This window comes from Manacus candei, unplaced genomic scaffold (assembly GCF_025592945.1).
Source record: "Manacus candei isolate 608988 ecotype Guabito, Panama unplaced genomic scaffold, ASM2559294v1 h1tg000050l, whole genome shotgun sequence".
In the NCBI taxonomy this organism is placed as follows: Eukaryota; Metazoa; Chordata; class Aves; order Passeriformes; family Pipridae; genus Manacus; species Manacus candei.
In genome coordinates this window covers 15,866,123-16,010,301 of record NW_026138098.1, presented here as the reverse complement: position 1 = coordinate 16,010,301, position 144,179 = coordinate 15,866,123, and the positions used below count along the sequence as shown (strand labels likewise).

At 35.1% G+C, this 144,179-nt stretch overlaps 1 protein-coding gene across 1 annotated transcript; it reads left to right on the top strand.

Moving 5' to 3' along the window:
• Nucleotides 1–81,623: 81,623 nt before the first annotated feature.
• Nucleotides 81,624–127,840, top strand: LOC127477015 (heparan sulfate glucosamine 3-O-sulfotransferase 1-like). The gene is made up of 2 exons (XM_051800673.1): nucleotides 81,624–82,157; nucleotides 124,616–127,840. The coding sequence occupies exon 2, from the start codon at nucleotides 124,734–124,736 to the stop codon at nucleotides 125,661–125,663; it is 930 nt and encodes a 309-aa protein (XP_051656633.1). The 5' UTR covers nucleotides 81,624–82,157; nucleotides 124,616–124,733; the 3' UTR covers nucleotides 125,664–127,840.
• The last annotated feature ends 16,339 nt before the right edge of the window (nucleotides 127,841–144,179 follow it).

Here is a 144,179-nt window from a genome sequence, read left to right as displayed (position 1 = left end):
AAAATTTCTAAGGCTGTTAAGACATGAGTTTAGAGGCAAAAAATGTTTTGCTGTCCTATTCTCCCATACATACATGAGTGTACACACAGACACACAGTGCCTTATTCTTACATACACACAGAGTGTTTTCTCCAGGACTATCCTAGAATTAGGAGAATTGCACTGCTGATTCTGATCCAAGAGCAACTCAACTTGTTTAATCCATGGATCAGACTTGTCTTATGAATGTGTTAGTATTATATACCTCAGGCAATTGTGGGGTTTATTGTTGGGTTTTTTTCCTTCAGGGTAAGTTAGAAACTTCAGTGTACACTTTTGCTTAAACAGGGTGTCTGTGTTATCTGCTTTTTAGTTTTCCATTAAAAAAATTATGTTGTCAAAGAATAAAATTTAGAAAGAAACAGTGTTTTATTTCATGGAACTCTACTAAAAAAAAAAGAATTAGTGATTACATTAATGGCTTTTTTTATACATATTATGTTGTTAGTGTAGAATGTCACAGATAATTTTTAGAGAAGCTCACCTAGGCTTTGCAGGTTGTTTATGCTTTGGTTTTTTTTCAGCACCTAATTTGTGTGATATAATAATCATTTTTTTCTGCCCTTGGATATGGGTCTACTGTTTTCATTTTTAATCAGCTTATTAGAATTCATATTACTGGAATGCATATTATGAGTGTTAAAATAATTTTTTTAAAATCCCTCACACAAATTTAGAGGTCTAGACTTTGCCCTCTATGACACTTTTCTATTGTTGAAAAATCTGGATTATTTGGAACTGTCTTTTAACTTTTTCAATGCTAATACAATTTTTGCTCTAATGTTTACAGTTCCTCCGAAATATAGTTTTAATATTAAAGATGCAGAGTTTTTGTCAGAAATTATTGTAGATTTCTTTAAAGGAAAGACAGATCCTTTCTGAATAGAGTTGAAAGAATAAAGGAAGTGAGCTTGTGTTACAGGCTGAGCTGTTTTATGTTTTCTCCTAGTATGTGATATCAGGGAAGTTACTTTGCCTTCAGTGCCTCTTTTTGTAAAAAAAACCCAACCAAACTAATCCCTCCAAAACAGACACATATATTTCTCATGTTTACTGATCAACTAATTAGTTCTCTATCTGTAAGCATCTTAAAATACTGCATTATAGTGCATAAAATACCATCTAACATGTATTCTTGACAACTGCATAGTCACAGCCATGAAATGTGATTTATTGTTTTCTAAAAACCAAAAGAATCTTACTCTAGTAATTCAAGTATTTTAATAAAAATATGCAATAAACTGTGGTTTTTTTAGTTATATTGTCATCATCTATCTGTCCAGTAATACATATTTAGGTACTCTTAAACAGACTTTTTTGTATTACCCTAGATTACCTTTTGTTTTTCACTCAACTTATTCTGCAAAATTACAGCAATATAAGATTACAGAAAAATGTGTGAGAATTATAAACTTTTGCTTTACATTTCAAGTTTCTGGTATTCTTTCTCAGGTGTACCCATTTTATAAAGCCTCGTAGTACTATTGACATGACTGACACATAGTGGAAGTTTCCTAACTATGAAGACATAAGGCATCATCATAGATATCATATGTCAGTATTACTCAGAAAAATCATTAAGTACTAAAAGTTCTTTTTTACTTTAAAGTCTACAGCAATTTGATACTGATTTTTCATTATTATATGTATGTCATATTATCTCCTTTAAGTTAAAGTATCTACTTACACTTTTTCTTTAGTCATTGCATATATTTTTTCATGTACCCAGCAAGTGCCCTACATCCTAAGTATTCCCTATCTTCTAGAAGGATGGGTACTTTTAAATAAAATTCTACTTTATCTTAACTCAGATGACCTTGCCCTGTCTCCCTCACTTACCCTCAGATTCTTGTGTATAGGCTATAGCTTGTTCACCAAAAAGTTTTCTGTTGGACCATTGTTTTAACTCTTATTTATGGAATTTCTTGCAGTCTGTTTTTTTTGAAATTCAAAATATCACAATCATGAAAGATTGTAAATTGTGAACGCGGGGGGGAAAACATTATATTCCAATGAAATTCATACTTCTGTGTTGCCGCTAATAATGGAGCCCAACTTAATAACATCTAAAATGTATATTAATCTCTTACCAGCAGAATGCATGAAGATAAGCAGTTTAATATAGGCTTCAATTCTCTTGGAGTAACACAAATTGTATTTGTGACATACATAGAAAAAATTTTTAGTTGACATTCCACTAAGCAAAAACAAAACTGTTTTAAGAACACTTGGTAACAATAGCTCAGGAAGAATTAACTAGCAATATGAGAGGGAAACCTACTGTGCATCCTGAGAGATCAGAACAAATATTTAACTTTAAAAATCTGTTATTTCTGACAGCACCAAAAATCCTGTGTGAATGACAGTGATTATTGAAGATGGACTCTGAGGGATTCTCAGATTACTTAACTATCTCTTTCTACAAGTCACATACTTTATCTGAATGCCTCTTTACCCAGAGGAAAGGGTAGGCATCCCAAAGAGTGATTCATCCCACCTGTTTTTCAGATGAAATGCATCTAGAGGTGTCTGACACTGACTATAGAGGGAGTCCAGTGGTTAACTTCAACTAGATGCCTACCTCTCATACAGCTCACTGTGAATGTGTGACTGATGTACAACTAAGGAAAACTGCATGATTACTCTGTCATGATTAGTACACCTGTGCAGACCTTGAGGCTTAGAAAATACAACTGGCAATCTAATGTTAATGGACAAACTGTTAGTGTAATTTGGGTGAAATATTTTACATTTAAGAGCCCTTTTTCCTTTTTTCCCTTTTCCTGATTGCAAATTTGCTCTTCTCAGATTATTACCAAAAGTACTGTTGCCATAGCAGCAAGTTTCTGCTTTTTGAAGAAAACAAAGGACAGTGTGACATATAGAAAATAAGCATAAATGTTTTTGTGGGGAGAGGGTAAAAAAAGGTACTTATGTAAAGTACATTTATAGATGAAATTATGTTGTGTCATTTACCTTCTGCCAAATGAAATTATAATAGTATTGAGAGTCTGTTTTCTACCAGGGTAGAGCAAGGACCACACAGAACAACCTTGATGTCTTGCACAGGAGACGATGTACAAGACACAGCTCATTTATATCTCCTGAAAAAAGGTTTAGATCAGGTTAGAAGTGGAATAAATGTTAAAATTCAACTACATTCTATGCTATGCTGTGGCTAACTGGTGCTGGTATGGCTGTTCATGTCTACTGTGTTCTCATTTTCATACCATCTCTCTCTTGCACTAAATGAGAGATACAGAGCCATAAGTGGCTGAGCATTTGACCAGTATTATGGAAAGGACGTGGTGAAATGGAAGATCTATTCTTGATCTAGGAGAGGAAGTCTGTTTTAAAACACTTGAGTTTTATGGGAAAAGTGAATTTTCTAGAAAGGACAATTCCAACTAAAGGTGAAAGGTTGGAAATGGAGGATGGAATATGTTGTGGAAAGAAAGGAGCCAGGTTGCCATAGTAAACCCTTGGAAACTGATAACTTGAAATTCCAGTTATAGTTAGTCACTACACCTATTAGTGCATACCAACGTTAGTCTGATATGACCTGTCATGCTTATTTGCTGCTTTCCATATGTTGCAGTGATCCTTAATCTTGTAAAATTACACTAGCCAAGAACAACGCTAAAATAAATCCTTAGAATAACTTATATCCTGTCCTCAAAATTCATAAGCCATTCAAAACATTTTGTTCTTTTTCACTGGTTACTGTTACCTATAAGCTCCTATGGTGATGCTGATTTGAAATATTTACCTCTGAGCTGATTTCATCATTCATACTTCAATATCTTCTCAGTGTGTGCTTACTTTGTTACTCCATAGTTGGTTTTACCTAAAGTGAAACTTAAAGAAAAACCAGAAAGTAAAAAGTAGATCAGAAGAAACCTATCATTAGCAAGGGGAACTGTACTAACAAGTACTAGTGTGTTACTTTGCTTATTTCAGTGCTCAAACTGTAAGTTGACCTATGCACAGCTCCTACAAAATATTCAGGCACCCACATCTTAATTGTCTCCTAGAGCTAATCAGAACAGAGCATATTCAAAAATCAGCCTTGACTTTGTTTCCATGCCTTGCCTTGACAATTTTTATGAATGATGAAGATCAGGTATAGCAGATTCTTTGTCCATTTGTGTGGAGTATTGCTGTGAGGTCCTTGGTGCCTTCACAATTGTGTTCATTTTCCACCCATGCTTCCCCTTTGATGCCCTGCAGATGTACAGCAGGCAGAGACTGAAGGTCCCATATTACTAATTATATTCATTGCATGTTTCACTTAAAGTATTTCAAGTCTTTCCAGTAGACAAGCAACCACTGTGTTCACCTGGAACTGAAGTCTTGTCTACCCACTGTACCCAGAAGAGCACAGGATACCTGGAATCAGTGTGGATCAGTGTGTACAGTGAGGCTGAACCACACAGATGGCGCTTGAGAGAATAGTGAGTCCCCCTTTCTCTGACAAGCCTGACCTCTTAGCAAAGGTTTGTGCTGTGAAAGTTGTCTAGATGTCCCCTGTGGACAACTTGGAATTCATAATGTAAGCTCACTGGAGTGCATGGAGAAACTATACAGTATGCATAGATGGGTTTTGAACAAATATAAGCGCTTTTTTTTTCAAATCTTTTAATTGTATTCTTGGTTATGCCACCCTGTAGGACTCCCTATGTGATGTACATGCTACTACATCAGTCGACCATCATCATGGGCTATAACTTCAGGCCTATGCTGCCTTCTGACAACTGAACTTTCACTGGATCAATGCTGCTTTCTCTTCTAAGGCTGTCTTCCACAGGCTACTTGATATTGTATCTTCAAGACCAGCTCTTTAAAATTCCTGTTTTCTTAATTTCATGGTCTGCTTCTTACCACGCAAAGCTTTGGCAATCATTTTCCTATTATTAAAGGACATTTCACAGTTTATTTTCATGGGTCAAAAGCATTTCTTTTGGTTAAAAATAATGAATAAATAACATTTTACAGCAGACTTGTGCACATAAGCATTCTTCAATGAGTAGCATGATGATTTCATTGTTTGCATGTTTTACTTTAGGTTGTCTGCAAGATACAGAGATGCCACCTCAAATACCTGGTTGGTGATTTTTTTGTTTATGTGTGTAGATATTCTTCTAGAAAAAATGTGCATTTTAGTGAGCTGTGAGCTCTATTTAGACATCTTGATCTTCCTTTGAGAATCTTCATTTTCTCAGAAATAAATAGATTTCTCAAACTCTTACGAATTCAGCCATTTCTCCATGAGTTTCCTTATGCTCCTGAGATGACTTTCCACAAACCAGTGCTTCAGAAGTCCTGCCAGGATTCTCTGTTAAAGATCTAGCAAATAATAGAGCTAACAATTGGTAAGGGGTTTTTGAGTGGATTTGAACAGATTTCGTAAAATGAAAGATGTCAGTTTTCTACAGTATTGCTTTTGAACAAATGTATTGTTTCAGTCACAGTGAGTTCAGGGGTTCAGGGTTTTTTTGTTTTGGGTTTTTATTTATTTGTTTTTGTTTGGTTTGGGTGGTTTTGTTTGACTTGTTGTTGTTATTTGATTTTTCTGATATTTAGGGCTTTTATGATGTGGTGCTGGGTTTTGAAGGGGGGATTTTTCACTGGTAAGAATTATAGGAGAATTAAGGTTTTCTAAACAAAATCTTATCAGTATCTTTTTAGGTATTCTTCTACTGTGTATGATGGTAATTCTAATTCTCAGTCCTGTTCATTTTTAGTTGTAAACAAAGACATAGCTTCTCATTTCCCAGCCCCTAGTTTTACTCATTAATGTATAGGAAGTGGAAGAAGGTGTGAATGAATGCCACAGCTAAAGAATGTTTCACAGCCTGCTTCTGCTTTTTTAGCACTTTATAGTAATTCTTTTATAAAATGACAATAATATTATGATTTTTTTCAGACACAACAAACTTTCTATCTTGTGAAATTTATTCTGCTACTCAGCAGGAATTTTTGCAAGTTCTCTCCAGCTGAAGCAAACAGATTTAGGTAGATTTGTGCAGTTCCATAAATTGCCTTCTCACTATCGTGTGATTTAGTTAATACCACTTATTTTTCCTCCTCTCCTGATTAGAATTTATTTTTAAAAAGCAAGAGAGAAATTATGTAATTAAATATGTGTAAATTTAACAACATCAAAAATCTTTGTCTTTGGAGGGTTATTTTTTTCCTGAAACATGTGTGAAAAGTAGGCAAATGGAAATAGCAGCTTTTCCTGCAGTAATTTTCAGATAACTATATGGATAACAGTTCTACTTATGTAATGAAACCTGTCATTTTCTCTACCAGTGCCAAGTGGAAATCAAAATGACTAAATGACACTTAAATTCAGTTCAACAAAAGACAAATATAATGACTAAATAGCAGATGAATGGTCAATAAGCTAAAATGAAAATGGATAATGCACTATGTACCTTTTAGAAGGTAATGTAGTAATTTTTTTGAACAGCTAATAACCCCTTTTTTTGGGTAAACTACAAGAAATAAGACCACCAGCAGAAAAAAAAAAATCACAGCCTTTTATACTCTCTCCTAGTGTACTTCCTGAGGCAATTAGAAATACTAGAAGACTAAACTTGAATTAAATTTCAAATTGATTGAACTAAGACAAGAATATCTAACTATAAATTTATTTTGATCTCCTCCCAGTTGATTTTAATAAAACAGCATTGCAGTTAGTTGGCTGACATTGAATAGCAGTAAGAGAATGACAGAAAAGTGAGGTTGTGAGGATCATTCTTTACATAGTGTTTCCCATTGCCCAGTTATTTGCATTGATTTGATTTCTTCTGTGTATACTGTTTAGGGGCTAGGACATATTCAGCTGCTTAAAACATGAAGTACCAGACCATACATATCAAATAGCATAATTATCATTTGTATGTCTAGTACCAAGAATTTAAAGAATATTTGCACAATGTTATTATTCTAAGCTATAAATATTTGCTCTGAAATTACTTTAAATTAGTTAACAAGTTACAAAATCACAATAGAAACATACTAAAAGAAACCAGTATTATTAGGAATGCAAATGATGTATTTCTCATCTGGCAGAGGTATGGAGTATATTCTGAAGCTATTTTATGTCTTCTAAAATAATGGACAGTTTCTCTTCACGTTAGCATAAAATCTCCTATTATTTCTGAAAAGCTGATTTCTATATAGCTCTAACAACCTTGAGGTCTATAAGGTAGAGAATATAATACCTCTCTCTTGTGATTTTCCACTTTACATTGCTGCAAAGCCTGACATTATTGGTTTCCAGTTCAGAGCCAACACCTGCAGAAGTGGTTGAATTTCTGTGAGGTTATTTCAGTTCACAGGCCTCTTAAATCAGTAGTATATTCAGTAGTACATTCAGGAGCAAAAAGCATATTTGAAAATGTAGTTAATGAATTTATATCCAAGTGCCTAATTCTTAATAATTTGGGAATTAATAATGCAATATTTTTTGAGAACATGAGTCTATGTTCATAAAGGTTTCTTTGTCAGTTTTGTTGACAATAACTTCACATATTGCAAAGTCCTTTTTGTTTTCTGAGAAGGAAATAAGAAAAATAACCTTAAATATGCCTAATTTCAATCTATACAGGAAATAACCTATAAAATGGAAAATTATTCAGGGGGAAGGGGCAAGGGAAGGTAGTGCATATTTAAATAATAAAAATATTTTTAAAAGCACTGCATTTACCTGATACATTCTGTAACTTCTTCCTTCTAATGCAGAGAATTCTAAACTTCTAGAGGTTTCCTTGGGATCTCAAAGGATCAGAATAACTCCCAATTCCCCAGCACCATGCCAAATTCCTATTTATTTCTTTTTAATGAAGAAACTCCTTTACTCACTCAGAATGTTCAGACAATGCTGTCAATGATGCTTTACTGATGCTTTATTTATTTATATAAAGATACTTATTGACTACTCTAGAAAAACAGTTACAGCTTGGCTGACAAGTTGGCATCTGTTTTTTTCCAGTTGTTCTATTCATGGTTGCATTAGTTATTGCTGAGGTTACCAAGTGTTTTCTTTCCTGTTCCACCACAATGTCAAAGTGTTTGTTGTGGTGTGCAGTGTATTTTTTTAGAAGTGCCTTCCTTCTTTAGCAGGGACTCCTGTCTTCCCTTTTATTTGGCCCAGAGACAGACTGTTTGGGGGAAAACCAGTTTTCATGATGGTGCAGGAACCTTATGTAGCTAAAAGCAATATGTAATTTATTTCCCAATTAAACTGTTTCTAGATTTTATATTCCTAGCTGTTTTACTCTTTAATTCAATATGACTTTTAAAACATGCTTTGATAAAATTTCTTTTTAAATATCCAAAGGATGTTTACTTACAGCAAGGTAGAGTGAACCCATACTTTTACCTAAACAAAAAAATAGTAACCTATTGGCAAACTGAAAACAGTGGTTGGTTAAGCATGAAATTATCACAAGCTTTTTTGTAATGTGCAACTGGACTATTCGTGTGTGGTTTTTATTTTGTCCATTTATTAGTGGTTTACATCTGCATTAAGTTACTACGTGCTTGCTGAATGTGAAGAATATTCCCCTTCGAATGGGATAAATAAAATATACAAGGAATTTGGGTACCTCAATAACACATTCTTAGAAGGATCTTCTCAAAAAGGTAGAGCGGTTACCATATAAAGAATCATGGAAAAATTTTCATTTTCTACTTAACATCCTTGTTTCATTTTCTCTCTTTTCTCTCCTAGCTAGCAAAAATCTATTCATCATCACAGACAAAGAATGGCATTTTTCTGAATACTTTGTATCTGGGGAGAAATTACTCTTTTTCTTATTGACTCTGTCATAGGGGATTTGTCCTTTATTGTAAAGCATTTTAATGCTATTTTTTCTTCCTCCAAATGCTGTTCCATGGTTCACTGATACAGGAATCTACATGTCTAGGCTAGGTTTCTTCAAGTACAGTGTCAGAATGTATTTCTAATTTTCTCTTTGTGCTTTGACTCTGAGTACTCACCTCAATCCTACTGTGCATTTGGTGAATGTGTTTTGGGTAGCTTTTAATAATTTGTAATTTCAACATCCTCAGTGAGAAGTATGTTTTAAGAGAGGTGTGCTTGGTATGGCAGATTTGTTCATGTTTTTTCTCTTCATGTTTTATTATATTCTGTGCATCACATTTTAAAGACACTTTAGATCTGCAGGATGTTAACTTGTATGGTATTTGGGGATTTTTATTTTTTTTTTAATTTTGCATTGCACAAGTGTGTAATAATTATTTCCCTATGCCTTAAAAAAATTAATTTCATACTTCATCCTTAATTAGACAATCCAGAACCCTGTTGCAAAATTATTTTATTTTCTGGTTAACTTTAACTGTCTCCAGATACTTATTGCCCGGTTAGAGTAACTGAGGCAAATAAAACTTATTTATGAATGTAATAAATCTTGTAAAAGTACTCCTTTTTCTCTAATAAGTATTCTTGTATTGTAATTTATGTGATTGAATGTGGTCTGGTATAAGATCTGTTCAGCAAATAGCAGCAGTAGGGTTGAACAGCTTTAGGACACTGGTTGGTTGGATATTCACTTTGAATGTTTATAATATGTTGTGGCTCACTTACATGCTCCATGAATGAACTTTTTTAACAGAGAGACAACTAAGAATGAATAGCATATTTTGTGTGCTTATTTCCAACCCTTACTTCAAATGTACTTTACAGAGAGTAAATGCTAAAGTGTGTATTCACGCTGTGTAACTTCAGGCACATAAATGTAATATCTGTGTTAAGAGCTGCTTTGAATATTGTCAGATAAGATGATGAAGCAGAAGGGTTCCTAATTCTATTCTGGACAATTTACTGAAACTATTAAACATTTATACTAAGAAGAGATGAGAAGGAAATGCAGGGCTTGTCCAATAATAGAAAAGAGAAATATTGAGTAAACTACCAGAACATTAAGGTTGTTAGTGAATTGAACATGTGGTGGCAGACAGTACATCTGTTGCAGCACAGAGCAGGGATCCTGTGCTTAGACTCATCTCCATGCCAGGGCTCCTGGATAAGGGGAAGCTTTGCTAGCTTGGTGTGCTCCCTGGACTCATTTGGGGCTGTATGGCTGTGCCCAGCAAGCAGGAGACTCTTAGGGAGAAGAAGACGGGGTGGAGGCAGGAGCCCTGGTGCATTGCACATTTTATCTGCTCTCACCTCACTAGTGAGGTGTACCTTTTCTGCTGAAGTTCCTGATTTACAGCAAGGAGTTAATGACTGTGTCAACATCTGACGTTCTCACTCAGTATTCATAAGGCCAGAAAACTTGCTTAGTAAGAGTAATCACTGTGCAAAGACTGAATCTCAGACCGCCTTATAAATTTATAAGCCAATGCAGTAGAATAATGTTGAGTTTATGCTCATGGGTACCAGGAAATAGTCCTTACAGGTTTTGGGGTCACAGATTGTGGAATATAGCCTTTTCCATGTTCATGCATCAAAGAAAGGAATGAGAAGGGGCTTCTTAGAATTGTCCGCATGAATATGTTTTTGTACTGCGCTCCACCTCTGGGGATATGGAGTCTTTGGAACTTGGGATAGTATTAGTTTGGCATCCCAAGAGCACAAAAAGGAGCCCAGTGGGAATGCACACATTTTCCATTTAGGTTAGATCCCTAGTAGAAGATCAGTAGAAGATCATCCTCCTTCTGCTTAACTCTTCATGTCTGCTACTAACTATTTTAATAAGCAAGAATTTTTAGGCATGAAAGCTTTCCAGTTTAAGTCAGCCACCTCCTGTGTTTATTCTGAGATTCATAAATACAACTACAAGGTTTTTGAACCTTTTCAGCAATTTCAAAAAGAATAATTCATTTCAAAAGAGGATTAACTGTTTAAAAGCTAGGGTTTTTTTCTCCCCAGCTACCAAGTAGAAATGTGTATTTCTTCATTCTTAGCAGGCCTCTTCTGTATTTTAACAGTGATTACTGTTATTACCTAGTAGTCCACGCATAACTTTTTCATATAGACAGCATTGCACTTTCCAAGCTATATGCAGTGTTTCAATGAAAACCTCTGTCAAGGGCAATACCCTGTTATTTTCCACCTTCATAACACATGTGCGATGCACATTATTCAAAAATTTAAAAAGGGATCGAATAATTTTCCTTTCTCAAATATAAACCAGAAACTGTATTATATATGTGTGGAGACTCATGGCTTTGGCCACACTTAATCTTCCGATAATATTTTCTGTATTCATCTTCTGGATTAAAACATTTATCAAAGAGAACTACTGATAACTCTTGAAGCTGTTCAGATAGTCACTTTTTAAAGAAATAATGAGGGAGAGTGTCTTTTATTATAGTTTAGTAGATGTTCTTTTTAAATTATACGTAACATGACAGTTACAATTTTCTTTTAGGTGCAGTTGATTGTGTTTAGCAATGACCTTTAAAAGTTCTCATCATAGTACATTTTATTCACTGCTTCTAATCCTTCAGAAAAAAAAAGCTAAGCTAAATATGTCTCACTAAAAATACACCTAATGATATTATAAATAACATAAGAGATAACTTTGGCCTTTTCCAAAGCTCTTAACCTGAGAAGCCATAGGCTGCATATGGTATTATTATGCAGGAACTCCAGGTTTTGCCAGAGTCCTTGAGAAAAATGAAGGAAATAGAGCACTGATATTCACGAACTTGCACAGAATATGTTGCTTCTAAAAGATTTCAGCTCTTAATCTTTGCCAGAGAAGAGCAGTAAAAAGTAAACTGATCCCTTTTTTTCCTATTTATATTACCTATTGACATAGCGTTTTCTGAAATACAATAAGAGACTAGAGAGGCATACTCTTAAATGTTGTTCTTGATTATGGTAAGAAGAACATTTCAGCTCATTTTATTAGAGTTAATTGAACTATTAATATGAGTAGCTAATATTCTTCATATTTTTCAATTGGCAGGTTTCCAGTTTGGCTCTCTATTCCACTTTAAAGTGCAGTTTCATCAATTCAACTGTCATCTTGGCATTAGAGAGGGTCAGACTCAACTAGTTCAAAGCAACTTGGCACAATGTCACTTCTAACTCCGCTTCTGTTTGAAAAGAAAAATATTTCAAGGCCCCTTTTTACATTCAGATCTGTGTGAATAATGCCTGTTAGGTTATCAGTCCAATGTTGTCTTGCAGACAGTAATCCAGAAATAATAACTGAGAAAGATATGAGTGAATATCAGTGATTGGCATGAGAGATGATCATTATTTAACAACTAAATTCAGGTTCTGTTTTCTGTTTTACAAAGATCCATGTTTGTACTGTTTGATTTTGATGATATGGTAATAAAATATAGGCAAAATTATCTAAGTTTTGGTGAAAAACAACTGTGATTCAAGAATAATCTTCTGTTGAATATTGTCTCTAGTATGCAGAAACCTTGTTTTTGAAAAATTGTTCAGAGCTGAAAGTGAAGAAATTGAGTTGGAGGGGTTTAAAAGAGGGCCACGTGTAGCCTTTGTCTTACAAATCAGACTGTGTGTATTAGTTGGATGACTAATTAAGTTACCTGTTAGTAGAAACAGATTTACCTGACTTTTACTGCTCCTGGTGAAGTAAGTGATAAGGGTCCATTGGTTTCAGTTTAATAAGGAAGGTTTGGTCTTATACTTAATATTCAGAAAGATTTTATTTGCAATGTTATTGAATTTTATCTTGATCTGGATTCTCTGAACTGTCACAACAAAATTATTGCCTATCTTAAGGAGGCTGGAAAAGAAACAATCTTCAGTCAAGGTCCTAGATGGGTGCTATAAATGTAGTTCTCTCCTGCTGAGGGGCAAAGTGCTCTCAGTGTCTGTAACTCCCCATGACCTAAGAGAGAGAGAACATTACTTTTAATGCTAACTCCTAGGATAGTAGGAGTTAATGTCTGATAATTCTGGATGCTAAAAACTCAGAAGATTTCCATTCTTTCATCCTGTGCACATATTTTTCCTTATCCTGTTGTAGGAAACAGCATATATAGGATGTCCTACATCCTTTTGTATGCACAGTTTGAAGGCAGGAGGGCACATATGCTTTTGGAGAGGAACACACTTTCAAGGGTTACAACACAATGTGAAATCAGCAACAGAGTCAACCCTGATGTTCCCAAAGAGTGTGTGGAGTATTTGGATCTTGTCATTATAATATGAGCAGATACTGCTTGCTCTCCACATGGAACACTGCAGTCACTCTTTAGCTATTTGTTTTAACTAGAAAAATGTTTAGATTGGAAGCATGGAACACATGACCTAAAATCAAAAGTCTGAATGACATAATAAGGTTTAAATTTTGTATCTCAAGCTGCAGACTGAATTCAGGCTACGAATGAATGGCACAACTGCCATTAACATGAATGGGATTTTTTTTCCCCTTTTTCCTGGACTGGAACTTAACCCTCTGGTTCATATGGTCTGCTGTTTCTTAATTGGAACAAGTTCTCAGTCTCTACTTATCCACCAATAAAGGCAAACTAATTTCCACTAATAACAACTATCGCATCGTCCTTCACAAGTTTTTAGTGTAATTTCTTTTTTGGCCTTGGGCTTTGAGAAACATACACCAAACTGACTGAAAATTAGCTCTAGAGTAAAGAACAAAACATTACACAGAAATGTGACCCTGTAATAATTAACAAGGTGCCCCAGAGGGTTCCATGTATTATAATACTCTTTTCTCTTCAGACACATTAGTGGCCCTTGTGATTCCTTGTAGATTACAGTGTTGCTTTTATGCAGATGACTTTGCAGTCTGCATTTGTGGGCCATCTGTCACAGACCTTCCAGCTGAAGTATTTTGAACCTTGTGCAACTGATTGTCTAAAAAATGGATTTAACAAGGTGTTTCCATTTCATCTTGACTTTGAATTCTGAAATGTTTGCTGTAAAATATGCCACTTGCGCTTTTTTTTTTTTGAAAATAGGTTTAGGGGTTTCCTGGTGTTTGTTTTCTAATAGACATTATTTTTTAGCTTTCGATGCATTTGTTTAATTACTTCAGGAAGAGATGATGTTCTTATGAAAGACGCTTGGGTTAGTGTCCTGTTTTTAATTGCTGTAAATTCATTCCAGTGATTATGTAGATAGTGTAACTTTTAGTCATTTTACTTAAAATTCAAACAGAGTGCCACATTTCTGTTTGATTTATTTTGCTTTTTACCTTTGTGATTTCCTCAAGGACTCGTGCATAGACTGCACTGATTATGCTGATATGAGGATTTTATCTGTACTAGTTTACATTGATATGAGGATTTTATCTGTCCTAGTTTACATTTACTTATAGATTTATATATAGAAAAATGCTTACATGTAAGTAAGACTTCAAGTTCCTGAGGTATGGTCCTAGTTATAATTTTTTTTAACTAGTAGCTCATTGGTATTTACTGATCTGCATTTTACTTTTCATTTTTATATGGTCCTAGATGAACTACAATGGACATTAAACACTTGCATATTGGATAAACGTTTTAAACTACTTTTATTTGTTGTTGGGTTTGGGTTTTGTGTTGTTTTGGGGTTTTTTTCCCCCACTGCTTATTTTAGGTCCTAACTTTGGAGGTTGTCATTTAAACGACTGCATGAAAACCTCAGGGTTTTTGTCTTGTTTAAATAAATCAAATTGAATTGATTTAGTGTTCCTATTACATTTTTTTAAACCTATTCAGGCTGTTGAGGGATGTAATGTCACTGGGCTCTATTATGAACTACAAAGGGAAAAAAAAGGGAACTGCACAGCAGGTTGCTTTGACAGCAATTCATCGCTTGTATAACATGCACAAAATGCTCCCTTTGTGGCAAGATTTTTGATACTGTTTAATTACATATCATTTTTATACTGCTTCAGAAAACAAAACATGTAAACAAGAAAATTTTTAGTTTCCTTATAGTTCTTAATCACAAGTCTCCATTGAGTAATTATAATAAGCATCCTTATTGTAATAAAATATTAATTAAAATTATAAAAATCCTAATTATAACATTCCCATCAAAAAAATTGTATGGTATTTCTTAGTCTATCACGAGAAGCAAACAACATGATTTTCTTATGTCCAAATGTCAAACCATCTAGAAACTAGGAATGCTGGCTCCCCCTATGACATGGGAGATGGCATGCTGGAAATCAGTGGTGCTGAAAATTATTTAGAGCCAGTGTAGAAAACTAGTAGAACACTGTAGTGATGCCAAATTCAAAGGGCTAATGTGATTTAAGTCATAAAAGCAGAATAATAAAAAAAAAGGTGGAAAGATGGATACTACCTTTGTATACTGTTCAATAGCTGTTCTTGGAATATTGGGATCCCTTTTGGAACCCATAATTTGAGGAAAATGCTGTAATATTAGTGAAGTTCAAAGAGGACTCACAAATGTGGTGATAAAATTGGAAATGAAGGACTTTGAAGCTCTCACTGGAATCAGTTCAAGGAAATCCTCCTGTCTGTGTGATGCAGAGGAACAAAATATCTGATTGCAATAATCCTTTCTCTTGATTGTTTTTATGATGAAAAGTTTTGTTACAGAAAATTCCTGAAGAATGAGACATTCTTCGAGATCTGATATAGGCATATTTATTCCATAAAGTTTAAAAATTGCTGATTATTAGTCTTTGGGTATTTCATGGTTGATAATCTTTCCTGGCTTCATTTTAAAGTACTCTGGGTTGAAATAAATTTGTTTTAGCTCCTTTTAATTGTTATTGTATTGACATTATATCAAAGATTTTCATAGAGTAACTTTTTTTAAAGGCCCAAATTTACACTAAATACAACATAAAACACCTGCCTCCAGTATATTCTTGATGGTAATACTGATTTATTACTCCAACTTCTTATCACAGCAACCATCGTTTGATGATGATGTGCAGAAGTGGAACAATAAATCCCTGGTATAACATCTGAAAAACTCTATTAATTTAATTTAGCAGTGTGTGAAGGTCTGTATGTGTTGTGGTGGTCCTAGGAATTTAGAAATCTGCAGTCAGTGGACAAACATAGACATTTTCAATTGTGTATGGGCCAAGTTACACAGGGATGGTGTCTCAGCAGCAATCCTGAGTCACAAGTCTCGTGACTTTGAAATTTGAATTGCAACATGTGAATAGTGTTAAGGATCTCAACTTGAAGATACATATCCAAGGTTACACGGGCACAAGAAAGCAAATCTCCACGTTGATGGCCTGGCCATCAGATAGAACTTGCACACACTCCAGTGTCCCCCCCCAATCCTTTTTATCATGTTATTCTATGAGGAAGAATGTAAATGACTTAAAGGTTGTGAGCTATTCCTGAGAAAGTAGTGGTACCAAAATAGCTTAGGGATCATAGCACAGAGCCAGAAATATAAGATCTACCAAAGTAATGCTGTAGCAAGCAAAGTTCCATGTTTCCAAGTAGACAAATACTGAGTGAAATAAGTGATACTGTATTACATTGCATTAATGAGACCATTGCAGCTGTGCCCTCTGTGCTTTTAAACAGATGCTGAAACATTGGAAAATATTCCTTCAGGAGGCACAAAAATGATTTAAGGTCAGAAAACCTGGCAGGGAATGAGAGACAAGAAGCTCTATCTAGTATTTTTATTAAAAAGAAACCACCAAAACTGAGAAGCAATTTAATATATGTTGGTATTCCCATGGAGAGATGGTAAAGAACTCTTTAATATAGCTGATAAAGACAGAAGATTTGGTAGCTGGAATCTGAAGCTAGAAAAATTCAAATTTTACCAGGGAAATTTGGGAAAGCAAAGCAGTGAGTGCATTTGCACTGCTTTAGATATTTAAATCTAGAGGGGTGGTTTTATGTTTTGGTTTGGTTTGTTTTGTTTTTATTAAATAAATAAATATTAAATTTTATTAAATAAATTTTATTAAATAAATTTTATTAAATAAATTTTAAAAGTTACAGGATTGATTATAGACGTGTTTGTAACTATGTAAAACTATGTTACATGACTCAAGTGTCAGGTGACAACAGATGACAACAATCCTCCTTTCTTACCTTCAAATATCATCTCAGTAATTTGCAAGTGAATGCACGATTAGGTTGCAAAAATTGTGGGGGGTTTCTTTCTTTTAGAGTGCTGTTGTCTTATGGATTTAGTAACATGAAAAAAGCAGTAAAATTCACCAAGGGTGAAATCCAGTCTTGGCAGAAAGCCAGAAAAAGGAATGTGCTCCATTTATGTTGTGCTTGAGACCTGTTATGACATGGCTTTATTGAAAAAACTGTGGGACTAGAATTCTTGAAGAATTATTCTCAAATGATTTCTGGTGTGGTGTGCTGATACCACTGTAATACAAGAACATCTCAGAAAATCAATTAATTTACAATCTCTAGCACTTGTGAGGAACTATTATTTTCCCAGACAGACTTGAGTGAGATTAAAAAGTTTTCCCAAGGTCATGCACAAAGTTACTATTGAGGTAGGCACTAACTAGGGCCAAAAGAAATTCAGATTTTTATTCTATTATTTCAAACTTTTCTTTGTGGAATATAGAAAGAAAGCAATTGAGAATTCCTATGAAAATTTATTAAAAATTTTTGTGTGGATAAAAGCATTATGGTTTGTTAAATGATTGTTCCTTGATTTTGAATTTTTGAACTTGCTGTGTACTTAAAAAAGCCAAACAAATGAGAAGTCCTATCCAAAAAATGTTGCTGTTATAGAAGAAGTGTTTTGATTTGTTTAGTTTGGGTTTTTTTCCCTAAACTGAGCTTGCGCAAAATCATCAAATCTGCCAGTATTCTTGTTAAAAAGAAAATAATAATTTTTTCTAAACTTTTTCTGAAACTTTTCTGATCAAACCGTTCTGTTTACTGGTCTTTATGTTTCACAGTCCAGTTCCTTGACAGAAAGTTAATTCTTATTTTTTTTACAGAGAATACAGTAAGAGGTAAGTGGTTTTAACACAAATGAAAGGTGTATGATTTTAAAAGAGAGACTTGGGAAACTTTTACTCACAGTTGATTTTATAGCCATTTTAACTAATCCATTTTTCTTTTTGCAACCTAAATTGTAAATATATTAAAGTCATAATGATAGAAAATGTGCTGCTCTGGTATGGAAGTAGTTTAGCAATTAATTTTCATTCAGAATACCAAAAATGCACTCTTTATTATGGAAGAATAGGATCTTTATACACTTAAAGTAGAAGTGAGAATGACCTAATAGATTGCCATTTTTCTACCGGTGCAAGAGGTTTCCATTTAAGTACATCCTGAGGCATATTTCCTTATCATTAGAGTGATATATGTATGCCACGTAATTATTTCAGTCCAGCCCTCCGGGGTTTTATAACTTTTTTGACAGAAGAATCTAACAATGTTTAAGATGATAACAAGGGATAGTTTGACTGTCAGAGTACAAATCCTTAAAGAACTCTGACAGTGTTAATCATAAGGACCCTGTATTTCTAAGCTAGTAAGTTGCTAGAAGGTGGCAAAGAGAAGAATGCAATGTAATTCTTTGCATCTTGTGCTCAAATTTCTTTTTTGGAATTGAAGTGTAATTCTTCGAAAAATTAGGCACAGACTGATAAACAGACTTGATAAAGTTCTGCAGTATTTTGATTCCATTCTGAAACACTGAAAACAGGCAATTTTAATCTTGTTTGAGTACATCTTTTAGAGGAATCATTCAGAGCTTAGTTCAAGGTGTTTACAGATTTCGCAGATCTTTCTTGTTCCCTTGAAATATTTTATTTTCTATTTTTTCCCTGAAAGTTCACACTGTTACCAGTACAAATCAAATATTTTTGACAATCACATCCAGAATTTGGAATGCATTTACATTATGTAGTGGAATATAGTTATAATATATTCTATTTTCATATATTATGCTGGATTTCTATGAGACATCAATAAACTATGAAAGATCAAAAGAATAATAAATGCCAGAAAAAGTGATTTATAAATATCTCCTGGTTTTACATCTGTCAGTATATATACTTTTTATAAAGATATTAATTACATACTCAGCTTGACAGCAGACGTATTTTTAGACTTGTTTTGCAACTTTGTTGCTTTGATTTGCAATAGATTTAGATTTCTTTTTGTAGCTCTGCATCTGCACTTAAATAGAGATTGAGTGTGAAGGTAGTCATGGATAGCAAAGGTTTTCATACATTTTGAATTGCTTTTCTGCAACAAAACGTTGGCTGGCAAAGTTCCAGAAAATACAGCAGTAGTAGACAGGGAGACTGAGAATCTCCCCATTCTTTAATACATGCATTCTTTTGTCTACCTGAATTTCTTCATTATTCTCAGAAATAAAGCTCAAGTTCCTACTCTCTTTCCATTAAAATCACAAGGAAGGAGGATAGTGGTTTTGGTTTAAGCCCCAAGAAAACACAAAACCTAAAGGAAATTGCAACCTAAATGAAACTTTGACCTATGAAATAAAACTTTGAATTCTAAAGCAATAGATGAGTGAGATAATTACTAGAAATATAGATATTTATATGGTTCCAAATCATAGGTCATCTACTGCCACCACCTGTGACTCTTAGAACACTTCCATCAATGCTGTCTCCGTACAATCCTAAACATCCACTGGTCAGATTATGTGACCAATACGTCTGTTCTAGAACAAGCAGCAGTCACAAGTATTGAGGCCATGTTGCTGAGAACACAGTTGTGTTGGGCAGGACATATCTCCAGAATGAAGGACCACCACCTCCCTAAGATCTTGCTTTATGGTGAACTTGCCACCGGCTGCCGCAAGAGAGCCCTGAAGAAAAGATACAAGGACTCCCTGAAACAACATCTCAGCCTTGGCCGTATTGATCAGCATAACTGGTCTACTCTGGCCTCCAATCAGGAGGTCTGAAGACACACCATCTATAACGCTGCTGTTTCCTTTGAGAACACACGCAGGATCACTCTCGAGGAGAAAAGACAATGCAGAAAGAACTGTGTATTGCAGAATTTACCACCTAAGGAGTCTCTCTGCTGTGCCTTTTGCAGCCGGACTTGTCTATCTCGTATTGGCCTTTTTAGCCACCAACGCGCTTGTGACAAACGTGGGTACAGCCCTTCCCAAATCTTCGTTCACGAAGCCCAGCCACAATGAGATATTTCCATGGTTTAGCACTCATTGCCAGTATATATGTGTTGTTGCAGTATGCCTGTATGGGCTTACCACTGAATGCTTGCATAATGGAAATATTTAAATCCACTTACCTGGATAAAGGTTACTCTTTGACTAAAAAATGTTTTGATGATCAAAGAAGAAAAATAATATAAAAATAGACACGCACAAGTTCATAAGACCATGCAGGCTGCGAAAAAGAAAAAGGTGCTGAGCCAACTGCCCACCATCTATCCCTTCTGAGAGATGCACAATGAAAAGACAAGAGGCAACAATTACAAACTACAAGGAAAATTCCAGTTGAATATAATTTTTAAAAAAAAATCACAGTCAGAGTGTTTAAGCTGTGGAGTGTTGCCAAGAGGGATTGTGAAAACACCATCCTTGGAGTTATTTAAAAATTCATCAGATAAGTGTTTGAGCATATACATTATGTGTGTTTCTGCAGTTATTTATTCTCTGCTTTTAATAGTCTTCTACCGCATTTTGGTTAACTGATAATTTGGTAGAATAACTGCTAGCAGAAGTAACTACTGAAAACTTCTTTATTCTCTTGAAATAATACCATGAAATTTACTGTTACAGATAGTTAATTTTCTTAATTACAGTATAAACAAATGCTTGAAATAGAGTTTTGAAAATAAGTTGACAGAAAAGGTTTCCTTTCACATAAAAATGAAATAAGATGGATATAACTCCACACTCAAATACTCAAATATTGTAATTGGTTTAGACTACCTTTCTCAAGGGCAAGAAGCTAAAGCACTTCAGTAATATTTCAGGTAGATTTCAATTTTTTATGTTGAACATAGCTATTCAGTAGCTGACATATAATGGCCAATGTTTTTGCGCAAGCCTGGCCTGCACGCCTGATGTTATTAAACAATGTTATGTCGCTTATTAACATTAATTTACTCGCTTAGTGCATTAGAGTATTGATTTGTCTTTTTAGAAAAGTGCAATGGAGTTTTACTATGAATCATACTGCATAAATTTATAACTCTGAGTTTTCACTGCATACAGTTCCTAATCTCGATAGACTTGGTAAAATAGTCTGATGAAATACAGTAGACTTTCAGAAGTCTTTCAGCGCACTGACCAACACACTTGGGCTTCACTATCTATGCCAATGTTATGGGCTCCAGTGGTCTTTATTATTTGAGAGAGATGTCCAAGAATAATATTAAATCTGTAGGAATACTAATTAATATTTGTAAAAGTATTTTAGGATTCTTGAGAGTTTTTAAAAACAGTGTAGTTTGTCAATTCTTTCAGTTCCTCTGTATTCTTCTGTAGGTTAAAATGAACTTGATAAAACAAGGCAGAAACAAAATATAATTATGCCAAAAGAGCAGTTCTTCTAGATTGGCTCCCTAGCCTGACTGACTGGTCCCTAGACTCTTTTGCATGATAGAGTATATCTAGACAGTTATCTTATTTTGATGAATGGAATAACCTGTGGCAACAATTACCTTTACAACACAGCTACAATGAAAGTGTTCTTTTACTTGATATTCAGAAAGTATTCAAAACACACTGTGTCAAGAGTAGATGGAAAGTTAAGGCAGAAAAGTTGACCAATGCTTATGTAATGTTCAAATTGAATATTAAACAGTGTGCTAAATGTCCTTCAATGAATGGCAGCAGCAGCCAGGAATAATGTGTGCTTCTATTCTACATCATGTATGCATATGAGTCATCAAAGATATGACATTTGGTTTGTACTTTTTGTGCAAAAGAATATTTGCAAATTTTATGAATTAAGTAAATTTTTTCAACTTTTATTAATTAAATAAAATAATTGATTTTAACACCAGGTACATAACATCAAAGTTTGTGAAAGAACCCCTTCGTTGTGAAGTCTTTTTTTGCTAAACTTTTACTGGTTTATTGGAAACTTCTACTTTACAGTAGTAAGAGAATTTCTTAGGTTGGATTGGACAAATATATTAGACAAATATATATATATATTTGTCTCAGCAGGTGAGAAGTGTAAAATGGCTAAATTAATCCATGTCAGGAAATTTTCACAGGACAAGTCCTCATACACCATAATAATACTTGTAAGCTGTAATTTATTCAAATGGTTCAAAGAAGCTTAAGGGGTCAAGCAGAGCAGGTGATTTTTCGATAGGATTTTGCTGATACAGAGTCACTAATGAAAGGGAATTCCAAATCTTTACTTTTATCATTTAAGTTGTGCCTTTGAAGTAAATTGTACCTTAATTGTAACACTCCATCATGCAGAAGGTCTTCTCCTATTACTTTAAGAGATGGACAAATCCTGGACTGGTCTGGGAATTAAGTTATATTTTGTGTTGGTTTTTTGTTTATAATAGATTTGCTAAGAAGCAGAAAAAAGAATTGATCCAAAGCATAGTTGTGTTGGGTTTTTTAAAGCACTCAAGAATACTCAGAAAAATGAAGAAAACTAAAAAATGTTAGAATTATTGAATAGAGAGGAAAAATAGTTACAGAAATACTCTTAAAAGTCAAAAGCATATATTCTTGGCTTTGTATTAAGGACTCTCATTAAACTTATTTTGTTGCAATTTTGGTGACGTGTAATTGCGGAGTCAAAGTGCCAGATAAGAACTGGAAGAATCGAGAATATTTTTGCTCTATTTCCAAATATATTTCATTACTCTCTTTAATCTTCTAATTTTAAATGTCATATCCCATGTTTTGTCCTCACCCAAACTGGCTAGCTCAGAGATCCTGGATTTACTTGCTCTACATTCTAACTGATGGGTGAGTTTCTTAAAGAATTACAGAAAATTTGAATATTTAAGAAAAGTTTTAAAAACTTTTTAGCAGTACTTTTAGAATAGTATACATACAAAAATGAAAGTGGGTTATAAATTTTGATTAAATCTAAAACTTACAAATGAAGTATTTTATCTACATATTTATTATGTTAGTATTTTTTTTTGTATTAAGGATAACAGTGGAAATCATACAGATCGTGTGATCTGATATTTATGGAAATTAATAATTTCAATTATTCATAACAGTTTATTATGAATAATAATGGTTGAATTAAATTAATTAATTGTATCTATCTTACTTTGATGTGGGAATCCTTGTGCAGCTGATGACTGATTATATTAAAACTAAATAGAAATAGAATTTTACTATTTTGAATATCAAGTTCTCAACCTATTTCTCCAGGGCCCCTAAAAACATTTGCTAATATTCATAGATTTGTAGATGCTGTAATTAAAAAAAAAATCAACTAAACTTTATGACTTTGTCCTTCTGTAACTCAAGTTCCTTGAGATGTCTTAGGGCCTTGTTACTAAAATTTTAACTGTAAATTTGAGAAGGGTGGATCTCATAACTTTGTTCTTTTCACCTTCTCTTATTGTGTCCTTAGCTTGTTCCAGAATACCCATCATTGCACTGGGAGTGTTCAGTGTTGTTTTTTTGAATGAAGTTTTTTAGAATGTTTTCAATTCAGAGTGCATTTCTGCTTGAAAAAAAAGATGAGCTAGATTCTGACTTTAGAAGAATAAGCTTGTTACAGCCAAGTTCATTATGTTTGGACCCTTCTAATTTGCTGTTCTTAGTGTGTCCTTGAGTAGATAGCAACATATCATGTAAAATTGCAGTTATCTTCACAGAAATGCCAGAACCTGACTGATCTTTTCCCTTTTAAAATAAATTTTTAGAGATCCAATCCAACAACCACAGATATCAAGTGAATTTTCTTCACTTGATTTTCTTCTTTTCAAATCCAGAGAGTGCTGTAGCACCCTTAAATAAGAGATAATCCACATAACAAAATACAGAATTTAAACAAAGAATTTACTGTATAATATACGACCTTAAATGTGCCACAAAACTACCAGAAAATTTCAGAAATTTCTTTAAGAGTTATTGGAGCTGACAAAACTCTTGAAATGTTGATCACAGAGTCACAGAAGGGATCAGGTTGGAGGGAACCACAGCAGGTGATCTGCTTCAACTTCCCTGCTCAAGCAGGGTCATCCTAGAGCATGTTTTACAGGATTGACTCCAGACTGTTCTTGAACATGTTCCTCATTTGATCAATAGATCCTTGCCTTTTTCTGAAAAGCATGTTATTCCTGTGTGTTTGAGCTGACATAAAGTTTCACCCTCAGAAAGACAGAGAGGAAAAGGGCAGAGATTATTACTAAATCCCAAGACAGCCCTTTCTCCTGCATTTTTTTCTCAGTTATGTTAGTTTGGATTTATATATCTGTGACCCAAGAAATCAAATACTTGACTGTGCTTATAGTGCAGAGTGACTCTCAACAGCATGTTGGTATGCATTTTCTGATTGTACTTCAAGAGATGTTTAGCAGTTGTAAGTAAGAAAGTCTCATGCATATTCTACAGTTCTTGAATTTTAATGTATAGCTGAAGTAAAGATCAGGATGTATTTGTGACATTAGATTTATTTTGCAGAAGTCAATAATAAATTTCTGTTTAGAGACAAATTGCTCGAAAATGTAAATGAAGTAATTTTAGAAGAAAGTATCAGAAGTCATTCCTCATTTAAAAACTGAATGGGATCCTCATTTAATTTTATAAATTCACCATGCTTTATTAAAAACAGTTAAATCCTGTTGCCATAGCAATCCACTCTTCACAGAATGAAACTCCTGTACTGTCCTCTTGTATTTCTTTATTTAGAACTAGTTTCCTCCATCCTGATGCATTTTAATTTGTATAAACATGAAAAGAAAAAGTATTTACTAAACAAATTCTCAGATTAGAATTCTTGATAACATAGTGACATAGAGCAGCAAAGTTTGCATTCCTGTTTTCTTTGGGAAGGATGGGATATAACATGGGACTTTATTTCCTATGTATTGTTTTCCTTGTAAAGTAAAAGTAAAGAAAATTTAAGAAATTAAGGATAAAAATGAGAGACAAAAATACATGGGGGTAAGCCTGATTCTAAAAAATCTCTATACTTTGAGATATGGAGAGATGCCTAGGCACAGTTCTGAACTTTGCTTGACTTCAGTCACCCCCAAATTAGAGGTATCTTGTAGACATACATTGAAGTGCTGCATTTATATATTTTTTAAACAGACAGTATAACAGAAAGTAACTCAAGTGTTGTCGTGAGTCTGATATTGCACATACCACAAGATCACAACAGTCCTTATCTAAGTGTTCTGTGTGCAAGCCTATGCATACACATGCATTTAAGTGTAAACATATGTCAAAATTGGACTTCTCATCATTTTTTCACTGGTTTTGTACAAAAACTATCAAATAATGTTACCATTTTCAGATAAAAATTCTGTGGTTTTTACTTACTACATTTAAAGAAACCCAGCAGAATCATAGTGAAATGACTTACAGGTCTTGCAATAAAGCTCTGTATGTTATTGGGTTACTCTTTTATGGTATAATTAACACTCACTACTGTATTATCAAATGTCTTCTGATTGAGAAGGGCTAACTTGTCTCCAAAGAGTGGCATGGCTTTTTATGAGTAACTTTTGTATTTGGTTGTTTCTTTGCTAGATCTAAGACAGAAACAATAGGTTTAAAATATCTTATCCTCCTGAAATTAATTTCTTTTAGTCTTACTAGTCATACCATGCAAATTTTTTGTGTGCTATTGAAGATGTACTGCTTCCTCAACACCTGCTGATCTTAATTACTTGGAGACACTGGGAGTATACTTGCTTTCACAGGTATTTCTAACAACTAATTACCTGTGAAAATTCATTTGGTTATTTTCAACTTGAAATGACAGGAAGTGTTAGCAGAGCAGTAGGTGAAATATATTCCCAGCTCACTCACCTCTGATTTTTAATTCTATTGATTGAGCTTTAGCATATAGCTGCTCTGACTACTGTATCAGTAGTTAAATAATTCAGATTTTATTTCTATATGAAACTAACTCTATGCTATATTGTATGTAATGCTTATGGAAAGGCATTCCATTTTATAGTGGGAAAAATTATTCTGGTAAATTGGAAGGAATGGCATGTGCTATCCTGAACTTCCACCATTATCCCTTTGTATAATCAAAATCATAATCTCAATTGTCAGAGTTCAATAGAACTGTTATTTCCTCCCCCAAAAAAGTCCTGCAGGATTGCAACATTTTGCGGCCGTATGTTCCATGTCATCAGATTTCAGGCAACAACTGTTGAACAATTAGCTTGTTAGCCAAGGATCCAGAATACATGGAGATACTTTTCTTAGTTAGTCAGACAGCTATCGTTCAATTCATAGCCTGTGAGAATTAATATCACACCAGAGAAATACAGAAAAAGAATAACCATGATAAAAGAATTAGATTATACTGCAGTGTTTGAATACTGGAGGACATTAAAAGGCTATGGTACAACTGCAAAGAAAAGCCTCGAAAATGGACTAGTTTTGCCACACATGATTCAAGTTTTTCCCAGTGTAGCATTTAAAAGAAACATTTGAATTAGCAGAAGTTTGGAGGTGGTTTCTTTGCTGTGTGCAAACTACACTTGGTTCCATGCTTTGTAAATTTATGCTACAAGATGTCACACACCTTTGGCATTTATTTGTCCATGAATAGACATGTATAGATAAACTGCCTATTTTCTGCTAAGTATTCTTTCCTAATTTCATTTGTGAATTAAACCAGAGCTTTTTAAAATGACAGCCTGTTTTAAATAATACACCAAAACTCATTTTTGTATGGTGTACCTTCTGTCTATATTCTCATTTCAAAGGCATGTTTATTGCCTGAATTTTATTGCTATTCATAGTGCAATGTAGACTTTTGTTATTATACTGGATCAATATTTTGGATGAAGTACCATAAAAATAAAAGCTTTCACTCATTTAAAAAACAACTGTAGGCAATTTTTATTCCTTTATCACCACTTTTTCACCCATAACTTTAGCTAAACTTTACAATATCTATTCATTTCTTGAGGAAGACAAGTTAGTCATGTCCACAATTTTAAATTCATATAAGGTTTTCTCCAAAATGAATTGTTCATTGTGACCATGCATTTCCTTCATAACAGAGTGTATGATATGTGCTACATCCACGTGTCTCGGTTAATGTTGACACTGCTGGTTTCAGTAGCAGTTCACTGCAAATGCACTGTTATAGTTCTCCTACTTGTTTTGGTAAGCTCAGGGCACACCATCCATTTTTCCTCTACTTTCTGTGGGAACCTAACCTGCATAAAAGAACCAGGGGGAAGCTGTGGTACACTCTGGGTAATTTTCCTGGAATGTTTGGCAGGTTAGAGCTATTGTCTTTTGTGACCTATGTATTTATAATTCTTTCCAAGTCCTATTCCATCTTTGCCTTAGCATTCCTGATCCCATCACTACACATCCAAACCATATCCCAGTACTCTTCCCAGGCCATGTTTCCTGCTTCCACTGGCTGTGCATTCCCTTCTTACTCCTCAATTTGAGGAACAGATCCATATTCAGCCAGAATCCATGTATTCAGAGGGAAAAAAGAAGAGAGCAGAGCAGTGAACTGAAGATGTGCTGTCATTGTCCTGTCTTGTTTGTTTTGGAATTCAAACTGATTGCAGCTCAGTCAAGGTCAGTAATTTAATTCTTAAGAACAGAGATTTGCAATGATCTTGGCTGAAGTCTTAAGACCATAACACCCAGTTCAACAATAAACATTCCCACATAGGTACCTCCCTCCCTTTTCCCTTTCTTAAATAGGTTCGTTTGTGCATTTGATTTGAAATGTTTTCTGTGTCTTTTCCTTTTTAATGCAGAATATATATATAATTAACAATATCTCAAATTTTATATTTTTCTACCTTTTCTTTTTACCTTACCTAGCTCTTTCTGTACATTGCTTGAAAATGGAATTTTTGGAAGCTTTTCAGCACTCAGTCTCATATTATCTGCTGGTTAATGTTTCTGATTTCTTTATTGATCTACTATCTTTCTTGTCTGCCTTTCATTTTTAAACTATCTCAAAGAATATCTATCTGTTTCTTTTACTGGTTAGACAACAATGAGAAAATTGTTCTCCAAAATAAGCACAATTGATGGCATTTTTGCTTGTAATTGCTTATTTGATCTGTCAGTCATCCCACCAATTTCAAACACAGTTAGAAATAGAAGTTGGACTAGAGAAAAATAGAATGAGGGTGCTCTTTACCCTTCTACACTCTAGGACAAGGCTATAAATACAAAGAGATTTTTAAATGTAACTTCTGTCATATTTTTGAATAATGCATTTGAAAGACAATGGTTTTATGCATGATTTAGCAACTGAACAAAAAGAACCTTGCCAGTTTTGGTATATTAAGATGTGTAAAAGGCAAAAAATATTATTATATTCAAAGAAATAGTGAGTCTATAAGGGAAAATTAGAGATATTTTAAAGGAGGGTAATACATAAAGGGAAAATAAAAGTTTCTGGTGTCTCAAAGTAAGCAGATATCTTATTACAAACATTTTGTTGGTCATGTTTGTTGGAACAATTCCATGTTTTGCACTTAATTAAGTATAGGTATAGCTTTCATATGGCTTTCCCTTCTCTGTAGACAATAAGCCCAATGGAATTGCAATAACAGTAACAGAAACAGCTGTATTAGAGCTCCAATTTTGAAGGAAAAACAATGGTAAACCAAAAAAAAACTAGGCTGAAGGCAATTGGCCCACCTGTTTGAGCATGTACATAAAAAAACTTCTATTTCAGGTGTGTCTGCACACCAAACAGTGTCAGTCAAGGAAGAGGGGTAACATTAAAAGAGATAGAGGAGAAAGGAAATAATTATATTTAAAATATCTGAAGCAATGATTATAACATGCACACCATGGCACTATCTAACACATATAATTCTTGTCCCCAATTTTCTTCTCTGTCATTGTTTTATCCTCTGTCATATCTAAAATTACACTGTAGACTCCTTGGGGGCAAGTTTTGTGTCTTAATTTATTTTGCAAATTGCCAGCAGTCTCAGGGTGTTGTATAATAATGTACTGGATCTCATTAGCTTGCAGATGTATTTTGGTACAAGTATCAGCATGTGTTTAGTTTGCTAACAAGGTTAGTCAAAATCAGGGTTTTTTTTCCGTTATCTTCTGTTACCTGCTTCTTTCTCTGTGTAAACCTGTGTGCACACTGACATTCACGAAAACACCTCTTTGTAGGACCCTAGTCCTGCATATCTGTTAAACCAGGATAGGTTCAGGGTACAAATGGACAGTATTTCTTCTTTGTATTTCAGTGTGGCTCAGGCTTACAAGGAAACTCAGTATCTCAAAGGATGTTCTCAGAAATTCAGCCTATTTATCCCTAATTCAGGCAAAACATGACAAAATCAGAGTACCTAGAGCCTGTAAGTCCATGAATGCCTGCTGTTTCTAAAGTCTCAGATCTCAGCTGTTGGCCTAGTGGGAGATTTACTTTGTGTGGTACTGAGTATCATCTCTCACTGGCTTCAGTGAGAGTTGAAAGGTGCTCAGTGGATGATGGTAGGTACCAGGAGAAATGTAAATGCCTACATCCCTTTGAGTATCCAAGTATTAACACTGAGAAAGAGTAATACTATCTTGGGAATAATAGGAGGTGTTATACCTGTTTAAAAGTAGGCTGTCCTCAAAATGGGCAGATGTGGTAGCTCTTCCCTCCCCTATCAATTTAGTGATCTCATGGAAAACAAATGTTTTGGGGACTTGTGTAGTATTTTTGATTATATTGAAATTACAGAGTAACTATATGCATGACAACTATTTGAATAGACTGGACCTGAATATTAGATGAAGGATGGAAAATCTGGAAATTTCTTTTGCTGATATTTCCCCTACAGAGCTTCTGGGTGATTCTGGATTTTCAGAAATTTGAAAGCAAACAATGAGAAATTTGAAAATAGCTGAATCTTGTAGTGATGATTCAGAAGGTCTTTGGATCCTCTTTTCATTCTAAATACAGCTTTATAAGTTTTCAATTGTTTCAATTTCCCATGATACTGTATGAAAATGCAGTGCTCTAGAATCATAATCTGATGATTTTAAACAGCATTGCTCAGAGTGATCTGCAAAGAACTCTGTAAACAATCACCCAAGTTGGTTTTTTTATCCTGCATTTCCTCAGGCCTATTGAACAGGCTTACTGAAAACATTGACATATTGTTTCTCAATACTGTGATACAATGAATTCGTTTCTTCAGAGGGAAAGCAGCAGCCTTGAACTTTTTTGTAATCAATTTACTCTTGTCTACAGATCCCACATTTTCTTCCTAGAAGCATCAGTTACTTAAAAGCAATTGCCTTATTTGCGTGCTAAAAGAGTTGGTGCACGTCCTTTCTTTACATTCAGTTATATCCAAATACTGGTGGAATATATTCTGCTTCGATAAATGGAGAGTATACTGTTTTTTCACCTGAATGATGCCACTTAAATTCAATTGAATTCTGCAGTGCACTAACTCTTTTGTACCACTATATTATCTGCATCTTCCATTTCGAAGATGGAAGCTGGTTATACAGCTAAAGTAAATCCAAAATCAGTAGGAATAGTTATTATTGATACTCATTGGTCTCAGTGATTGCTGAAGGACTTGCAAGCCCAGATGCATTAGTTGATTTAATTCAACCATGTAAAAGTTATTTGTCACTCTGTTAGTCACCAAAATTCCCTTGGTAACTATTAGGAGCTGCCAGAAGGTTCACTGCTTCCATCTTAAATACCCAAAGAGGAATTATAGGCAACAAGCTCAGTCATCCTATTTTAAAGATGACTAAATTTTTGTTTAAGATGACTTAGTGTTTGTTTAAAAAAATAGTCATGAAGATTGACTTCAATGGAACAAGAACTGGGTGCAGTGAGCTGGGTCATTGGGCTGGGTTTTTTAATATGTTTTAATTAGATATTAACTGATTCTCACTATCTGATTGTAGAACTCTATAGTTAGTAAAAGTTTGTCATTACAAACTTCATCAAAGGCTTTCTAAAAGTATAAATCAGTAATGTCATCTGCTGCTAAAATTTGTAAGTTCCACTATAATATCCACCAAGCTCTGTGGGTAGAATTTTCCCTGTACTGTACTATGCTAGTTATCTCTTATTAAATTATTGCTATCCTTTAGAGGCATGCTCTGAAATACTTCCTACCTACTTATTTTTTAGATGCTATTTCTCATTGCTAATTACCTGTAAAGATGTCGGTGACACATGACCCAAATTTTAAGGGTAAAAAAAGTCTTTTCCAGTCTTTAAAAAGAAGCTTGTGGCTTTCTTCTGAAAATTTTGTTTTGTATGATGAGACAGCTTCAGAACATATGTGAACCATAAATCATAATCTCTCAGAGATTTTACAGTTGAAATCGGAAGGAAAAGAAAAAAAGAAGGGGCAAAGAACGGATTTTAGAAGTCAGCTACTTGCCATTTTGTCTATAATTTATCCAGGGTCTGAAACACTCCACACAACTTAGAATAGTACTCCTCAGACCAAGTTTACCCACTGATGTTCCTTACATGCCAAAGAGGTAAACGGGTAATTGAAAGTCTAGTACCCCAAGAGAGACATTACCCAAAAATCTGCTTTCTCCAGTTCTTCCTGTAAACACAATTTCTTTTCTGTTTTCAAAGAGGTTAGAGAGTGGGATGAAACTTGGCTCAAATAATACATGGCAAAAAAAGACTTTTGCCTCATATATCCATTTGCCTTATATCCAGACCTGCAACAGCAAGAACTTCTTTGCTGAAAGATGAGGTGTACATGATCCCCCATCCCTGTGTAAGGAGGAATCATAGAATCGTTTGTGTTGGAATGGACCTTAAATGGACCCCCATGGGTAGGGACAGCTTCCACTAGACTAGGTTGCTCAAAGCCCCATCTAACCTGGCCTCGAACACTTACAGGAATGGGGCATCCACAACTTCTCTGGACAACCTGTTCCAGTGTCTCACCACCCTCTCAGTAAAGAATTTCTTCCTTATATCTACACTAAATCTATCCTCTCTCATTTTAAAGCCGTTTCCCCTCATCCCATCACTACATGCTCTGGTAAACAGTTCTTCAGCTTTCTTGTAAACTCCCTTTGGATACTGGAAGGTGCTCTAAGGTCTCCCCACACCCTTCCTTTTTCCAGGCTGAACATCCCCAGCTCTCTCAGCCTATTTCCATAGGAGTGGTGCTCTAGCCCTCTGATCATCTTTGTGGCCTCCTTTGGGCTCACTGGGAAGAAAACTGGCAGTATGAAAACAACACTTTTCTATTTCAGCAATTTCTGATTTCTAGTGCTTTGCCTTCAGAGTTCTGCAAGAAAGTTACATAGGGAAAAAAAAAATTAACCAGAACTCATAGTTTACATCTTGCAGGCCTTAAATCTCTTGGGGAAGAGTGCCACAGAATAGCATTTTGTTGTTTTTGTAATTATGTTTTTCTCCAATGAAAAGAAGTGAACAGCATCTAAGCACTTTTCAAAGATCTACTGTGTGATCAAGGACAAGAAATTAGAAATATAAGTGAGAAGCTTTCCAATGCATGGTGTTGCTCTGTGCCATTACTAATGAAAGTTTTTGAAAAGCAGACTTAAAGTAATACTTCATGTTTGTAAAGAATTAAAAAAATAGTTATGTCACTACATTAAATAGGCAAGTGTATATAAATTGATGCAATATCCATTCTGTTGATAAAACTACTTACTTAATTCTCATTAATATTTTTAGGAAAAAAGTAATTTTTTATATAGTATTTTCAATTTATTCACGAATTTGAGAGTAGACACCTTCATTTTATATTTTGAATTATCTACAATTTTAGTCTTGATCCTTGTTCTGGATATTTTATTCCATTTTACACCACTGTATCAAATAAGGGGACTTTCTGTTTTTGTGAAGCAGATGGAACTACTTTCATCTTCACTAGAGAGATTTTTAGAGAATATTCCTAAGGAAATTGTATTCTATAATCTGATTTGGACAGAAGTTACCTCAGCAACATTCTATTTTCCTTTCACTATGACTCAGCTGAAATCAGCTATATAGGGTTTGATAGGTGGAGTTATGGGGGTTTGGAGGTCAGTCATTATCACTAAACAAGACTTTAAAACTCTGTGACAGGTTATGTTGCCATTACCTGCATCGCACTGCACCCTTTGTGAATTGTGGGCTGGCCAGGAGACAGGGATCCTGCAACCAGACAAAGCTAAAGTAATACCCAATAGAGAAGTCTAGTGCTTACTTATCCTTCTTAATCTCATCAGTGTTATCAGTGTCATATTGGCACTCCAAAGGTTGCTTGAATTGCATCATGAGATAATAGGAACTAACCCAAGATCAGAAAGGACAAATGCATTCAACATTTTGAGCTGAGCCATCTGGTCTCATAGCTGTAACTGATTTATTAGAAAACTCAAGTTTTTGCCTAGGCAGGACCAAAGGCTGGTTGCAGGGCATGTAAACACCATAATGTTTAATTTATGAGATGGCAGCCTAACAGTTTTTGGCAGATTTAGTAAGGTTTCTAAGTAAATGAATAAATAGCTTCTGATTAGTCAAGGAATTTAAAAAAAAAAAACCAAAAACAAACAGAACCAAAAACAAACCACACAAAAACCATCACAGACTGAACTGACTTAACCTTTTTTCATTTCCAGGCACCATCTAGTTCAGTGCATAAGAGAAGAGAATTGTTTGAGAAAAATTAAAATAGTCTCGATGACAAAATCGTAATGTAAGCCTCAAATGAGAAAGTAAGGTCATTCGGGGAAATGCCTGGGGTAGCCGTTTTTTCCAGCTCAATGAGAGATTTCTTGATGCACATTGTTTTGGAGTTTCCTGTTGAAAAAAAGTCAGTTTAGTATTTATTTACGCAGTCATGTTTGGTGGTAGAAATACTTATGAGTGGAGCTATCTTATTGTTACTCTAACGTACATTACAAGAATTAAATGTGTTGGTATATCCTAAACAAATTTATATCCTCTTCTGAGAAAAAAATCCAAATTATACAAGTTAAATATATTAACACAACATTTTACAAAAAGATAACTCATGATATATCATTTATTTCCATGAGTTACAGATGACAGTGGTTTCAAAGTAATAAGCAGTCGTGTAGGTAGGTAAAGGGTTGTGTGGTATTTTTTAATCCTTGCTCCTGAAATTATTACTACTAACAAAGATAGACAGATAGACAAGGAAGAGGAAAAAACAAATTGTTTGTAATTTTTGGTACATACCTTATCAAGCTGCACAGAGATCCTCTTTACCAGAATTTTCAGACAGCAACCATAGGAGAAGTTGGTAATGAGTTTAGAAGATAAGCTCCTTTAGAGGATGACCTATATTTCAGGTGATTTATCTTTGTATCTTGATTATATAGGAAATGTAGGCAACTTAACTGAATGTCAGAGTGTCAGGAGATGCAACAGAAGTGCAACTCAAAATGAACTTCAGTACAATGCTCTGTGAAAATGGCTACTGCAAACTATATACAAGTGGTGAATGGATGTGGGTAGGGAGGTTTACTTTAACTAGTAGAACTCGGGGTGTGGATTGCTGAAAATGGGAGAGTTAAAAAAAGGGAAAATTTACTAAAACTTAAGAAGGCTGTCTTATAGAGAAGCATGACAAAAATTACTTCTTCTGTACGGTTTCCCAAAGAAGTGATTTGCTTATGATCTAGAAGTACAAGAAAAAAAATACTAGATGTTAAAAGACTATTTAAGCTACCGGCAAAAAATGAAAAAGTAAGAACTCCTGGCTGGAAGCTGACACCAAACAAATTCAAATGAGAAATAAGGCACAGTTTTGCAGCAGCAATAGTATTTAACCTTCAGAGCAAAAAGGCAAGGGCATCTCCATCTCTCTGCCATCAAATCAAGATTAGATGTTTTTCTGTAAGATGTTAAACATAAACTACTAAGCTGAGTACAATTGAAAATGAAATTTAATGACCTATGACATACAGGGTCAGAATAGATGATCTAATGGATCCTTCCTATCTTGAACTGTATGAAAAAGTTAATGGAGCTGCACCATTTTACAAAGATGAAGATTCTGTCTTTCATGTCCATTACTCAGGACTCTTTTTTCCTATTTTTCTCAACTAGTCTGTGTAAGTACATGTAGAAATGGCTTTCCTTTGTAAGTTTTATTCCATGTATTACTGTACTGAAACACAGAAGGCTTATTAACTCCTCACATTGAATTTTTTTTTTGCAAAAATATTTCAATTTTCTGAAAGCATTAATGCCATCCTCATCACTATCTAATGCCAAACAAATATGTTTGGCAGAAGGGTCTTTGTACTCAACATGTTTGTGTCCCTAATTAATTCAGATCTAATAATTCACTACATCTTCATTCCCATATTTCTCCTCCTCTGCGTCTCTGAGGTTTTTGGTAATTAGAGGGTTGGAATTATGAATACTCATAGTCTTGTGGGGTTTTTTTACTCTCTTTTTCTTTAAGCAGAATTTTATTTTCACCTCTCTTCTTGCCCTGGAGGTCTATACAACATCCCTAGTGCTGTTCTTTTTCTTTTTCTATCTGGTAACTTAATCCCAGATTGATTCATTATATTTCTCCAAGGCTCACTATAGCAATTTTTCAGATCTGATTTTTCTCCTGATACACACAGCTCTATTTCCCCCCTGTCTCTTTCGTGTGTTTGTCTTCTAGAAAATCTGGAAGCCCTGTGTTTAGAATTAATATCCTTTCTTGGGAATAAATCATGTTTCTCATGTAAGTACTACACTGCCATGCATTTGATTACCAGATGTTCATATTTTGAATATCACATTTCTATAATGGCATCTCCAGAAACAGTATCCTAGTTACACACTGGATGTAGAGGCACTCCATGAATATTTTATAACTCTGCTCACGGAAGATTATCCTAAAGTGTCTTTTATAGCTTAGTTACATTGTGAATCAGTTATCCCATTGTTAAGGAAGTTCTTTTTAAGTATTATGGTTCATTCTACTAGTTCTAAGCCTCAGCTTTCAATGTTAAAGTAATTATACACCTTCTCCATGTCAAGCACTGACTTACTTTTCAACATGAAGCGTATCTGCTATTCATACATTAATATTTTTCTTTTTGATTTTTGGGCCACTCTCTAAATTCTCCTGATGCCTTTTAGAAAAGGATATTCCATTAACTGTATTCATCTTTGAAGTTTATAAAGAAGGTGTGAACTGACATCCACATCCCAAAACCAAATATATTAAAATTATTTCCTGTCCCCAGTAGTCTAGGAAGTATACTTCTTTCCCAGCATCAACTTACTCCACATGACACGAGGCATTTCATTTTTATTAAAATGTCTACATGTTTTGACATTTTAACCAAAATAAGTGAAGTTACAAAAATTTTGGGGAAAATATTTTCAGGTCAAAAAGTTGTTCTGAAAGTAGAAGTAAATGTTGCATTTAGAATTACAATATTAAGGAAAACTTTATACATAGCAGAAAGTACTGGAAACATGAACAGTTTTAACTAATTTTTTGGAGGAGATTATTAAAATGTATACCCTGAAAACTCTTACATATATAGTGGCAATAGAGATAGAAAAAAATTACAAGTTTGAAACATATAAGTTTGTGAATGAGAACTATTATAATCCATGAAAAAAGATAATTATATAATTCTTAGATCTTTTTGGAGTTTTATATTACCTTTATAGTAAAACATTTCACAGGTGTCTAGAGCATCTCAAGCTGCTCAAACAGTATCAGTACTGATACTTGTGCAAATGTTACCTCAAGTAGGGACTTGAGAGCTATGATTATGCAGGGGATGCTGCCCCAACAACTGGAGCAGAAAGTGAAAGGCATCCCCAAGCTACATAGAGGCTGTGATGAGGCTTCACATTATTTCATTACATGGCAGTGTTCTCCTTTGTGTAGAAGGTTCCTATAACTGTCTTTATGGCATATTCATTGTGAACATTTGGGACAAAGCAGGACTACCATCACTGATCTACAGTATAGATATTGCTGCTGTGTGAAGCTCTTACTGAAATGTGGTGAAACAAAGATTGGAAGGATTCTGAGTTCCTGGAGAGCAGGGATAGGGCTGAGACCACAGCATTCCTATCTATTCACTTCATTTTAGACTATTTCTGATTAATGTTATTTTTTTCAAACCAAGGAAAAATACTGAATCAGATAATCAGAGTCATATTATCATGGAAAAAGGTATGATTTGATGTATTTTTCCTCAATAATCAGTGGAAGGAAAAATATACCTTCTCCTTATCAGAATTAGTACACAATTTGTAAAAATTATATAAAAATTGGATCCCTGGAACAAAGTAAATTTTCCTGATGTAATTATCAGAAAAGTTTCACATATCTCATTCAGACTTTAATTTAATCATCCTAACATTCTGCTGTGTCACTTGCCATCATTCAGGAGGACAGATAAGGGCATAGAACAGAAACATAAAACTGATACTCAGCCTGTTCATAAACTCAATTGCAAACTCAATGTTGGAAAATAAGTTCTCTTGAGTAATTTTTTTAGTTTCAGTATAGATGTGTAAAGGTATGATTTTGCAAGAATAAAATATTATAATAGAAAAAGATGAAGTGCCTGCCTTTTTCCTACCATGCTTGTGGGTGTAAAGCTTATATTGACATTTAGCACATACATTACTGTTAGGAATATGTTAATAAAAATATGATACAAATTAATTCCACAATATTCCATATTCCATATCACTTTTTATTTCATTTCCCTATAAACAGAAAATAGCAATACTTACATGGTCACTTACACCCAACAGGACTTCATTTGCTAGTATTTTGGTATTGTGCATGCAGGATTTTGTAGGAGAGTTTAAGGTAATTAAATGACAGTGATGTTGATGTTCTCTAATGCAAACATACTTGTTGGATGATGCAATCTAGGCTTATCTTTTTTCTCAGTATTTTTAGTATAGTTCTAAATCTGAGAGGTTCAAGTGTACATGTTACTCTGTCAAATAATTGTTAGAGAAATGAGAATGGGAAATGTGCTTAATTTCTTTGCTAAGAGATAACACCAAGCCCTGAAACCCTAAGATGCTTATTCTCCAGCACATTTGTGTATGTAATTGTAAGTATACAGGAATGGTGAGATTATCCATTGAAATATATACTTAAAAAGAAACGTCACTGAACATTTCCTAATAATTCTTATCATTTAAGGTTTTTTAAGTTATGTTGGCTATGAAGGTGATTTGTTTCTTAGAATAATGTGTCACAACCACAGGATCTTACTTCTGTTTGGTAACATTTTTCTTTTAACTATCTTTTGGCTTTTTTTCCCCAGATACACTACTTAATATTTATCTATATTAAATTTCTTCCACTGTTTGGAATAGTTTGCAGTCAAACTATTCTTTCACAAATCAGGGCAGTTTATGATAGTGAAGGTTATGTGATGTGAAGCATGTGCTAGAAAAGTTTGCTTAAGAGTACAGTCATCTGGGAGAGTAGTAGAGTTCAGAGGCAGCTATCTTTTGCAGTAGGTTTTCCATCTCTGTCAATGGACAATCATACAGATTTTATTTTTCCTTTGGAGCAGTAACTCTTGAAATGAAGTACCAAGGGAATGCAGATGCAGAGTCCGAAATTTTGCATTTTTTTCATTTTCCCATTTAAAAAAATGTAAATGAAAAGTACTATTTTCAGCATTTCCTTCTCATTTATAGCAGTTCTTCACCAGGATAATAAATACCAAATTATTTACTTCAGAGGATTGAGAGGATTACTTAGTTAATGTTTAAAAAGCACTTTGAAGATAAAAAGCACTATTGAGCTGCTTAAGACTTACTGAATAGTTAATTATCTAAAGGTCCCATTCTCCCCCCTACAGGTTATTTCTACATAGGGGAGAGTAAACTCTGAGCTTCATATCATGACTTTCAAAGCCAGGCTTTTTAAATCTCATTGGTTTCAAAAATTTGCTTTTTTCAGTGGCCTGAATCTGATTCCTTTGAAGTCAATGGCAAAAGTCCAACACTGAAAAAAGTCCACTGAAGCATAACGTAGCTGTTCAGAAACAATAGTTAGAACCCCTATACACATCATTTACATTTTGACTCAGTGTGTATATATGTATATGTGCATATATAGATACATATATACATTTGTGTGTGCCTACATTTGTGATTTGTGTGTGGGATTGTATTTAGTTTTTGTGGGTACAAATTGTCTTTCTTCAGATGATTCTAAACTACACCTTATCTCCCTTTGTAGAATGCAGTTTGCTCAGTTGCTTAGGCAAATGTATCCATTTTTATTACTCTTGATCTATTCAAGTGAGATCTGAGTGTTTAAAGCTGTATATTATATATACATATTCATATGTATATGAATATGAACACAACAGATGTATTATAACAGCAGTGGGAAAATATTCTTGAAAAGGTTCCACCTGGCTCCTGTTTTCCGGACCTGTCACAGCTAACACAGACACCTTATATGAAGAAATGGAGAAAAAACAGAGTTTCGGAATTCAGCGTTTGGAGTCAGCCATTGTCCATAACATAATCACTGAAGGTAATCACTAGTCATTCTTCCTTCAGTATCTCAGCTGCTAAAAATATCACAAATAATCACTGTAAGAAAAACATTACTCTTACTGAGGACAGGAATCTCCCTTTGAACTAAATAGTCTGGAAAAAACTATTGCACACATATCAAATTTTTCCTATAGAAGACAGTGGTCCCCCAAATACCAATGCATATGTTTAATTTTGCAGACATTAAATACCTCTTGATTCTGATATGAATGATTAGGAGTCAGATGTTAAGTATTTGTTAATACTAGCATAATTATGGCCTAAATATATCAATATATGTCATTTGAGAAAAAGTCATGAGAGTTATATATTTAACAGAAGTTCATAATTGATTCCTCTCTAAGACAACGAACAGTATCTCAACCTGAACTCATTTAAATTTGACCTTTTAATGTGCTACAGCAGCATACTATCTCATGATTTTAGCTGTGTTGGCTCTTAAATCAGGGTTTAGATGTAAAAGGTCATGCTGAATTCTTGAGCTGCATTTTTAACAAGAACCATTCTGAAATTTTTTCATTATTAATACTAAGAATATGCAGGGATTGTTAGAGGAAAGTAAAGGAGTGAGAAGTGATTTGATTAACAAATTGGTTTCTGTGTACCCTATTCTGTTTGCAAGCATACACTAATCTAGTGACATGAAGCACAGCTAAAGAAGAGATGCTTAAAACAGTAATATGGAAGAAAAAATGAGTTAAACTTTATAGTGAGAATGTAAATTTTCAGTTAAAAAAAGCGGGTCTGGCCTATATGTGACAGACATTTCCAAAGTACAGAAGGTAATTATAGGTTTATGGCTTTATGTTTCTAAAATATTCCTCTCCCACGGGATCTCATGAAATGTGTATGTGTGTTTATGGGAAATTGTGGAAATAGTGACTCATCTTTTCAGTAATTTATAGAGGATAATTTCTTGAAAAGCAAGATCAGCAGGGTTTTTTTATTTTTTTGCAAAGAATTTTGGTTAGCTACCTCTTGATTCTCTTGTATGGAGAGAATTTTCAAAGTAGTATCTAAGAGACATTTGCTCTTTGACAACACAGTTTTGCTACTAGTTGCTCCAATCCTCTAAACCCTAGCCTTGTATGTGTCACTAGGATCTTTCAAAACTTCATTTTCTGATATTCTATTTTCCAGATACTTCTGTATATAAATATCACAACATGCTCCTAACACATGGAAGTCATTCAGATTTCTCCAGTTCTTTGAGTGTTTGTACCTACTCTCTGTAGGCTATGTTATTTTTCACAAATATGATTTGAGAGGTTGAAGGCAAGTGTTGGTCAATGGCTTCTAAAAAGTGATTAAAACCTAAATTATCTGTTCTATCCTCAAACACTGCAAAAAGGAATGGAATGATGTCACCGAGGGAAATGAAACCCTAAACATTACGACTGCTGTGTTCAGTTTAGGTAGAGCAAGTAAGAAGTAAGCTCTGTCAGAAAAATTGCTCACACATACCCACAATTAACTGAATCCCACCCTAATTACAAGCCCAGTGAGTCAGCACAGTGAGGTCCAGGGTAATATGATGCTCCCTCTGACCAGTCTCTGTGTCAAACCCTTGGGCAGAGGCTCGGCACCAATGTGTAGCACTTCCACCTCAGGCACTCTGCTTTTACACTGTGTTGGGTGTCCACATAACAATGTTCTCCTCAGCCTCTACTACCAAATATCTTTATAGCCAAATGTTGGGGCAAGCTTCCAATCATATCACAGTACCCCCTCCCCGGTCTCAGGTACCTTTCCTCTGTCAGTTTTGGTCCACAACCCACACCAGGCTCGTTACACTCAGATCCTCTTTGCATATCAGACATGGCTTATTATGCTCAGGCCTTGTTTGCAATTGCTCTTGGCCGTGGCTCATTATATTCACTCTGTCCTTGGTTAAGGCAAAGCCATGATGCTGCCATGTCAAATGAAGAATGTTGCCTGTAATCCTCCACTCAAAGTAAGCCTTTATTCCTGTCAGATGTTACGTTATGAAACTCTGGGATGGTTTCCTACATCATGTTTCTGCATATTAAATGCTGCAGCTGCCTGCAGATGGTCTAGTCCATAATATAATTTAGAAAACCAGTTTGGGTTCCTCCAGTTCACATCTGAAAACCATGGCACTGAGGGAACGGGAATAATGTATAAGAAATACAGGGATGATGTAATATTTCCTTGGTTGCATCTCCTGTTGCAGGAACTGCAAGAAGAAAGGGCATAGAGTCACCACAACACATATAAAAATAACTTTGGGATATTTTTATAATGATGTAGAAATTTAATGAACTCTTTCAAGTATTTCTTATAGACAGCTTTGTAGAACCTAAAAGTATTTTCATACTGAAAAAAATTCAGGAGCTTGATAGCTAAAAAAACAGAGCAGGTTCTTGCGAGTGTTCAAACAGAAAATGATGTCCAGCATAATGAGTATGTTAAATGAATAGCCACAGGATACGGAAATTGTTCTACAAGTCTGATCCATTAATCTTTTAAGAGAGCAAGAATCTGCTCTGGAATTTTGTTTTGGTATTTTCTAATTTAAAGCTGATTGTAGTCTTCATTCTGAGCCTGAAAATAGTAGCTAATGAAATTTGACCTCATAGACAGAGATTAAAGTAAATAATATTAGTACTCATCAATTAAAAAAGCAAAACCTATCAGCACACATTTTAAAAGTAGGAAAGAGTACACTTCTGAACTGCAGAAGTATTTTAAATTCTTGCGGTGACCTGTATGACCTTTTCATCAATATACCCCACATGAATAATGCAGCCACCCCAAACTCATGCCATTAAAAATTGTAATAATTATCTGACATGCACATGTAACATTACACCAGGGATCAATTTGGCCCAGAGCGTTCCATTAAAACACAAAGTGAGTTTCAAATGTATATGTTAAAATGAAACATCAGCTATAATGAAAAAGGAAGCAGAACAGAGTGGGCTTTAGGTATTAGAGTGCATTTTCCTATAGAGAAAATTTTGCCATGCTTGTACTATACCTAATGCCATTCCATATTTGAAGTACAATCAATCCACATTTTCTTTTGCTTTTAAAATTCTCCTGTGAAAGGTATAAGGCAATCAGTGTGCTGTGCTCTAGAGAGATGGTGGCATTATTTGAATTGCTATTGCTACTTAATATTTAGTTTTCAATAAAGTCTTGATTATGGTCCATTTTATTAGTTACCATTCAAGCACTCAGGAAACTGTGGCCCCCAATTTAAAGTTCAGCATTTCTGTTTGAATAAGCTTTGGTAAGCTCAGAAAAAGACAGGTAAAACACAATAGAGTGGACTGGTTATTGTTTGTTCCTCACATGTTATCCCTGAACATTCAGAGATTGACATCAGTCCACCATCTCAACATTCTTGTATCTGTTCATATAGCTGGGATATAGCTTAGGATACCTAAGAAATCATTCTGTTGGAATTCATTGGGTTTTTTAAGTGATTCTAAAGGCCTTTGCACAGTAGAGTATTGGACACTACATAGCTTTAACAGATTGTCTTTGTAACACTCTGCAGAGTTCAGCCCTTCATTTTAGCAGTGACTTCAGTCACAGGTGGATGAAAACTAAACAGCTACTAGTGGGTGTGTTTTCTACCAAGCACAGAATCTACCTCCATGGATGTCCTTGACATGACAAATGTATTCCAAATCATATAAGAGGTAAAGCAATAGTGAATCAATGATAGGAGAAGGTCATTTAGGACTTTGAAAATCCTGGACACATTTTGCCTTGACCAAAGAGTGCAGGTGAAAGTTCTGTTGGTGTATTAATGTAATTTTAGTGGGGTTACTGGTGAGGAAAGTGGTTTTCCCTGACCCCAGCTGGACATGAAAATGTTAATGTTAATGTGAAGGTGTTGTGAGGCAGACTTAGTCTCAAAGGGCAGTACATGTACCCTTTGGATTCCTACATCTATAAAGCCATTGTGGCTACCATGCTTATTGGTATTTTTGAATCTCAAATATTATCAACACATTTATTGTATAAAATTATACCTACATTTATACACTGCTCCCCACCGTAGGGTATTTTTTAGCTGAAGGAGGCAGCAAAAGCTTCACAACTTGCCAGTCTGTGTCATGGTTTAAGGATATTTGTATTAAAATAGAGTTGATGTCATTGAACATGTCTGTTGTCAATGTACATTGTACATGTCACATTGCCTAATTTTATGTAGTCTCACAATTTTGTTTTAAGACTAAATTTTTAGTCCACTGATTCTGTACTGACTAACATGAATTTACTTTTTCAATTTCTTGCTTCATTCTTCAAATTAGAACATAATAAACTATTTCTTAATATTCTGACAGAAAAAGGGCAGTATGGATTTGTTACATCTCAGATTTAATATGGTAGACATCAAATTTCAGTCTATAGTGAATTTTGTAACAAAACAGTAAACAGGGATTTGAAAGAGAAATGCTGAGAGGTCTGTTATTAACATTTAAATACTGTTGAATATGAAAAGTTTCTGAAACTTTCCTTCATATATAATTACTGTCCTAACAAAAGCATTTTGTAACACAGAAAAGGCCTAAATTTAGTAGCAGCCAATCTGTCATCCTGCCTTCTTTTTCACCATTCCTGCTTTTCTTGGAGGTCATTTTTAATGAGTATGTAAAAGCACCTGAAAAATCAGGTGCATAACTTAACTACCAATTAAGGTAATTAAAAAAAAAAAAAGAAAAATTTAATTGCCAGTTTCTATATATAAGTCCACTCATTATTATGTAGTATGCATGCATGTTTATTGTGTGCATGTTTATCACATAGCAATTACAGAAGCACAAAAGAAAAGTGATGTTTTCATTGTGGTGCAGTCCTGAAACTGCATATAACATGAAACAAAAGAATTTTCTTTCAAATTTATATGTCAGTGGTTACAGTTGAAAGAATGTTATCATGATTTAATATAGCAAGTGCTTAATTATTTCTGTGTAACATTTTCCCACACTTAATACCACTGTCTGTCTGGGGTGGCTGTTGACCTAATTTTCAATTAATTGCAATGAGAATAAAAACATTCCTTTAAAGCAGTGATTTTTTTTTCCACTGGATTACCCATGACAGTTGAAATGGTGAATTCATGACTGATAAACTTTGTTGCCGCCATCAACAGTGAATTGGTATTATTACCCAAAATCTTACAAAATAATAATGGCATCAGAAAATATACAGAATGTTGAGACTAGAGTTCCATAGAAAATACCACATTTATTTATGAAACAGAAAGAAATATAATATCTACAAATACAAAATAAAATGCTAATGCATTTGTGTATTAACACAGTCATTATCCTATGAAATACGATCAGGTGATACCCATGTATTTTAGGTAATTTTGGGGTTTGACTGAGTAGCATAAGTAAGATTTGACATTATGCTCATAAAACAAGGGAAAATATTTTTCTTTCCATCAGAGAAAGTGCAGAAGATTATAAGTTAAAGAAAGAAAATAAGGTAAAAAAGATCCATTCATTTACTGTAAACAGACTCAATCCAAAAAATTACAGACTACATACAACAAAGAATGTAGACACTTATATTGGTAATTTTGATGCAGGTATTTAGATTCCTGGACTTCAGAGCGGAATCCAGAAATATAAATGAAATGCTATGGATATCTGCAAGAATTCAAAGGTAAGACATGAGCCTTCAATTGAAATTTCAATTTCATGAGTAAATTATCCAAAAAGAAAATTATGAGAAAGTGAATATAATTTCTAACCTTTCATAACTGTCCACTAAGACCCAAGACTGAGATTAGCTCAGTTGCTTAGAGCATGGTGCTAATAATGTCAACGTTGTGGGTTTGATCCCCGTGGGTCCCTTCCAACTCAGAATATTCTGTGAATAACCAGTATGCTTCTCTAGCAGATAGCCATTTCATCTTTCTTTGAATATTTCAGATATGTTTGCTCTTTGTTTAAAATTTAATTGCTGGAGTAGAACAATAAGAAGACAACATGGTAATGACAATGTCCCTTTTACATAACAAGATTTGGTCCAATTCTCCAGTTATCTTTTATCTTAACTCATTTATCTTAATCTTATCTATCTTAGCTCCCACTGAAACCCATGAGAATTATATACCTAAATATTTCTGTAAATGTGATGCCTAGAAGTCATAACACTATTCAAAAATGTTTAAGACCTAAAATCGAAGTTCTCTGCTGCCTGAAGCCATTCAAACTCAGTATCCTCAGAGACTGAGCTAGTCCTGCCTACACCCAGAGTCAAAATACCAGTCACCATATGTAAAGTTTAGCTACCACCAGATGACATAATGATTTTATAGCTGTATTAGTTTCATCTATTTAAATCAATTTTATTATGGTGGTTCAAGAATTTTGATGCTAATAAGACATACAGATGGAAACAAAAGTCAATAGATATTAAATACTCCCAAGTACCTGTGACCTCTCTGTTGTGCATCCAAGCAGAACTCCTTGTACTTTTTTTTTTTTTTAGAAACATCTCTCAAAGTAAACATCAATAGAGCAAGTGGGTAGCTATTAGGTTGTTGCTGACATCTCAAAACACAGGATGACTGCATACAATTTAAGTAATATTCAAACTGTAACTTATAGCGTTAGACACATTTACTGTATGCTTTTCGTTCAGCACTGTAATAGCTATGGACTGCATTCAGTGCCTGCTAGCAAAATGAGCCTCAGCTAACTGTATGTTATTTGTCTCTGTTTCATTATTCACCGTCATTTGTTGTTGATACCTGCACTATTGGCACCACATGAATCACCTCTAAGTAATTTAATCAACCAAGTTCTCCTGTCACTTAGTATTGGTCAACTTAGGCTGCACTGGTATTAAGTGAAAGCATAGTGTAGCTCGATGGCTGAAAATTAAGGCTCATGCTTGTAATACAGATTGCATTTATATTATTTGGACTTCAAGTTTGTTGCCCTTTAGTAGGTCTTTCATTCTGCATAGCTCACTTTGACAAGGGTTAACTGGCCATTAGTAACTACTAGTGAAATACAACTCAGGGGTACCACCCCCTGCTAACTCTCAGACTAGTTATTATTCCCCATAAAATTACTTTTAGGTATGTAAGTCAAGCAAGACAGTATTGTCACGATCAGCCATTGATCAGTCCATTATCTGCAAATACATAATAACTATTCAGGGCTTGAATTAAAAAAATAAATCTGTATTTTTCTTTTTATTTACAGTGTTTTCCATTTAGCTGGATAAAAGAAGGGCTGAAGACAGAAATATATAAGAAGATCAAGGAAGACAAAACATAGGCTGGAATTCTGTACAAGCTGATAAAATTATAAGATGTCATATGATTAAGGTTGTATGTAAAACTTCATTTGTTAATGTGAGAGGTTATGAACTGATTAGCCGCACAAAAAAGAATCTGAAGAAGACCTTAGCCATCACACAGGCAAATTCTGTAGTTTTTTACAGATCATTTATGGACAGAGACCTGTATAGCACAAAATACAGTGAAAGCTAGATACGATTCCTCTCTTTGGTGTTTGATCTGTTCAAAGAGACAGTGCAAAATGACATTTGCACTGGGTAGATAACTCCTTGGTTAGTTCTGCAGGAGTTGTATTTCTGGTGCTGAATCTGCAGTACTGAGCAATTTCTGTTTCTTTCGGCTATAAAGTAATTGCCAAACAACCAAGCTTATGAGGGGTGGGTATTTCACCACTATGAGACCTTTTTCATAAACTGATGAGGTTCTCTTTAACCTTTTTAAAAGCTGGAAGTCAATGTCACAGGGAAATAGGATTTTGCAAGCACGATGCCATAGATGAACAAAATACACCCTGAAGACACGATGTGGATGTTTTACACCCACATATATAACATTTACACCCATATATATAACATTTAAATAGAATCTCTTCTAAGTAACTAAGTGAAATTATTGCATGATGAACAAAAATAAGTAGGACATCCTTGAAAAGAAAGCTATTGAAGAGACAGCATCTTATTTTGTTATTGTTTCTTTCAGGACACTGGAGGCACTGATAGTACTTAGACACTTAATACTGGATTTTACGTGGACAATTTAAACCAAGTACACTTCATTTGTGAGGCAATTCAGGTATGAACAGTTCATATTCATTTACGTTAATTTACAGTGGCATTATGGAATCAGAGTGATTTGAAAGACTAAAACAGCACTTCTCTAAGTAGTTTTCTATAGAGAATTTCTATAGAGAATATTGATGAAAATTGTACTCAAACATTTCCTGAGACCAAAGTGTTTTCTTTATAGCATCCTTGGATGCTGTCCCTATACTTTTGGATTTTTTTCTTTTTTATTATTATCTTTGGAGGTTTTTTTGTGGCCACGAACAAATACATATAGTCCCTTTAATTTATTTTTCTGTTCCATTGTTCATTTCATTTTTATGATCACATATCAGGAGATGAGACAGAGAAGCTAAAGAGACATGGTAGATGAGGGATTTTCCCAATAAACTTCTGGGGAAATAATACCCAAGTGATAGAAAGAACCTGTAAGGATGTGTAAACAGGCAAGAAAATGTCTGTCTAATTTATTTCCACATCAGTCCTTGTGCACAGGTAATCTTCTCTGCTTAATTCATTTGTGAGTTTGTTTGTTGTTTTTTTCTAATAGTAAATCTCAATCCTCTAGATCTTTCTGCTCCATATAAAGTACCTATGCTTATTTTCATTACAGAAAGTACAGAATTCTCTTTGCTAAATGATGACAATTTTATCTCTATGTGTTTACATGCATTAGTAAAGAAAATTATGTTTAGAAGGAAAAAAAAAAAATGAGGAAGATCTGTATTGTGCTACTGATTCTGCAGCTCCAGATGGTAGAATACAGCAAATCCTGCAAACTCAGATGACAAATCTCAAAAGGAAGCATTTCCTTACCAGGTCTACCTTTATGTAATGCCACAGAGACAGATGTGATGCATACCAAGAAAAAGGGTGTAGGTCACAAAAGTTGGAGTTGCAAGTACATATTGTCAGTAGTTTTCTCAGGTATCCTCACAGTTTAATAAGAAGTCATTAGGTAACTAGAAGCAGAAAGGCACTTGCTTGTCCCCACTAAGACTCCTGTATCTTCTCAGTTTGACAGTTCCTAGAAGGGGAAAGAGGTGACTGGAAATCTGGCATCTCTGGATACCACATCTAGGATAAGTTTTAGTAAAGTTATCCGTGGGCACTATCAAAATAGAAGACGTCTGTAGGTTTTGAGAAATGTATTGGATATGGAAGCTGATTTGTATGTTACACACATAAATTTAAACAAAATTTATGCTTCTACTTACTGTTGAAAAGACTTAAGAAACTTCGGAGTCACATATTTGCTTTAGATTCCAACCTTTACTCTGAAGGCAACCAAATGAAGTCACATATCTAACAATCTGGATGTACTGCTGAGCAGCAGTGTGAGAAGAGAGTTTGCTGACAAGCAATGAATAGTAAGAGAAGATAAAAATCCCAGGCAGCACTAATGGTCCTCAAATAGTCTTGTGTGAAGCAAAACCACTGTAAGTTAGAATCTTGAACTTCAAGGTTTGCAGTTTCTTAGCTGTACACTATTAGGAAATTTTACAGAATTTTGTGGAAACTAATATGGCTGATTACATAACTGTAATACAGTTATGTATACATAACTGATCTTCAAAAACATTGTAACACTGGATTTTTCTTATGCAAAATACTTCAGATTTTATATCCACACTTTTGCATTTTTTACTTCAAATTTTCAATCCAACAAAAACAGATAATATCAAAAGAGCTGAGTATATTAAACACTATACCTATCAAAATGAACTGACATTTTTGTCTCTGAAAAGAGTACATTTGGGTAAGGATAAAAATGCAAATATTTTCATGATTTTTTTCCCCGAATCAACAGAAAATTGATTTGTTATGTCTGCATAGTCTCAGTCTTATTCCAGTCTTATCTGATCAGATCAGCTTTGGAGGTTATAGTGGTATCATATACAGAACACTTGAACATTTATATATATATATATATTATATATATATGTATATAATATATAATATAATGCCTCTGTCATTAGTTACCTTCTCTAGTCTATCCACCAACCACGGATTTCTATCAGAAGTTTTTTTATTTTTTTTTTACTTCATTGGTAAAAGTGCTGAGTAGCTTTGGGATTTATACTGATATCAAGAATTCAATAGATGTTTTTTTCTAGTCCCTCAATTACTACTTTTCTGTTCTATTTAGTGTAAGATCTATAGGTATTGTATTGTACTAATTTACAATCAGTTTACCTTGCAGTACAGATTCAAATACTGTTCAAATGCTGTTGCATCTGTTTAGTTATTTTTATCAACTAAGTCACAAATTCTATTAAGGAATGAAATCAGGTAGTTTGACAAGACAGAATATGTCTTGTCATAAATTCAGTCCTCACATTGTGTTCTACCTGTGATTTTTGTCAGTTGATCCCCATATTAGTGTTTTCACATTTTCTATGGAACTCTTGCCAGTCTAATCAGACTGGGGAAAAAAACAACTATTGTCAGTCCCTCTAATTTTTTTTCTCCCAACTGATACAGTATTAGTACTCTTCAGGCATCTGAAATTTTCTGGTAAGTCTAGGAACACAGTGATCTTTTGTACTCTTTGGTACACTCTTGTGAGTTCTTTGGGCAGGGATCCACTGGGCATCATGATTATAAAATATCACTTCTAAGTAAATGTTGTCTAACATCTCTTTCTACATCCTGCTTAGATGATTTAGGTATGTTGTAAAAATTCCTCCAAAACATAGTACAAACTTATTTACTAAATATATATACATTTTCTACCTCATTGCTAACAATTCCACCGTTTCTATCTGAAAATGTGTCTTTTTTTCCTCCTAATATAATATTATATAAAAGATGTAATATAATACATATTAAAATATCCTCCCTATTGTCCTTTTGTCCGCCATACATTTTCCTAATGTCTTACCAGTAAACTCCAAATTGATTTCTACTGCTATTGAACTATTTTTTTCCTATTTTTGATATATTGACTTATACTAAACATTGCTGCCTTCATTCACTATGACCTTTCATCAAAGTTGAAGCCATAGTTAAAGCAACTGTTTTTGTGTTATATAGATTATTTTGGCCTTCCACTATCTTATTTTATGGCTCATGCAATTGAATACTTCTTCATTGACTTTTTCCATGTAGTCATTTCATACATAATTTCCAGAAGCTTAGGAAAGTTGCCACCAGTGAAGATCAAGGATGTAAAAATATGAACTAGGCAGCCTTTTTTCCTACATTTACCCCGCCCAACACAACATGGTTTCTCTGTCACATGATGATGGAGAAGCTGTATCCTTTTCTTTGTGTTGTTTTTGAGGAAATCAGGTGATTATTATTATTTTCCAGTCAACCACTATCCCCTTATCTTGAGATCAATCCATATCAATCCATGACTTTGAGGGCCAAAATAGTTATTATGTGTCAGGTAAAGGTTTCTGGGATTTTTGTTAGGTTTTTTTATTCAGTAAATATTTCTTTATTGCCATGTACACAAAACTTCAAATGTGTAGCTCCCAGTCTATAAAAAAATAGTTTTCCTTTTTTATTTGCACATATTATTGCCATGCATTTTGAAAGAAACTCATCTGACTTTCTGATTGGATAGTCTGTAATAGACTTCTACTTTGGGATTGTTAACATTTTCCTTTAGATGCATTCAAAACCTATACTTCTGCTTTACCAGGAACTACAAGAGAGAAAGATGTAGGCGGCTGAATATGTACAATGTTTCTTCTATCCAGTCTTCTTTCACATAGTTTATCTTTTTTCAATAGACAGTAACTAGGTATATTAGCATTCAAGTCATGAAACATCACATCAGGTCTCAGGAATGCAAGTTATGTCCTATTCCTTTTCCACAATGAGAATTTCTCGTTCCTTATGGTTATTACTAACTCTCATAGGATTTGTGTGTAAGCAACTGAAAAATGTCCTCTTTTATTTTGTGGGGTTTTTTCTTTGTTTGCTTTTGTCATATCAGTTCAGTTTATTCATGAGGGTGCAGATTTAAATTTAGTGCAATGATAACCAAGCTAGCTGTAAACGAGCTATCTTAGGTATCAGCAGCTGTCAAGTTGCTGCAGCATAAAATTCAGCTTAGCCTAATATACTCAAATGTTATTGGAAAGCTCACCCGAAATTGGGATTGTATTATTTATCTCCTTACTTCATAACATTGCTTATTTAATGCCCTCTCGGCTGCTCAAATCAACTTACAAAAATGTGACCCACAAACTTGAGCTTTCTGCTTCACGCTAGTTCCCCTATTAACGGTAAAATTTCCATGCTTTCACTGCTAGAAAATGTTTCACAATGTGGAACGCATATCCTCCCCCCATCATGGTGTCTTCTTCAAAGGCATTTCAAGTACTTATAGTTCAGATCAGTTCAGAAACCTCTGAAGATGGAGATTCCCAGCACTGGTAGGTCACTGGGGCAGTGAAAGAGACCAGGGCTTATGAAACAATGCACGGGGGCATGGATGTGCAGTGAGATTTGAAAATCACGCACTAACCTTTTGATAAATATACACAGGTTTTAAAACAAAACAAACAAAAAATCTAAGGTCTCTCACTCTTACACCTCCTCTTGAAATGTATCACAATTTTTCCTGTTACAACATTCACTTCCAAAACTCTCCAGCTGCTTCACTCTCATTTTTAGCATGAGTGCCAGATGGCACTTGCCCTCAGGCCAAACATACCTTCTATGTCTTGTCACTTCTTGTGTTTTAATGCACTTTTTGAGAGAATGATACCTTTTCCAAAGCTGCATCAAAGATGTTAATGCATTTTTCAAAGCTTCTCAAATCCTGTAATTCACCCTTTTCTTTCTACTATCTTTATGGAGTGCCACACTGGGTAGACTGGTGATCAATGTGTCCATCTCATAGCAAATCTTTTCACTGTTCGTTCACATCTCATAAGTAAGGTAGGAAAGGCAGTGAATTTGTTTTGTCAGTGTAGTTGAAATAATTATCAACCTGCTCTGCTGCCAAAAAAAGTGAAGCAATCACAGAATCAGTTATGCTGGAAGAGACCCCTGAGATATCCAGTCCAACCTATGACCGAACACCACCTTGTCAATTAGACCATGGCACTATGTGACACGCCCAGTCTTTCCTTGAACACATCCCATGACAGTGACTCTACCATCTACCTGGGCAGTCTGTTCCAATGTTTAATGACCCTTTTTGTGAAGAAAGTCCTCCTAATGTCCACGCTAACCTGCCCTGGCACAGCTTGAGGCCATTTTCTCTCCTCCTGTTGTTAGTTGCCTGGGAGAAGAGACCAACCCTGCAAAAGGAACTCTCATATTCTGACAGTAACCATAAAAAAATAATGTTTACTATGTTCTCTTTACTTTGTTATGCAATTAAGATGATACAGGATAGTAAATGGAAAATTATTTCAAACAGAACTTGATATTCTCCACCTATGGAACTATTTCATCAGTATTACATAGTTCAGCATCTTCCTATCAACCCTCCAACCTTACACAGTAAAACTTGCAGCATATCTTCATGAACAGTTGAGACTCTCAGCTGCAGTTGCTCTTGCATTGTCTGCAGTGTCCAGTTTTAAGGTAGTCCATGTTTGCTATCGTATTTTCAGCCAGTGCCATCATGTTTTTCACTCCCTGGGTGTCTTATCCAAAGCCTAATAAAATCAGTGGAAGGGTTGTAATCAGCTACAGTGGGCTTTCACTGTCCAAAGCCAGTCTCTCTTGTCACTTTGGGTTTTTCACTGTTATGTAAGCACCATTGCTACTAAGACAAAGGAATACTTTGAAAACAAACAAGAGAAATGTCTGTGACCAAATTCTACAAAACATTATTTGACCAGTACCAAATATTCTCCATCAAAATACTCTGAAGATGTAGCAGTTTACTGGACAGGCAAATGAAGGTAGTGAGTTAACTTAATATTTGTACAACAGTTTATGTTAATTTAAATTCACATTATTGATGCTCTTTGTTCAAGTTCAGAGAATAGACAAATAGTTTTGCAGGATAACGATTACTCCTTTCTTATATTCTCTCTTTCTTCTTAGAGTTCCAGCTAGCCAAAGTGAAAGATGTTATTGAAATAAAGCTCAATTAGAAGAAAGTATTGGATCACCATGCCCTGTCCAATTTAAAAGCTAGATCAAGGGCCCTAGGGATCTTGCAAGACCAGGCTCATCAAGGTGAGTTTAGTTTTGTGGGGTTTTTTTATGAACTAAACTTGATGGCTACTGGGATGATAAATATTTTTTTATTTATTTTTTAAGTGTTTAGAACTTCTTTAAAATATTTGGGAATGCATGGTTTTTAACTGTACGACTGTTTTTTATGACCTTAAGAGGTCACATCTATTCTGCGGTCAAAGCAGCTCAGCAGGGAATCTTATCTCTGACATGTGCCAAATTTTGCAGAACCTCATCCATTTAATTGCACATCATGTACAGTGACTTTTAAAGAGTGTTTTTAGGGCCTCAAGACTGCTACTAACCTTTAAAAAGTGTTCAATCCATTTGTCGTGTCACTTTCCATCACCTGTTTTATTTTGTCTTGTATGGCTGTTAAATTAGAAAATAAAAAAAAAAACCCAAAACACAACAAACAACAAGAACAACAAAACCCCAACCAAACAAAAAATCCCAGCTTGACTGATTCCTTTGTGTGCAAGTATAGAAAAATTTACACCGTCCATATTCAGGCGACAGGATCTCCTCTGTAAACAATCATGTTGTTATGGCTCATACAAGGCACATCTGTAGCTTAATTACAATGACATCTTTTACGTTAATTTCAAAGATATCATCCCCTTCATGTAGCATTTACTAAGAAATCTCTTGCATGGTCTCTTCTAGTGCTGAATATTAACTTATAGGACCAAGTTTTGCATGAGTATTCAAACTATCCTATTGATTTCTTCTCTGTGTAAAAAGTGCTGAAATACACATTTAGTTCTGAAGGAATCTTCACTGGGATTAAAAGGAGTACATAGTAGATATTGAAATTCAATGGCAGCTGAGTTCTTCATTCACAGAATTATCCGTAAAGATCTCTGCCAGTATCTTTGCTGTGCTTTTGAGAAATTTAGGAATTAGACTTCAACATGTGGCAAGGTATTTTTTACTGCAATTTATACTTCTAGGGAAAATTAAATGTGCATATATATTTTATTTTATAAAATATTAGCAAGGAGTTGATAAAGTACTATATTTTTCTAACTGGTTTAAACTGACTTCCTTTTTGCCCAAGTTCTGCAAAACTAAAATTGCTGTAGATTTTGAACTTCGAATAATTCCTCTTTATATTTGAGGTTACTGATCAAGACAGATTCCTTAACCTAGTACTTGCCTATCAAACATTGTAGACTCCTCCAAATTCAAAAAGCCAAGTGAAGTTTACATGGAATATGATCACAAAAACTTTGATGCCAGACACAATATGAAGACTTTGTATTCAGAACAAAGGAAAAATGGGTTTGGATGTATCACTTGGCTTACTTGAACCCCAAACAAATGAACATAAATATCTGCAGATATCTGCAAGACTTGCTCTAAGAAACTTGAACAGTTCAAGTAAGAATGTTTCATCTACATAAATGCTTTCTTACCTTTGTGCATGGCAATCAATCAAACCAGATTTGTGGGCTTTTTTATTCCCTCATGGGTAGACACTAATTTTTTTTAGTGCGAGTTTAACAGGGCTAGAAATGTTTTCAAGTGTTTGCAGTTTGTTTTTTTTTATTACTAGTTCCTAAATACTTGCCCTCCAAACAATGAAACAAAATAAGTGGTAGGTTATAATGTGTTAATACTTCTTTGGATATAGGTGCAATTTGGAGAAAAAAAATGCCTGTAAGTCATTGTAGGACTATTCTCTAATAAGTACACCAGTTCATATAGTAAGTTCTTCCTAAAAGCATCTAGGATTTTCTGGTGTTATTTGATTTTAAGAAGTCCATCTATGTACTGAAAAAATTTTAGTTTTGTACAAGCAGAGCATTTTCCATGTTGCTTTCTGCAGATGTGAACTTTACAGGGTTCTTAGGCAGAAAAGTTTACCATGCAGAAATGTGAAGAAGATGAATGTTCATGCTCATTTTAAGATTAGTTTATTCAAACTGAAATGCATTTCAGTTCATTATTTCATTTTAGAGTGACTGAAAGACTTTCCTTTTTAAAGCCCCCCTTAACTACAAGGGTAAAGAGTGACCTTATATGATTAATAAATATCCCTATATACGTGACTACTAAGCATCTTTAAAGGCATACAGAAAAATCCACATTGAAGATCTAGATTCTCCCAGTTACTGTATTTGGTAATAAGTCTGAAGTTCTAATCCATCCTAAGAACTAATGAACCAGTGAAGTCGTTTCCTTCCACTTCCAATGAAACAGTGATGGAAAATTCTTTCTTTAAGCTCACCTTGCTGCCTCACACCTGGCATATTTTTCACCATCTGTTTGTAGCACTGTAATAATGTGTGCTGTGTCACACACACAGAGTTGTTCTTTCTCTTAAGAGCAATCCAAGGAGTAGCTTTGTGTCTTCAGCAGGCCCATACATTTCAGTGTGGTCACTACCTTGCAGCAAGGTAAGATATGCAGGAGCACTATCTGACCTACAGTAACACAGAAGCCATAAAAAGATTCCTTCACCACAGGAATATCTTAATGTGGTGAATATAACTATGAAAACCACCATATTTTGTGGTGTACCTTCTGATACTGAGTGATTGTACTCTTCCAGCTAGTCCTGAGTTAAATGGGTACTACCCCAAGTGTGTTTTGTTAAAGTAGCAATTGACATTTAAATAATCAAGATAACAGTGTCCAGAGGTGTTTCTGTACCAGATATTTTCTACTTTAGGACTGATTTTTTTTTTTCAAACTAATTTAATTGTTAGAAACATCTTATATTCCGATATTAAAACTATATTGTTCAACTCTAGGAACAACTCTACAGCTTCTATACTGCAAGGGCACCTCTCTGTATTTTTTTTTCATTTTTTATTTGCACAAATACAAGCCAATAGTATTTCAGATGTATATACTTCTGGAAAAAAATTGATTGCAAAAATTAATAGCTGTTTATCGTCTTGCTGTTTCTTAAGGAACATAATACCATACTTTTATATTGCAGGAGTTAATAAATTATGGCAAATTCCTCAAGGCATTATCAAACTGTGTGAATTTGTGTATCTGATCAAATATTTATTAGTTGCAGTCTCTTCCTACACTGATTTTTCTTTTCATTTCTTGCTCTAGGCCTCACTGCAGAACATTAAGGTGATACTCATGGGCATATGCCCCCAAAAGAAAGACAATCATTATGAAATACCCAACTTCAAAACGACAGAATGCCTGAATTTTAATTTTTGTGGGGATTTTTTTCCTTTAAGTAAACTGCCACACTATATAATTATCTTTTATAGCTCATTTACTTGACCTATATTAAAATTAAACAGAAACAAAATTTCATTATCTAAGCTGATAATACATTTTAGTTTTGATTGAGCGATGTCCTAATCTTTTTATACTTTTTTTTTTTTACTTATATTTAAACTCTTCTTATTACTGCATAATTCTGCAGAGGGTGATCTGATTCTTCATTCAGTGTTTATACTCTCAGTAGAGGTCTGTTCTCTATTGGTTTCCTTCTGTATAAACATGTCAGGTATGCAACAGATTCATTGCACTTAACTAGTCTGAAAGCTTAGATCCAGTAAATGTAATAATAAGGCTTGTGGGAGACTGATAGTTGAATAACAATGAAATGTCAATGAAATAAAGAAGGAAATGTGTGCAAATATCCCAACCACTCTCAGCTTCAACACTGAGCTGTCATTAAGTCTTCCAGGTGTGATGCCTTGTTTTGGTACCATTATCTCAGAGGAAGAAATATGTGCTGCTGGCCCAGCAGGATCACAGTGTCCACTGTATTACAGGAGCACTAAGGAGAAGTGGATCTCCTATTTTCTCCCATGACCAATCCTTCAGCACCTCTGAGTAGGACTTCCTGTTGATGGCAGAGATAGCTTAATGACAAACTCTCCAACGATATTAATTTCAAGAGGTTTTTTACCCTGTTGTATTGCATAGATTCATAGGATAGAGAATTATCTTCTGGGTTGAGATCAAATATGCTTTGCAACAAGATTTTGCTTCTCTGAGATCACACAGCAAGTTGTCAGGATCTCTTTTGTAATTTGAGCACTTGTATGACTATTTTAAAATAGACTGAGAGAAAAAAAATGTTTTGCTCAGGAAAATAACACATTTTTGGTTTTCCTGCATTTCTGTAGAGGCACGAGTACCTTTGAAGTAACTTGTTTTTAATAGTTTCACCATAGGAAATAATATTTATATAGAGAAAACCAGATGCATTATCTTCTCATTTCATTCTCTTTAATGTTCCTCATAGATTCTCAATTTACCTCAGGGAATATAGGCCAAAATAGGCCATGGAGGCATTGCGTAAATAATACGCTTTATAATATCCCATGTTCTCTTAAGTGGAGACGTCTTCAGAACTAAGCAAAATTGACATACTGCTGCAAAACACAAATAAATGCACACGGGCAAAATAATTCTGAATTACACTTACAAGACTTCACATTTCATGAAGAACAATGGGGAGAGAGTCTCAGGATATTGCAAGATCACAGACTTGTGAGATCTATGCAAGTATTTATATTCAAACAAATAGATGAAGAGGTGCCTATGCTGAGCCCTGGGCATCCTTGACAATTATGAATAAGCACAAGCGTCATAAAGAATGAAGCACCCTGCAGCAATCTCTGCCATCCACAACACTGTGTATTAGACCTTACAGCAATAGGAAACAAAGAGAAACCAAGCCTCCCTTGTTCCCTTTCTCCCCAAGTACCCTTCCAAGAGGAACTTGGATGGTGGATCACATGATGTACATTATATTGCTGCTTGGTTATTTAATTATTGAGATTTTCTTTGCAATAGATAGACAGATAGATAGACAGATAGATGATTGATAGATAGATAGATTAGATAGATAGATAGATGTGCATATATATAGTCTGGTATGAAATGTGAGAAATAATGGTTTGTGTTTCCCTTGTAGTAATGAACAAGAAATATTTAATGAGTAGTCACTAATACCTTCTTATAGATACATAAACAATGTCTGACCTCATATGCTACCTGTTAGTGTTTTTTTCTTTGTATAATCAGTCAAGCATACGTATGGACAATTGATATAGCTAGAAGAAATTTAACATCAGTCCCAAGGTTTCTAAATTATACATTAGAGATATAGAGTCTACAGTATTAAATCAGCTTGGAGAAATCTAAATTTTAAAATTTAAATTGTTAATAAAACAAAAGTGATACTTAAGTTGTTCCATTAGTTTGGCTCCAGACACTGATATAAAAGATGCAGTGTTTAGGTGTTAAGGGGTACTATGTTTCAGATTCTGAATTATTTAGGCCTCCTAAGCAATTGAAATCAGTGAAGCTTTGTCCACAGCACTAGCCATATATCTAAAGTGTTGGGTTTTTTAAGTCAGAAAGCTGGAAGGAAGTAACTTCACTAGGAATTTCATTAGGTGAATGCTTCTCTCCTATCAGCAGCAGTTCAAATTTTGCACAGAGCAGAATATTCTGTCATTCTGTCCTGGGGAGTGCTTTTGTACGTTGATCCTTTTGCCTTCTTTGCTCTTCCCCCCCATGTTTTGAGAGAAGACATAAGGGAACGATGTGATGTTTAATGTGACTGCATGAGGCTGGGTCAGAGAGATGTGAGTTTTTGCCTATTTGATTCAGACCAGTTTGCATTTTGATGTGCACTTAGAGAAGGGTAACTGCTGCACACATCCTATGAAGGTGTCTGTTAAGATAATTACTCCTTTTTAATCTAAATCCCTATTCGTGTTTGAAAACTACATACAATGGTATTCAAGTTTTTGTCAATTATTATCACCTATTTAGTTAAAGCAGCCAAGTATAAATATTTGCAATAAAAATATTAAGATTTAAGCATTTGGTAGACCTGTTTATATTTTATCAAATGTGCTACAATTTTGTGAACTAAGCCAAATTTGATTCCAACACCCTTATTTTCTTTCTTTCTCTAGAGGTGTCAATGTGGTTTGTATTTCATATAGAGATGGAGAGATGATAACTACAATACTTCCTCCATCTGTTTACATATGATACCTTGTCTCTAGACAGAGGTAGGAATGGCAATCAGGTATCTAATTCAACTGAGAAAACTCCAAGAACTTTATTATAGAAATTGATAAAACACTTGCTTTTCCATAAGGAAAATGCAAATAAATTTATTTTGTTTTTATTTTCTAATACAAGCCAATGTTTCTAATAAACACAATGCTGTAACTGCTGTGAAAATGGTTTCACACTGAAAGTTTATCTTTGTCTATACAGTTATAATTATAGAAGAAGCCTAAATAAGATGAGAGAAAACATAGAATTTGTGATTGCAAATTCTTTTATTAAAGTGGGGAAGCACAGAAGCAAGAGCACTGTTATCTCAACATTGTCTACCATATTCATTTATAATCATGATGATTTGTCACTATTTTGAAACTTTAATCTTACCTTTCATGTGATGTTAATGTTTTTAAATGAAAACAATGACAATTTTTATATGAGTGGTAAAAGTAATAAGACAATATTCATATAGAGTTGGGTTTAGATTTTTTATGAATGTTTTAATTCCATTTGCACTTTCATTGGAAAGTATTTTTGGGAGGAAAATAGTAATAAATTCTACTTTATTTACCAGAATTGGATCTTTATCCTGTGAAAGGAGGAAAAAAGTTGTTAGAGGGAGACAACAGACTTCACTTGGGTTTTTTTCCGTGACTGCTTTTAATTGAAGATGAAATAGGAAGTTGAGATGATGAAGCTTCTGGCACTGTTGCAAAAGAGAGGGCTACAGGTAATTCGGAAATTACAGGATTCACCATGTGCATTTCCATCTCCCATCGGTTTAACAGAATCTCCTGAATTATCCATTTTCTGATCATTCCCAGAAGCATTCATAGAAGAAATAAGAAGAGAAACGTGATTAGTTCTGTATCTTTTCCATTGTTCTGGCAGCAGGAATGAAATGGAAAGCTAAACTAATAGGTTATACCATAGTTGACCAAAGTTTTGCCAAGAGATGTTGTAGATACAACTCTTCTGCCAATTCCTCAACTTGTGATGAGATTAGGAATGATATAGGAATGATTTGTGCTAGAGGCTGATGTAGTTAAAGATCTGCAGAATGGATGAGTGAGATTATTTGATGTCTTTCCCTATTTGGAGGTTAGGCAGATTTGGATCCTTGTCCCAAATCCTTCCTGGGCATCTGTACCAGTTTTGTGGGATTTAGATAATGAGTATGGGCTAAAAAATCACTGTCAAAGTAACTGGGATAATTCTTTTGTTTTCTATGAGAGCTGAACTTTATTCAAAAAACTGGCTACAATTCTTAGAGCAAGAGACACATAGAATTTTAAATAAGGATTGAGTTGTCAGGATATTACAGGTCCTATAATATATATATAAAACAATATAGCAGAAGTCACAGTTAAGAGAATGTGCTGAAAGCCCAAGTGTCAGGTAATATACTAGCCAGTTTTTGTTTCCCATCACTTTCTCCTCTAAAATATGATGCCCTGTTGTGCTTTGTGTTTTGTTGTGGTGGTGGTGTTTTTTTCCTGTGAATTCTCATGATTTCTATTCAGTCGTATTTTGATTCTGTAAAGCAGCATCTCACATTGGGGTTTCTAGTGGTTAGCTGAAAGCTTCTTTCTTGGCAATGTACAGACAACTGAGTAATTTTGGATAAGCTCCACAATACAAGGCAAGGCTGCATAGATTTATCTGTTTCCTTCTGAACCAGTAATCATAGGTGTTAGAATTCCCTTAAATATCATTTCTACTCCAGGAAGAAAGCACAATTATAATATACTGTCCTCAGTCAAGCTAAGAACAATGAGTAAAGCAGCACCCAATTGTGATTATGCTGTTCTTAAAACACAACATACTGTATATATACTTAAGTATACTCTAAATGCAGTAACACAGTACACTGAGGCTGAATCTCTGTTGTCAGTCATTCAGAGATGCCCTGTGAAATAATAAAACTTGTCTTTTGATGATGCATTACACTGACTTCACACAGAAGTAAATAATTGTTAAATCTTGAAGGACAATATAGGTTTAGTCCCAATTTATTCATTCATGGTGAATTTTGTTTTAATAAAATCACTCTTTTATATCTTTATTTGTAAAATCACAGATACTGTGGCCTCAACTAGCATCAGAGATCAGGCACTATAACTAAACTTTTATCTTTGCTTGAAATAACAGCTAGAAAGCTGAAAGCTCACTGCGAATAGAAATGTGATTTTCTGTAATTAGGAACACGAGCATAGTAACCTTAAATAAAGGTCATATCCTTACAAGGAGATTTATAATGAAGGTGACAAGTACACATGCTGCTGAAATGTAACCCTCTGAACTGTACTGCATAGAAGTTGTAGTAATGATTCATTGAGTTTGTGGGTTTTTTTTAATTAATTCAGTGATGGGTGAAATCTCTTATGTCTTGCTTTTATTGGCTCTTTGTGACATTTGCCATGTAATTATCATCTTTTAATGTTTCACAGCATCTTCCAACTATCTTTTGTTCTTGGTAAAATTATTTTCACTGTTGGTCTATAGCATTATGATCGATTCTTGAAAAAAATTAGATCACACTGTTGTAGCACAGACTCCCAATGCCCCAAAACTCAGAGCTGTAACAGATGAGCATTTTCCAGGCATTCCAGGGAAAGTCTTGTAAATTAAGGATTTATAACTGGAGTTGTATTGCAATCTCAATTTGCTCCTTTTGAAAGAGTAGTAACCTGAACATCAACGATTTGTTATTCTCAAGCAAGAACCTTTGTTTATGTACGTTTGAAGAATATTGATCAAATTACATTAGTTGTAAAAATTATTAAAAGAGGAAAATAGTTGGAATCCTATCAATGCTTTCTAAAATGTTTACGTTTATGTGTATCAGAATACTGATTTGAGTGTCAAATTTAATTGAGCTACATATTTTCAAATGAGCTAAATCGTAATACTGCCATAGTGAGACAGAGACAGCCATACATGGTATGTTTTCCTGCAGCAGAATCTGCTAATTGTACATTTTTGATGTCAGTTTGGAATCAGATGTTCTAAGATTGAAGGAATATCACTTATCTGGTCCACCCTGGAACACTTACACAGGGTGTAACTGGTGTCTGCCTGTTTTTTGGGTTTTGGGTTGTATCCTAAAGGGAATGATTTTTGTATTGTAGCCCAGGACTACAGAAGAAGCACCAAATGGAGAGTGCTATCCAGAAATACTCTAGGAGAATGTTCTCTGACATTTCTAGCCTCAGTCAACTCTGACCAGACTGGGTCATATTGGTCAACTTTAAACCCACCTGCAAAAGGAAGATCACAGGTACTGCAGACTCAGGTCACCTGTGAGATTTCAGAGTCTACATGTTGCAGAAGATCAATGCAACCATATGTCTCTATCCATCAGGGCACCGTGGTAACTTGTAGCTTCCAGTAAAAACAAGCTGGTAAGGGTTATTTCAGATGTCTTTACATTATTTTTTCCCTGTGTGATATAGAGAACACAAGGTCTTTTTTTTAAACATGAGTTTAGGGTATTGCTTGATGAATGGAAGCGGTACAAGTGTTGCAATTTTAAAACCTCTCATTCTCTTTGCTGGGAATTATTGGTGACTCAACTGAGATTCACAAGTGAAATGTGTGTTTTCCATGTCCTTTCAATGGCAATTTGAACAGTTTTGCTTGAAGTTCAACTGAACCCATTTCACTTTGCAGTGAAACCAGTGGGGAACAGAGACACTGTTTCTCTCACCTGTGTCCTGCATCTCACCTGTGAAAGCTTAACAGCTTTCTTACTTTCTTTCACCAAACAACTTGTGATTTTCTTATCAAACCAATAACTGGCGATGTCACATGTATTTTTTCAAATGTGGATATAGGCTAATCACAGACTTATCACACTTTTGTCCTTTCCTAACAAGATTGTGACCAACTTTTTTTCGTGAATTTCATTTGACTCCCATTTAAATCACCACTTCAGAACAATTTCATTTTTTGCAGCTCTTTATTTCATAATTCACTGTAATGATCTAATTGCTGTGGTAGTGGACTAAATTTTTTATCAGATGAGTCCTTTCAGATCCTTCTCTGCATTTACAGCTTCAGTGATATTAAGTCTTTGGGAAAGGAATATTCCAATTTAGAGTTTTGAAAATGGTCCAAAGAAATTAGAAATTCTGAAGAGAGTAGTGTGAGGAGTAGATTTCTAACATAAAGGCATATTAAGTGGCAAAAATATTAATAAAATCAGCCAAGTTTATTCAGCAGAAAGATGTCTTTTACATTGTTGTGAAGGGTTATGGATGTCTTCTATACTTGGCAGAACTAATGGCTGGGAGTCAGGTCTGGCTGTAAGGTATTATGCATGTGCAAGTTTCTATAAAAAAACCAATTGAGAATGGAAACTTCATTAAAATGACAGCTTTTTTTTAATCAGTCCCCTTCATAGCTGTCTTATTCTAAAGGGTACAAGAATGATAGCTGACCTTCTGGATATAAAAATGACATTTAAAAATATGAAAAAGTGCAAATTAATCTAGTTATAAAAGGAAAGTACATTATATCATTTCTTTGTCTTTGGCATAACTGCTTTGCAGTGATAACCTGTCTCAGTTGAAATCTGTGGGAATCTGTGGGAATTTACAATTGATTTTAACTCATCAAAATGTGCCATCTCCTGACATCAGAAGAAGACCAACTGGAGAACTTAAGGTGTCTATTGTACAGTTTTATTTTTGGAAACTATGCAAATAGAATTCCTGATGTATTCTTACACAACTAACGTATACTAAGTCTGATTTTTGTGATTGCTGTAAGCACACTCTGGTGCCTGGGATGTGCACTTGGGAAGTGGGAGGCATGGATTTGAATTTGCAGAGGCAAAGGAGAACAAAAACACAGTTTTTATGCTTTTGAACAGATTAGCCTAATTTATGAGTTGTTTAGAAAAAAGCAGGTATCATCAGCCAACTAAGCTACAGAAAAAGTGAGTCCCATCTAATCAAGTGCCTGTCTTCAGAAAATTATTCAAATCTGCAGGGGCTGCATGAGTGAAGGTCCTTAATATGCCACGCTGTCACAGGTACATTTGGTGGTGTTTTAGGCTCATTGATATGCTCACAGTGGCATATTGGCTGGAACTCGATGGCCTGACCCCCACCGCCAAGTCACAGAAGGTTTTTTTGTCAGCCAGCCTACTGAGTTTCTTTTCTGTCTTTGCTTCTGAGGAAAACCTGGGTACCTAACCTCCCTGGATCATCTTGTTGTGACTCCTTGGATCAACCTTGTAGAATCAGCCGTGTAAGTTTTTGCTGCTGCCTAAGCTGGAAATACTCTGATCTTTTCTTTTCATCCTCAGTTAATACACTTGCTTCAAGGAAATTTTGTCACTGGCAATCAAGTCATTGTTGTAACAAATTTCAAAGTGGTGAAAACAGTGAGCTTGATTTTTTCATTTCCTCTTTTTTTCATCAAAACCATTGTGCCAGTGCAGAATATAAGACATTATTGATTTAAGTTTCTCTGCTACCCAACCAGCAACAAGCCAGCACTCAATTTTGCTCCTCAAATACCGAGAGTTTAAACTATTCTAGGTCCAGCACAGTAGGTTTGGATTCCTAACACCTTGCACTCCAAAATCTACCCGTTTATTGCAATGACCAACTGACCCTAATTACATAAAGGTTTCAGTATCTTGACTTGACAACGTTTTTCAAACCAACAAACCTATGATCCATACACATATTTGTCTCTATGTGCGCATAATTTTTTTTACGTTTTGTATAATTGCACAGTAATTAATGCCTTCTAAACAAGCTATGGCAGCTGTATTCATTGCAGCAGGGATGACAGAGTTGTGTTGCTGCACTTGGCTTTTTAGCCTAAAGCCATTTAAAAATAGTTAATGGAATTTCATATTTAACCCTGGTATTTAAACATGATAAATTTTCCCATTAAAGATCCCTGACATTCTCGTATGACAGTAGATGAAGCTGAGTGACATAAGCCTCTGCCCTCTTGTGGCAGATCGGGTTGATGAAGTAAGCTAACGATTAGAGATATTTTCTTTACTTCAGCGGTGTCTGTGTAAAATGATAAAAAGTTTTTCATTTCTGCAGCCATGGAAATCTTCACCTAGTCTTGTAGTTTCCTAATGGAGTCAGGCCCATAGGGAGAAAATGACTGGCATTTCTGATTCAGGTCTGCCATTCAAACTGCTTTGAAGATTGGTATTTTCAAATTAAAAATTAAAAGGATTCCCTATGCCATGGTGATGGGTAAAGTTCTGCTTGTGAAAGATTGCTCAGATTTTCTGCAGCTTTCCTACTGAGCCTAACCAAACTGGATTGTCGCTGTCAATATCCTGGCATACCCTGTTTGCAGCAGAAAAATCAAATAGGAATAAGCTGTAACAGTTCAATCCCGTCTTCTAAAGATACTAGAGAGAGTTAAATGAAGGGATATTTAATCAAAATGTACTTCGATACCAGTGTTAAACAGACAAAATTAGAGTGTGAATGTCCTCATACTAAAAGAGCCAAAGGAGTGTAATTTGAATTTGGGCAAGGAAGAAACTTTTTCCTCCTTTGTTGCCCTAGCAGCAAAGTATTTTTCAATAATATTTTTCAAGGCACTTGCTGATTCAGCAAATTCTCTCTCTTATTTTGAGCTTCTGATGTAGTTTCTGAGTGGTTCACCGTGAGAAGAAAAGGTATAATAATAGAAAAAAAGGCAGTGGCACGGTGGTGAACAGAAGCAGAGAGCCACTGGAAATTTGTGAAGAAAAGCTAAAAAGCTCTAGGTATATCAAAAGCTATAGGATGTTATAATAAATGAGTAATAATGGTTAAAATTCAGGAATACAGAAAAATGTATCTAAGGGAGACTGGATGTCAGGTTTCGCTTGTCTGTGCAGAGCTGCTCATCTAATTCACCCTTGGAACCAGATCAAAAGGGTCATCTCAGCTCCAATGCAATATAATAAAAGGCTGAGAGACCTTCTGAAGAGAGATGGATAAGAAATAGTTTTTTTAAAAACCCAAATCAAAACACGCCCCCCCCAAACAAACAACAACAACAAAATCCACAAACACAAACAACAAATCATTCCAGGTTCAGTAAGCAGAAAAATAAGCTCAGGCTAAGTTAATGCTATAGTAATCTATTTACTGTCTTTGAACTTTGTGATATAAATTAACAATAGATCTGAAGAACAGCAGTTAATTCTGTTTCAATCTTGTGTTCAGCACTTTAGGATCCCAAATCTCCTCTATTTAATGAGTAAAATGTGAGACTCATTTCCCAGTTGATCGTTTTGATTATAATTGTAATATGTACAGGTGTAAGGGTCTGACTGTCATCTACTTTTGAACTTCATAGTGCAGAGATTTCTTCCCCAGGTGCCTTAGTGACCTCAAAGTACTATAATGTGCTATGTATTTCAATATGTATCCACCATAAATAAAACCATATGGCATTCAGATATCAGATTGCCAAAGAAAACTGGCTGTAAACAAGGTAGCACAAGAAAACAACTGAAAACCATACAAATAAAAAGTAAAAATAGGAAAGTAAGAAATACCAGTTCTTAAAGTTTGTAAGGACAGTTTAACAATGTAATAACATCTGTCTATTTTTTGCAATGCAGTATCTGCTGAATGTCCTAGCCAGTCAATACCAGGGAATATTCCACGAATCAGCCAACAGAATGCTATTGATTTGGGGACATAGGAGGAAAAACAGCAACAGAAAGTGAAAGAAGACAATGGAGCTTTTGCCATGTGTTTGGCAGAATCTCAGCTTTATAATTTCTGCAGTTTGTAACGGATGGCACCCTTAATGCCTTCCTATCCAACCTTATCGCTCTGTGTTGTAGGAGTTTAAAACATCTTGAGACCAAAATTATTATGAAAGAAAGGAAAAAATAAAAAAGAAAGAAAGAAAGAAAGAACGAACGAAAGAAAAAAGGGTGTGTGCACAAGGACTGAAAATAGGCAGAGCACTAGCTGATGGAAGAAAACAAGGGCTGTGAGTGGGTGTCAGGACTGGGAGGGCCCCAACAGATTTGAGAGGGTGGGTAAGAAAGCTGCAGGGAAAGGTTAATGGGAGAACAGAGAAAAGCTAGGCTAGGAATTACTGGTGTTTGCAGTGAACTTCCACACAAAAACTATTTGGGTTATTGCTGCCTTACACATTTAATTGAAAATTAAAAAGAAAAACCACTGTGGATTAGCATCCATGTAACTGTGAGCATATTTATTATTAAATCCCACTTCTTCATGTAGTTTGTGTACTGCTACCATGAGCAGACAGCCTACCATTTTTCAAACATCTGCTTTGAAAGGCTTGTGAATATTTGCTTACAGTAGCATATATTTAACATTTAAGCACTTTCAGCAACTCTTTAAAACAATTAGCTCATAATGAGCAGCTTCCATACTAGCAAACTGTGCTAAAATGCTTATTAAAAACTTTAAAATATTAAGACTCTAACAAGAAAAGGCCACACAATCATCAGCTCACTCTTGGGAGTCTTTCTGAGGTGTTGTTTCTACAAAGCAGAAAATAATTGCTGCAAGGAAGTTCTATTTTACTGTAAGCTTTTGTGCCAGGACACTATCTGAAGGTACATCAAAACCTGCTGAGGTTGAGCGCTTTGTGACAGATTCCTGAAACATCATATGAACAGAGTTTTGATATGATATATAATCAAAGGTATTTGGGATTTTCTTGGCCTTCTTATCTCACTTTCTTCACCATCATCAGGCCCAAGGTGCCTACCTTGCCAACCTACCTGTAAAAACTAGAGTTCAACAAGATACTCAAGCCAGGTAAAAAAAGGGAAGGCAGGGAAAGTGTTTCCTGACACTGTTTCCTGACACCACCTGTTCCAGAGAAGGGGCTGACAATGAGGTCTTGCCACAGGGTTAGACCATCAAAAAGAGGAACCTGGCTCCTAAGCAGGGCTTTTTTCTGTGTTTCTTGAATACAGAATAGTGTGGCCATTATTTGAGAACTCTGACATCTTAAAACTGTCCTTGAAAAATCAGCAATATCTTTGTGGAGATGCCTCCGAGATCCCATGAGTCTTAAAAAACAAGCAAGCAACCAAGCAAAACAAAACAAAAAACATAACCAAAAAACCCCAATCAACAGATGAAACTTCAGTCTTGGAACTTGAATTCTTTGTTAAGCTGAACCACAAAAATAAAAATAAATAAATTTAAAAACTCTCCTTCTTTACCCTGAACTTCAGGACTGTTTATTTTTGCCTTGAGATGTAAACCCTTCTCATCTAAATGCAGACTGCAACTTCTAGACACTTTGCAAAATGGAAAAATACCCAAAAGGGTATTTCAGCTATTCTAGTAGAGGTACTATTTCACATCAAATATGCATAAGAGGGAGTTATTTTAAGTTTCTGACAAATTCAGAAAGCAACAGTACTATGAAAAATATATGGAATACATATGCATGTGGAAACTCAAGACCATTAATTTATTATTGATAGGCCACTTGGACCTGAAGTAGCCATGATGCTTCCACGTGTAAGGAACAATTTTTGTCATGACTTCAGTGGCATTTAGCTTAGATGCTTCACTCCAGCATCCTGTATCTTGGTTACTTTTTCATGTGTATCCTTTGTTCCTTGTATGTGAATTGCAGTTCCATGTATCATACACTATGCTATTGAAATATATTGCACTTATGAAGAAGCAATGAAAACTTAGAGATACTCATTTAAAAAAAAGATCTCCTTCATGTTCAAATACATTTGAATACTGTTCTTAAATGTACTTTGAGAATCACAGTAATAAGAGGTTCCATCAGATTCTCTAAATAAACAAAGGAGTTCTTGTAAATTATGCATAAATTAAATAACCAATGTATCTTTAGTATACCTTGTTTTCTGTGATTAGCTACATAATTACCATAATGCCCCTTGTATTCAATGCATTTTAGTAATAGTCTAATTGCTATTATATTCCTGAACATGTCATGTTTCTAGACATTGTCAAGAGATGGCACATGTGCTTGGCATCATAAATTATATATCATCTCAAGGAGAAATAATCAGTTTATCCTTTGCTAACTTGGCTAATTTTGGGGTAGAGGGGGAGTCTACTTTTAAAAATTTTCTCTTTTAAATATCTAATTATTGCTTTAGATCATGATTTTGCATGCATCATGAAATAAACTTCTGTGAATAAATTGAGCAAAATTACCCAAATTAGAACTTGACCAAAACACCAGCAGTCAGAAAAATGAGATTAACAATAACAATAATAATACAACACAATAAGAAAAATAAGCTTTGGTCATATTCTGCAAAAATTCTGAGGTTAGTTCTTCTTCCACTGTTAGGTATATTAATATGAGCTTTTAAAGGCAAATGTGATTTTTGCCTGCCCTTTCTCTGAAGCAACATGAGCCAGTTCTCACTAAATATTACCCATCCAGGAAGTATAGAGCTTCAGTAGTACAGCATTAAGCATAGCTTAGTATCCTATATCAGAGCAGTCCATGGCCCCTGTTTTGAAGATGCTTTCCTCTAATCAGCTCAAAACATAGGGAGACTGACATTGCATCTGCTTGTAAAATATGGTGTCGATATATACTCTGGTAACATCCTCTGATTTAGTGTGCCATTCAGTAGGCTATTGGACTCAATCTTTAGTTAGTTCTAACCAGAAGATTTCTACTTCCCTTGCTAGAGATTTTTCATATAAGGTCCTCTGGATACACGGAACAACATTGCATATCCAAAACTGTCAAGCATCCAGAGAAAAAAAAAAGAAAAACAAACAAACAAAAAAGCAACATAAAATTAAAACATTAATACTTATATTTATGGGTTTTAAATCTGTTTAATATAGTTCAAACATCTATATTAACAAATAGGAAATCGTGTACTTGAAAAGAAAACATTGCCATTAGTGGCAGATCTGATGAATAAATGCTACAGTATAGAACACTTCTAGGTTTTTGTTGGTTAATGTTGAAATTATTTCAGAACAGTTACTAAGAATGACATAAACTTTCACTGAGGTTTCAGAGAATGCACCACCAAACCAGCTTTGATACTCAGTGACAAACTTGGATCTCCAATGACAAACTGCGCATATATTTTGGAATCTCCAGAATGCTTTCTATGGAAGATTGATCTGACTAAGAGTGTAGGAACTGTGTCTTGGAAGCAAACTCAAAAAAAAGTTAGAAGAATATTCTTGGAAGGACTTTTTTTGTGCTTGTTATATCTTGCTTTTATAATGGCACCAGAAGACCCAGATTAAACTGAATTTATATACTTATATTTATTATATATTTATATTTAGTATAAGAATATTATTTTAAGGAATGAGTACCTACAGTTACCACATCAATATCAGCTGGGTTTTGAAACGCAAACCACTCTGAAAAATCAGGTCCCAGTTTTGCATAGGTTGGACATGTCAAAATTGAAGGCATATGTTTAAATCTTTGTAATTATCTCTACCTGTAGAGTTAACAAGCAATTAAATCTGTCTACAGAAAAATCTGAGGCAAACAGACCCATGATTTTCTGTGTTAACCTGCATGGTAGCCTTTGCCTATGGAGCACTATGTCTTGACAGAGGATGGTTTATTTGTTCCTATGCCTTTTGTTTTGTTTTCAGAACATTATGTGGTACCTAAAAACACAGGAATGCAATTATTCTTCTTGGGTTTTGGAGGGAGGTCTAATTAAGCAGGTCTCCACTGTTACAGGCACAGCTGTGAAAGAACTGACTGTGACATGGGTTATGTGTATCAAACTGAAGGTAAGACTGCTCTATAGAGGATTAGGTTTATTATTCGAGAGTAGAATCAACAGCAAAAGATATAATTAAAAACAGAAGAGTACAGATACCATTATTTTCTCGTGTTAGGTGATCTCTTTTTTTGACAGGTATTGTAAGTTATTCTTTTAATGTTAACTTGTTCTTTTAAAGAATAAAATCATAAGGGTTGGACTTGATGATCTCAGAGGTCCTTTCCAACCCGTCTGATTCTATGATTCTATGATCATTGAGTAAAATTCTTTGATGGTTTAGAGTCCAAGAAAAGTGGATTATATTTAGTTCAAATATTCCATAGTTCTCTGATGCATTAAAATGACCCCATTACTGCATATACTTACCAAGAAAAAAAATCTAACTGAAATATCAAAAACTATATAAAAAACTAATGCAAAGAGACCAAATATCAAAACTGAAATGAAATCAAGGGCCATACTTCCCTGTTTTAATTACTGTTATTTCCTCAATTCCCCACCTGTAATAAGTGTGTATTTCTTTGTTCACCTCCAATGGCCAATGGTTTCAGTTTCCTCTGCCAATGGCTCTGGGTCAATGGCAAAGTCTCAGCTGAATTCTACAAATGTAGGTGCAGATGTGAGAGGTCCATTTCAGGATACACATGTAAACAACTGAAAATTTATTCAATGAAAAAGCAGGACTCAGTTGAGAACTCTTAGCTTTGAAATCTGCAGTGTATTGAAGGAGCAGATTCAGTCTCTAGGCTACAATAAAATCCAGTTAGCTTATAAAGTAATTTGGGAGCTGAACAAAATATCTGAACAAACACTCAGAAGTATTAAAATTATTATTTATTCATAATTTTATGTTTAGAACCTTCCACATTTCTTCAGATGCATTTAACCCAGAATGATTATGGTAACGTATGTGAAAATGAAGGCCAAAGGATTTTATACATTAAATAATCACCATTTTAGATACATTTCTTTATTTTAACTGTGGGAGTTTCCTTTTAAATGTTCTTTCCCTGGGACTTATTTGCTACCAAACCTTTTTTTTCGGTCAAGGAGTTCAACATTTGAGGCCATGAAGCAAAACCACTGATTTTTTAAAATGTAATAAATAACTGTCAACCCAGCCATACCAATAAAGGAACTTTAAGTTGCCTGAACTTTACAGACATAGAGAAATAAGCAGGAGGAAACACATCAAAGATGGAGTGAATAAGACAAAGGTATGATACTATGTTTTTTCTTAATGTAATCATCTCTCAGTCTCTGTTTCACGTGGCTGATTGGTAAGACTTCACACTGTTCTTGAAAACTGTGGATTTACCCTCTTCTTTGCATTAGTCTCTCCTGTATCTTTTGCTGTTATCTTTTAACCATAGTGAGCTTTTTATCCTGATAAGAAGATAATTATAAGATATATATAATAAGATAATATTCCATAGTGTTTGGATAAATAAAATCCCCATCTAACATATTCTGTGCACCTACAGGAACCAAGCTAAGTTTAAATGAAGCTTTCAGAAAAACAATCGAACGAAATCAATAAGGTATTTCTTATTTCTTAACAGACTACTTTGTTCTCATTTTTCTGTCTGTTTTAAAGAGAAAAAAAATCATTTGCCAAGAAAACCTAATCTGGAATTGTGCCTTTCCTCTTTTTACAGTCCTTATAAAACATAAGTTTGTGGTTTTCCTATGCTATTTTTTGTTTTCCAAGCTTCTCCACAAGGTACATACATCTGGAGCTATGAGCTTGTTTCCATATCCTCTATGCCATCAGAAAACTTTGCCCTGATTCATGGAATTTGACTCCCCGTGGTACCTAGTTGTTTTAGGAGCAGTGAGAAGAATATATCTCCTTTCTTTCAAAGCTTCATGTGAAATGCTGTCACTCAGTGCTTACAAAATGGACTGCTGATATCAAGGCAAAGGTTGTTCTCTAGATTATTTTGATGTGGGTATATTTCTTCATATTTGCTGTAATGCACTTTATCTGAACAATCTTCTGGAACAACAGTGGCAAGGATAGTAACTTTTTAATCATGCTATCTGAACTCTTGTCAGAACAGATCTAAGAGTAAATTACAGTCGTAATAGTCTAACGACTTATCTGTGTAATTATTACTACTATTGGCAAAGAACTGAAACAGAAAAAATTCTATCATAGATGGATTTAATGAGCCAGCTCAGGTTATTCAGTGTTACCACAGCAATCAGACTGACTGTATATAAAATACTTTTCCATTAATACTTTTTCAGCCTGAAGAATAATCAGTTATACATCGATGTAGATGCACGACTAACCATTGCATATATCTTGCATTATAGACTCAACAGATGGTTTGAAATCCCATCCTTTGAAATCATTATTGCCTCTGGAGTTCAGCAGTGTAATAGATGATAACAAATCCCAGGAACGAGGGGGATGAAACTCTGTACCAGTTGCTTCTAAATACAGGAGTTTAATATATGATTAATGGCTATCTATGGTTTGTATAGTACCATCTGTGTGAATAGCAATTTGTGCCATAAAAACTAACAGGTTTCTATCCTAATTTTCCAATCTAGTACTGAAAATGGTAGTGAGGGTTAGTTTACTTCTTGACTTCACAATATTTGTAGATTTACTGTAGAATAAATTATTAACAACCATGAACTTAAAGGAAATAAATACATTGAGGAATTGTGTTGACACATTGTAGTAAATGAGTATAAAACTATTGATACAGAGTGAAATATAGATTTCCCTGAAGTCAGTTGGAATTTTGCTACTGAGTTCCACATTGCCAGCTTTCCACTTCCAGTACACAGACAGTTTGGCTATTTTTACCTTTAATTAATGTACAGTTCATCTGTTTTCCTATCCCTCTTCACTTATTTTCTCCTCTTCCTACTCACACTCCCTCCTTACCTCTCTTTGGTTCCTGTTCTATATCTGCTGCATCTGCCAGGCAGTTAAATTTTAAAATAGCTTTTCCCTTTGAAGTGCTAATGCCAGCACTGCTATTTCTATAGCAAGTAACTTCACTGACTGTTGTGGTTTGCTTTTACTCTTTATGTGTTTGTACGTGCATATGTAGGATGATATGTGATTTTAATGGTAAAGAGGTGGAAAAATGGAAAGAAAGAAAAAATCTCCTAATTAAGTTTTATAAATAAAAGTTAAATCCCAGCTGCTCCACTTCAGGCTGTGATCTTGTCAGATCTCACAAGCAAAGCAGGTTGAACTTGGTGAGTAATTAGATAGGAGACCTCTGAGAAAACCCAGTGTGCTGTATGTGGTGGCAAGATTCAGTAGCTGCCCCTGTTCCTCTTCAGGAAGTGCTTATGTTGTTCTTTCTTCATTGAATCCATGAGTTGCTATGAAACGTGACAGATCTGTACAGAAACTGTTTTGGAAAACAATACTGCCTGAAGGTAGGAGGATGTTCTGCTGAAAGGACCACTTTGTACACAAACTCATTTAGAGTCTTTTTCCATCTGCTAGTGGCCAGAGATAGGAAAGTAGATGAATTATATACTGGAGGCAGAGTACTGGACCTTTGATTAGTTCCAGCATGCAAAGCATTCCATTTCTGTGTATTGAGCACTTGAGCAATCACTGTTGTCTTCTGCAAGATGGTTCTTTTTGCTATTGAATATGATATGTGTGTGTGTGTTTATTTTAAACTGTCCTTTTGTGACAATTTTACAGTATGGTGTACATTCATGTAGCAAAGTGAAACATTCCATGCTTGGATACTAACCTTAAGGAGTTTGGGAGTCCTTACTGATACTGTGAGATATAAATAGCTCAGAGGTGTCCATTTTAAATATTTATGTTTCATTCTTTCACACTGGGGATATTTCATTCATGATCATGTTGCATCTTCCACATGAGTGGTTTTATTTATTTACTCACATAGAAGAAACCCCTCTGATTAATAATGAAGTCACCAGTTATGTGTGCACTCAGAAAATTAATCATTTGCACTATCTGGATTATTCTTAAGGTTTCCTTTGGGGAAGATAATTTGAGATAACTGTTTCCTGGTCTATGTAAGTCAGGAATGTACTCATACTATAATGAGTTTAACAATGGGTCAAAGCTTGATGGCTTTTGTACAGCTGGGTCCAACTGTGTTTCTTTGAGCTGATTCTGTTTGTTTAGAAGAAAATACAAAATCCTATTTCCCTGAACAAGGCAATGGAGTACTGCTTCACCGCTTGCTCCAAGTCACTCTCGGCCCACTACCCGAAAGGCTCTGTCCTTTTCTAAGGTTTTTTCAAGGTTTCAGGGTGCAAAGTCAAAAGATACCTGCCTACGTTCTCTCTTATTTTTTCTACACTTGCTGGAGAGGGAATGTAGGTGTGTGTTGGGGAGGTTACAGAGGGAGGTTACAGACACCTAAATCTTCACATAAAAGTTGAGAATTAAAAACCTTTTTCTCTTGTATAGGAATGTCTTTGATTTAGCAGGTCCTTGGGGTATTTGAATGATAGCTAGATATACCAGTTTTAGCTCCCAAAGCATAAATGATTCTTATGAACACCTTAAAGGAAGAGGTGGGAATTCTGTAAATCAATCTTTCTTTAGTGCAATCCTGTTTCTAAAAAGCAACATTAGAAAAAGTCTTGTTTACTTGAGTACAGTAGAAATTATACATATTGAAAAAGCTTTTTTTTTTTTTCAGAGATTCAACCCATGTAAGTCTGTGCCAGCAGCCCAAAACCTGTCTAGGTTTGCTCCTCAGTACCTATTGTTTGGCAGTAATCTGACACAAGCTCCTTCTGCATATTGTCTCTTTCTCCATGTTATGTATGTCCTACATACATAGCCACTATTTGATTCATTTCTATTTGTTTCCTTCTTTAAAAACCAACAAAACCACTCCACTCACTTGATTCACATTTTGACTTGGCTTTTTCAAGCTTTTGTTTTGTACAGGGACATGTAATTCCATTTGGGGTTTAGGGACTACAGTCATTTCAGCTACTTGTTTTTTACATCTATCTTAAATGAAGAGGGACAGCTATACCCAAGAGCTGCAATGAGGTTTACCTGACCTATAATTTTACAGCATTATAAACCACATTTCAGCTGAAACTTCGGGCCTAGCGAAACAGTAATGGTCTTGCTTCAGCATTTTGGTGTAGTAAGTTTTTTCCTTCCAGTGATCTCATATATGGTCCTCCAAAACCAAGAAATGTATCAAGGCTCTGAAGGGCAAGTCTGCAACACACTTTACTCTTCGGCTGTTTGCACGGCATCAAGAGGATCTTCAGAGACTGGGTATTGTAGACACCAGCCCTGTCTGCAACTTGCCCTAGCTTTGTATAGATCATTTTGGACTGTTTTCAGGGTGAGAGAACTAAAAAAACAATTGTACTTTTAGTTACAGCCTGCTCTGATTCTGCAGAATGTAAAACTCAGCTGGACAACAATTTGGAGTAATGTCTTTTTTTGGATCATCTTATTCCTTGCTGTGATTGTTCATCCACACTTCCTATTTTCTGTCTTTCTTCAGTTCACCACCTCTGGTGACATAATTTAGAGTAATACAATGGACATATGAATGAGGGTATTTGAAATTGAGGGCAATTTTAAAAATCAGAAATAATGTATATAGCAAAGTGTTGTAGCTTCAACAATTATTTACACTTGTTTGGAATGCGGTCAGTAACCCTTCAGGAATGACAGAATTGTCCCATTTTTAGAAAACAGATACGTCACCTTTGAACACCATTGATGCCCTATCAATACTTTGTGTCTATTGCTTTATGGCTAATCAGGATTTCTAACAGTCTTTCTGACTTCAGTAAGAAAAGGTCATTTCATGAAATTAAGATGTCAGGAATCACAATAGTCAATTACCAAATAAACATGAGAGAAAATGCACCTCTCAAGTATTTCAAAGGTTAGTACTGCATTGAATAACAGATGTTGCTTATGTCAAGCCCTCAGGTTTTATATGATAAAGTTCCTCTAAGTTTTATACAGATTGAAATCCACATTTGTCTAGATGATCTCACTTTGTTATAAAACTCGGAAGAAAACGTCTTTGGAGAATGAGGAACATTGAGTCAAACTCACTTTTAATGAACCCTAGTGATTTGAGTACCAAAAGCTAGATCTGCCCCATTATTTGTCAGGTATTTAATTCATTTAAAATTATTTTAAAATAAAAGCAAAAGATACCCTTTATGCCTTGAGTTTTAGTCTGTGCTTCAGACTGAAACAAATAATCATAATTTGACTGAAACCACAGTTTCCATGTCATGGCCAGAATTAATCATAAATCAAAGCAACTTCATGAACCTTAGCAGATGAATAACTGTGACCAAGCTTTGAATATTAAGCCTTGAATCAAGCAAATGTCGCATGGCCTTCAGGCCAGAGATATTTCACATAGATGTACTATTATATTTTCCTTTTAGTTTTACTAAATCAGGATTAATTTAATCATAAAAATATTCTTTCTTCAATATAATTTATTTTCTAGAAATAAACCTAGAAAATGTCTACGTTTATATTTCATATAAGCTGCTGTAGTTAGGAATTTCATGTCAAATACAGTAAACCCTCAGAGAAAATTCAGTTAATGAAATCCTAGCTCTGATGAAGGAACTAGCAGCATTTCTTTGATTTTTCTGTGATTGAGATTTTGTCCGAAGTCTTTGATAGGGATGCACCAAGACCAAATGTATTGATGTGACAGCACTGAAACTTGATCCACAGTATGAACAAACATATTACTAGAAATATTTCCAATGAATCTGTGTCCATATAAATTCAGATGTTGCAGTAGTGGAACTATGCATCCATATGTAATAAATCTATCCATCTTTGCATACCAATAAGGTATCAGCAAGGATGTTAACAATTTTGTAGAAACATAAAGTTGTACTTCAATAAATAAAAACAATATAAGGAATCTAGGCTTCGAAATTCTAAATACTTGCATATTTACATGGCTCTGAGATGACACATGAATGAAATTGCCCATGCAATTGAGTTCTGTGATAAGGAATGCGGAGAATTTCCAAAAATAGAAGAAACAAGTGAAAAGCATCGAAAATAGGTCTTTTCAACCTCTTCTCTAACCACGGTGATTTTAAATTGAGTTATAGTACTAGGTCATTTGTAAGTAGAAAACCTAGCACAGCAGATAGACTGAACTTTCACCAGGCTAGCCATACCTGTTTTTCTCCTCCATCCTTTCAGTTATACTACATCTTTTTCCCTCTATCACAATTAACACCTCATATAGCATCTAATTTAACACCTTTGCTTTTTCCAGAGTTTAATACTAGTAACCTGGAAGCAGGTGAATGTTGTATATAAATACATCAATAGGCAAACAGAAGGGAATAACAGTTTAGAATGTTATTGGGAGAGAAACAAATGAGACAATCTCTAATCAGAGGAGTGAAGTTCAGGCACTGCCCTCACTAGGAAGAGTGAAATGAACTGATTTTAAGATGAAGCACTAGATTACAAAAAATGTTAGATAATGTCTGCTGAAAAGCAGAGTTTTAGATTGGTGATTCAGAGGTTTTAATCAAGTCCCACCTTTTTTTACTTCTTCCTGCCAAAACTGATGTACTCATCTGAAACTTTTGATTTTAACAAGCTGCTTTTTTTTTTCTCCAATACAAGCTATGTAGAACAATTCTATCTAATATTATATAATTATGTTGGAAACACTAGTACTAAGTGCAATGAAATAATATGGTGGATGTAGCCAGAAGCAGTCAGAAAACAATGAAGAAAATTAAATCTACCTGAAAAACAGACACCAGAATAAAAAATTTTTTTCATCAGAATATTAATTCAGTGCACACACTTTTAAAAACAAAATCAGAAATGGTTTTCTCTGACAAATCTCTGTCAAATTTAATTGGGCTGTGTCAAATAATGGGATGCCTTCCTAAAGTTAATTGTAAAAGTTCCATATTGGCTTTAGTTGTGTTCTTTTCCTGCGGTAAGAATGGCCTGCAATATACATAGGAGCCTTCAGAATTCATAGATGTGACAAAATGTGAAAATTTAGAAGGAGAGGACAATTAAGATTTTTCCCTGTAGAAGGCAAGTAAATATTATTTTTAAAAGGAGAATTCAACTGTAATTCTTAAATGCTATTGTGCTTAATGTGTAGTCTAAATGCAAGCATTCAAGTATTGAACAGAGAGATTTTTAGTCTCGCTATACGTGCAAACCACAATGCAACCTTAGCTGTGGAGTTAATTACTCTTCTGTATAAGAATAACACAAAATCTACAGCATAATGCAAAAGGAAAATTAACATGTGTCACGTAAATTAAATTTTCTCACAAAACTGCTCTACTTTTTCACTTATTTTCTTCTACCTCGTTGCCTACAATTACCTATCTTAGGGCTTGTGATAATTTGTGGGATATCTCTATGTAAAGCTTAGGAATTCTGTTTGATACTTTGAAATCTCTCTCTATAGCTGTATCACGTTGAAAATTCTTTGCTACTCTAAAATCCACAAGAGGTGATTTTTGCTCCTGGCACATGATCAATAAAGAATTGTTAAACCTTGATAACATCCTACTCAAGTACAGTCCCTTGGAGCATGACAATGCTACCAGGTAGGCAAACCTGGTTTTATAGATGAGGTGAGGCAGGAATAAGTGAGTGATAAATCATCTGTTCTACACAAATTTAATCACCTGTCAAGGGAGCTACCTGACTAACGAAGGTAAGGTGGCTTCTTGATTGGTGGTTTTAAAGTATGTCTTGTACTAAATATTGGAGGGGGATGGTGGACTTATGGGACTTCTACCTATATTTGGAGTGGAAAAGGAAGGAAGAGAAACGCAAAGTGGTTCCTGCCTTTAACAGCTGTTCTAAAGCCCTTGAAATCAAAGTGGGTTTTTTATCCCTTCTGTGAAGAAACTCCAAGTCTGGGGTACCACCAGTTTAAATAAATGAAGAAATCGGCACTGCCCTCAGAAGAGAGGGCAGCAAAGCTCTGCACCGGAGGACTGGGAAAGGAGCCGCTGTTGCTGCTTTAGCAGACCAAAGCAAGCTCACATGGACACCAGTGGTGTGTTGCATGGAAAAACCTGGCTCCAGCAACTGGCGAGTGGCCGACCGTTGCTTTTACCAAGGCTGAGGGAGGGGTGTTGGACACCCTTGTGCAAATGAGCCTAGTCCTGCTAATGTGATCACGGCCCCATGGATGCTCGGGGCCTTTCTGCCACCCGGGATGCTTGCACTGCCCGGCTCACCCCTCCGTGCCCGGCAGGTCAGGGCTCCGGGGCCCCACTCCGCGGCCAAGGCACCTGGCGGGCCGCTACCAGCCACAAGACAAGCGAGGGCTGCGCCTCCCGTTTCCCGCGGAGCTGGAGAATGCTCCCGCATCGAGCTGAGCGGGGACTGCAACCCGCTTCGTGGCGCGGAGCCTTCGCAACTTCCCGCGGTCACTCCGCTCTTCCCCGCCCGGCTCCCGGCAGGTCCCGCCGGCCGGGAGCGGCGGTGCCACCCGGTCACCTGCCCGGGGGAGTCCCCTCACCCTCCCCCAGACCGGACAGCGCTCGGGCACCGGCGGTGAGCCAGGAGCTCGGCATAGGATGCCTCCCTGCCTCCCTCCGTCCCTCCGCGCTGGCGGAGCCCTGCGCCGGGGGCTGAACTCCGGAGAGGGGACCGTCCCGTGCGCCCTGACTCTCCCCAGCCCCCGCGCCCCTCCGCCCGCCTCCTCCCCTGGTCACTGGGGCTGATGAATTAATCATGAGGTGGCTGCTGTTAATGCATTTATGTGGAGCGGGCTGTGCCAGCGGCTCGAGGCGCGGCGGGCTGAAGGAGCGCGGGGAGCGCCGGCCCCTCCGCTCCGCCCGGCGCGGAGCCGAGGCCGCGCCCGCACCGCTCTCCATGGCTCCGGAGGAGGTAATGGGAGCCGGGACTCGCTCCCCGCGCCCCGGCCGTCAGGAAAGGGGCAGGGCTGGCGGGGTGCGGAGGGGGCACGACGGTACTGGCAGGGCAGCTCCAACTTGCCGGCAGGGGGGAGAGAAATGCTCGTGTTGCCGGGGAGGGGTGTGGGGGGTGTGTTCGCTTCGCGTCCCCGCGGTTCCCCCCAGATCCTGCCCGCGGTTTAAAAATCGCTCTCTTGGCATAAGCGCACGGGAGCCAGGCTCACTTTATCGCCGCTGACGCTGTCAAAATCGCTGTGGCTCCAGCGGTAACAACAGCGAGCCCCCTCCCTCTCTCTCTCCCTCCGCCGGGTCACCTGCTCCTCGTGAGAAACCAAACGCTGATATTCCTTTGGCTTCATCTTCCCGGCTTACGCGAGAGTGCGGAAGACTTGCTAATTAATTTACATACGAGGGAATGATGTCTGAAGGAAGGAAAAAATACCCCGTTGCACCTGCTCCGCCGAGACTTGTCATCTGAATCTGGAGGAGAGCTATAAATCATGTAAAGTGTTCGCGGTGGAGTCGGCTTCTTCTGAGAGCTGTAGGATTATGTATCCAAATGCTGAATTTATATTTCCCACTAGGAAAAGACTGAAACTCAGGTCAGATATAAACTACATCATTTCATTTAAAACAAATCTGTAGTTATTTAATGTAATTCTAGAGGGCATTTTTCTTCTCTCCTGATTAAATAAAAAGTACTATTAGAGCATGTAGTAATGATTTACACATTATAGCCTGAAATTTCTTGCAGAGTTGGAAGTGGTTGAGTGTAAGGATGATGCTTTAGAATCACATATGTCCTCTTATTTTTGCTTCACGTGGAAAGACTGATAATAACCAGGCTGTTAAATTTTACCTTCAGTTTTTAATGTGTACAAGACCATATTTTGAGATACAGAAAGGAGAAAACTTGGATGAGGGAGACCACAACTTCCATTGAAAAGGTTGACTTTCTCAACTACAGCAACTAAAATCTGTGTTGTGTCTGCTTTGATGATATCATCCTTTGAAAAAAAAGCTTTAAAACTGTGATAAGCTACTTCCAAGAATTTCAGTTACTACCTCCAAGGTAATACTGTAATACTTCTTGACACTTGCCTGCTAAATGAGCTGAACTGGGGAGACCTACTGTTCAGTCAGATGTTTATGTTATTCCTGTGCCAGGTATTTCTTCATAAAATACAAAATGAGGGGTTTAGCCTTATAAGATTATGATTTTATATTGTAGAAATTATTCATACTTTAATTTTGTGACATTGGTGGATTTTCATATATTTGACTAGTTTTGTTGCTGGCTAAACTAGACTAAGATTTTGTAATTTCAGATGGAACTGATTTAGATTGGGGTTAATTGCTTTAGTAGCCTAAAATATTTTTAATAATATTGTAAATGGCAAATATTATTAAGTTCTTTTGTTCCAATTATGTAAAAACATGGCTTTTTCATTAAAAAGGTGTCGTGTATTAGAGATGGATCCTGTACATTGCATCAGCATGAGGGAATTAAGGAGTTTGTGTTCTTGGACAGCACATGTCATTTGCAAGTTTCATAAGTTGTGAGCTTATTGTAAAAGTGTGTGTGGCAGAAGACTGCTGTGCTTGTATAAGAAACTAATAATAACACAGAAATCTGTGAGGTAAGCAAGAACTAGAGCTAGGCTAACCACTCAATATGCTTACTTTGAAAACAAGCCCGTATGCAGTAGTTTTCATATCACTGTTCTACAGCAACAAAATAACAGTGCCAAAAATAAGCATAGGTCAGAAATAAAAGGACAAAAATTTACAAGATGACTAGTCACGAGGAAAAATACCCTCATTTTGAAATGGAGTCTTTCTGTCAAATCCAAGACTGCATGTTGTTAAACTAAGTCATACTCACATATACAGCAGTTTATGACATTTAAGGTGGGAGCCTTGGTCTAGTCTATAACCAAGCAATTAAAAGAGATTCTGTTATTCAGGATTTGGTTTGTCACAGATGGTAGAGGCCAAATGACAGTCAATAAAAGTAGAGTTCATTTTTGAACTTGGAACAGGAGAACAATTTGTTTTCTTGTCTGATTCTTCTGTCTCTGACTGGAAATGCTGTCAGGCACACCAGCCCACAAAGTGGCCAAAATTTACTAAGTGATGAACATTTATTGTTCTGAAAAGGTGCTCTAATAAAAAATACTTTTTTGGTGTAACTGACATGGTTCTGGCCAGTGCTTTGGTCATGTAAGTCATAAGTGAATAACATGGAGGTTCCTATTTGGGATTTGAACAATATATGTCACTGCATAAGTTTCAGTCCAGTGGACATTTTTATGTTTGGTCACCAAATTGTTGCATCAAGTTATATTGGAAAAGCATTTGCTTCTTTTGTAATCTAAAATGAAAAAATGATTTGTCAGCCAGAAGGAGGCAGGGAGATGTGTTTACACTTACTAGACTTTATTGTCTGTACAATAATGACTTCTGTTTGATACAAGGGATTGTGGGCTTGGTGACTTCAGTGAATGACAAACCCACCCACATTTTCAACATTTGCAACATATTGACCATGCTTTTTGTGTAACCATAGCGTTGCTTGTTTATTGATGAACAGATCTTTGAAAGGAGCTGAATGGAGTCAGATGTCTGCATGATGTTCACTTATTGCTATACAAATAACTACATGATGACTGGGCCAGTATTTGTAGGCACGTGAATATGCCCTCTCTATTTTGTGCAGTTATTTTTGATTTATGCACTGTCATGTGAAACTTGTAAATGGATTGTTCAATGGTTAACATAGAGTACTATGTTATGGTAGATGCAGACAGCTGTACGTCCTAACAGACAGGTTAAGTTACGAGATTTCGCGTAGTGACAGCATTTGAGGTGTATATGCATGGAGTACAACCAAATGCCTTCTTTGACTGTTTATATAGTAAGCAGGAATCCATTAAACTTCCAAGGAGGACAAATATTTAATGAAGACCTGAAGAGGCAATATCATTTCAGTATGTTTGCAATGCACTGCTCTGTTTAGCTGGTGATTAAATCTTTTGATCTCAAGGAGAGCTTCTAGTCATCTGCTTTGATGCAATATTCTATGAAACCATTTAAGCTAGAGGGGTAGGGGTTTAAGTCTTAAGACTGTTTTCTCCTAGAGATAAAAAACTGCATGCAGTTCTCTCATAGCCCTAGTTGAACTTCAGTGGGAATAGTGGCAACAAAAAGACTGATAAAGAAGGGGGCAAAATAGGGAACAGTTAATCACCACAGTAACTCAGGACTGAAGAAAAGACCTCTCTGAGTTAGGCAACAGTCTTATCTCATTCGAGTCATAAAGTCATCACAGTCTACCTTTAAGCTAGTTAAGCACACTGCCTTGTTGTTCTTTCTGGAAAGATGATTAAAAACCTCTTTCCTAATGTTTAGAGCTTTCTTTGAACTTTCAGCCTAGATGTATTTTTTGATTCCTAATTTTTAATCTCTCGATATTGTTATTTAAAACCAACTCCTTCCTTGGGGTGTAGCCCTCAATAAATTATAACCATCGATCGTGTGCCTTCCTCAGCTTTTATGTGCTAGGATCAAACAAGCAGAGCAAGCACCTTATAGTCTCTCTAGCGAAACAGAATAAATAGGAAGATACAAAGCCTAGTAATTTAATTCTCGTGAATTCTGAACTTTGTACCTGAAGTGTTTTCTTAAAGTCTTGAGTAAGAGTGCTAATGCTCCACTTGGTCTTCTCAAAATATTGTGTCAGATATTGGTGAAGATCAGGTTTGTTTTACAGGTGTACCAGGTTGACTTAACCCTATTGTCCTAAACCAGACATGGGTGTGTGATTTATCTTTTTGTGTTGCTCTGAAATGATCAGAGACCATCACAGAAATGACCACAGAAATTCTACTATTTGTAATCATGTGCTTTGAAGAGTTGCTAAAGGTTTTGCCATTTCTAATACTACAAATGGTCATCCAATTTCTTCTGCAAGTTGGAGAGAACCTCCCCTGCATCAAGAGGGCTTCCTGTAACCAGTTTTAATCAAAACACCTCTGCTTTTTGCCACATTCACAGACGAAATGAGTCTGAAGAAGGATTTTAAATAAATCCATTTAATATGTTACCATTAGTCACTTTTACATTGACTTTATCTTTGTATTATGCCTGCCTATCTTTTCCAACTCAGTAAATCATTGCTGGGTGACACCATATCAAATTCTTTACTGGAATATGGAGAGGATGGCTTCTGGATTTCCTTTCCCATAATATTTGCTTTTAAAAGTTAATTTATTTGTTCCAGACTATGTCTTTTCAAAGTTTCTTCTTTTTGCTGTTTTCTAAAATTTCCTGTTAACACTGTACCTCTGTTTAACTTGGAAAGGCAGAGCAAATCCTTTTCAACTTATGCTACAAAAGGTGCAGATATAGTTATTAAGTAAAATGTTACACATTACCTGCAGAACAACAGAGAAGATTATTTAATATCTTTTTCCTACTATGATTCTTCAGAGTGCTAAGCAACCATTTTGTGTCACTCAAGTCTGCAAGTGAAGTCTTGCATTTTGTCATCCTAAAAACTGTGTAAAGGGGGAAAAAAGGGTCAAATTAACATTTTTATAACCTGCAAATGGTAGACTTTTTTTTGTTTCAGGAATTGACAACAGAAGAATGTCTTCTAAGATTGTCTTTGTTTACAAGAGGATCTTAGTGGATATCTGAAAAAAAATTGAAGCAAGATAATAGGGAGTTTGTGTTGAAAAACAACAAAAGATCAGTTAGTAGAGATACTGGGTTTTAGACATGAATGAATAAGATAATCCAAATTTAAGCATAAACTTTGAGTTTCTGGATGGAGATAAACTGGGCTATTTCTGTCCTTGTCATAATTTAGCATTTATATAGTATTTACTACGTAAAAACCTCTTCATAGGTATCAATAATCTTCATTATACCCTCTGAAGTAGATAGGTGTTCTTCTGCCAATTAATGGTATAGGGCCAATATATTTTAGATGTATAAATCTGCAAAAAGTTTAAATTTTGGTATGAATTTGTTTTTTGAAATGTATGAAGGGCAGATTGTATCCTCCAGTATTCAGAATCTGCTCTTATAAGGTATGCTTTCATTTTTAAGGAACAAAGATACAGTTTCATTCTGAACACTTGAATAACATCATGTCTCTTTGATAATGGAATCTAGTCAGATGTAGTTTTTCCTGGATAAAAGTGTTGGATACTATAAAGGACAGTTTTTTAAAGGTTTACACAGAAGAGATCTTTAATTTACAAAGATTTTGTCAGATTTAGCTTCCACTTTTTGTGGAAAGGTAGTTACACATGGAAAGAGTGAGCTTGTCTTTTCTGTCTCCACCCTCCTTGGTTGACAGTCTTTCCCTCCAGCAATCAGTTGACAGCAATCAGTTTGAGGATTATTTCTGGAAGGAAAAAGTTTACAGCTTTACTTCAAGAGTAAGATTAAAAATAAAATAGCTGTCATCTATTTCCTTGGCTTAACTAGTTAAAATCATAGCCACAAAAATGCCACATTATTCAGCTAAGCTCTTCTGTGCATTTTGTACAGTAAGTAGACCTTATTAAAGGAAAGGCATTAAAGCCTTGCAAACAATATCTTGTAAAACAAAATTTACAAAATTTACAAAAATTAAATTTTGACTGGAACTTCATTATTTGTTATTTATTGTTTCTAGGTAAACTAAATTTTTACAGTAAGATTTACAAAGATATTGTATTTTAAGACTTTATTTTGTGACCTTGTCATATACGAAGGACATGTAGTTAATTCTCAGGATAAAAGAAGTTCATATCTTAGCCAGATTCTTGACCATCTTCCAGACTTGCCTTACATTAATTCCCACATCACCACGTTTTCCATTGTACCATTTAGAAAGGAAAACACTGTCAGGTTTAAGATGGAAAATAATTTGCAACTTCCAGCTTTGTGCTTTCTAATGATAGATTCCTGAGACGCAACATGCAAATAAACATTTAAGATTTTTTTTCCCAGTGTGAACCAGCCTGACATTTTTTAGACCTAATCCCTAAACATTACTTCTTTTCCACCTCAGAAAGATATGACTTTGGTTCTTTTGTGCCACATGCTACCTATTGTTTATTCTGTAAATAAATAGTTCAGTTTAGTTAGATGGTGTTTTGTTGGTTTTTTTAAAATCCATGTATTTAATCTACATAATTTCATTCTATGGTTTTGATTTTGTTCTATACTATCAAATGTGGAGTTTTCTAGTAGTTTTGGTAACTGTGCAACACTGATTTTCTGACTGTGATATTTTTCCCTCCCTTCCTATAGCAGAATAATGAAATTATCCATAGACTTCTTTGTGCTTTTGGGGTTTTCTAAATTCAAAATCTGACATGTGCACTGGAGAATGAAGAAGAACAAAGGGCTTGTTATTTTCATACTCTACTGCATTCTTATGTTAGCTCCAAGTTTCTGGATCCTAAAGTGAGATCCATGCCTTTACACTGCACACAGTCCTGAGAGGTTAGGCCTCTAGCACGTTAGAGAGCTGAATGTTTTTGTTGTTTTCATTCTTTTTTTAGTCTCCCTTCTGCAAAATTTGGGAAGTTTAAGACAGTTATTTAAATGTTTGATGATTGGCTTCTTATTCTTGTACTTTATCTCCTGTATCCTGAGAACATAAATAGGGCTGGTGATAGAAAAGCAAAGTTTCAAAACTAATTTTATCTTGAAAAGAGAACTGTTATGATAATTATGCATAGAGTTTTAAAAAATAAAAATACTATAAATGTTCACTAAGTAGTCATTACTCAAAGTTAGATAGTCTGGCATTCTGAAAATGGCATTATATCTCTCTCTTCATTTGAATCTTTGTGTGGTCACAGGCACAGAACATTGTGCTTTAATGCTTCAAGGAGTTGTTCTACTTTGCTTCTATAGTGAAGCAGTTTCTTTTAATCAAATGGAAGCAAATAGAAATACACAAGCATCGAACACAGCTCTGTATTGCCCACTGGGACACATTTAAATTTGTGCTAGCTTGCACTAGAAGGAAATGCTGTTAAAGCATTTTGGTTTGTTTTGTTTCTGTAAAAACTCTAATATTCAGTGTATAAAATTTCCATTAAAAAAAAATTCAAATAATATTGTATGCACCCATTAAGGAAATTAACTGCTCAGCCAATTGTGAAATAGTACTATACTCATTTTAACATGTTTATTCCTGTACTTTACACCATAAATAAAGAAACACAGGCAACTCTGCTGTTTCTAATTTACTTTTTGTGATCCCAGATTATTCTCATTTATTAAATAAAAACAATCATTTATATACATATATGTGAGGAAGGAAATAATAATCTAGGTTTTAAGTTGCGAGTATTTGTTTTGATGAAGACGATATTGCTTTCAGCTATAAATTATTCCTTCCTAAAAGGGTTCAGAACAGGAAAAATGCTAAGATTACAGAATAATTTTTTAAAATTATGAAACAAAAAATATCAGTTTTCTCTGCATATGGTTTATTATATGTGCATTAGTATTTCAACACAGTCTCTGCCTGTGCAGTCACGTGTTGTTGATCCTGGTCCCACAAAATGTGTTAGTTGTGCACAGTTATTAATAGCAACAGATACTTTATAATTTTTCATTTGTAGATTTTAATGAGGATAATAAGATTATAATTACATTTATTTTTACAGTCTTATTATAATCTTATTTTTTTAAACAGATGAAGCAACCAAAATGTACATTGTGAGTTGTTATACAGGAAGCTTTGGGTAAGACTCAGGTTTTGGGTTTGTAGCTACTGATGTTCAATATGAATAATATTGAACATGTACAGTGGTTTAAATTTGTTGCAGTGTGTAATTGAGGTGAGCTTGTTCTTACCAGTTTAAAATGCACTTATATAAGACTTGAAGAAATTTTAGGTATCATCATAGGGTTGGTAAAAAACTTTTGGAGGGAATGCACCTGTTCACACACTACTTCAGCTTAATATTACATGAGAAAATGTTGATTATGTATAATAGAATTACTGTTCTTCCTACTCCTAACTGACCTTATGGAACTACAGGTTCCAGGAATCCCAGCTGTAAGGCAGAGCTTACCATGCTGATAGCAGGAAATCTGTATAACTAGGTGAGTTTGTTTCAGCTAACTTAATGGAAAATCTGTTAGCTTTTTTAACAAAGAGCTTGGGGAAAACTTCTTTCCCCTTCTACAAATTATCTAAGAAATTTTACTTCCTAAATGGACTAATATATTGTAATACTGGAGCTTCAGATCTCCTCAGTGTTCTTAGTATCCAAGTATGAAATAATTTCATCTTGACCTTTTAATGTCTAATTTACTCAGATTTTCTTGCTGAGTAAATACGTACTTATTTTGAATAAAAAAAAATTTTGATTTAATGTGGGATGGCTCTGAAAAGTGAATATTACCAATAGGTGGTATTTGGGTTCTGGTATTGAAATATAAGCTTCCAAGTTCGCAAATTATGCTAAATTTGGAGAAACAGTAGGGTCACATTTTGTACAGAAGAACCTAGATTAGTTTGGTATTCAGGCTAATAACTGTCAGATGTAGTTAAATGCAGGTGTGTAATATTACTCTGAGGCAAGGGGATCTACTTTATGTATGAAAGTGTGTTAATTGCAGAGGGATAGAAGGACCTGTTAGAAGAATACCTTATGTATAAAGCAGTTTCAGTACAGCAGTACTGCAGCTGGGGAAAAAGGAAAGGGAGTGTTGTATATACAAATATGCTGATGTCATAGAAGTTTGTAAACTCATATGTACATGAGAGCATTCAAAGTTAAACTGAACTTAAAATTTTTATTTAAATCATATTAATTCAATACATATATAATATTTCTCTCTTGTCTCCATTCAGTGTGTTTCACTGAATGGCCATTTTATTTCTTAAGAAATATGTGTACACATGGATCAATATGTTAGATTTAATTTGGCTTAATATTCTAGAGTTCTCTTATACTGATTTGACCTCAGATCCTTTCTGGCAAAGTAAAGTGTGCTGTGCATGTTTGTCTCAGAGTAGTTACTTTGTGTGCTCAAGTCATAGATTCATGTCATCTCCTAGTGAAAATGCAGTCAAGTTTAAAAAAATGGTGTACATTCTTGCCAAATAGCAAATTAAATCTGCTGCATGTGAAACTGTTATTTTGGAGATAATAGTAGAGAGTAAATAGAGTATAATAAAAAAATTCTTGTACTGTTCTTTCTGGGCAGAACAAAGATGAAACACATCAAAGAACAGGGTGGAAACATAGATGTTCCTGTTTTAATGCTGTCCAGGTAAGAGGAATGTCTGAGATTAATCTAGTGGTGAATTAGCTTCTATCCTACTCTCATACTCTGTGCTCATTGGACTTGTTATTGTGTGGTAATCCAATTTCTCCATATGACACCAGAGTAAAAGAAGACTGTCTTTGCCTACAGAGTGCATTTGCCATCCTTTTTCCTTCATGGCTCCTTTACAGACCAGAAAGTGATTGTACATGGCACTGCATTTCTAAGTATGGCCTTCTTTGCCCTTCATTGGATTCTGCATTTGGCACTGAAAACTCAAGAACTGAGAGTCTGTTTTGATCTGCAGGGCTTGACTTTATTGGTGGATCAATAGATGGGGCTCAGATGAAACAGCTTTCTGCTGTGAATAATCAACAGTTGGCCAGCAGCTGTGTGTGGAAGGGCTCAACTGTAGAGCCTTGTTGGGAAAAGCTAGTGTTTTATCATCCATATAATTGGTGTCTGAAATCCATCTGCAGCTGAGTGTCAACAGATAGCTCTGGTTAGAAATTAAGTCTCTAGCAGTGATAGCCAATTCCTGGAGAAAACTGGATGCTGTAAGAATGTGATAATGCTATAGTGTTGATGTTGAACGAGCATTAGAAGTCTGGGGGAAGGACAGAGCTTTAAGGTAAGGTTTTCATCCCAGCATCTTGGCCACATTCTGGTTTGAATAGATGCTGCCTACCTACCCTGACTGTCTTATTTTGAGAATTATGTAGGATGAAGAAAAGAAACTATAAAATGTCCATGGTGCAAAGGAGAATTTCTATCTCTGGCGTTACAAAATACAAGACACCAAAAATTAACCTTGTGAAGTTAATCTTGCATGCTCCCCATACTAAGGTATTTAGCATTAGAAACCAGGGGGTCTTCACTGTGGCAAATGGTCCTCTTTTTCCCTGCTCTTCGTTTGTGGTCATCTTAAATGAATTCTGTGTTCAGTCATTTCTAAGGCTACTGCAAAGAATTAGCATTTGTTCAGTCTGAAATTCTGACTATTTGCTTTTAAAGTCGCCAGTTCACTTTTATCCCTCTCTCTTTTTGATTCTTTCCCCCCCCAAGCATTGTGAATGTTTTTTCATGGAAAACTGTCTGCCTGCCCTAAATGTCACTCTGCCATTCTAATTCTTAAATTGAAACCTTTGGTTTTATGTTTTTATGTATAATCTTGGTGCATATGCCATCTTTCCCCTCTATTTGTCAAAAAGATTAATGTGAGAGTAGAGTATTAGCATAGCACAGCACAGGATTCTGTTAGTTAGTTCTCGTCTCTCTAGAAAGGACCTCTATTCCTTTATTGTATGTTGTGTTTGAATTTGTTGACAGTGAGAGTAGGATCCCACTGAAGGATAAATTTATCTCTTTGGAAGGCTAACAAAGGAACAATTTCATGCAACAGAAGTGTCACAGAAGAGTGGTCATAGTTTTCATTGCTTGCACCTTCAGAGTAAAACGTTGAAATGGATATAGTCATTTAGTGCAATTCTTGGATACTGCAATCACAGTAGTTGAGAGTAGTTGCATAAGTGGAAAGACAGAAAAATAGTCAAAGCACTTTAGTATTTAAAGGTATATAGTGCTTGAATTATTCACTGAAGAAGCATGGGGTCACTATTTTTCACACTTTAGTAGGATGACAGAATAATTTAAACTCTTATTTGTAACAATGATAACTGAAGCTGATGAGCCACTGCCTTTCATTTAAGAAGCACCAGAACAAAGGTATGTCACTCGGTAAAATGACAATACATGTAGCTGAGGGATTTTGCTGAATAATTCTTAGAAGAAATGAGAAAATGACACGAAATTGAAAAATTAACCAAATGCTCATGGCCTTGTGTAAATGACTACTTGAAGTGCGAATTTAAACACTGCTTTGTGAGAGCTTTTAGATGGAATGGTAGATGAAGGTGAGTAGTAAGGAACAGAAAACAGTTGCTTGCTTGTGATTTGTTGTGCTAAGAAGAGTGGAACTTTAATTCTGTAAATAAGCAAGATTGCATCAGACACCAAGTTCCATCATCTGTTTCTTTTCTCAATTAGAAGAAGCCTTGAGAACACTATAATTTTATGTAGCTGTCTAGGTCAGCTGTAGTTGAGCTGCTTCCACCTTTAGCAAGCACCAACTCTTCTCATGCTAAAATAATCAAGATAAGAACAGAAAAAACAAGTTCATCATGCTTTTAATCATTCCATCTCTGATCTGAGTAATTGTCTCAAGGGATCTCTACAGAACTTCAGTTTTCTGACTGATTTTTTTAGAGCACCAGGAGCACTCTATTCTCTTAGGGAAGCAGTTATTAGGGAAGCACAGTGCACTCTAACTCACTTTTGAAAGGCTTGCACCTGCTTCCACTGAAATGTCCGAGAAGGCAGTCGAGGCATTGGAGGAGGAGAGGGCTGAGCACGCTTCCTGCATCTGACTTGTTATGCAACTGTTGAGTAACAAGAACTATAACTGCCAAAAACAAACTTAGTCATGTTGAAACTGGGAAGAGACTAATTCTTCCAGAATGGAGTGTTGATTTTTATGTTGTGGGTAATACAGTTTTTTATCTGGCATTGTTTAAAAGTATGAAGATTTGTAACCTGCAGCATATGTAATGTACAAGATAATATGCATCTACTAGAAGTGTTGTTTCCAGCAACATTTTGATTCTTAAGTACTTAAAACTTATTACAGAATTAGCATTTAACATCTGTTTCTCTTACCTACCTTTACTTTTTCCTATACCCATACAGAAGTGTGTTATTTGTGGTCATATTGTGTATATTTCCGGAACACAGATATTGGATGTTTTGGTTGGATTTTTTTTTGTTTAACAGTGGTAGAGCTACCTCAGACCTTAATCTGTTCCTTTAAGATGAATTGTGAATACTCCTGTCATAGGTTATAGGCTCATACAATAATTCAGGTTGGAAGATATCTCAGGAGGTATCTTGGTTCAGCCCTCTGCTCAAATGAGGGTCAGTGTTGAAGTCAGGCCAGGTTACTCACAGTTTTCCTAGTCTGTCTTGAAAATGTCTGAGGACAGACACAGAGGCAGATTGGGGCAACCTATTCCAGGTCCTGACTGTCCTCATAGTAAAAAGGCTTTTATTTATAGGCAATCAGGCTAGAAAATGTTTCAGCTTACATCTTTTGTGTTGTGTCCTCCCACCACACAATGCTCTGAAGATCCTGACACTGCTGTTGTGGTGCCCTCCTTTGTTGTTAATAGTATTATAGGTGTTGAAGTACTCTGTCTCACTTAGAAGATTGGCTTCCTTTTTCGTGGCTCTGATGCCAAAAAGGTACTGGAGGAAATTCATCCTATGTGTCTGATCTTCTCTGTCATAGATGTGAGTGCTTAAACAGAAGGCCCAGGAAGACCTTATCAGTGGTTATAAATATCTAATTGGAGAGTGCAAAGAAGATGAACTCCTACCCTTCTCAGTGGTGCCCATTGGCAGAATAAGAGATAATGAGCATAAACTGAAATACATGAATTCCATCTGAACATAAGGAAAAGTTTTTTACTGTAAGAGAGATCTGGAGTGAAAGTTTTTAGATTTGGATTTGGATTTTTTATTATTATTTGGGAATAATAAAAATAATCTCATGTAGATAAGTAAGTTTTACGTGATGATCAAGAGATGAGATGAGATGCAAGTTAAAGGAAGCCAAATGAACAGTAGCCAAAATACTGTTGGAAGAAATAAATTGTTTTAATGGTATGTTCTTAATTAATTGTCTTTTATTCAGAAGCGTATATCTGTTGACATGAGAATAAAATATCTTGAAGTCCTTGTTTCCATCTGTAAAGGCATTGGGTCTAATTACTTCTGTAATGTTGAGCATTACAGTGAAAGTTGTGAGTTATGTCTCCAATCAGTTCCTATTGTTCCAATAGGAGAAAAAGGCAAAGGATTCTGAGTCACTGTAGAACAAAAAATTATTCTTTTTTTATTATCTCAGTTCTTACAAAGCAGTAGGGTTAGTAGAAATTTTTTCTGCTAGGTGTACAAACCAAAACAGATATATTTTTTTATGTAAGATATTTTTCAATTTCAGCCTGAATTAAATTTTCCACAGGATAAACTCAAAACTTGTAGAAGCATTTTAAGATTTATGGCTTGTAACTGAAGAATTACAGATTATTAACTAAATTGAAAAATAGTGTATATTGAAGGATTGCTAGACGTTTCTAAGTTGGTATTTAAGTCCTTTATTTGCAGGTAAGTGTGTATCTTGAAGTATCAACATTCTCTGCTTATTTGGGAAAGTAAACTTGGGGAGTTGTATCTCAGGCTAGGATGATTTGGAGCTGATGGTGCCAAGGGCCATATTTAGGTAATGCTGATCCTTTGGAATTCAGAATGTTGAAGCTAGCTAGTCAGACATGTTTGTGATTACACAAATATCTCTCTTCATGCCCTATAATTTTGGCACCTAATAAAGTTAAAATTAGGATTCTAGACTCTCCAAAGTGGTGGATTCAGAGACTGATTCAGCTATCTAAGATAGGAACACAGTCTGCACTGATTGCATAAAGGATCCTCATTTCGTGCAAACTTAAATATGTAAAGAAAAACTCTTCAATTAAATTAAGTATTTAGGGAAAAGGGAACATTCATTCTAGCCCCATCTTTACCTGTCTCCTCCCTCACGTAACTGGAGAAGGAAAATAGCTTTCAGTAAATTGTGATTCAGGTTTTGGAGCTTGGTTGGGGTTGTTTAAACATTTTTTTAAAACATTTTTTCCTCACAGGTCAGCTGTTATTGCCTCTTGTCCTAGTAGATAGAACTTTAGAGTATAAGAGTGAAAACTGTTCCATTGAAAATTGATCCCTGTGCCACCCAAAGGGGTGATCTTACCTATTGTAGTCTGAGAAATCTAAAAGGAGAGAATCTCTGTGATTACTTCTTTTCTTTTCTTTTTTTTTTTTTTTTTTTTTTTTAACCTGCATCTGTTCCATTGTATTGTCTGGTTAATTGAAATATATAGGAAATATGTTGCATGTCACTAGTGATTTTATCCTAAGAAAAATTAAGAAATATTCCTTGAGACCGGCTTTCCTCTGCGTGGAGATCACTTCTTCACCTGTGAAGCAATCCTGGGGAAACCAAGTAACTCAATATAAATACATGGACAGTAGAAAGAAAACCATCCACTGTGATATCCTATCACAGCATGTCTGCCATGTTGTCAGGCTTCTATTTTTAGATTAGGAAATATATCTCCAGTAGGTTGGGTGGCAGGGTTTTATGAGGACTTTATTTTGGGAATAGTGAAAACGAGAAGCCAAAATTTTCTTTCAAAAGCTAAACTTTTAGTCCTTGATTACTTGGCTACCAAAGTAACAATTAATCCACCAATGCCATTAAGAATTATATCTCTCTTCTGGTTTTCTCCTTGGGTAATAAAACCCTAAGGATTTAGTACACTTGACATGTATGCTTCCCCTGCCAAAGTAGTGATGACGGAATGGGTTGGGTTGGATGGGACCTTATCCCTGCTGCAGGCAGACACCATCCATAGACCAGATTGCTCATCCAGCCTGGCCTTGAACACTTCTAGGAATGGGGCATTCACAGCTTCTCTGGGCAACCTGTTCCAGTGCCTCACCATCCTCATAGTGAAGAATTTCTTCCAAATATCTAATGTAAATCTACCCTCTGTCAGTTAAAAGATGTTCTCCATTGTGCTATCACTGCATACCCCTGTAAAAAGTCCCTCTTCACCACTCTCAAGTTTGGGTACTGCAAAGCCACTATAAGGTCTCCCCAAAGTCTTCTCTCTCAGCCTCTTTTCACGGGAGAGGTGCTCCAGACCTCTGAGTGTCATTGAGGTTCTCTGGACTCACTCCAGCAGGTCCACATCCTTCTTACACTGGGGACCCTGGAGCTGGCTGCAGCACTGCAGGTGGGGTCCCACAGGAGCAGAGTAGAGGGGGAGGAACCCCTTCCTCAACCTTTTTAGCCACTATTCTTTTGATGCAGCCCAGAATACGGTTGGCTTTCTGGACTGTGGGTGCGTATTATCAGGTTGAGCTTCTTGTTAATGTTAAGACAGCCCAGTGGGAGTAGACTTTTGCCAATCTATGGGCAATCTATATAGATTCAAGACCCCCCAGTAGTCATAGCATATATATGGTTTCTTTGTGGGGGTACATGTTTTGTTTAACACTCAGTGATATGTGGAGGGACTTCACATGGTCTTGACTGATTTTTCTTGCAATTGTGTGCTGAGTTAAGCCAATTGCTTAGATAAATTTTCACTGTAACAATACTCTTTAGTTTTATTGGAACTTCTGAAAATGAGGTATAACACATTTCAATAGCCTAGATTATATTTCAAGTATGAAACTCATGGTTAGAAGAGTCTAACTTCAGGAATTTAGACACTTAAAGAGGTATCAGAATCTGTATCTGTAGTGGAGTGATTTGATAAAAGTGATTTTTCAAAAAACCGAAAGTATAAACAATCCTTGAATAAGAACAAATCCTGCTCAGAGGCATTTCTGGTACTATCAAGTTTCCTCTTTCAGCCATGAAAGTGATAACCATGCTCTGACATAGAAGGTTGCTTTCAGATTTTGGAAACATTTTTAGTTGAAAATGAATTTTCATTTTTGTTCTCCTATTATTGATCTATGGTGACTCTGTGTTAGGTAAGTTTTTTCCTGTATTGATAAGATTTGCTAGGAAATCCCTTGCTGATCATTTCACTTATTAAGTTTTAAAGCTTTGCTATCCTGGGCATTAAATGTAAATCTAATTAAATCTAAATGAAGTTTTATTCAGGCTTCCTGGTTTTGATGCATTTACCAGAAAATTAACTGCAAATGCAAATGAGGTTTTGGAGATAGGTTTTCATAGAGGTAGATGTTGTAGAGGAAATGTCTTTAACCCAAACTTGGATTTCTGCATTTCTAAAATATTTTTTTGATATATGATTATTATAATTTTTTCTTCAAGAAGAGAAGAAAAAGATACTATTGTATCTTCTACAACAGAGTCACTGTTGTAGAAGCACCATTCACATCTTTCTTTCAATTTTGTTTTGTAAAAATATTTTTAGAAACTACCAAAGAAAGAAAAAAAAAGAATCATGAGTAGAAAAAAATCACTACATTAGTTTTCCCTGTCTCTTACCATCTGGATTAATTATTACTACATCTGCAGCTGGTTCTAAAGAATGCTTTAATTCTATCTCATCTGTCACTTTAAAAATAGTGTATTTAAACTCTATCTAGAAGTCATAATTTTTTTAAAATTTTTTTTATAGATTACCTTCTGTTTCAGATAGATTATAAAAGAAAATATGTTTTAATGTTTTTATTGACGGGCTTAGTTTGCTCCTCCTTTTCCTCAGATTATCTTTTGGGACACTGGATATAGCTTCAGACAACACCCTTTTGCCATTTGCATTTTGGTACCAGAGCAATGAAATTGAAAATGCATTTCTGAAAATGAAGATCAGGAAGGACAGTGTAGGACACAGATATTAAGTACTACAGTACTACAGAGCACCTGCTACTTGCTGATGTTTATGTGCTTGAGCAGTTGGTGGTACTTAAAACTGACACAGCACGTTGAGATTTATCGGATTGATAGCCATGAGTCCCACAGACCATGCTGTGGGCTAACAGAGACAGGGAGAAATCTTGTCAGGAATGAAGTGTTGTGGCTGTAATTGTGACAGACAGGGATCCCTGCCAGTTCTACAAGCAAATAAATATATAAACCTCCTGTGATGGACCTTTTTAACACCCTACATGTAAAGCATTTCAGCTCTTTTTCCTTGTCTGATGAATATAATTTTAAAAATATGTGATGTTTATGAAATTTTGCTTTTTGTTCTTTAACCTACTCGGAAAAATGAGCTACATTAAAGGTTGCAAGCACATCTGATATCCTCAGGTGCTTCACTAAGTGTTCTGTTTTGAATTATAACACATACAGAAAGGTAACAATTTATAACTTCAGGCAAGTAACTAATTTTAAATAGAAACTTTGCTGCTAACCTGATTCAGTATATCAGCGGTGGTAAAGAACAGTGCTTACTGTTTCAATAAACAAGGTAACCCTTACTACACAGTAATCTTTTATTCATATTTATTTATATTCCACTTACCAACTTTCAAACTAAAATATAGTTGATGAAGCTTGAAGAATATATCACTTTCACTACAGACTGAAGTATTTTGAAATGGCTCAATTCAGGGCTAGCTAGAAGGTTACATATGCTTTAATGGCACATTCTTTGATCCCAGTTTCCAAGTTTTCTTTTTCTTAGCTTCCTCCCATCTGTAGTGACCTTTACAGATACTACTGTAGCACAAGAGTATTCTTAGAGTAGCTATTATAGACTCTATAAAGGAGTCAATATCTTTAATTATTAGCATCCTAACTCACACCTTGTTTGTTATATTTGTTATATGTAACTCTTGTTTATTATTTTGAACCCCTGAAGGTGTGCCACAGAATAGATGATATACTATAATTATTATTACTGGAATTATCCATACTGCACATTGCTAGAGTTGTAGAGTGTTGTACTTTTAATTAGTCAGATATAAAGGTTTTTCAGCTGTTGAGAGAAACTTCTGATGGTTTTACCACTTCTCATAACTTTGATCTCTGATTAAATTAAAATAATACTAACAGTGGTTTTTTGAAATTTTTGTTGTTTTGTAATTGTCTGTAAAAGCATCAAAGACTAGAATGAAATTGATATTCTTATAACTTAATTAAAATGTTGTTTTACTGCAGAACACTAAGCATAACCTTCATGATCAGAGTGTGCATATGAAACGACTCATTATTATACTGCAGGAAAGAATCTGCACATTCAGAGATTCACATCTAGGATACACTGAGGATAATGCTGGTGCATTTTGCAGCTTGATGTGGGAATACATGGCAACTTCATGTATATTTGCTTAAGTTGCTTTAATTGTAGCTCTTACATTAACTCTTACAGGGCTGTATTTTGTATCATGTCTGTAATGCTGTCTGACAGCTATACAAAAACAACTCTTGAATGACTAAAATTGAGGAATTTTATTTTTTTTTAAATGCATTTGGTTTTGTGCTCATTATGTGCTCAATACTTCTTTTCTTTTACCTAGCAGTTGGTTTTGGTTTTTGGTTAGGGGCTTTTTGGTTTGGGTTTTTTGGTTTTGGGTTTGGGTTTTTTTTGGTGCTCTGGGAAAGTTCCATATGTCATCAAATACAAGAAATGCCATCTCTTTAGGGCAGATAGAGAACATGAGAAGACTTACAACCAACCTGTATTTCATGAATTCTATGATAATGAATAACAATATGATAATAACTTCCAATAAAGACTTTTTCTGTTTAATTATATTCAGTCCCTAAGAATGCCTACAGTGACCATTTAGCAGTGCCCAAGTAAGTCCACATTGAGCATCTGGCTCTTCTTTATAATTCAAGTGTTTGACATATTAATTGTAGGATTGAATCTTTTGGGAAATGGATGATGTAAGCTTCTTGAAATTTCCTGTTCTACTTCTTTCAAGGAAGATTCAGGGATAGAGAAGGTGATGCTTTGATATCTGTTTCTTCTTCCTTTTTTTCTTCTTCCTTTTTTTTTTTTTTTTAATTATTTCCTGCAACCATCTGTTCTTTTTAGTTTAGTTTTATGCCAGAAAGTTCTTGCTCAGGACAAAACTAGCTTCACAGACAACACTGTGTGCTCCTTGCATCATCATAAAAAGGTATTGGATTTTTGCATAAGGATAACATTCCTTTGAACAACAGTCTTCAACAGAAAAAGAAAAATTACTGGTGGCTTTCTTGTGATCTTTTTTTTTACTGAAGTACTTTTTAAAAGCATAGTTATTATTTAAAAGTGTAGTATTATTTAAAAATATATATTAATATCCTGATATTTAATAAGTAGCAGTTGAGGTTGAAAGAAGCTCTAAGATTTTTTTATTGTTTGTTCTCTAATGCAGGATTTAATGTGTGAAGCCATTTATGAATTGATAGCACTGCTTCCTGTAACATTTTCTGATTATTAGTGATTATTGGAAGCATGTTGCCATTTTTATTTCATCATAGGTGCAGCCAAAACCTCTGTCAAGAAATGCATTTCAAAGAATAGCTAACAATGAAGTGACAAGGTATTAAAAAAAGGCAACCCAACACTGGAAAAGGTGAAGTAAAATTATCAGAAGCAGAAGGAGCCTTTTCAGTACAACATCACGAAATTGAAATTTAAAGGCTTTCTAAGTCTTTGGACTACTTTAATTGAAAAATTTTGGTAGGTTTTTTTCTAATGCATTTTTCACTGTGCCTTGATTCTGATTCTTTATTTAACTCTATTGTGTATTCTCTCCAGAGAGGTTAGTGGCTTAACCTCATTTGTTATTAAGAAACTAAAAAAAAAAAAGTGCCCAAAGGTCAGGGAAAGAATACCAGTCTCTAAAATTAAATCCTATATATATTTTTCCTGAAGTCTTTTTATTCTATTATCTATCTGGGGAATCTTTAGTTTGTCGCTAATAATGAAAAAAAAAAGGCTTCAAAATAAAGCTTCAAAATAAAGTCTGTGTAGTTTTCAAAGTATTATTTTCTTCAAAAGCAGGTTTGCAATAACACTATCAGATCTTTTTCCTAGCAGAAGTTTATCATAGAACTTACACTGAGCAGAGTAGACATTAATAGCACTGCACAGTCTCTGGGCAGGGGCTACCTTACCACTGGCAGTATCCAAACTAACATCAGGACTCCCTACAGGGGGAAGGGATGCACCACAGTTACTGCCTAAAAACTGTCTGCTCTGCCTGATTGAGGGTTTCTGTGTGGGCACTGACCTGTCACCCAGTGCCACTCTCCTTTTGGGACATGACCTATTGCTGCCAATGGCAGCTGTGAATACTATATTACCTTACCAAGGTAGGTAAGGTAATTCCATAGCTAGTAGCAACTTACTTTTTCAGGCCTACTTTCTATCACAGGAAGTAAGAGAAAGGCCTCCACCTTTCAGATTTTTAAAGTGCTAGACTTTCTAAACTTTTCCATGCCAGTTGTCTTTACAAGCAGTATAGCAGCACCTTCTATTGCAATTTTGTCCTTAGGATATATTAAAAGCAAAATTTTATTGCTATATTTCTTGTCCAAAATTGCAAAAGGCACATTTTTTTACAATTATGTCAAATGTCCATTTTTACGGAAGGTGAATGTAAAGCAGGAACTGAAAAGTTCCAATGACAAACTGGCTATAAAAAACATTTATTATGTTAAATTTTATTTAAAGAATTTGGGCGTGGCTTGCAAAAGATCAAAAATATACTTGGATGTGATAGTGTTCCTTATAGAGTGAGTTTTCACTCTGTGGGAAGAGTGAATTTCAGTCACCTCTGGTGGTTACACTAATGCCTTTGCCATCTTAACATTTCTGTCAGAAAAATATTCACTTTCAAATTAAATATTCTATTTCATTGCCTATACAGCTTGTTCTTAATTATTAGTAAGATTTGGTTACCAGTCACTCCAGGTTTGTCCTCCTTGCACACAAGGGGCATAAAAAAATAGAGAAATGTCAACTCTTTCAAGAAAACTGATGTTTTGGGGGTATTTTATTTACTGTACTGATATGTGTCTTGGAATTCAAGCCTGGAACCACTGGGTGGGGCTGTACAAATGCCAAAGACTTCTACCTTGGAGTTTGTAATATAAGCATGAACTAAGACAACATATGGATACAAACCAAGAAGGAGTAGTAATATGAGGCAACAGAGATGTCAGATGATAATCATTTATCAAAAGAGCAACTGGCTTTTGAAGGCCAAGGGAGCAAAAAATTTAAAACAGAGCAATGAAGTAGCTTTGCTGATACTTTTCAGGATGTTTTGTGTGCAGAAGAGCACCATAGGAGAAAACTTTGCAATCCTCCTGCAAGTAAAGGAATACAGTACAATTGGATGATGAAAGATGCCAATAGAAAAGGAGAGGTTATGAACCACTGAAGAAAATGAGAAACAGAAGACCATACAGATTTTTGGCCTATACTGAGATAGCTTCAAATCCTTTTAACTTTTCTTCTGTTAAAGAATTTTATTGTGGAACATCAGACTTAAAACATCCATCCTACATACAGAATATGATACTTTATCAGAAAAGTTGCATGTTAATCTGATTTAGTAATTTCTGTTATCTTTCAGTTGCAGTAACTACAGAATCCAAACGATCTAAAGATCGAAGTCTTCTGAGAATACATCCGATTCTTTCCTTTTGTGTGTCAGGTTGTTGAAAATTTCACTCTGAACGGCTATTGCCATGCTTAATTAGCAAGCAGATCATAAGTGAAACTGCTTCTTCACCAACTGTGACCAGCAGGTATTGACAAGAAAGCCATGTAAACTCTACAAATGACTGCTGGTGTGCTTAAAACAGCAGAAAAATATGTTCATTTCGATGTCCCTGGGGCATTTAGCTTTGTATTAGACAACAGCTTTTACTGGAAGTCTGAGCACAGGGCTTGTGAACCTGCAAAAATCTATAGATAATGTTCCAGCTGTTTGAAAAAGTTCCCACACACTTGTTGGTAGAATGTTGTCAATATTTAACTCAGTAAGTTCAAAACTTTTCTTCTGGGGGATATAAAATCAAAAAAGAGATTGTTCAATTTTTCGCTTTTCAAAATAGCTTTTGATCTATTTTTGGTACTTTTTTGCTTCCAGGTATAAGGACTAAAGCCCCTAAAGCAGTCCTTTTCATATAAATGCAAGATCTTTCACTCTCTATCACCATGAAAATTTTAATTTATCTAGTAAAATTAATCTCATGAAGGATAAAAAAAACCAAAAAAAATCAAAAACAAACAAACAAAAAAAAACCCCCAAAAAACCCCAAAAAAACCAAAACCAAACAAAACAAAACAAAACAAAAAGTTGGGGAAAAAAAATTAGAAACCTTAGTAAATCTGTATTAAAGTCTGTAAAGTGTTGTTGCCTTTGCAAGTAAAATCCTGCTGGTTTTTATGCTGTTAGGAGAGAATTCATTCTTTATCCTGATTGCAACCAACTGGGATTCCCAAATCATACTTGTGAATAAACTGTTGTATTGATCCTTCAGCGCAAGTCAGGATGCAGACAAGTGTCAGGAGCCATCTGGCTTGGCTTGACCATAGAATCCTCATTTGTGAAGGTGTTAATTTCTTTATCATTAGATCCTTGGTCTTCAACAAACCTAGACCCACTGGGAATACTTTGCATTATAAGTTTGTATTAAACCACAATCTGCCCATGGGGGATGTGTGTGTATATTTATATATATGTGTATGAAAACGTATGTCCCGTATCAAAAGTAAGTGAAAATAAGATAAATTTATTTAGCATACACTGCACTGTAATGGAAAATTCAGTGCATTTGTACTGTGATTAATTGTGAAGTCCTCTGCAGCTTACTAATTTAAGAGCACTGGTGATCAGTTATGCGGAATTATTCTTTTTATAAAATTGAAAACCAACATACATATTGTATGCCTAGTCACAGGATGAAAGAGCTAGAATAATATGCTTATTCAGACTGTTCTTCCGTGAAGTTCAAAATGTACATTTGTAGCCTCTCACTGTTGTGTTGTAGCCTTGCCCTGTTCATGGAGTGAGTGATACAGTCACCTCCAGGACTTTTCAAAACTATAGATGGCAACAGATGGCAGCAACAGTGTTTATGCCTATGCAGCTTTGCCTGCAATTTATTATCAACTTCCCAAACTCAAAAACTGAAAACCCAAGGGAGGTGTTAATTAAACTGAAGTTTAAAAAGTATACTGTTATGTAACTTGGGAAAGCTGGTAGATTAGGAGGAGAAAACACAAAGTGTTACTCCTGAGGTCGTCTGGTCTAAAAATGGAAAATTAGATCTCCATCAGACAAAACAAGTACTTGACTGTTCTCCCAGAGCCCAGATAAGTGTCCTAACAGGGGACCTTCAAATACCTCTTAATGACATACCACTTTCATTAAACATTTAAATGTTTCAGTTGTGGATTTCTGCACAAGGAACATCAGTTAGAAAACTTTGGAATGAACATGGCTTTGCAATAGTGACCTCCAGTACGTATGTAGGTACAATTAATATAACTTAGTTGGTATGAGAAACACAACATGGCTTCTTTATTGCAAGCTATTCTAAGCTTGCTAGAATTAACTGAAATTAAACCTCTCATGAAAGTGAAGCAGTAGTTTCACTGCTAGAACAGAATTGAGGTATCTTAAGTCTTGAACTATGCCTTATGGTAGTCATCTTTCAAGCATAGGAACAATTTGCATCTGTGCATATACATGTCAGTGTTTGTTGCTGAATTGAAGACATATGTTATCTTGGGTTTAATTACTGAGTTCTGATTTTTTTAAAGTCAATATTATTTGATATTATTATTTAATATATATGTTATTAAAATACCTGTCTGACATTAAACATTAGCTCTTGAGAATGTTCTTTAAATACTGTACAATAATAGGTTGAAAATATTTAGGTTTTTGCAACTGACCCATTTTTAGAAATTTTTGCAGCATTTGCAGATTCAGAATACAAACAGCTACCCTGTTTATAGAGCACTCATTAAAAATGAAGTAGCAATGTAGTATAGAATAGTTAAGAGGTCAATGAAAGTCCCTGTAGCCTGGGACTAACGTATTGTCTTTAATTCTTTTACTATATACAATTTCCCCTCAGTAGGATTAAAACCTGGTAACATGTAGGCAACATAAGCTGTTAGTTACCTCAAATCTGCACGCATGGTTAACTTTATTCTGAGTAGACATACTAAAATAAGTGCTGACAATGTAAGCACATAAGCAAATATCCACGTTCAAAGAAGCCAATATGAGAAAATATTTTCTGTTGTCTTGAAAAATATTTAACAGGCATTTTTAAAATACTTATTAATTTTATATGCCTCTGTTCTTAGCTGTTTGGTGTACTTATTATCAGGTGATGTGCGCTCTTTTTAATATTGGCTGTATTTGTAGAAGTCTTGCATTTGTGAAATCTTGTATATTAAAGGTTTTCTATTTCGAAGAGATGAATTAAAATATACTGGAAGTTTCTGAAAATATTGTCCTAAGGTTCCATTAGGGAACTTTAAGACTCCATAGATATGGAGTTGTTGAAACATTGTTGTGTGTCTGAATCTAATTTTTACAAGAAAATTACTAGTTTGAGCCTTTTTGTTATGGTTTGTTCTTTTTGTTCTGGTTGCTCATTTATTACGGTTAATCAAGTATTTAAGAATGTGTGAGCAATTCCAATTAATTTTGAAAGGAAGCTATTAACATGAGCCTTAAGTTTTACACTTGCTGAAGTGAAGTTCGGGTACAATGATCTAGTTAAAATACCACAGGACTTGATGTGAAGATGCATCAACTGAAGGAGTTGTTGCTGAAATCACAGCATGATATGGAAATAAATAGATATATATTGTCTGGTTGTCTTTCTTAGGTACTAAACCCTTTGATAACAAAATCATATAAGCAAAGACTTCTAGACTGAAGTATGGCTTTTTTACCTCCAGCAATTCTGACGTGTGCCTAAATTCAAGAACATGACTAAGAGCTTTGTTGGATATCTCTTTTCAGTCGTGTCTTGAATAGAGAGAAAAAGTGAAAAAATAGTACTAGAAGTTAGCTGAGATATTGACAACTGATCTTCAAGAAATAATTGCTCAGTTCAGAGAGGTTGCATAGTCTTAATCAAATAATGAAATGTCAAGTGTAAAGACATTACGGGTTTATTAGCATTATTAACCCAGCCTTATGAATTGTTCCAAAGCTATCAAATTCAGTGCAAATAATTTCCAGTGGCAGGTGGAGTTTGTGTTGTATACTTATTGTAGAGGATGTTTACTGCAGAAACCTCAGCAAATCTTAGCAAGTGAATTGAAGCTTTCATCTAGACCACTTCCACAGGAGTGTATTGGCATCTTGAACTGTCTGGTTGTTTTTGGTTTTGGACTTCAGTACCAAATTAAGATACTCTAGAATGCAAAAAGGTTCCATTAAGTTATTCTCATTCATTTGAACCTATCTTAAAAAGCTATTTGTTAAGGACATAAGACTAGCATTGTTTTAAATGCATTAGGAACACAAAGCCTGTCTTTACACAGCAAAATTTGCAACTGATAGTAAATTATTCAGACTAAGAGAAGTGAAAGCCAACTGCAAGGAAGCACCTCAGTGATACTGAGTGATAAAGTGACAAGTTAAATTCACTGTTAATAAATGCAAAACAGTTCTCAAAGGGTAAAAAAAAAAAAGTCCTTTCATGCACAAGAATGGACTTCAAACTGGCTATCTGTTCAAGAACTTCACTGTGAGATTATGTATTCGCAGAGTATTCAGTGAGCTATGAAAATAGTAGCAGTAAAAAAAAGGAGCAAATTTAATATTAGACATTTTTAGAAAGAAATAGAATCAATTATAGAACGTCATGCTTACAAGCAGTCACAGTGCTGCACCTGCATCTTGAACAGGTAAAGAGAAGAATGAGCAGGATGAGTAAAAGATAATTAAATAAATCTTTCAAACACGGGACAAGTAGGACTAGAAGTTTTCAGTCTGGGAGGAATAAAGTTGAAGGAGGCCATGACAAGTTATTAACTCATGAGTGGTGAGTAAATGTATTACAAGTGATTTTTTTTATTGACTCTTCTACTGCAAGGACTTTGGGCATTAGATGAAACTAGTAGGTGGTATGTTTAAAAAATCCGAAATATTTTTTCATATTTCATGTAATTATGCTATGGAACTCCTTACCACAAACTGAATTTACATTTATTTGAAAAGTAAGACTGGTTACTGATCCAGTAAGGACTATAAAGCTACTAATTTAGAGAGTCACTGAAGCTCAGATTCACTGGATGCTGGGAAAGTATGCTTAGAAAAATCGCTGTGTGTTTATCTTGGTTTTTTACACTCCCTTATGTGTCCATGATGGGCCACTGCTAGAGAGGGGGTACAAGACAAGTAAATGCTTGGTTCAACCAACCTTTTTTAGATGAAGCTTAGCAAATGTTTCAGTTAAAAATTCTGCCAAGACACAAAAATGCTTCAATTCACATGTAGCTTCAGAGATGGAGGGCTGTCTTTGTTTCTTTTTTGTTTGTTTTTATTTTACTTAATCTGAAGTTAACATCTCAATTGAGATGAATGGCATAGGATTTCTAGATGCTTGTTGTTATTGTTACATGAAAGTATGTTCCTTTCATGGCTAATTATATTTCAATTTACTCGCTGCATATATATCCATATCTCTTTTTCTGCATTTAATCATATATCAACTATTGTCATCTATTTGCTTCCTGTACTTTCTTTTTAATACATCTTGAATGAGAGTAGGGCTGAAGAGTTCAGTGTTTATTGGCAGAAAGCTACACTGGACTACACAATTTTTAAGCATGAGAAAAACAATAGGTGGTATCTTTTATTAATTACCTGGATTATGGAGGAGACAAGGGTGACTCTAAGTGAGGAGACTTCAAGCATACTGGAGAACAGCATTGGGTGTCAAGATGTTGTTGCTATGTTTGAGAAATTTGTATAAAATAGGCTACAGTTTAATAGGAACAAGTATAAGTAGAAAAAAAAGAGAAATGTTTGACTGTATAAATTCCAGGTGTGTAGTTGTTGACTAGCTAAGAGAGCTGCACAGAAGAATGTGATTTGCTGGCCTAGAAACTGCCCCAGAATTAATGCCATCTAAGCAAAAAAGCAGGAAGAATATAAGGATTATTTACGTGGACCATAGTTTGGAAGCCAAGTCGGGTGCTTGTTGTTCTCTGTGTTAGTGAGGTCTGATCTGAGGAAAGAGGCCTGGAATTCAGTCTTGTGATGTGGATATAAAGCAACAGAAAGAGGCTACAGATCAGTGAGAATGGTCAGAATCTAGATGACTTGCAAGCTGAAATTAAAAGAAATGTGACTGTTATCACATACCCCCTTAATTTTAATCACTCAATCATGTTATTTTTTGCCCTGGCATCTACAAAATGTAGAAGCATCTGAGTTCCTAACTTTGTTAGCTTGCTCAAGTTTTTAAATTTGCAGCCTTTTCTCCTTTGACATGTGACTCTGGTCTGGCATGCTGCTGTCCTTTTACTTGTCTTCTGTAAATCATTCAACCTTACTTATACTTTCGGTATCAATGTCGGACTGTATGGTCTAATTGTATAATTCCTGGTCTTTAGTAAATCAGTGAAAGACAGAAGTTATGCTTGGAGCAATGACAGTCATTTAGTCAGAAATGGAGATTTTTCTCTGCCCCTTTTTCCACAGAACTCAATAAACCCATCCAAACTTATTAAAAATTATTTAGACTTTATATGAAATTTCTTTGGTAAAATTCTCTTGTAAGTTGCTGCATTTTTTTTATATGATCCAGCCCCTAGTTATTATGATACTAGAAATGTAGATTTTTCAAAACGAATTCTGTTTCCTCTTGAGCTCTTGTAAAATCTATTCTTTTAATAGATTGTTTATATAATAGATTGTTTATATAAGAAAGTAAATACTGTATTTTGAAATACAACTGAAAACTTCCTTTTTCTTTGCTGGCTATTCTTGCTTTCTTTTTATTTGTGTTACATAGATCTACAGTCACATTTAGTGGCAACGACACTCCTAGATTAATTGTGCATTGTTCAGAGCATATAACTTTGTCAGTTTTAATTTTATTGCCTTTTTGTTTCGCTGAAGCATACTTTGTGAACTTGTGGGGAGATGAGCAAGGGTTATCCTAGTTCATTTATCTAATGTAGCAAAGTACAGACTCTGCATTTTGACTATCGCCTTATATTAACAAATTATTTATGCTTGCAATCTTCTGTTGACAGCCACCTCCGAACTGCCTTTCTTTTGAGAGAGATTGACCAGAATGAAACACACTGTTCCTAGTCACTCTGAACCATTAGTCTACCAAAATACGTTAAAACTGTACTGTCATTTTCTCTTGCTGCTTTTGCATACTAATAGTGTGCTTGCCTCTGTCTGCTGCTGTGCATCACACTGAGGTTTCCAGTGAGATTTTTGAGTGCTTCACAAAGAATCCTAAGGGTAAGGCTTTCCAGAAAGTCTGAGGGATCTAGGTGTCCATCTCTGATTTGAAATTCAAATTTCAAATTAATCAGTAACTGAAGGTCCTTGGACTTCTTTGAAACTCTCACCCTGTATCTTTTTCTGAAGAGATGCATGGGGCATCATGGTCCTGAATTAACTGGATGCTGAGGATTTCCTGTGCATTCCTACACTTTGTTTTCTGAGCTGGTTTCTTAATCCCCATTGCATCTTTGCTTTTTACCCAGACACTAATAGTGCAGCACTTTGTCAGACAGTCAAGTAAACAATGTAAACCTGGTTTTCATCCCATGCTATTTAGCTTGCATGGTCTATGGAATTTAAAAGCCACGTAAAAATTTTGCTCAGCAAAATAGGATATGTATTTGTTTTTATGGGAGAGGGGGTATAATCTAAATAAATTTAATTTTATTTAATTCATTTACTTTTAGCATATAATGGCTAACTTTCATTTTCTTATTTTTTTCAATGTAATTTCTCTAAATTTTTATCAGTGACCATAAGTTTATTTTTTAGTATTGTTCATAGCTTTAAAATTGTTATCTTTCAACATGAGGACTGATTTTGTATGTTAGTTTGTCATCTCTGTGATTTAAAATCCCTCCAGAACACCTGGATATATTTCTAAACGTGCATAGTAATTCAACATTTCCTTCATTGTTGAGATGTATCAATGCAACTCAGCATTTCAATCCATTTCATGGTTTCCTTCAATTTTCTATCACCTGGACATTCGAGGTGTTTGTAATATCACTTCAAGGTGAGAAACACAATTTGGAAGAGCACAAGGTGATGAAGAGAGGGGAATGTTCCAGGACTTTCATAACTTTGCTACTAAGTCAATAATTCTATGAATGATTTCTGTGGGACTAAAATTAGATCAGCATAAATGCTTCTGAAAAATTTCACCCTCAAGTCTTGTCTTCAAGGGGAAATTACTGTGAGAAAGCTGAGGTGTAAATTTTAGAACACATTAACTGCTGAGCATTAAATCCACATATGAGGAGATTGCTCTACTTGGAGACCATGAAATCAACTGTAAATTCAAACTCCATCTCAGTTTGTTATGACATCACTCTCCAAGGTATGTTTGATCCAGGCCCCACAAAAAAATGTGGAAGTTGAACTCCAATTCTTTCAATTTTCACTTCAATCCACTACAGTGCCATCCTTATCACTTTTGCCTTTCTTTGTACCTGTACTATGGTAGAATCTAAGTTTTCTTAAGGTTTGATATGTTCTAACAATTCCAAGTTCTTCTACACTTGCACATTTGATCCTGAACATGTTTCCAGTGTATGCATTTATCTGTTTGCAATACACTTTTATAATCTACATTTATCAGCATCAGCTTCATTGCTCATGAACCCAACTAATTTAAATTCTTAAATTGGACTGCATTATTCTCTATTACTATCAGTTCTTTATTTTTCTGTGTGCTATATGTGTGTGTGTATTTGCACAAGTGTTGTACCTAACTCTGGTCACTAAAATTATTAATAACATGGGTTTGCCTACAGATGCTAATTTTTTGCTTTTCATAACTTCCATTGCTTTTTCCACTCCTTCTCTCTTTAACTACTAGCTTTGTGGTGCTTGTAGTGGAAGTCGGTTACATGTTATAATTTTAAGTACTTTACATTCAATTTCTCTTGCATACTTGGATATTCATTCACAGCAGATCCATGATGTTTTATGAAACAGGTTGGACTTGATTTATTTCTCCTAGTACTTTTATATTTGACTGAAATTTTGTGTCTGAAACATTTCCAGACTGTCAATGACAGTTATATTGCTTATATTTTTTTAAATGTCAGGGGAAATAGGTTCATTTTAATTTATTTTTTTTGACATGCTATGCTCTAATTTCTCTAATTTTTGCAAGCTCCATAGTACAGGAACCGAGACTCTTTCACATTCAATACTTGAACTCCTTATTTCTCACACACTGGCACTTCAGTATTGTTTGATGGTAACATCTTTATTCTGATCTCAAAAATTTGCCCTTAACTGTTTATTATCTATAAACTCAAAGTGACTTTTTCTTTTTATTATAATTCTTTTTAAGGTATTAGTAGGTGTGATAACTTTTCAAGTACATCCATGTCAGACTTTTCTCCCTGGACAAAAAGAGTTCTAGAAATTTAACCTACTCTTAATATTAATGTTCTTTTTGCATATTTAAATTGACAGATGCCATAAGGAAAAAGTGAGACATGAGTATGAAAACATTTTAGCTAAGAAATGTCAAACTACAAATCTAAGATGAAAATTCAGCATTAAAAACATAAAATAATATATACAACTTATAGTTTCTAGAAGAAATACTTTCTTCCTTTGAGAGGAAAAGCTATTACCATTGCTTTAAAACAGAGCTGGCATCAATAACCAGTAGCTTACACTGCTTACTTGCATTACCTTTTTTAGTATGCTGTAAACAGAAATAACTATTCCATATTTTATAGTTAAAAATTAAATTTGAAATCCAGATTTATTTTCCCCTGTGAGAACATATTTAAGCAAAGAGGAGTAAGAGGACTGAACACTCATAATCAGAATGCAAAAAAAAATCTTTTATTGCCACAAAATAAAACATGGTGTTGCTTTAAATAGAAGTATACATTTTTCACAAGCTGAGCTCAGGGAAAATAGGATTACAACGATGCTTTTGCAAAGCACTATAGCTATCAATGGCCAAACAGTAAGGTATTAAAAGCTGAGAGCAGGAGGATGGATAGGTTGTATAAGTAATTTGGAGATTCCAGCAGAGATCCTCTTTCCCTAACTAAATTTCACATTAATCTTTCCAAACTACTTTGTATTTGCGAGGATTTTTGAAATATTGAAATTCTCATTAAATGGTACCAGGTTTGGACACATTAGCAGCTGCAAAGAGGGAGGATGCAAATGTCTGACAGAGAATTGTTACACATACCAGCATATGTAACATATTTCTTCCATCTTGCTGAGCTGGAAAACCGTTATATCAGTGCCTGAAAAAAGACAACCTTCAGTGGAGATCTCGGCCATCCTAAAATACAAAAAAAAGCCTCAGATGCTCAACATCTTTAAAGATTACTTCACCATTCATGTAGGGAATTAAGATTCTCTAGTCTTACATTCAGTGCTATCCAACTCCATCTTCCTTTTACTAAAGGAGTAAACTCCTGTTCACTGTGAATAGTAGCAGCAGAATATCTTTCTGATTTCATATGCTTTTAGGCAGTCTGATTTGAAACTGTTGGTTTGGTGCTTTGCTTTCTGTTTTTTTCTATGAATCACACTGGACTTGCAAATTAACTGGTATTCAGATGCTGACATTTGTTCTTCTAAAGGTTTAAAGTAAATGCTAAGATGCTGATGAAGGATGCTGCAGAAAACCTGCTGAAAATACTTCTGTTAACACACTGTAAAAACTCAGAATGCATTGAAAACAGGAGAAAAATGTAATCAGAAGTAAAATCTACAGTGAGATAATTACTTTCTTTAAAATTGCACCATCAATAGGGACTGCTAAGTGTGTTTATGAGGCAAGAGAAACAAGGATCAGGATGCACGAAATGTGTATTTTATGTTTAAAACCATCACATACAAACACCTACATCTTTGCTTTATATAACAGTGCTTTTCTGGTAATGGAGAACAGGTAAAAAACAAATGAGGACTGATCATAAACTTTTCTTTTTTAAATTCCCTGAGAAAAAATAGAATGGACTAGGACAGCATGGAATGTTGTGGGTCATAAGTTATATAGTAAGAAAAAAAATTATCTTTGGCTAGAAAATGGCAATGAGAGATCACAAAATTGATTACCTCCTCCTATAGAAAAAGTAAACTTCTTTTGCCAGTCTGAACCTTTTGAGCTTTGGGGGATTTTTTCTCTTTTATTTGGGAAAGAAGGAGACAGAGGGAGAATGCAAGGTAGTGGAGGTACCTTTCTCCTCTATGCTATGTTTAAAGTATTGGTCCTTGGGGAAATGTCCCATTGTTGTGACACTGTAAGACCAGTTTGCTGTCATACTATGTCTGTTTGAGTAGCTGAAATCAGGGGATTTAGAATCAATTAAAATGCTTGTGCTGTGCAGCCTACCCACTCTTAGGAGAATGACTTTGAACATTCTAACACTTTATTGCTCTAATAATATGCAGTTAATTATGAGAATATATCAGAGTCCTTCTTTACCTCTGCCTCTTTCTCCTCTGCTGTAGGAGTTTCTAGCACCTTATCAAATACCTGAATACTGGTAAGACCATTCAGACCTAAGGAGAAAAATATTAAAAGGTCATTATAAGATATCTAAGTGCAATACATGTTTTTCAAATTGATACTACAATTTAAAGTAAAAAAAAATACTAGGTATAAATATTATTTACTTTTATTTATAGACTGCAAACACAATATTTGAATCTGGGAGGTAATCTTACCATGCTCTTATTTAGTCTCTGACCACATCTATTGTGGCTTTTTCTAGTCAGTTTCTAATGTGACAAATCCTCACCATTTGTCACAAATTCCACATATTTGAAGTCTTAAAGTCCTGATCCTGAATGTATGTGATGGCTCCTAAATCTGATTTTACCTTAAAGACTTCAGTGAATATTGACAGAGCTTAAAGGTGCCAAAGAATTGCTGTAGGCACTCTCAGCCATCAAAGAATCTTTCTGAGAAGTTGTAACTGATTTGAGGTGAAGCAGCATTAAAGAAAAAGTGTGGAAGGCTTGTTTGGGCGCAACATAGCACTGAGCTATGGGGTAGAAGTGATGCTCTATGGCGGGTACCATGTTCTGCTTGAATTAACTGTGCCGTTTGATGCAGTGGTTTAACAACAGAAAGGGTTTTTGTGGGGAGACCTTAAGCTTGTAGATGCAGAGGTTGTTTTTTGCATAGGGAAGTTGTCATGATAACTGCCTGGACTGGGGGAAAGAGGAGAGGAAGTTTCTTTGTTTTCCACTGAAGTGTAAGGTTTTGACATATGTATGTATATCCTTGGTTGGACTACTGACATGCCTACAGGTTCAGGTTGTATATCAAAGTTTGAAAAACTGGGACTGCACAGAAGTTTTCTAACTAAATAGGGCAAAGAACAGTCAGTTAGGACCCTACTAAAACTCAGAAGTCTTGGAGAAAAATATAAGGCGTGTTTGGTATTAGCTAACTGTTCTCAGACTCTTTGGAATGGTGAGTATTCTTTTACTGCATTTTAACATGCTACTTTGGCAGTGGGAACAGTTTTGGTAAGGAGCAAAGATCTGATTTTTGCTTTTCCATAATAGCCAGAAAATAATCTGCCTTTTACTTACTCCATATTTTCAGCCTGTCATCTTTGACTCTGTTTTGGCCTGAGGAGGCGGGCAAAAGACACATCAGTTTTGCACACCAGGTTGTTTTACATTTTACACTCCAGTTATTAGGCATTTTCAAATGTTTCCTCATTTGCTTTCATTCCTGTGTCTCTACAGCGATCTGCTGGGTTGAACATGCATGTAGTTTGACAATGGATATCTGTTGAAGGTATTAAATGAGTTTCTATTCAAGAAGAACATTATCTATTTGTTTCTTTTCTAATGTTTGTCTGTTCTATATTACAGTATATTTCCCTTCTTTGTTAGCAAGGATTTGTTTACCAGTGTAAGACAGAGTTTTTCTTTTTTTACTACTATCATTATTAATCAGTGTTAAGAATTGCTAGGCAGCTGCTTTCTGTGGGCTCTGACCTGAAGTCGTGTGTATTTGTTTACTTTGAGGAAAGATAGAGAAAGATGAGGCCCTTTTTGTATAAGTTTTGATTCTTTGATGCCCAAAGTCTCTCAGCATATCTAAACTCTGAGTGGATTGAGTGGATTGAGTACATTTCTTAGTTTTGCAAATCCTATTATTTTATCAAACATTCATACTTACTCACACCTTTTTTCTCTGGTCTGTATCTTGATCTTCCTCTTATCAGGGCCTATGCCAGTACCCAAAATGTCAAAATTGAATTTTCAGTGTTAAGTCAATTGTCTAGATGACACATGATTTCACTTTCTTTATATTCACTCACATCCTCTGTTCTCTACACACTCATTGAAAAAAAATTGCTCCTGAGCTGTTATTTTTTTCTTGAATTTTATTCAGTCATCCTTTACAAGGCCAAAACCTTTCAACTCTGATGGGCCTTTCAGCTGCTTTGTTTTATTGCAGGTGAATTCTCAGCTCACTTTACACCTGTGCTTTACAGTATATTCCTGAGCCAAGAAGTTGGCTCCTTCTCTTAGTGTTTGAATTTGACATTAGAAGGTCTTTAATCTGCTGATTGTTGGATAGCAGGACTTATAACCAAGGGTAGGATCAGTTTATTTCATGCCTTGTATGATGGGGATATACAGCAGTTATATAGGACCCAGTGCAGCAATTCTTATCAGTCAGCATCATATAACTACTTCCCAGAGACTAATGCCAGAGCCTCAGAAAAGTTATTCAAAAAGATATAAACAGAGGGTAAGATACTGACCTTGGCTCATGAGACTTGTCTGAAGTGCCTGGCTGATGGACAGCATTCCGAGCGGGGACAAAGGAGCCTCCTTGCCCACAAGACTTTGGCTGCATCTCTCCCTGGCCATTTCCTCACATGTCACTCCTGGCTGTTTTAGGCAGCTCCCTGTGCAGCTGCCACTGTCTGATGAGCTCTGCCTGGAGTGCTCTCACCCTGCACTGAGGCAGTGTTAAAAACCTAAGGTATAACATTGACAAGTTCTGCTCGGAAAAATTCTCCTATGAGATAATGTTATCCCTTTTTGCAGTCCTCAAAGTTGTAATGCTTTAGAATCCCCACCAGTTCAGATTAGCAGGGCTTTATGGGGTTTGTGGTTTTTTTTGGTTGGTTAGTTGGTTTTGGTAGGGTTGGTAGGATTCTTTGTGGTTTTGGTTAGTTGTTTGTTTTTTTTAATGTCAGGAACCTGTGCTCTTTACAAGAGCATAGCAGGTCCTAGGGTCACTTACTTGACATGGATTTCCTGTAGGAATTTGCTGTTCTGTACCACAGAGAGTTAACCTGTCTTCATTCCTATCAAATGCTTCTTTTGCCATCTCTGACCCTCTGAGGAATCTTTTCCTTTGAAAGACATGTCTCTCATAAATCCTCTGCATCAAATTCTAATTTTAATTCCTAAACATCAGTGAGTATTAAGGCGTTCTTTGTGACAACGAGTGTGGGAAAATTAATAGTGTTCAGTGAATTATACCAGAGGTAGAGAGGCTGAAGTTTAACCTTATTACTGTACTGTAGAAGTATTAAAAAAAGCTGGTTACCAGCCGCACATCGTTACATCTTGTACCTTTACAGTTACTGCTTATTTGGCTGAAGATCTGACATGGCATCTTTGTTACTTCAATTTATATTAATCCAGATGTGTAATTAACAATTAGAGGTGTAAATTTAATTCAAAAAAATGGTAGTGCTGTTCCATTTGAAATATGCCAGTGTGATAGAGTGATTAGACAAATAAAATTGGCCTTCTCATCTGTGCTAATACGACCACTATCTATGCTTTACATCTTAATAAGAACTGAATTTTTTTGTGTCTATTTAGAGGTATGCTTAGAATGTACCTGACTTTATGGACTAAACATATTAAAGACCTTTACGAAATTGTAATTCAGTAACTTTTATGTGGATGGTTTGAATATGATGCTTTCCAAAGATACCATAAAATATAAGTGTGTAGTCTACACTGGACAAGGTTTGTTTACCTCAGATATTTATTTGTGTGTTTATACGATATATATTATCATATATAAGGTAATATGACTGCTATATATTTGCAGTCATATTATCATCAGGCAATTTTCTATCTTGAGTTATCAGAAAAGGGAATTAGGAAATGTAATGTTAGCCTTAGGGAAACAAACTTTTTTCAAAACTGCTATCTGCTACTATCACCTGCCAATGATTCAATGTGTTTATAGTTTATGCTAACCTTTTTTAGCTTTCCTTTTTATCCATTATAGTCTATGTTGCTGGTAGAAGCCTGCAGCAAATTGCTGTTACTTTGCAGCTCCTATCTTTGTTCACCAAATAGTTATTTTCTTTTTTATTCCTTTTTTTATTCCTGTAAGGTAGTAACTGTAGACTGTTATAAAACTGCAATGTCGTTAGAAAAGGTTCACGCAAATAAATTCACTGCTGATATTAGGACTTTAAAATGTTAATGTCTTTGTCTTTCTATGAGATAACATATAGTTTTGTATTGATGCTTAAAGAAATGCCTTTAAACTCTTTCATTACCTGAAGAGGAGTTATGACAGCAAGACAGCATTTCAGGACAGTCTGTGGGATCATTTCCTTGAGGAATTCTTAGTACATGTCCCTATTAAAAACATGTCCATAATTTGAGTAAAATGAAAGTGAACAAAATTCTTAAGTGCACACAAGACTCTTAATGTTCTTTATCAGCAATATGAACTGCTGCAATATTGGTTTAACTCTGGATCTGTGGTCCTTTTTGTACTTTGTCCTCTACTCCTTGTATAACCAAAGTCCAGTGGAGCTCACCTTGTAGCTCTGTTACAAAACACCGATGTTGTATTTTGCTGCCTCTAAACCTTTCTTGCTTTCTCCAATTGCAGCAGACATTTTCCATGATTACAGGTGGGAAGTTCTTCATGTCCAGCCCATGTATATTGATGGGAACTGACTTATCTCTCCTAACTGATTTTGATAAAGCCCACTAATGACATATTGAGAATTTTATTCAGTTATTACTCTTAATGGCAACAGAATATAGAGTAAATGTAGCAGAAAAGTTTCATGCCCTATCTAAAGTGTTATCATTTGCTGGAATAACTGTCCTTTCACACACAGTCTTTAGTTTCATGGAATAGTTAATTTGGGATTCTCCTGAATCAGACTGCACTTCTAGGACACAGCTCTAAACATATTCAATTGCACCTATTTCTGATTTATCTCACCCTAACACAAATCTAAAGTAATTGCACTGCTTGTAATAAAATTAAGGCTTACCCACAATTGTTTCTTCATAGGAAGCCTTTCCAAAATTTTAAATATTTTTCACACTCAGAAATGTTCTCTTATTGTCTCCTTGATTCTAAGCATATCTGAGCTGTGTGGATAGAAGTAGCTGAACTGCTTCCTTTCACTTAATATTGAAGAGGATACGTTTTTGTTCAACCATTGGACATATGCCAAGTATTTTTAAATGTCCATTATTTCACAAATGATACTGTAAATCAGAATTAAGGTATTATGAAGAGGCTGTTCGATGATAGTATTACTTCTAATATTTAATGCTTAGAATTAATAGAATTAGTCATTGCTTTATTGGATTTGAATAAATTGATACTGGATTGTATTAAGCAATATATCCTACACACCCTGGATATTTCATTTGCCTTTTTTTAAAAAATGGGTAAGCTGTACTGAGTGCAGATTTGCATTTATTATGCCATGTAACTAGCTCTAGTTTTACCACAGGAAAATCATCAGCCCAATTTCAGGTATTTGAAACCTTTTAGAATTTGATTAATGTTGTTGTTCTTCAGAATTACTTATTACATAAATCCAGTCTGTATATGGATACTTTACACTGGTCTAACTGTCATCACAGTATGATTGTCTTTCAAAAGGATTTCTGAAACAGTTCACCTGACATAATCTTTGGTTGTGAATAGTTAGACTTCTATAGCTTTTCTATATTGTCAGCATTAGAGATGTTCTTAATTATAGAGATATAATTGAGCTGTTACAAATTTGTGTGCAAGTAAACTTTAACATGTTTGAATTGTGTTCTTCTCAGTGACTGATCTCTGTGTTGGGATGAGTTGATATCCAATAGAAATCAATAGGATAAGCAGTACATTTTTTTCAATCCAAATACATTTTTAAAAATCTAGACAAAAATTGGTTCTTTGTTATACTTCCTCTGACCAGCTCCCCCTGTTGTAGTTTTCAGTCATCAACAGTAGTATTGCTGCACAAATACCTTGAAACAACAAAATTCTGAGTTTGCATTTGGTTCCAATTTTTTAGGGGGAGCAAATGGTAAGAAATTGCTGTATTTCACAAAATACTTGAATGTTATGCTGAAACATTGAGGAATCTCTTTGCTTTTCAGTTCAGCATGTAATCCAGGTATCAGAAGAGGTGTGAGAGGATGTCATGTAATGGCAGAGTTGGAATTGGAAGGAGAATTGGAAGCCCTGGGGTTTTTATTCTTGGCTGGACTATAAACCTGTTATATGACCTTGAGCAGAGCACATTAACCCCGACTTTCCAAAGCATTTGCACTCCTGAACTGGATCCATATGTTGGTCAGTTGTAATTTCCTGTGAGGTGAGAATGGTGCCTTAATAGGGTGCAGACAGATCATTAACACAGAGTGCTGCAAAGTTCTCCACTGAAAAGCGTTACAGGCAGTGGGAAGTATTATTAGGAACTAATAATATTATAAATTAGTCATTATAATATAGTTAGGTTTACCCTATGATGCTGCACTTTACCCTGAAGAAAGATAAGTCATAAGCTGCTTAGAAGTTTTTTTATAGAGTAGAGTGCAGCATTTAAGGGCCTTCAGAACACTTCTGCAATATTAAAATGATTTTTCAGCCTGCATAGTAGCTTCTTCAGTCTAGTCTAAGGTTTTAAAAAAATAAAACAAACAGAAACCCAAGGTATTATTTACTTAATTAGTCCTTTCTGCAGCATGAATTTATTTCTGAACTTCATTTCTGCTTAATAAGTATCATATCTGTTGATGATCCTCATGTTACTAAGCAACACCAACATCACCAAATAATAGGAGAAAAACACGTAATAAGGCACTATCATTCTGATCATGTGTCATGGGGTTAATTTCCTAAGAAACGTCTTCTCAGATTCAAAGAGTGTGCAGTGCAGCACTGTAAAATATATTGTTTTCATTATAAAAAGCAGTTCATATCTCCTAAAAATGTGCATTTAATTGCATAAAGGCATAAAAGCAACGTAAAAATTATTCAAATAACATTCCAATTATATATGATAAATCATCTTTAAAACCTTTACAGTTATGTAGCAATTATAACTTAACCACAGGATCTAACATCTTAGAGCTTGGTTGAAATCAATCAAATATCTTAAACTGAAGCTAGAATGTTGTTCTGATAGAATTGCTCCCAAAGGCAATTTTTATCTGTTTAGGCACCAATTTTACAGCACATTCTGAATTTGATTATTTGTGGTAGAATTTCCTGGGTAAGGTTTTGTTCTAGCAATGACTCTAAGAAATTTGTAAAACAACTAATTAATTACAAACTGGTTGAACTACCATAACTGTTTTAAAAAATGCTACTAATACTTTGATCCATAGAAAATGCACAATCTCTTCTGCTACTTGCTTTCTGAGCGTGTTTTATAGAGAAACATTGATTTTGGATGCTAAATTAAAACAGACTCTCATTCACATCACGTGTGAACCTGATAATATTTTGGAAGACCAGTCTTTCCTCAGTAATAAGTATGAATTTCTCATTCAATCTCTTTGGGTTTCAGTATTTGCACCTGATTCCCAGGTGCATGAAACCAGAAAACACTAAGGTAATTAGGGATAAAATAATATTAGTGTATTTATTTTAAATAAAATAAAAAAGTGAATTTGAGCATTTTTTCTTCTATCACCAGATCTAGGAAGAACACATCTCTGTCTATACCACTGCAGAGTCCCCAGTTTCAAAGACTTTTGTTTCTTTTTTTAATCTGGCTTCAGGTTATTTCAGAGAAAATCCTACTTTTTTCTCTTCCATTCTGCTTTTTTTATTTAAACTATTTACCTTTAGTTAATAGGTAGTCTCAAGAATACTTATTATCAAAAACTCTAAAAAAATGGTTTTTTCTGTTTAAATAAAGTTGCCTAAAATACCTGTCAAGAATCAGTTCATGAAATTGTTTCAAGATAGAATAGTTCTGGAATTTAAATCAGATAATGAACTGTATGTCTCCACCTTGGTATTTGCAAGTCATTCCTTGCTTGGTAGACTTTCAGGCTAGCATTACCTTAGTTCAAAACATTATATACAGGTGTACATGCATTTGTAATGTATAATGTGCTGTATTAGCACAAACGAGGTAAATTGAAAAAAATGGTAAGGTGATTACAAAAACATTTTCTCAGTCTTCCTGAAATAATTTTAATTTAAAACCAACACTGAGTGGAATGTAAATTGACACTGGGATTTCAGAACAGGTTAAAAGAAAGATTAACTGCTCCCTTGCCCCTCACTCCAAAATCCCACTCTAGTGGCATCACCGTTCTGGAAAGCAGCTGTGCTGCCATATGTTGCTACTTCAGAGACCATCTTATGTATAGCTCTACTATTACTCAGGCTGAACTGTTCAAAAATTTGGCTTGAAATTATTAAAGCAGAGTCACTTGTTTGAAGGCCAGCATTCCAGGAGTCATCCGGGGGGTGATGCGTCATATTTCAGGCTGTACATTCTATGCAGCTTTTCAAAACCAACCCTAGCTCCAATTATAGCAGAATGTATTTTAATTCCTCACAGCACCAAATAGCGTGTTTGCTATTGCCCAAATTTGTCATCCAAAAGAATAGTAAGTACAAATGGTTTTGGTATAAACATACCTGTTCTTCCTTCCTCTAATTGCTAGAAATGCTTACATTCTCTGCTCTTGAGAACTTCAAATAGAACTTCCATGTGCAGTTCTTAGTAAAAAAACTTGTGACCTTTAAAATGAAACTTCCATTCCAGTTGGTAAAGGAGAACAGTATTTTCTGCAGTCTGGCATTACAAAGCCAATTTGTTCTTGGACTTTTCCAGTATTTAGTAATTGTATGTTTACACACTTTTGCTAGTTGAAACTGTGCTCTTTTTGAAGAAGCAGTTGCCCTTTAGGTCTTGCTTGGACACAACAGGGAATCCTCTCCACAGATTTCCTCACTAAAGGTAATAGTTTATTTTTTAAATGACAATTTTAGGGTTAATATTTGCTATCTGTCTGTGAGTTTAGCACTCATTGAGGCTAACAAGAGTCATTCCCTAGATACCCAAGAAGCTGGAGTAGGTTTTAATAAGATTTAGAAAATAGATTTAATGATTCTGCTGCATTGCCTAGACTGTTATTATCAAAAATTTAAAATCTTTAAGTCTGTAAAGTAAGCCTTAAAGTAAACAATTTTTAAATAGAAGTATTGAATGTTTCTCAGGGCCATGACAAATGGGAATTGGCTGTGTTTTCTAAGGTTGTTTCTAAGAGACAGACTACTGTGACCAATATATTCAGAAAAAGAAAGATTTAACTGACAGTGAAACTGAAGAAGGAGCTGAAGTTGTAGCAGTTCTGAGACTACTTTAAAATATGAACAATAATTCAAACATATTTCAAAAATGGTTATTGTTTTTTAAATTACTGCTGCTTCATTGTATAAGAAGGCTTGTTTCCACACTCTACATTGATAAACAAAACAAGTTAAGAATGTAATCTAACCTACAAGTCTTAAAATCCTGTAATTGCTCAGAAATGGAATGAAGCTGAAGAATCCTTTCAATAAGCATTTGTCCTGTAAGATTTTCAGACATAGAAACTGGCAATCCAAGAACAGTGGTTCCAGTGCAAGTGTTGCATTGATCTGAATTTTTTATTCTTGTTGTGATGGCAGATCTGTAAGCAATCTGTTTCAAATAATATATACAGGCTACCCAAAAGATTTCAAATGTCAGCAAATGAGGTTACAGAGACATTTTCTTTCACTTATATTTGCATGGGCACATACCTGCAAGCCTAAAATTTTTACAAATTTTGGAGATATTTAACATTCACCACTTCTTAAAATGATCATATGTTACGTGGATTAAGTAAAAGAAGTTACTCAACTTCAAACAGACTTGATTCCCTTCAGACATTTTTAAGTGCCCAGAAAGCATCCAATTGACTCTTATATGGACAGAGTTTTGGAGTAACTGCAGAATATTACCTGATATTTGCCAAGATTTCCCCAACACTTAACATGACTATGCATCACAACACTTGGATAGTTGAAAAGAAGGCACTGTTTTATTTATTTTTTTCCAAGGTTGATCCAACTCAGTCACTTTATTCTTGCTTTTCTGCTCTAAAGGGCTCAGGTTTCAAAATTTTGCCTATACCTGGGTTTTGTTTTCTGTGTCTAAGGAAACAGAACTTTTTTCATATGATTCATATCTCACTAGAACCCAAATGGTTGCACAACCATCCAGGTCTGTTAGTTAGATTAGGATATACTAATCTAGCAGGCAATTTGAGGAAAGGCATTGACCTTCAAGCATACTTTGGAATTATTTTTAATATCATAGTGGGTATGGTATTTATAAAAAGAGAAGTATGTGTATATATGGAAGGTAATCAGGAAAATCAAAGCAAGCAACTAATGGTCAGGAATTTAAAATCAGATAAACAATTCTAATCTGCTTAGAGGAAATCAAAGCTGTTGAATGGTTAGTATCCATCATTGGTCACCCATGGGTAAGGGGAAAAAAGAACACATGGGGTTCTTCTTGTCCTCCTGAAATGAAATCAGGGAAAGGAAATAACTTCACTATAAATTTTCAGTTGGGATCACAAATCAGATTCATGAATTGAATTGTGAGTTGAATTTCCAGCTGATGATGGGTTTGGAAATACTGACTTGTCTTTTTTTTTTTTGTAGATGCTTCAGAAACTTGCTGTGTGCTTACCACGGGTTCTGCCAACCATCTCGAGAGGGGACTTACCTATTCTTTCATTAGTAAGCATAACATTATCTTGAAATAATTATTCCTCTCCACATGGCCTTCCTACTAGTGTCAGCTTATCTTCTGCTGACTCATGCTCGGGGTGCTCCTGTTGAGAATGGGGCACTGTTGGAAACACTGAAGTCACAAGTAGGATTATTCAGCAATAAAAGTGAACACTATTCAGCACAGGTGAGACCTCCTGGCACGAGCCGACAAATACCTCAGACAATCATCATAGGAGTTCGTAAAGGAGGGACAAGGGCTTTGCTGGAAATGTTGGATATTCATCCTAATATTGTGGTAGCAGCTACAGAAGTCCACTTCTTTGACTGGGATGAAAATTATGTGAAAGGAATAGACTGGTATAGAAATCTGATGCCATTTTCTTATGGAAATCAAATAACAATTGAGAAAACACCAGGCTATTTTACATCACCACAGGCTCCAGGAAGAATTCATGACATGAATAGTTCCATTAAACTGCTGCTCATTCTAAGAGATCCCACTGAGAGAGTTATATCTGACTATACCCAAGTATATTACAACAGAGTAGAAAGCCACAAGCCTGTTCAGCTTTTTGAAGATATTGTTATTAAGAATGGAGTGCTTAATACCAAATACAAAGCTATTCAGAGAAGTCTATATGATGTTCATATGGAAAAGTGGCTTAAGCATTTCAGTTTGGATCAGATTCATATAGTGGATGGCAATACTTTAATCAAGGACCCTCTTCCTGAATTACAAAAAGTTGAAAGATTTCTAAATCTTCCTTCCCGAATTATGTCTTCTAATTTTTATTTTAACCAAACCAAGGGATTCTACTGCATTAGAAGTGATGGGAGGGAGAGATGTTTACACGAATCCAAAGGACGTCCCCATCCTCTTGTTAACAGCACTGTTTTAGAGCAATTGTATTCTTACTTCAGAGAGCACAATGCAAAATTTTACAGAATGGTTAATCATTCCTTTGACTGGCATTAATACATTTGGAGCTGATGTTCCTTAAAAAGGGACTGAAGCAAACTCTTTCAAACATATCTTTATAAACTGTAAAGACCCGTATTATGAAAATTAACATACTGGTTATATGCTTCATTGGAATAACACATCTGTTAATTCATTGAAATGGAACTCTTTATGTTGGGAAAAATAAGTTTTATGTATTTGTATGATTACTGTGAGTCATATTCTGATCTTTCTCTCATCATGCAAATACATTAACTTCAGCAAACTTAGGACGGATGTGTATTTCTACAAGATTTGTGCTGTTTTGGAAAAATGCTTCTAACTGTAAAAGATGTAAATATTTGAAATGGTATTATTCTAACTGTTCTGTATTTTTCGTTGTTAAAATTTTTTTATATCCCACACAATGATAGTGGTGTTGATTTCTAGAATTTTCATAAAATAAGCTAAAATTGTATGTTAAAACAGGGGCATAAATAGTGGCTCCAATAAATCATTCATCCTCTTTAATATGCTGAAATACTTAATCAATAAATAATAAAAGGAATCTCCTTCACCTGTAATTTTGAATAGGTGAACTAGAAGCTACCTGTCTGTATATCATTAATATTAAACTACTAAACCACACTCTTACTATCCTGGGTTTGCAAAAAAATCTCCACAGTAAGAGCATGAACGGTTCAAAGAAGATTAAAGTGAGAGTTCTGAATGTAAAGAAATTAAAATATTCCAGGCAGCCTCAATTTACAGTGATACTTTATACACCAAAAAAAAAAAAAGGCATGAAAATTATTAGTATCAACAGCTGTGCAAATATTTCATTATATCAGTTTTGTCACTTTGCTCTTGAATGGAAAGGTTCTTAGTACTACCATATTAATTATGTTTGCATTCTGTGACTAGTTATTCTATTGCTCTCCTGGCATTAGTTTATATATCTCTATTGGCACATTGATTCTTGTTAAAAAAAATTAATTATTTGTTTGCCCCCTGAAGCATGGAGTAGTTTTCATTTTGCCATTTCTAATGCAGATCATGGAATACTCTCAAAATAACACCTTGTTGAGTTATATATCTCAGACAATGTTCAATACGCTCAGTATGACATACTCAGATTATATATAAGAACCACATCTGTCTATAGCCCTGCATTAGGATTCTATTTTCAATTTATTTTTTTTTTACAGTATTGTGCTGGTCTTTTCTACTTTTTCTTGTAAACATTTTATTATCAATACCAAAGAAAAAAATCAACTTGAAATGTTACATTTGCTGCCAGATAGACCTACAGATGCAGATGTGCTTGTTTGCCATTGTACCTTGCAATCCAGACCCCCCGGTGCACCCCCTGGTATAAGCAGCACTCAGCAGGTGCCAGCCTCTCAAGCCCTGAGAGCACTGGGGAGCTGCAGTGGTGTGGGCCCACCCAGCATTGCAGCATCAAACCCCACCCAGCCCTGGGGAGGGTCCTGCTGCTCTGTCCCATCTGTCACTGCTTCCTAGCATGGGGTTCAGTCTTCCACTTCACAGGCTGAAAGTTATGTATTGCAGTGCTAATTTTTGGGCTTCTAATACTTTATGACTGGGCTACTTAGATATTAGGCAGGTAGTAGTATTCCACTGAAGCTGGACAGAATCAGAATCAACTCAGAGTATGTGGAAACAGCCTTCATCAATATTTCCTCAATAAATGTAAAATGTTAAAAATTATATAATAAATCTTATTATTTATCTGTTCCACTACTTGTATATGTATACATGAGAGAAAATTATTTTCATTAGCATATAATTAATCTTTGAAATTACCTGTCTGGAGTATAATTGTTTACTACATCTTTGATTTCTACAGAGGCCCAAATTGTTTTTTTATTTCTGCCACTTTTTCTGAGATTGTGGCTTCTTAATCATTAATATTGATCAGATGTGGGCACTAAGAAGTACAATGTCAATGGAACTCTGTGGAAATATGAATATATTTGTTTCAAATTAGCCAAAGAATGCGTTGTTTATGCTGGTCTTCTACCATCTCTACAAGGACATTGGATAGGTAAACTGTAATAATTACAGTTGTACAGGTTAACATCTCCTTTGTCATTTGTCAAGTAAAAAGTTACACCATAAAAATTCGGAACTCTGAATTAACAGTGTGATTCTATATCAGAACAACTCTGTATTTTATGGGCATGGCACTTTTGTCTGATAACAGAAGTCCCAAATTCAGATTCGCAGTATTTTTTAACATAGCCTGTTCTTTCTGACCAGTGTAATCTCAGTGATAAACAAAACCCCTTCCAGTCCACTAATTTCAGATTTACATTATTGAAGATAGCAACATAAGCGCAATTTGTATTGGATACAAACATATTACTTTGTTTCTCATACATTCCAAAACTCTCTTCCTTCTCTCTCTCTTTTTTTTTTTTTCTTGCAAGAAGCAAATTTGAAAGCAATGTATACTTTAGCAAAGGTTTCAGGTAGATGCTAGTAATTGAAGAATTCACATATCTATATGCCACATTCAATTTCATAGGCTTCCAAGAAAAAGGAAGGGAAAAAAATTCTAATGTCTTTCTATATTTATGCCTGCAGGCATCAAGTCTTTCTCTTTCTTCTCTGAGTTTACAGCTAATCTTTAAATGAGCTGAATGCAGGAACACCAGTTGGCAGGAGCTTTATGCATCTTTGAAAATGCAGGTCCCTTTCTGGAATTTACTTTTAAAGGAGAGCTGAGCTGTATGGATTAGTGATGCATATATCTACTTGATTTGTTATCACCCTTCATTCCTGCTCAGCACTTTTGGGAAGGACAGAGTTGATGGAATGAATTCAATGATCATTTTAGAGTTTACTAAGTTGATGGAATGGATTCAGTGATCATTTTAAGTTTGCTAATATCTTGAGAAGTATATTATGTATAGTATAATCTGGGTGAAGGGTTAGTTGGTTTGGTTTGGTTTCACATAAATCAAGATTCTCATCGTAACTTTAGCTTCAGTAAATGGTCTAATAACTTCTGCATAACAGAATTCAATAAATATAATAGACTGTAATTTTATATTGCAGACTGTTTCAATCAATTTCTCATTTTGTGGTCTGAAAAATATGCTTTCATGCAGTTCTGGCCTTCTCCATTCTTACTGTCTTCAAGCAAACCCTCCTTGTGTCATGGTCAGGACAGGAATTAGATCAACTTAATAGACAATCCACTGAGCCATACTTAAATAATACTGAAATAAAAGTACTCAGTTTTTGGCACGTGGAATTCAGAACTAGTCAAATTTTGGAAAGACCTGTAGGCTTACAATCAGTTTAAAGCTGTTATTAACAAGTCAGTTCCCAATTTAAGAAATTACAAATATCTCATGAATTTCCACAATTGATAGTAACCATAAGCTATTCTTCTCCACATGGATCATCAAAGGACTTTCAACTTATTATCTGATACTCAAGAGGTGTTTGCAAAAGTAAATTTCATGTGCAGAGATCACTTTAAGAGGTCATGCAGTTGTTTCAATGGTTTTTGGGAGCATCTGAAACAGATGATACAGTCACATGTGTAATACTACTGCAGAGCTTGTGAAGATTTGATTTTGTTTTACATTCCACAAATACTAAGCTTTCACTTTAAATATTGTTCTGTTCCTTTTTTTTAGTGAAAATGCTGTAGTTATAGTTGCTTTGATCTGATATCACCGAGAATTAACAGTATCAAGCAACTGCAGCTGTAACTGGATCAGTTTAGCCTTTGCCACAATAAGCAGCACACACACTTAGTATCTACATGAGTCTAATATTATTATTTTTTTATATACACTATATATATATTACCAATAGTACATAAAGAAAAATTACTGGGAAACTTAAAAGCTAGGATTTTGCCCCAAAAAGCTCCTAGTATGTAACTAATGGGAAATAAAAAAAGAACTTCCTCTATTGCACTCACACCCATTATTTTAACAGGAATAGGGTTGGATTTTTTCTTTGTATCCTCTGTATCTAGCCTGGCTTTTGATCTTTTCTTTCATAGCTTAGGCTTGATAGATCATTTACAGTTCCTCTTAAAGAATAACTGTTAAAACAGAGACATTTTTTCAATATTGTGAAAAATTTTATAGAGGGCATGCACGTCATTGCAAGCTGCTACACATCAGCTCCTTCAGTATCCACTTGATACAAAGACAATAATCCAATAAAGATTATCTATTGATGACCAGTCAGATTGACTACTGTATGGAAGCACATCCACATGAGGAGTTTTCAGTCTTCATACACATCAAAAAGAAATTTAAAAAAAATAAGTTGTTTCTATCAAATTTGACTGCTCATTGCCTTTGCCTATTCAGACGCTTTCATAAATTAGACAAAACTTTTAATATTTACATAATCCCTCTCATTTCTTGTTTAATCTATGTGGTCAAACACAAAAATATTACTTATCAGTTTGCTTACACAGTTTAATAGAAAAAAAAAAAGAAAAATACTTACTCCCCAATACCTTGATTCAGAGTAAGAATTGCACAATAACCTTTCCTTGCAGAGAAAGGAATATTTAAATTATTTAAATAAGTAATATAAAATTGTAAATTATTATTTTCTATATTTGTGGATTTGCTTCTTCATTTCCTTCAAAAGCTTGAATTTTGTCATAGAAATACACAGACACATTGGAAATAAAATCAGTAATAATTTGCCTAGCACATTAATCATTACCAGCAGTTAATGAACAATATTTAGCTACTGGCCAAATAGTTTCCACTTCAATTATTTCAAGTTTCAATGTGACTTACTAAATCATGCTGCTATTTTCTAAAACTAATTTAAAAGTTAAAGCCAACGGTGGCTAAAAAGACTCTGCAGTATCATTCTGTGATTAGAGAGGAATTGTATTGTCTTGTCTTTAAGGTTAATTAACAGTGACATGTGCTTACTACAATTCCTGAAAATATTTTGGAAGCCAAGATTCTAACAGAATGCAATGTATAAATTAGTCCTTGAACTGCAGCTTAGAGAAAATACAACAGATGAAAACAGACTGCTATAAATCACAGTTTTCTCTTAAAATCTATGTGATGCAAAATTTACAGCCTCTCCTGTATTAGCCTATCTACACAAGTACTATGAAGTCTATTTTCTGATGCAAAATAGCTTTACACTTTTACATTGTATGCTTTTTCAGTTCCACCACAAAAACCTCTCGGTAAGTGTGTAAAGAAAAACATCTTCATGTAAACTCTTTACTGGTGATACAATTTTTCTCTCAAAGGCCATTTCTCTAGTTTTGTATCATTTCCTCTGAGATAAAAAGGTGGTTTGAGTCACCCTGCAATAAAAGTAGAGAGTTATCATGTCAGAACTAAGAATTTTACTTCTGTTTATTACAGTTCTCAGTGAAAAACATTTTCATATAGGGACAGATAATAGTTTAACAATCTCTGTATTTTCTCTCTTTATTACTTAATACAGCTCTTACAATTTTTCTTATTCTGAAAATAACATTCTGAAGAATGTTACTTGAAATGCTTACATTGTCACTCTAGAGCTCTGACTTAGAGATTTAAATCGGATGGCAGTAATAAAAAGGAAGCACAGGTAATTAAGAATCCATTCCCTGTGCCTCTTGGACTGATAGGGTTTTCTTATTTTTAAACTCTTTTGATGGGAACATAAATTTTCTACTAGGAATGTAGAAAAAATAGGACAAGGGTGACTAGAATGCAATAAAACCTGAGCTGAAGGCCCTCTTCTGCTAAATATTTGTTGATATAATATGGCACAGTTACAAATGAAAATTATGATTGTCCTGGTAAGACAATGCACAGGACTAAACATGCTATTCCAGGGATTTATCTAGGTATTCTACATGCCTGAACGAATTTTATGATCATTAGGCTATTAGGGACACACTCAAATATACATTTTCAAAACACTGTATTTCACCTTATTAGAGAGTACTACAATGCTGCAGGACAGGTAGAGTATATTATGCCTATCCTTGGCTGAAACTCTGCCGTGATATAAAGGCAAGCTGGATGGGAAGTAACAACTGCCCACACAAAATGTTGGGCATTTTAAAATGCTTTTTGGAAAATCAGCAGCACTGGAAGCAGCACGTTTGTTGATTTGACAGGGACTGTCAGCCTAGAAAAATGCTGTGCAGCTGTCATGAGAAGATTGAAGATACCTTTTCTATGCTCTGCCATGATACAAATCTACAACTCAAGACAAGTGACACAGATGGAACACTGTAAACTGCAGAGGGGGGCATTGCTGCCTTAAGTGAAGAAAGATTAAAGGCTCATAAACAACATATGCTCTAGTTACACACACATACACATCATACAGAGCTTGCAAACTACAGAGTCTAAAACAAAACCAAGCAGAACCTACAGCTCCACACAAAAGTGACCGTGTTGAAGGTGTGCTAAACCAGAGGCAACAGTTACAATATGAGCTATCTATAATTTAGTATTTGTCATATTAATAAACTGAAGTTTGTTTACACCATGCTCTAGGTATCTTCTGTGAGCTAGCACCGTATACTGCTCTTAATATTTTCACCTTACAGACAATGGGATTTGTATCCTCAGATTCAAAATAAGCTTCGTTTGTTATGTGTTTGCCAGACAACAGTGTTTATGTGATTGAAGTCCTTTGTCAGGTGTACATAAGACAAAATTAATAAAACAGATATACAGATTCTCTGGGAAAAATGGCTAGTGGATCACATACTTAGGGCCTGCCTATGCACAGTGAGCACACTAGAACAGTGTTTAAGTTAACTGTCTTTCATACTTTCAAAAAATACTTTCTCATGTTTTAGTTTCCTTTAATTGGAGTGTGTGTGTGTTTGTGTAATCTTCCTCCACGTTTAATATTAAATTTGGAATTTTAAAATTCAAATTTATCTGAGAAGTTAAACATATGTTGGTTTCAGTGTCCTAAAAAAAAAATTACCATTTAAAGGTTATTACATTTTTAGCAATATTAGAAAGCTGTTCACTTTCTATTTAGTTGTTTCATGCCTTACATTGCACCCTCCCACCTTTCCCTAGAAAATATATTTTTGTAGCAAATACCCTTTATGCCAGCTGATTTCAATGTTATATGGGTAGAGTTCACAATATTCATCCCTTGCATTAAAAATACAAAGATTAGGTGTGGGCATACCAAAGCCCACTTCCACATAAGTGGGAAAAATGGCATATGAAATAAAACTATGGTCACTTAAAATTGGTGCCTGCTGAATCATACTGAGCTGTGTACTAGAGGATAGAGAGAGATCAGGGCTGCTTCAGCCATCCAAATGTCTTCTTGCAACATTTTATGAGAGCTTGGAAAGAGTGGTTTCCCCCTTCCATCAAATAGACATCCAGACTTCAATCTGAGAAAAATCTTTTTTCTACTTGGTAGGGTACTTGTGTGAAAATGAATGATTATGTGCCTTTTTACCCCTCAGATTACCCATGGGACAGATTTTTGCCAGATTGCAATAAGTATTCCCTTGGTAACAGCAAACTAACTTTATAAGCCCCATTTAATTTCTTTTACTAGTTTTTGGTCCTCCCTTACTTTTGTCCAAAGCACTAGTTGTCACAGATGGTAACTATTTTAGATAAATAAAGCTACTCAAATGACTATGAATAAAATCTACTAATCCAGCTTTCTGTACCTATTAGATTCAATGAGCCAGAAAACAAACCAGGAGCTTGTTTTCTATCTTGTTAGAATCCTTTGTCCTTGACTCTTTTTTATCAAATAACTATTGAGTACAGTTATATTTGCTTGTATGACTCCCTATCCTGATCATCTATTTATTATGATCAAAGGGAACAGGATTATGTTACCTCACTTTGATACTAAAACCCAGGATGTTTATTTCACGTAAATGCAACTTTGCTGCCAGTCACCCACTATGTTTGATTGTCTCTAAAAATTCTTTTCTCTGTGTTTGTTTTTTAGGTTTGGTTTATTTATTTATTTGTTTATGAATTCTGGCTTTTCTCTTTCATGGAATAAATAGTTTTGATCTTAAACTGAGCTTTCATGATCTGAGAACAGTAAAAGCAGAAACAGACTATGGCTTACAAAAATAACTATATTTTGTCTGTGATGTGTTAGTATGTCAGGGAATCAGATTACAAACTTGTAAGCAATTAAGAAAAAATAGCTAATCCTACCACAAACATGACTGAAGATATTTTGAGAGGGATAGGAAAAAAAAAAATCACCTTCCATTTTAAAAAAGAAGTACTTACTTGGTATTTAACAGAAGTATTTGGATTCATGTGTTCCACTAATGTAAAGTGACAGTGATGACAGTCCGCTACAGCAACTGCAGTAAAACTACTCTAATTTGTGTTAAGCATTTAGCATGAAATTTATATACCTAGAGAATCCTACTTCAATCTTAGGTGGTTGATAAAGCAGATTAAATAGCTGCACTTTTGGAAACATAAATATTCTTATCTCTTAAGACACAAACTAAACATTCGATAGTAATGCTAATATGTTTCGCTCTTAATTTGATTTTTCTGTAGAAATTCTAGTCAGTGAGTTAGTCAATGACAAGCACTAAAACTGCAAGAAACGCAGGGAGGAAAATTCCTTTATTTGCATCGCTGGCCTCATTCTGTCAACATATCACCCAGATTGCTGGATACACACAGAGATGCATTCTGGCAATGCTAGGAAGGAACCTGCATTTCTTACTGTCTATTCCAAATTATTAGTAATAGGATGATGCTTCTGGCACATCTAAAATAAATTAATATTGGATTAATTCACTTCAAAAAGGTGTCAAGAAAACACGTTGCAGAATCATTAATCACAAACTTTAGACTAATATGTTTTTTAAAAGAATATCACAGTAATTATATTTACATGTATAATTGCCTAAAGGTGAGCCAAATGACAGAACATATTCTAACACTTTCCAACATGCCTTCAGTGCTGATTAAGCCACCAGTTCATGAAATAAATACAGTCTTTTCAATGCTAACAATAACATAAAGAAATTATTTTAAACAGTTTTGTTTTACTTCAGAAAATGTTTTATCTGAATTAACCAAAAGAATTTTTTATTGCTGTTGATTTGAAGGTGTGCTCAGTGACTGTTTTTTGCTGTTCACTGATGATCATTGAGATATCTTCGAATATCAAGGAATGATTGTGCAGCAGTATTTTTTAAGTGGTAATAGGCTAGGCAAGAACTGCCAAACTTTATATGATTATCTTAGCGTAGTACTGGTTGAAATATTTTGTAAGACTGTATCTAACCAATTTATACATAGTATAATACTATGCCATAAGGGAAAACAATAGAAGAGTCTGAAGAAACATTTTAACATTTGCAATACCTCATTGATAGGAAGTTCAAAATAAACAAAACAAATGAGAGGCTGATTCTGTGCCTTTAACCAGAAAAAATCCCACCTGTTACAGACACAACACTTGAACTGAAGTTGCAGGTATGAACCACTGATTTGAATGTGCTTGTATTCTGATATTTTATTCGCACTAGCTGTGTCTTCAGTAGAACCTCAGGTGCAGTTATAATCTTCCCAAGTTAAGTAAACTGGTCAGAGTTTCACTGAATGTGAGGATGAATTTGGATTTACTCATCTTTTACTTGTGACAGGCAGATGAAATACAGATAAAGTAATAAAGATACCTTTAGCAAAGGAGTCTTATCATATTTAGTAGCTTGACTTTTGTGCATTTTACAAGTGAAGAGCTTAAAAATCTTACGTAATATGATTTAAAATAAGTAATCATAATAGCCTCTCAAAGATTATTAAACATACTGGGAAGTAAGTTGAAAGAGTCAAATTAATAACTTCTCATATCCGATGTCCAAGGCAAAGAGTGATGACTTTAATAAGATCAGGAAATTTTTGCAGTCTTTCTTCCTTAGTCTGCTACTTTAAATCATAACTACTAACTGGTAAATAATTACAACTAAAAGTATTGTTGTGCAAAGCTTAGGTGGAAATCTTATTTTTAAATAAGCTGAATTTATGACACATTTGAGCTCTGGAGGGAAAAAATGCCACACGCCCAATGCTCCAGAGGAAAAGGTACTGTATACTCTCAGCTTATTCCGTTTCAGAAAGCCCTCAGGCCCGAAATCTCCCCCTCCTAACCATCAAGATTGAAATGGAATACAAGGCATCAGAAGCTCAAAAATGCACTTGGGATGCAATCCTCTTGGGACTTTAAATATTAACGTGAAAAATCTTAAACCCTGGGTTACCAGGCAGCTGAGACAGATAGCAAAACATAGCGAGGAGTCACACTCCCTTCTGCTAATCTCTCCTTGCAACAATAACACACAATTACACAGTGAACCAGCTGCAGGCAACAGATCATTTATGCAAGTTGCCCAATGTACGGCATGAATTTCATTAATGTGTCTGCCATTCCACAGAGATATGCACCGTGATTATCACCAGGGCATTTAAACAGAGCTTGATCTCATTTTCATCACAATGAAGTTACCGGTGGCTTCAGGTCCTTGAGGTGCAGCCTCTGGTCACTAACAGCACTTGGACTGCACAGCCTGCTGGCCCTCGGGAATGGTACCTCATCAGGGTTCAAAACGTGGTGGGAACCAATACTTTCTTCAGACCTTCTGCCCAAACCAACCATGATAAGTTAAATGTTCGGGGATTCTGTCTTAGCTAATCTCGCCTTTTTATCATGTGCTTCAGTCATATAAATGGAAAACAATTGCAAGTCTTGTTTAGTTGCAACTGGATATAGGTTATGCTAATGGTAACTCAGGCCATCTTGCTCTCAAACTCTCAATAAGTCAGACTGTGCTTTCCACATAACTACAGGCACCAAACCAGACCCTTGTGAGACACAATGCCAGGCAAAAACAGGGAAGAAAATAACTCACTTCAGAACTATGCTGGCACCCTCCCAGGCCGCTTAGAAAAATAAACCAATCCCAAAGACACACAAGACTGAAAGAAAAAGGTTTCTTTATACTCTTCGATTTGACATAACCCTCCATTTTTAAGCCTTTAGGGTGTTCTAGTGTCATATATCCATGCTTTTCTCTCTCTACAACAAGAAAACATAGGCATACTATTTAATTTAAAAAAGAGAAAAAGAGTAAGACAAGATTCTTACACTAATATATTCCCAGATTTTCAATAGCTGAAACGTTTGAGAAAAAAGAGCAATTACCTTGACACTTGGACTTCAAACATGGGAGCTGGCAAAGTTGGAGACAGATTCATCACTTCCTCTTTCTAGTTTATCAGCTGGAGAACTACCTGGATCTGCAGTGTCAGAGAAGAGCTGATGCAAAAAGGTGGAAAGGAACAGTTATAAATCACAGGAGCCAGCATCTTCTCATCAGATCCTCATTTAATTTTTTGTTTATGGCATTACTCAAAGCCAAATTCCTCTGATAATTTAATCTGAATTTGGGTTATGGTGGGAATTTACAACATTTAGATCAAACTCCGTGAACACACAAATTTATTTTCTTTTTTATCTGGGGAATATATCTTTTATTGATAATAATCAGTGATATATATTCTTTTTTTTTCTTGTAATGAGACATTATTCTTTAAAAATATTTGTGCAACATGTTTTAAACAGAAACTCCACTTTTTGTATCCCTGCCCTATAGAGCTCTTTAAATTACACACATTTCTTGTGGATTTTGCTATTGCTCAGTCATGAAGCTTTGCTAGATGTTTATGCAGTAAAGAAGTTAAATCAGATTAGGGCTGTATTAATGCTACAATAATGTCAGGCATTCTGCCTACAGGAATGAAGTATAAATTGCATAATTTAATAAATGTCTGATTTGATAGCCAGCATGTTTTCTTGATGAATAATACCTAGAAGTTCTGTCATGGATGGGAATGACATTGACCTTGCATCTATAAGCCCATCAACAAATGAAAGATCAATTATTTTAAAGAGCTGGGAAGGAACCATTTCATTATAAGCTTTTCGTTTATCCTCAACCAAATACCTGTGCTTTGACGCTTTGTAAAACATTAAAATGTGAAATTTCCTTCTAGTCTTTGGAAGCCAGCAGTGTTTGCTGGTAGATCCTAATCTTTCCTCCATTCAATTCACATCTATTTCAGTTTATTCTTACCTCAGTCACTGTGATCAAGTAACTGAAGAGAAACTAAATTGTTTGAAAGCTTTTTGTAAAGGGGAAGGAGCAGTTTTCTCTTCAAGGCTTCAGGCTTACTGGTCAGCTGTTAATTTACTGTGACTCCCTTCAGCAGTAGTTAAATTGGATGCATGTTTAACCAGGGAAAAATTTTGCAAAAAGCAAAGGCGAGTACTGTTGAAACAATTTCTTTGCATGGTTATAGATTTTAAACAAAAAAGCCACATTCCTTTTGCAGACAATGCCTCTACTGCTATGAACCACCATTAGCATCCTTTGTGTACATAATTCTGCACCAATAGTTACAATCACAAGGACTGTGTTATTCCTTAAGCAGCTCCCTGAACTGTGCAGACATTGCAGCCATTCTGTTCCTATACCTTTGCTGTGGGCAAAACATCCCTGGAGACAGGCAGCCTGTTCTCTGCAGTTTTGTATCAGTGGTTCTTGATCAGTCTTATCTACTGATATAACGTGACAAAGAAAAATGGAACAAAAAATAAAGTCTCCTCTAAATTTCTTAAATGCAAGGGATCCATATCTTTCAATAATGGGAGGCTGGGAGGTGGAGAGTGCAATGTCAGACTACTGGGAATGTCTGAGAAAGCAGAGAGAAAAAGTCATGCATTTATTTACTCCAAAAGCAGACATTCAACAAAACTTCTGTACTGAGAGAAATTTCAAACCCACAGTAGAAGTCAACATTAAAAACATTCCTGTCATGCACGAGGAATATAAAAAGATGCCTATATTTCATGTTGAAAATGTCAGAATTATGCAGATTTACTTAAATGCTGTGGGGTGATCAACTAATGCTAGATAGATACTAATTTTAAAAGAGAAAAGAAATAATGAGTTAAATAGCAAAGAAAAACTAATGTATCATTTAATGAGAACATTAGATAGATAAAATTAAGTGGAGTATTTTTTCTCATTTATTTTATGTAAATATATTATTTGAGTATGTTCAATCTCATCCTCTATATTTTTTTAGATATATCAAATGATTTTTTTCTCTCAAAATTAATCTGTGTTGTTTGAATACTCACTGTAATATAAATAGAATACCGATGGCTTTAGAAATATTATTATATATTATTATTATGTATTATAAGAATTATCTTTCAAATAAATTTATTTTATAAAATGTTCTTTTAATGATAGAAAATTACAGTATAAACATTAACAATCAAATATGTGGAATCAGATGCTGAGACATTAAGAACATTTTGCAGAAAAAAAATAAAGCCATGGTGGCTGATTTCAGATTTTAAGGATACATCTTAGCTGTATAAGTTCCACCCATTAATTGGAATGACTACCAGGCTGAGCTGACAATTACAATTACTTTTTCCTGCCACAGCAATTGTTTCTTTTTTTTTTTTTTCAGCAGATAGTTGCTTGTATTTCTTGAGGGAAAGCAAAACAAGCAAAAAAAACCAGCATGACAGAATTTTCCTTGAAGAAGACTTTCCTTGAAGAAGTCCTACCTAACTGTTTTGGCTAAAACGAAGATTTAATCACAAATATCTAATTTGTTCAAGTACTTTTTGCATCTGTCTGTGTATTCTCTCTACTCATCAGTGTCAAACAGGAATGCAGGATTTTCTGGGAGGCTGAAAAGAGTCTGGCACTAAATATGGATTATTTTTTTTTTTAGTGTATGCAAGTGTGCAGAATGTATTTCTAAATAAGTATTTTAGGAGAACTGCTAGTGACTGTAACCTCAGTAGATTTTTCTGATGTATCTATTTAAAATGCAAATGTGTGTATATGTGAATATAAAGGTCTATGTCTATAAAAAGCCTTTTTAAAACCTAAAATTCCTAATTATTTTTTCAAAAGATTCCTGGAGATTCTTTCACTCAGATAATCTTTCAATTTTTAATTTACTTTATTAAAATCTCAATAAATCATCATATTGTAAGCTTCTCTATCTGGAATTCATTAGCATATCAGAAGATAATTTATCAGCCACATCTCAAATATTGTTTCTCATACATCAATTTGTCATTCCTCTGCTTTCATTCTCTTTTGTAACTAAGAAATCTTATTTCAAATTTCTATTCATCCAGCACATATACTTTTTGACTATTTAAAGTCATCTAAATGTTTAAATTTACTAAGTTTACATATGCCAACTTTTTAAACTTTTGTACTTGATAGATGAAAAATATTCTAAACTATTGAAGTATGGAAAAGGTTAAATTGAAGGTTCATCAATGCTGGCAATATCTTGCAATGACAGATTAATAACCATCTACACACAGATAAGAACTATTTAGTCTACCAGTATTAGTCATGTTGATATAGCAAAACTTCTGTTTTCTGTGCAGTTTTGGGCAAGTCCCTTAAGCCTCCCTGAATCCCAGAGCTTTTTTGTAGAACATTCATCAGAAGAACAGAACAGTGCCCTAAGTAAACACTCTCCTTCCAGCACACATGAGGCACAGTGGAACAACTACAGGTTGCCCCCATCTTAGAAAATGCGGTGTCCCTATTTCATGGAAGTGTAGTGAAGATGAATCATTTGGGATTATGAGGCAATCAGGCACACACAAAACCTAAAATAGGTAAGTAACCACACATGTCTGAACTAACATGATCCAAGCGATACTAAAAATGTTTTTGGCAGATGGCCATCTGCTTCCTCAGAAACCAGGTTCTTATCTGCACTTTCATTCAAGTGAAACACATAGGACATTAAATTACATCCACACCTATTCTCAGTTTTCCCTGATGGTGGCAGAGAAGAGCTATTGTGCAATAGCGATTCAGTCTTAAGACACCAGGTATTGTCTGTGGGAGCAGAGGTATATTTTATAAAATCCAGTTACACTATGCGGACTATCATTAGATAAGAACTCCATGTGGATTAGCAGCAACTGGACAGTCAGAGAGACTTTTATGCCATTTAAACAAACTACTGTCTGAATTTTGAAAAACACAAAAAAGCCAACTTTTCTGCACCATGATTTTAGCAGGCAAAAAATAGTCCCATCTTAAAACTTGGTAATATAAACAGAGGACTGACTCTGATAAAATCCATCAACAAGGATAATAAAAGGTATATGATTTATTAATAGAACCTTGCAGGAGTGAATACAGAAGAATTTATGGAATGGAGACACCAGGTACAAGCACAAGAGGCTGTAGATAATCTCTCAGCATTTTGCAATAGTGCAACTCTGACAGACAGTTGTGAACAACTGTGAGCAATGACCAATATGAAATTCATCTAACCTAAATTTACATGCTTACATTGTAGCTATCTGCATGTAAGTATCATCTAAATTTTTTCAATAAGAAGTAATATGCAGCAGGGGAAGAAATATTCACTTCTAGAACACAGTTCATCTGACCTATTTTAGACAGCTAGGCAAGAGAATACAAATTATGCCCTAAAGGTATCTGTTGCCATTCACTGAAATCCACATAAGAGTTAACGTTTGCAAATATTTATACTGAAACTGTTCAAGTTTGAGCAAATGAAAATTGTTTATCTATAAACCTGGACGAAAACAATCATATTTCCCTCTGGCAACCAAAAACGTTTTTGTGACCATAAATAATTGTGGGAGTTCAAGTAGAGGTATTTTCTTTAATTCATATACTGCCTATTTTTTGTTTGCCATTGTGCTCAAGATTCAGTAAGTAGTGTTTGCAAAGTACTCAAATGAAAAAGTTTCTACTAATTGCTGTTAAGGAACCCTTAAAAGGCAGTTACAATCAACTCCTGACTTTCTCAATGACCTCCTGAGACAGCAAAAGCCAGTGAATGATTATACTCCAGGGAGAAAAAAATGCCTTTGTCCTTTAATTTCACTTTATCTCCTTAATTCATACTTCGTGATAGAGCTAAAAGGAAGACAGTAGTCATTTCTTACTAATCTTTTCACTTCAATCAAATCCCTATTATTCACTTTATTCAGACCGAATTATCCTTGTACTTTTCAATCACTCTTTGTTCCTATAGAAGTACTATTGTACCCTTAATCACTTTCTTAACACCTATCTGGACGCTTCCAGTCCCGGCTTTATATTCCTTAGGCAGCTGCCAGAGGAAGGCACTGGGATCTCAAACATGTAGAGAAACAGCTTCTTACATAGGATTTCTCAGATTGCCAGTGAGCCTGTGCACACACTTGTTCATTCCTTCAACTTGAAAAACAAGATATTCTTGTATCAGTTTATAGGCTGTAAATAATCTTCTAGATTACACAATAAGATGTAGGACTTGTGAAAGTTTCAAATGACAACACAAACTTGTAATCTCTTGTAAACATAACATAGTCATGAAAATAAAGTGACAGTCTGTCAAAGCAAATATTTTACAACTCCAGGGGAGTACTGTGGGAAAATACTGGGAACTGTATGACAGAAAATGCGGACCTAACAGTCACAGAACTGAGCACACGTATAAAGAACAGAATGAGTTCAGAGGAAAGAACAAGTGAGAGGAAATTAAACAAACAATAGAAAATTAGTTGATCTAGGGAATCTGCCTAAGTGGAAGAAGAAAGACAATTTAAGAGATCAGAGATATTTTATTCCAGCAAAAGTATCAGAGAACATTAATTCCCACAAAGTTCATATGAAATTTTGTTCTCAATCCTATAAAGTTTACCTGAAGTTTATCTATTCTGCCCTCTCCCCTCCCCAACGAAGAAGTGCACAGCAATCAGCTTTTACTCCTTTATAGCAAGTTGTATGCCAAGGGGAGAGCATTAAAGAGCAGCTTTTCCTGGACAAAAATGTCACTGTCTTTATAAAGTTTGTTGTTCAGAAAAAAAAGACAGAGGAGGCATAACACAGCTGAATGATCTTGGAATTAAAACCATCACTCGAAGTCTTGCAAGATTCCCTACATTTTTAATATAGCATTGATAGAATATTTGGGCCAAAATAACCTGACTGGTGCTATCTATCTGACTACAAAGGATAAGTCACATTTTCTTGAAAAATCTACAGCCATCTAAAGACAAGGAAAAAAGAGGGGTTTAAGCATTTTGTCATAATGCTTCTTAAACAGATTTTACATGACCGTGGGAAAATTAAATGAACCAGTTCACCAAAACAATCATTCCAAAACAATCAAAGGTTTTTAAATGGTTTTAAAATCTGGCAACAGATTTTGTTGCACCAGGATGATATCAAGTGGCTACTCAAGCCAATTACTCCACACTTGCTGGAAACAGTCATTATGGCATCTCCTTAATAAGCTATTCCTACTGTCTAAACGTAATCATATCACCAACAACTGCATCTATTTTAAATCTAAATTTTGCATGTCTTAATTTCAAATTTCCGTGCTGTCCTCAAGGCTTTCGAAAGAAACAATAAACCTAGAAACCTTCCAACTCATTACATAAATTACTTTTTCATATAATACCTTTGAATACAGGGAATCATAGATACACATTTCTTTGTATTTAACAGGTTTATTAAACTTTGTAATACTTAGACTTAAATAATCAGTCTTTAACTAGAGGGAAGAAATTATTCTAATACCTTGAAAGATCTTGGTATGTAAAACAGATTATTAATAATTGAAAGAAATCTCACATTTTAATCCAGGGAGATCATTCACCAAACCACACCTGCAGCAACATGAGAGGGTCCTCATCACTGGAGGTTTTCAAAATGCAGTGGGACAGGTTGCAAATAATCTCACCCAGGCTCACTTTCCCATGGAAGGCTGGACCAGATGATCTTTCAAGATCCCTTCCTACACAAGCTATTCTATGATTCTATATTCTAGACAAATAACACCCGCAGCTTCTATAAGCCTGTATTAAGGCAATAAAAATATGATAGCCAGTTTAGAGCTAATTAATGAATAAACATTGCAAGGACCTTTTGACTTTATTAATAATATCACTCACTACAATTTGTATTTCTCAAAATTTTATCAAAGAAATGTCCATCTTCAAACATGGCAGTAAGGATTGTAATCCAAAGCTGAATTTGCAGAGAAATATTTAGAAATATTTTAAGACAACCTATTTCCAACATAAGGGATGTGATCTTACAAGTTTACACATTTCATTCCTAGATGTTGCAGAGAATTTAAGAAAGTCTTTAAAGAAAAAAAGAATTAATTTACAAATAACAAAAGTAATTAAGCCCTCCTATGAAATTGTATCCTGTACTTCCCCTATCAAGCTTTACTGACCTCAGGAATCTCACCCTTACTCCAAAGAACCAGGTGTATTCTGCCTACTTTTCACTTAGTGAGACATTATTTTTAATAAATCTTCTGCATCTAAGTATTACAGATCTCATAGGAATTTAAGTGTGTTTCAAATTTGCTTGAAAATAACTCTAATTTCAAAAGTTATTATGGGTTCAATGACCAGATGGAAAGCAGCAAAGAGAGAGAGCAA

Bases quoted from the DNA above. Each gene is read 5' to 3' on its own strand.
- LOC127477015 (XM_051800673.1), top strand. From the start codon at position 124,734: ATGGCCTTCCTACTAGTGTCAGCTTATCTTCTGCTGACTCATGCTCGG.